This window comes from Cenococcum geophilum (assembly GCF_001692895.1).
Source record: "Cenococcum geophilum 1.58 unplaced genomic scaffold K441scaffold_63, whole genome shotgun sequence".
NCBI classification, from domain to species: domain Eukaryota; kingdom Fungi; phylum Ascomycota; class Dothideomycetes; order Gloniales; family Gloniaceae; genus Cenococcum; species Cenococcum geophilum.
In genome coordinates this window covers 807,603-951,781 of record NW_027137621.1, presented here as the reverse complement: position 1 = coordinate 951,781, position 144,179 = coordinate 807,603, and the positions used below count along the sequence as shown (strand labels likewise).

Sequence of the window (144,179 nt, the reverse complement as noted above, 5' to 3'; positions counted from 1 at the left end):
CTTAGTACTTTATATTAAAGGCCTTAGCGCGCTTATAACTGTAGCAGGCGCCTATAAAGTGTTCAACTAAGTCTATTATTTTAGGCTAGAAGTAGTATTGGCTAAGAAGCTTATAGGTTTTTCCTCTACCTAGGTAGCCGCTTAATCGGAGGTCGTAGGCCATTTAGATTAGTTGCTATTGTAGATTTTCTAAGTTGGGGATAAATAGACGGCCTCTATAATAGAGCCTGTTCTCTTTTACTTCTAAGGCTGCTATATTAATCTGGCCTAAGCTTTAGAGTTTAGTTAGCAGCGTACGGGCGCCGGCGGTCTTTGCGGCAATAAGTTAATACAGTAATAGGTTAATAGAGGTATTATATGCCGTAGTAATAAGCTCGTTAATTTCGGGAGGTAATTCTAGTTCTATAGTGTGGAGCTAAGGTACAGTTAGCTCTATTATAGGTAGTATACCTAAGGCTAAATTCCGTACTTTTAGGATTGTTTATTGTTGGAACTGGTTATAGGGGTTATCTTTAGACTAAGGAAGGTCTTGTAAGCGGCGTGTTAGGCTATTAGGCTTAGTACCTTATACTTCTGGCCTGTATATAATTTTGAAGTTAAAACCAGAGAGGAACTCGTTCCAGCGTGCTTAGCGTTAGTTTAGCTGTTTTATAGTTATAAAGTACTTAAGGTTGCGATAATCTATAAGGACTTTAGTTAGCTAGTTAGGTTCTGCTAAAGAGAGTTCTAGTTAGAATTCCTTAAACGCTTATATAATTGCGAGAAGTTCCTTATTATAGATCTTGTAGTTATATTCTTATAGTATAAGCTTAAATAAATAGAATGCGACTAGGTAGAGGAGACCGTCGTCACCTATTTAGGAGAGGACGCCTGCGTTAACGTGGTCTAAGGAGTTAGTTTTAAGATAGAGTTATTATCCTAGTATAAAGTGAGCTAGGATAGGTGCTTTAGTAAAAGCATCTTTAAGGTCTTAGAACGCCTTCTTGCATTTAAGCGTCCAGATAAAATGTAAATATATTTTTCTTCCTTTTACAGAAAGACCCTTCGTTTGCATTATTGCTATAAGTAGTGCTATAACACCTAAGAAGTTATATATAAATTTTTAATAGAAGTTGGTAAAACTGAGGAAAGCTTATACGTCTTTAATACAGTTAGGGGTTTGCCATTCGGTAATTATGCGTACCTTCTTAGGGTCCATACGGACACCCTTAGTAGTAACGATTAGTCTAAGGTATTTTACTTCTATAACTAAGAATTCGCACTTCTTTAAATTAATATAAAGTCCTACGTCCCTAAGGCGCTATAGGACCTTTTAAACGTGCTTAGTATGCTTAAAAGGGTTATTGCTATAAATAAGTATATCGTCCAGGTACGCAGAGCAGAAGTCGTTAAGGTAGTCCTATAAGGCGTTATTAATATAGCTTTAGAAGCTACTTGGGCCGTTATATACACTAAAGGGTATAATAGTATATTTAAATTGGCCAAAGCGTAATACGAATGCAGTTTTCTATTTATCACCTTCTCGTATTCAGAGGCGGTTAAAGGCGGCGATGATATTGAGCTTAGTATAGATTTTGGCTTAGCTAAGCCGCTTAAGAGTCTCACGTATAAGCGGTATGGGGTATTAGTTCTTAATCGTGATAGCGTTAAGTCCTCTATAGTTAACGCAGAATTAAATACCTCCTCCTAGCTTCTTAGTAAGGAGGATAGGGGCGGCTGCTAGGGATATGCTAGGGCGAATAAACCCTTTATTAAGGTGTTTGTTAATATACTTTTTAACAACTAAAAGTTTGTCTTTTAATATTGGGTAGGGTCTCTTATAGGGTGGCGTTTTTCCTTATTTAATATTAATGGTATAATTATTAGGTTAATATAGGGGGAGTATATCTACGCTCTTTTATAAGTACACGTTAATAAAGTTATAGTACCTTTTAGGGAGGAGCTTGCGGAGTTCCTTGTTGGTAAGTCCTTTTTTAAGCTTTATAAACTTCTTAAAGTCTAAAGGTAAAAGTCCGTAGAGTTTTGCGGGGGCATCGTTTTCTAAAAGGTTAACTATATCTATTCTATTACTATAAAGGACGTGGTCCTGTTCTTTATTAAGCTTATATAGTCGTAATTAAAAGGCTGCGGTAACGGTTTAGCCTTTCCTACGTGCTATACGGTAAAAGGCCGCGGCACTTACGTAGTAGTAGTTGGTCGTAGGTAGGGTAATAAGGGGTTCCTTAGGTTAGTATCCTAGGGAGTAGATAAAGGCGGCTAGGCTATATCCTAGGCAGGTCTCTCTACAGTATTTAGAGTTAAAGGTTACTTCTCTCTTTTTCTAGTTAATAGTAAGGTTGTGTTATTTAAGCTAGTTTATTCTAAGGATAATAGGGTAGTTAGCAAGTAGTATAATATAGGCCCAGAGTTCTTCCTGGTGCCTATTTATATCTAGATAGAGTTGTACTATATAGGTAATCTTCTATGCGGTATAACTACTGTTAGCGAGTTATAGGGCGCGGGCTTTAGTAAGGGGTAAGGTAGGTAGGTTATAAGTGCGCACAAATTAGGTATCTATAAATTTATTAGTAGCTTCGCAATTAATCATAAAACGGCTTTTATATTATTTTTTAGCAGTAGTTCCTATTATGGGTAAAACTATCTATTTCCGTCCATTTATCTTTACTAAGTTATCTATTAAGCAGGCCGATATATAGATCCCCTTATTATTAGGGCGTCCTAACCTACAACTTAGGGCTAGGACTTGGCGTTTTCCGTTTCCGTATCCGACTCTACCACTATTACTACGTCTTTGTCTTATACGGTAGTGGCACATAGCGACGTATTTAGTATTTAAGGTACTAGGTTAAGTATTAGGCGGCGGCTACTAAACCTAGCTATTAGGCAGTTTAGGCTATAGCTATAACAGCCTTCTTAATAACATCTATAGCAACGCTTTAGCTTTTAGAGTAGCTCACGTTCTCTATCTAGTAGCTTTTACGGGAAGGTTAGTATAGAAAGGTTAATATTAGGACTAGTAGTGTTGCTTAGGGTAGTAGGCGTTAGTAGTTTAGTAGGTCCGGAGGGCTTCTATAGGGAGATCTTTAGGCGGGGGTTTATAGTAGCGATCTAATTTAGTCGTCGTTTAATCTTCTATATGGCTGCTACTATATTATAAATATTATTATAGTTATAGCTAGCGGCTGCGTAACTAAGGCGATAAGTGACTTTTTTAAGGAGATCTTCCTAGTCTTTAGTATCGTCTTAGGTAAGGGCTCCGGTATATTCCTGGAATTTAATATAAAACTCGTTAAATAATTTAGTAGGGCTTATCTTTAGGGCACGTAGTTTAGCTTGGTTGGTGGCTAGTAGGTTATAGTCGCGGTATATTAGGTTAAGATTATTAAGGACTTCTTAGTAGGACTGCTACTTCCGGGGGCTATTAGTCTCCTATTAGGCGAAGAGTCTATTAAATAGTATACCCTTTATTTACCCGATAATATAGCTAATCTTAGTATCTTCCGTAGGAAAAAGGCAGGCGCTCTAAGTTAGTTTCTCGTAGATTTGTATTTTCTAGTAGCTATATTCTTTGCGGTCTCCCTAGAAAACTAGGGGATTAGGGTAACATATATTAGACCCTACGGTGGCAGCTTAGGTTCGGTCGTTATAGCTTTTATCATCGCTTTAGTAGGGGTTTCTATTAGGTAAGGCTGCTTAGCGCTAACTCTCCATTAAGCGTTAAGTAGGTAAAGTTGCCAGGGGCGTAAAGACTTAAGTGGCGTTATATGCAGTAGAGAGGTGTCTAGTGTTATTATAAATGTGCTTGTTAAGCTGAGATTATAGGTATTTAATTATGCCTTCTCTTTTAGTAACCGTAGCAATAAGTACAATCTTAGCCTTCTTTAACTATTAGACGTCGCGTTTAGACACACAGAGGTTATCTTTGGTTTCTTAACGCGTATTGTTGGCGAGCGCCTTATAAGCTTATAGGTCTTAGATAATATCGCGATCTTAGGTAGTACGCATCTCGGCTTATATAAGCTTTAGGTAGTAGTTCTGTAGAAGGCGGTAGTATTTATTAGGTTCTTATGCTACTATTTTTATAAACGTCTCGGCGTCTTGTATTTTAATTTTAATAGGTAGTAGCCCTTCCGCTTGCTTATCCGTAGTTATATAGTTAATAAAAAATAAGACATTATTGGTATCTATCTCCTTAAGGGTTAAGGCTAGGGCTAATAAATTAAATTCTTCTGGGATTAATTGGCGTTGTAGGTTAAGTATAGGTATTAGATTGTTCTTTGGGTTTAATATANTAGCTAGTAAGGAATATCGTCTTACTATTATGGGTTCCTTAGAAGTATAAAGTAAGGTAACTTATAGGCACGCTGCTTCTAGCAGCGCCTATAGTATTATAGAGATGTAGAATTAGTTATAGGCTAGGTATCAGTGGTAAAAAGGCGCAACGTAATGTTACGGGACGGGGCAGTGGCTACAAGACGTATATATTCAAGGAGTCTACAAGACGTTGCGCGATCGATCGTAAGGGTCAAGGGCGTAAGGAGGTGATATACCTACGCGTAGCTGACATAAGCTATACGCGAGGTGTACGCGAGAGCACGGGGCTCTCCTATGGAGGCCCCTGCGGTAGGGTTCCGTGACAGCCACCCAGTGGAAGAAAAAATACGCTAGACGTTAAAATGTATATAAGGAATAAGATATATATAAGGAGTAAGGGCCCCTTAAAGGGGAGACACGCCTAAGTATATTAGCCAGAAAGCCCTCTACCTATAAATAGTAGAGAGGGAAAAAGAAATATAGAAACTACTAGCCCACTAGACAGAGACCCAACGCTATACTAGTAGAGTATTATAACGGCAATAGAGGATAGGAGGCTNCTAGTATAGATAGAGATCTATTACACTAATTATAAGATAGGCAGATCTTAAATAGAAGTAATAATAGAAAGAGGTAATAAAAACACAAGAAGCAGCCATATAGAACACCCCATAGTTAATACTAACTCTCCTCCTATATAAAGAACTAACGAAGGCAGAATTTACAGCCGCCTTCCTACTACAGACGGAGGTCCTAAGTCTAAACGTATAGCTTATAAGCATCTATATTCCAAATACTACACCTTAATGCACATATAGATGGCCTATTTAGACAGTACGCCATACACTACTATTCTGCAGCCACCACTTAGTAATAGACCAGCTACTTACTAGTACTAGCACAAATAATATTACCTAAATACTCTCTATAAGTAGGGGCTTATAAATAGTAGCAAAATGGCTTATAGGATAAGGTATCCTCTAGTAGTTCTAAATAGCACACGAGATCTAATAGAAGGACACCACGGGATATGCCCTATTCCAGCCCCTTAAGGACTAATTACCCCCTACTAAGCTATAGACGGCACACTAGCGAATCGCTAGACCCTCTTACTACTCCCCTTAAATCTTCTAATATACTTAAAAAGTATAGTATATAAGGCAGACAAAAGATATAAGGATACACTAGCTAGGCAAAGGCGGAACGCGTAAGACTAGCTATAAGGAAACACTTAGGTTTTTCCCCCTTATAGGGATTTTCCTATATAGATAGGCAGTAGCCTATATAGACCTAAAAAAGGGACCGCGTAGGGCAATAAATAGAACCAATAATAATAATAGTATACTCTGTTATTATAATTACTTTTACGTCCCTATATATTTATATAAATTAATTTATAACCCTTTTTTATATTAAGAATATATATTTAACCTCCTAATTGCTTATTATTATATTTTTCTTTAGTACTTTAATAAAATATAATTTAAATTACTTTATTGTTTATTTAGTTAAAAAAAATCCTATATATATTACTTAATTTACTACTATTACTAATTTAGCCCCTTTTTATATAAATTTAAACTTTATTTAAAATAAAATAAAAATCTTAATTTTAATTTAGTACTGTTAACCTATAAGGGATATTTTATCCCTTACTTAAATACACACCTAGGAGCTCTTAGGGGTTGCCCAGGCTAGCCTTTAGCTAGGCCTTAACACCTTCTTATAAGCTCCTTGGGCTTACAGCCCTCCTATCCTCCTTATTAGTTTGTCTCTATACAAGGCTATACCTATACTCTTTACTATATCGTCCTCTTCTATCAACTCTCCTATAACTTATACTCGGCTTACCTACTCCCTACCGTCTACTCTAGGCAATAGCCTTACATAACCCTTTTAATTAAAAGTAACTTAACCTTTATACTTCTAATCTCATTAATCCTATTAACCATTACTAATTAATTTATTTTAATTTATTCTATAATTGACTTTAATTATACTATAATTGACTTTAATTATACTATAATAATTACCTACAAATTACTGCTATTAGCCATATTAATATTTATTACTCCTTTTAAACTTAAAGCTTATATTATTATTACAAGTATTGTTTTAGATAGCATTTTATTATATATTTAAATATAACTTTAATAATAAATATATAATAAACCCTTATAGGAAATACTACAGTGGGGTTTATTATTAAGTGTTAGATATATAAATAAAGAGACAATAAAATACACTTAACTAGTAGAGTTAGTGCTTAACAGATTAACTTCAATTATATTTTAAATTTTACTACAAAGAGTAAAACTATCTACAGTAGAGACTGTGTCCATAAATATATAAATTCCTCTTATAAATCCCCTTTAATATATAAGGTCTATCAATATATTAGGTATATAACAGTCTTTGCAGATCCTACAGATCTTATATACTAAGTTTTAGTAACGTAACTAGCCTATTATTTGTCACGTTTTTTAATAAAGCCCATTCTATTAATCCTTAAATTAAGTTCTTTAACTCTTATAAATAGCTGTGCCATTTGTTTTATAAAGTCCGTAAAAATATATAGTCAATTGTATTGATTTAATTGGCTGATTCTTATCAGTAGGTTAAGGGATAAGAAAAGCTTAAATAATGATAAATTTAGGCTTAAATTAAGCAAATTCTATATTATATTTAAGAGGCTATTTATTATAAAGGAGGAAATAATTATTATAAAAATATTATTAATTGTATATAAAATTGGAAGACACTTAAGAAGCTAAATAGGTATTATTATTATTAAATGATTAAAACCTTTAAAGTTTATATAAATAGGTCCTTATCTACCTTATAATTTAATTAATTTAGAATTTTTATATAACAATTAAGATTTAAAGCTTTGCCCTTATTATTATAAAAAATAAAAACCCTTTTAGCCGCCTATTTAATTAACAGCTTCCTCTTTTAAGCTTTTACTTAAACCTTTATTACTTATTAAACCTCCTTCTTCTTCTTAGCTGTAATTAATTTAAATTAACTAAATATAATAGGTAGAAATATAAAAAAGGCAATATTTAAAATTAGCCTTATAAAGCTTTAAATTAAATAATAGTAAAAGTAGCAGTATAAGCAGTAATAGGGGTAGTAGTAGGAGGAAAAACACTAAAAGGATATAAATATTAGTTGGAATATAATTAATGATTTAAAAAGGAAGTAAGTAAAGAAAAAGGACTTTACTACTGCCTTTAATAAGGCCGTAAATAATGGCAGAGCCTCTACTAAGGCCTTTACTAATAAGATAATTAATGTTAAATTAAGCTCTATAGAGCCTTATACAGATCCTTTACTAAAGGCTTTACTATACCAATGCATTATATAGAAGATTTTAAAGAAGACAGAAAGATAGTAGTAATTTAAATATAAAGAGGGCTATATTTAACTAGTAAAAGATATTCCTAAGCCTCTATAAAGCTAGAAGCTATACTAGCGCAAAGTGTAACGGAACCTTATAGCAGCAACTACGGTGGATTCGTTATTAGGCTAGGTATATAGGTAAAGCAGGAAGTTAACAACGTAATAATAACTAGTGGAGTAGTTGCCTAATAGATTAACTCTAATTGTATTCTAAGAATTACTATAAAGAAAGGAACTATCTAGGTAGGGACTAAGGGTCCTTAAATATACAACTGTACTCCTATAGAAGTCCTTACTCCGTCTACTCTATTTACTCTATCTACTTTATTGCGGACCTTATAAATTATATAGATTATATAGATTACATTATATAACCTTAGCTACTATTCCTTATTATATAGCTCTACTAGTTCTATTCTAGACCGTGCTTATATTAACTAATTAGCTTCTTCTAACTCCTCTCCTAGTAGTTATAATATTGTACTTAAAGCGTCTATAATACTATCTCCCTCCTTTTTATCTTCGTCCTTAAAGATACCTAGTATCTCTAGGTTGTTTACTAGAGGTATAATATCCGTCTAATTAATTTAGTTAATATCTTTACTTATTATACCTAAGGCTCCTTCTTCTTCTTCTATAGCTCGTCGGTCTCATACCATTACTGCGATATTATCTTTAGGTAAGATAATACTATCTCCGTATTCTCGTTATGCAAAAAAGGGGTTAGTTTATATTACGCTAGCAAGCCCTTTATCTTAGCAACCCTCTTCCTATTTAGAGTGCACTAAAGCAAATATTTAATTGTCCTATAATATTCGCTCTATTTCTAACACTAAGTATACACGTTCTATTACTTTTAATAATCTTTAAGTTTCCTAAGTAATTTATTATAGGGTTTTAGGTTTAATTTGCTGCTATAAAGCTCGACGATAAGCTCTTAATTACTCTTACTAAACTTTATTATTCCCGTAACACTAAAAAGGAGGCTACTAATACTTAGCAACGCGCTCTTAATTCTTAGCTTACTGCGTCTACTTAGTTAATCCGTCTTAAGAAGGTTTATAAAAAGGTGTGTTTTAAGAAGTAGAAACTTATAGAATAAGGTTTATAGGAACTTAGTAATAAAAAAACGGATTCTCTTCTAATAGAGAAGGAAATATCTTTAAGTACCTCGGCAGGTGCTCCTCTTAAGTCCCCCTTAGGTGGTTTATTCTTTAGTAATCCTTCTTTATTAATATTGCCTAACCTTTTTCCTTTTAATACTCCTATACCTTTCCTATAGCATTTTTTTTTTAATTTTCTAGTAGTTTCTAGGTAGTCTTATTATAGCCTATCCACTTTACCTTATACTATATTTTATCGTTAATATCCTTATAGTTAACGATCTTTAAAACTTACTATTTATCTTTTTTTTATCCTTTATACGTGTCTACCTTATAAACTAGTAACTTAATATTCCTATATACTAGTTCTAGCATGGCGATATACTATATAGGGTAGATCTTTATTTTAGCTAATAGGTTTAACTTAAATATAACCGGTGAAATCCTTTATATAATTTTAAAAGGTCTTAGCCTAACGTAGTTTAACTTCTTGCTTAGTTGTTAACTTTTAAAATTTTTATATAGTAGCCATACTTTATCTCCCTCCTTAAGATCTGGTCCCTTAGATCTCTTAGTATTATAATACTTTTTTATTCTTTACTATACTACCTTAGCTGTTTCTATAAGGTATATATAAAGATTTATTAGTATTTCTATTCTTTACTTAGCTATACTACTTATTTTCTTTACCTAATATAGTGATAATGATATTCTTAGCTCGTATCCGTAGTTCGCCTTAAATAGTAATATACCCATTTCTTTTTAAGGTATTATATTATATATAAACTATATAACTAGTAATAGTAATACCCAATTATTCTGTATATAATTAATATAATGCCTTAGATATTATTCTAGCGTCTAATTTAATATTTCCATTTAACCGTCTATCTGCGGATAATATACGGTAGAAGTTACTGCTTAAACTCCTTATTCCGCTAAGAATACCTCTTAGAATACTACTACAAATCTTAAATCTCTATTTAATATAATTTTACTTAATTCCCTATGTCTTATAAACACTTCTTTAATATAAATTCTAGTAATATCTTCCGCTAAGATTTCTTCTATACATACTATAAAGTATCCCCACTTTATTACCATATCTACTATTACTAAAATTATATTATAATCTTGTCTAGTAATAGGATCTCTTAACTTTAGCAACTTTATAATAAAGTCCTATAATATAACCTCCCATAGTCTTTCTAGTATTTTAATAAGTTATAGTCCTCTATATAGCTTATATTGTGCTAGTTTATTTCTTTAGTAATTTAGATATTTCTTTATAACTTATCTTGCTAGTCCCTAGATTTTATTAATAATATACTCCTCTTAGAGTCTTAATACTAAGCCTATAGCTCTATTATATCCTTAAGTTAGTCCCTTATAGAATAACTTAACAAACTCCTTTATAATGCCCCTTAGTACGTATATTACTTCTTAATTTTTATACTACTCTAAGTTTAAATCCTCTGCCTATACGTCTTAGATCTTTTATAACTAGTCACTTTCTAGTAATTTATAGGTCTAACTAATTTCTCTTATTACTGCAATTCTTAGATAATTATACCTAATTAAACCATCTATATCTTTTCGCAGTAAAGCCCCTAATGGCTTTTCATTATTTTATAGTTTAGCCTTTCTACTTAAGGCATCTGCTCGTGCATTATTTATACCCTTAGTATACTAAATCTCGAAATGGTATTCTATAAGTATCTCTGCCTATCTAACCTATCTCTAATTAAGTTCTTTTGTTATTAGGAACCCCGTTAGGTTCTTATAATCCATCTTAACTATAAATAGTTTCTCTATACCTTATAAGAATACTCTTTATTTCTAAAGTGCTGTAACTATACCTAATAACTCCTTATTATAGATGTTATAGTTTAGTTCTAGTAGTATTATCTTCCAACTATAGTATACTACTAGGTGCTATCTATTCTTATATTTCTATAAAAAGCACGCCCCTAGTATAAAGTCTAATATATCCGTTTTAACCACTATTTCTAGTTTCGGTTGGTAGATTTTAAGGACTAGGTCTTAAGTAAACAACTCCTTAACCTCCTTAAATAGTTTCCTCTATTCTTCTCCCTATACCTAAGGTTCTTCTTTCTTTATTAACCTTATAAACAGCTTAATATCCTTTAACTATTAAGCTATAAACCTTTTATAGTAATTATAAAACTTTAGGAACAATCTTAACTATATAACGTTCTCTAGTTCTTACTAATTTACTATAGCCTTAATCTTCTTTAGATCTATACTAAGTTGGCCTAGTTTAATAATAAATCTAATAAAATTAGTCTCCTTAGTAAAGAACTTGTATTTCTTAATTACTACTAGCATCTGTTCTTCCTATAGTCTCTTTAAGACCCATTTAACGTGTTCTCCGTGCTCTTCTTCACTTATTAAGTAGATAATAATGTCGTTAAGGTATACTATAACAAATTTATCCAAGTGTTTTCTTAATATATTATTAATACGTTTCTAAAACGTTGCTAGTGCGTTTATAAGCCTAAATTATATAACTAATAGCTTATATAATCCTTCCTTTAACCTAAAGGCTGCCTTTTATTCGTCGCCTTCCTTAATCCTAATCTAATGGTACGCCTATCTTAGATTTATCTTTGTAAAGATTTACGCATTACTAATCCTATCCTAAATCTCGCTAATTAAGGGTAAAGGATATCTATCCTTTCTAGTAATGCTATTTAACTATCTATAGTTAATATATAGCCTAAGTTTTTCGTTTTTCTTTAGTATAAATAGTACTAGATATCCTACTAATGACTATAATAGTCTAATATATCCCTTTCATAGGTTTTCCTAAATAAACTCTTTTAGTGCTCTCTCTTCTTCTTTAGTAAGCTTGTAGATTAGAAAGAACCTTAGACTTATTTCTAGTTCTAATTCTATCTTATAGTCCTATGCTGCGTATTTTAATAGCTTTTTACTTTCTAGTGACTATAGTTTCTTGCCGTATTTATAGTATCTCCTTAGTATATAACTTAACCCTTTCTCGGTTTCCTTGTATATTGCTCCAACTTAGTACTATACTATCTTGGCTTATTATTGCGTCTTGCGGCGTTAAGTATCTTTAATATTAACCTACCCTGTAATCTAATTAATCTTTAGATTGTATTCCTGTAACTAAGGCATTCCTAATACTGCCTTATTATTCCCTAATAGTAATATATTAAAAGACATCTTAACTTATCTTCCTTTAATGGTTATCTAAATAGGTCCTGTTTTAAAGTTAATAATGCCTCCTTTATAGGCTATTAGATCTCCTAAAATTATAACTAATAGATAAGGGTGCTCTTTTTGTCTATGTGGTAGCCCTATCCTTTTAATTGCTGCTAGTAAGATATGGTTCCTTATTACTCCACTATCTACTAGTACTTTAAACTGTTAATCTTGCTATTTAACTTATAAATTTAGGTATCGTCCTTAAATTCCTTTAAGGGTCTAAGGCTCTACTACTGGCTTCCTTTAATCCTATAGGCCTCTACTTTTTCTAACTGTTAGCTGTTAGATCCTGATATACTTAACTTATTCTTTAACTAATACTTTATTCGCTTTTTGTCCTTAATATACTATAGATATATATTCTTTAGGCATTTCCACTACTATTATCCGTTTAAGCATTCTTCTATAAGGAATTTTTCTAGTTAAAGTATTAAGTCTTCTAACTCCTAAACTTTTACTAGATGCTAGCTATATATATACTTAGTATTTCTATACTATTGCTTATCTGGCGCCTAATACATCCTTATAAAGTATTTTTAATATTTATCCTTTGGTGCTCTATATATATTATACATATTATTTATATAAGCTATCTATAATAGGGTATAATATGCTAGGTAACCTAGGTTAACTCTTAGCTTATCCTCGTCCTTAAGTTTAAACCTTTATTATATTAATCTAAATATTGCGGCTTTATTTACAGGTATTAAGATACGTCTTTTACTTTTTTAATCCTCTAATCGTTTCTCTAAATCTTTTAATATTATAATTAAGGCTCCCTTAATATGGTTTATTGCTTTTTCCATAATTAGGTAGTTCTAGATAACTTTCTTATCTAACTATATATAGAAATCTTCCTACTTATTATTATATCTTTGCCTATACTACCTTTAGTACAGCTATTAAAGTATATACGGTCTATCCGTAAGGAAGTATCTTCTTATTACTACGTTATAACAGCCCTTTATATATCGTTCTTTAAACCTAGTTAAAATCCCTAGATCCTCTTTATTTTCTAGTTTAGTAAGCCACTTAACTCTTAGTATGCCTACTCTTAGCCTATTAGTAATTCTTAATACTAGTGCTCTATCTTATATATAATCTAGTATACTAGCTTTTATATCTAGTCCTTGTTTTTACTATATAAAGATTCTTACTCTAAACTTATCTATAGTTTCTTAGTATTTATGTCTTATAACTAGATCCTTAAAGTTTTCTTACTTCTTAATCGTAGTATTAACTTCTTAATCTTTAGGCTAAACACTATATTCCCCTAATAAGTCCTTTAAGTTTATATATCTGTCTCCTAATCTAACTGCTATTTATATTATAGATTCTCTAATTTATAATAAAGCTCCTTACTTCTTACTTATAGGTATTCTTATTTATACTCCAAATACTTAGTCCCTTAGATTCTTTAATCCTAAGCTCAATTTTTTCTTAAGCTATACTCTAGCCTTAGTTCAACTAGGCTTTGCTAGTATTTTTATCTTATCTTAAGAGTCTTAAATCTTACTTATCTTATCTTAAAAGTCTTATACCTTTAGGAAACTTCGTCCTAAGCTTATTTATATATTACTAAACTAAGCTATTACTCTGCTCTATCGGTTATCGTCTATTATAGGTCCTTAAGCGTACCTTATCTCGTCTTAAGAATCTTAGTTATTTCTTATCTTATCTTAAGAATCTTAAGCCTTTGGCCTTTTACCTTTATTAAGTAGTAAGCTAGTACTAGCAGTCGTCTACTTACTTAATTATCTTTAAATATTTCTTCTTCCATCTTATAAAGCGATGGATGCCGTATCTAATAGTGTTATAATACCCGTTACTAAACCTTACTCTATAGCGGTCTTAGTTAGTTCCCTCTACTACCTTATCGCTGTTAATTAATAAGTACTCTAACTCTATTATTATTACTACTAATCTTTATCCGTATATTACTATAATATCTTAATCTAGCTTATAGAGTTANTTTTATTTTTTATTTAACTCTCTAGTTCCTTTAAGTCCTTTTAACTCTAGCTCTTATAGCTAATAGCTTACACCGTACTTAGCGTCTTTATAAATTTAGTATGTGTTATTATAACAAAACGTAAAACTTCTAATTAAATATTTTTTTGTTCCTTGTAGTACACTATTATCCCTCTATATATATGTGTTATATACTATTAGTCTAGTTCCCTTTACTATATAGTAACTCTAACCACTTCTATAGTCTCTGGCAAAATAACCCTATTTTCTATAATTTATATATGCTCCGTCTTTAAACTATTACTTTTACTATAGAGTCCGCTTAAATATCTTCTACTACTAAGATTCTTAGTTTAGCCTATGCTTCTTAGTCCTATAATTACTTAATTCTAAACTTCTAAGTTTCTATAGTTACTTTCCCCATCTCTTATAGGTTTCTTTAGTACTACTTAGGTCTATTAGCTCTACGCTATACCATAGTTTTTAATTTAACTTTAAATATTACGTGCTTTGCGCTTTATACAACTATAAAACTCTATTCTAGCCTTTTTTAGCCTATTCCCTTTGGAAGATCCTATTATTAATTTTAATTACTTAATCTATTAATTCCTTAAGGGTGTCCGTATCTTCTATTAGAATAATTATATTTTAGACTTTTACTTTAAGTCCCTATTTATACTATACTATAAGCGCCTTATTATTCTATTTAACCTATATAGCTAATATCTAAAACTGCGTTATATACTTAATTGCTAAGGTTTGCTATATTAGGTCCTAAAGCTTCCTTTTTACTATAGTTATTACTTCTGGGTCTCTAAATATTTATATTAATTATTCCGTAAATTTAGTCTAGCTTAAAAATATATATTATACTTCCTAATTAGTAGTTGTTATACTATTATCTTATATTTCCGTAAGGTAGGGTTTAAACTATTTAAGCACCCTTCCCGTTAGGAATAATCCTACGTATACTACCTAATCCATAAATATCGCTAACTTTACTCCTTTCTGTGTAACTTTAAAGTATATTTACGTAAGGAATCCTTTAAGCTTTAATCTCTCTCCTAAAAATCGTTTAATTAAAGGTAACTTAACCTTAGCTACTCCTATTCCATTAACCCTTTATTTAAATACCTTATTATTATCTATTAACTAATTAACTATTGCCTATAACTATTTAACTGTAACTAGTTACGAGTTAGTATCTACTATACTAGTATTATTAACTAACCCTAAGGTTATTACTACCATTAATAGCGTCGTTATAACTGCTTTTAGTAGTATATTATTTGACTTCTATTACCGTAACTATAGTAGTAATTATATAACGGAACCTTATAGTAGGAACTACGGTGGATTTGTTATTAGGCTAGGTATATAGGTAAAGTAGGAAGTTAATAACGTAATAATAACTAGTGGAGTGGTTGCCTAATAGATTAACTCTAATTGTATTCTAAGAATTATTACAAAGAAAGGAACTATCTAGGTAGGGACTAAGGGTCCTTAAATACACAACCGTACTTTTATAGAAGTCCTTACTCCGTCTACTCTGTCTACTCTATTTACTCTATCGCGGACCTTATAGATTATATAGATTATATAGATCACATTATATAACCTTAGCTACTATTTCTCATTATATAGCTCTACTGGTTCTATCCTAGACCGTACTTATATTAACTAACTAGCTTCTTCCGACTCCTCTCCTAGTAGTCGTAACATTGTACTTAAAGCGTCCGTAACACAAAGTTTAACACCTTTTAATTAGCTAGCTTATTAATTAATCAATTAAATATATATATTGTATTTTTATTTAAAGCTTTAAAAACAAATTTAATGCGTCTAACGTCGAACTTCATATTCTCCTAGTAGGTGGTAAGCAAAACTGCCTAACTAGGAAGGTATAATTGGCTATATTAGCGACCTCCGTACTAGCAGCTAATTACTCCCTTAGCTACGCGTCCATTCTCTATATTTACACGTTTCCTTCTCCACATAAATATACGAGTGCTTAGCATCCTATCTTGTCGTTTTTACTTTAGGCGCGGCACTGTAAATTACGCAGCTAAGATGCTCTTATATCCTATTGGTTTAGTAGGTTATTGTCACGGAGTAAGCATAAGCGGTGATAATATATAGCGAAGTAGGTATTATTAAGCTATGTACATAAACTGCGTAATAAAGTCAAGACGTTGCGTAAGGAAAGAAGGTAGGAAAACGGGAAGAAAGGGCATATATCGTTGACTTGGTTGCTTAGTTAATACGTACATAGGCAGAATAGGGTTCAGGTTATAGTCCTGGCAGAACTTGGCAGAATTTAGTAGAACTTGGCAGAATATGGCAAAATGCCGTAGATTGCCGTTAGATTGCCATTTCGCGGTTAGTCTCTAATTGCTAAGTTAATAGAAATAGGTAGACGTGTGCAAGGTGTTACGGGGGTATCCCGTAACAGTACCCCCCCTTTAAACTCGAGCTTCTGCGAGATAGGGCTGTAGTAGTTCTAGATAAAGTTCGTAAAAGTCTTCTGCGGCTTATATAAGTCCTATAGAGTTAACGGGTTCCCATAAGGACTTAATAAAGCCTCTCCATTTTGTAAGATATATATATTAGCGTTTCCGTTTATCATACTTAATATCGTTAATTCTTTTAATAAAGTACTTATTCTCACTATCTACTTTAACTGGTAGGGGAGGGTCTTATATCTATCTAGGCAGGGCGTCTAATATAGGGGTAGTAGGGCGGAGGACTAACGTATAGAATATGGGGTGGATTTTAACCGTATTAGGGAGCTTTAGTTAGTAGGTATAAGGAGAGATAACCTTTTCAACCTTATAAGGGCCAGCGTTCTTCCAATTAAGTTTCTTAGTAGGTCATTTCGTGTTTAGATTTCTTATATCTAGCTAGACAAAATTACTAATTTAGTAGGCCGGTACTAGGGTTCGTTTTTTATTCGCTGCGGCTTTATAGACAGATTAAGCCTATATTATCTCATTAGTAAGGAACTATTATAGTTCCTCTATCTTCTCTACGAATTTATTTACTTCTACAACTTATAAGGCGTAATAAGTAGGGTAAGGGACATTACTAAAGGGTTTAAAACCTATTTGTGAGTACTAGCCGTAATTGGCTAGGAACGGAGAGACTTTTGTAGTTTCCAAGACGGAATTATTTATAGTAAACTTGGTAAATACAAGCCAGTTGATCTAGTTATCCTATAAATATAACGTATATATCCGAATATACTATTCCATTATAGCATTTACGCGTTCTATTTAGCTATCCGTTTTTAGGTAATACGCGGTAAATAACAGTGCTTTAATGCGGAGTTAAGTAGTTAGTTCCTTTTAGAATACCAAGACAAACTAGCTGCCTTTATTGGAGATAATCGTTTTAGGGAGTCTATAGAGTTTCTATACGTAATCTAAGAATAGTTGGGCAACGGTAGGCGTTAATATATTAGGGCAGGCGATTAAGTGTTTTATTTTAGATAGTCGGTCTATAACTACTATAATATTTGTGTAGCCTCTACTCTTAGGAAGGTTAACAATAAAGTTAATTAAGATATCCTTCTATCTTCGGTCTAGAACGGGCAGCGGCTTTAAAAGACCGTTATACGTCTTATGCGAGGCTTTAGCTCGTCGGCAGGTATAGCAGCTAGAGACGTACCTTCGTGTTATATTATATATATTCGGCCAATAATACTCCCGTTAGAGTAGTTCTAGGGTCTTTCCTTGGCCCGGGTGGCCGGCGATAGGTAGATCGTGTACGTGTTTAAGGAGTTTAAGCTTAAGCTTATCGTAATTAGGGATAACTAGATGGTTCTAGTAATATAAGCGATTTCTGCGGGCTTTGTATTTACTTAAAGAAATCTTTTTAAAGCATCTAATGCCATCTTATATTAGCTTAAGCGTCTTTTGGATAAACTCGTTATTTAGGTATTTGTTAACTATAATCTGTTTAATCAATCGATTAGTTATTTTAAGGACGTATACCGTAAGATCTTTAGTAGGAGGGTTAAATAGTTTAGGGTAAAGTAGGGTCTGATTTTAGTAAGAGCGCGCTTCTTCTAGGGCTGGCGCGTCTTGCAAGCGTTGGGTTAGGGCATTAGGCTTCTAACCTTAGACGCCTAGGTAGTACGTAATCGAGAATTGGAAACAAGATAGATATTCTAACTAGCGGGCCTAACGATGACTTAGCTGTTTCGTGGTTGTGAAGTACTATAGGTTTTTATAGTCGCTAAGGACCTTAATTGGAAATCTAGCGCCTTCTAGTTTAGGTCGCTATTATTTAAAACACCTAATAATAGCTAATAATTCCTTATTATAGATCTTATAGTTATATTCGGCTAGGCTTAGTCGTTTTAAGAAGTATGCTATAGGGTGTAATACTCTATCCTCGTTATACTGAGATAGGATGCCTCTAGTGACGTAGTTAGATAAGTCGGCTTCTATAATACTTATTCAGTTTAGGTTAAAGTATTAGAGTATGGGCGTAGTAGTAAACATAACCTTTAGATAGGTAAAGGCCTTCTTGTATTCCTTATTAAAGATAAAGACTTTATCCTTTTAGGTTAGAGCTATAAGGGGTAAAACTAGGGCGGAGAAGTTATTAATAAACCGTTAGTAGAAATTAGTAAATCCTATAAAGGCTCTTACGTCCTTAACGTTCTTGGGTTCTTACTAGTTTACAATTGCTTTGACTTTCTTTAGGTCCATTTATATACCATTTATAGAAATAAGGAGTTTAAGGTATAGGACTTCCGTTTTATAAAACTTGCATTTATCTACATCTAATTATAGACTAGCTCTATATAGGGCTTATAGGATAAGGTTAACGTGTTTTTAATATTCGGTCAGGTTATTACTGTATATTAGGATGTCGTCAATATAAGTAGTATAGAAGATGTCTAGGTAAGGGCGTAGGGTGTTATTTATATAATGTTAAAACGAGCTTAGAGCGTTTGCGAGGCTGAAGGGTATTACTAAGTACTTAAATAGTCTATATTGGGTATAAAATGCAGTAAGCTATTCGTCCCCTTTTATAATACAGAGACGGTTAAATATAGAGATAATATCGAGCTTTGTATAGTAATGAGCCTTACTTAATTAGTTTAGCGTCTCTTATATTAACGGGATTGGATATTAGTTCTTAACGGTAACAGCGTTAAGAGCTTAGTAGTCTATATAGAAGCGTAGACCGCCGCTAGGTTTCTTAACGAAGATTACTAATACGGCTATAGGCAACAAGCTTGCTTTAATAAATCCTTTACTTAGGTTCTTATCTAAATACTTTTATAGTACTTAGAGTTTATTTTAGAATATCCCGTATACAGGTCCAAATCTAGGCTGCTTTCCTTCTTTAAGTATAATCTTATGGTCGTATAGTTAGTGTTCTAGTAGCTTATTGGCTTCCTTTCGTAAGAATACATCTAGGCGATAATAATACTCTATTAGTACCTTTATAGTAGGGTTAGTGTGCTTCTTTAGTGCTAAGGCCTTCTTAATATCGGCCATTATAATAGCGAAGATTATATGCTCGGGTTTCTTAGCAAGTTGCGCTAGCGGGGTAGCTCCAATTATACGGATATCTAGGGTGCCGAGCTCACTTAGGTTGTCTATAGTTTCTTATTTAGGTTTAGGTTTAGTATCAGGTACGGAGTTAGTATTAGATTTAGGTTCAGGTTCTTTAAGAATCCTTTTTATAGTGGAATACTAGTCCTTCTAGTATTTCCGTGTATAGAGCTTAAGCTTTTACTTGGCTTGGGGCGGTGTAGTGCTTAGTAATAACTTATAAAATTTAGTGGAGTTTTTGGGTCCTTAGTAGATGTCGGTGGAATTTTTAGGCGTGGAGTAAGTATTAGTGGAGATCTTACGTTGGTGGAATTCAGTGGAATTCCTAGGTTGGTGGAATCTGGTGGATTTCTTAGGTATAGGGTGGACAGTTATGGAAATTTTAAACTGGTGGATCCTGGTGGATTTTTTAGATTTTAGTTCTGGGTTTAAGTGGCGAGTTATAAGGCACTTCTACTTATAATGGGAGGCAGTAAATAGAAGCTTAAGGTTGTCCTAATTAATAGTTACCTTATATAGCTTTATCTAGGGTTATTTTAGGATCACCAAGTAACCAAGGGTGGTAACGAAAAGTTTAATTAATTCTTTATGGTTTAGGTATTGGAGTCTTAGGAATACTACGTAGGTAATACGGCCTAAGATAGTGCGTTTACTATTAAATCTAAATACGTTAATATGCCGGTTGGGGGGGGGTTAGGGTAAAATTATTATTTTACATAAAGATCTTATTAATAAATCCTATGCCGCTAGCTCCTATATTGATTAGGATTTAAGCGTTAGCCTATTAACTATTCTACCAAAGACAGCAGTTAATGGTTATGCTACGGTCCCAAGAATTGGAGTTTGTGACGTTAAATGCATTTAACGAGATCCTATAGCAGAGCCGTCTTAGAAAGCGACTTAGCTCTAGGACCTTCCTTTTAGAGGTAATTAGGGTAGGGTTCTTATAGGACGTTAGCTGTAGCTTTGTCCTTATAAATAGTGCTTACTAGACGTAGGGGTGGAACTAGATAAAGATTAGGGACGGTAACTAGAAGATTAATATGGTGGACGGCTGCCAGTGCTAGCCATTTATAAATCGTTTCGGGGTATAGGGACGGAGTAGTGGTTTAAGAGGTGGGAGCTACTTCTATATTTAAAGCAAAGGCCTAGCTTAATGCGTTGTTCTTATTTAGAGGACCCTAATGGGGCGTATCCTAGGGTCTTAGTGTTAATATCTATGGCGTCAGGGTGCTTAGGTTAAGACGATAACTTAGTAAATATTTGTAGGGTTATTATATTATACCAATAAACGGGCTTTAGTGTAAGGCGTAGTATATTATTATACCGTTTGTTAATAACGTTTATATAGGCGTTAAGAGTTTCTAGGAGGTCTACGCCTATTAGGGAGGTTTTTAGTTTAGGGCTTAAGGATTTAATAAGGCTGTTAATTAGTGTGGAGTTATTTCAGCCTATTTCCTTTACGTAGCGGTTAAATTCGGAGAAGTATACTAGGAAACTTTTCTTTTCTTAAGTTATTTGGTTTATCTTTCTTTAAGCGGTGGCTTGGTGGTTTGGGTTACTATATATAGCTTTAAGAAGTATAACTAGGCTTTATACTAAGTTTGGTTAGAGAGGTTTAATAAGGTTAGCTGCGTTTCCTTTTAGTTAACTTAGGGCGTAATAGAGTTAGTTAGCTTTAGTTAGGTAGCGGTTAGCATTACTGGTTAGCTTATTCTTAAGCCGGCTTAAGAATAACTAAAGCTCTTGTCATTTACTGGTAAATACTAGGGGGTCTAGTAGTTTCTTAGATCGTTTTAGTGTAGTAGTTGGCTCTATAGGGTGAGTAACTACTATTAATTCGGGGCTTGCGTTCCGCGTGTTTATCTTTAGAGATGGTGTTTGGTCTTAAGGCCTTAATATAGGCATCTTAAGGATACGGACTTCTTCTTAAAGTGCTTTAATTAATTATTATTATTATGCTTCTTATTCGGCTTACTAATAAGTTAAAGTGGCTTAATGCTATATAAGGGCGTCCGTAAAGGACTTCTATATACCTGCTAATTATTCTTAGAGTGCAGCTATAATAGCGTCGGCCGTTACGGGGGCTTTAGGGTCGTTCTGTATTTTTAGAGGGTAGTGTAAGTTTTTAACATAATGTAGTGTTACAGAGTAAGCACAAGCGGTAATAATATATAGCGAAGTAGGTATTATTAAGCTATATATATAAACTGCGTAATAAAGTCAAGACGTTGCGTAAGGAAAGAAGGTATGAAAACAGGAAGAAAGGGCATATATCGTTAACTTAGTTGCTTAGTTAATACGTATATAGGCAGAATAGAGTTTAGGTTATAGTCCTAGCAGAACTTGGCAGAATTTGGTAGAACTTGGTAGAATATGGCAGAATGCCGTAAATTGCCGTTAGATTGCTATTTCGCGGTTGGTCTCTAATTGCTGAGTTAGTAGAAATAGGTGGACGTGTGCAAGGTGTTACGGGGGTGTCCCGTAATAGTTATTAAGCTAAAGCTTATATATTGCTTATCTTTTATATAGGTAGTAGTTGAGATTTTATAGAACTTTAACCGCATGGTCAAAGTTGTCTAATTGGTCAGATTCTTGCCAAGAGGTTTCTCCTTATAAGTCTTATCGCGTAATATCGTTATAAACTTGTTCGCCAACACCCTCCCTTAAGCTTAGTTAATAATACTGCTATATATACTGTATATAGGGGTATAAGATTGCTTAATAAGGGTTACTAAAGCTCCTCTAAGGTATAATAAGTATTTAATAAGGAGTTATATCCTCCCTAGCGCCTAAAGACAGCGCCTACTCTATAAAACGCCCCCTAAATATTTGGCAGCACCTCTCTATAAGTGTTTTGCATTACCTATAGAGCTCTAAAGGTCTAATAGCCTTACTTTATATTTCTCCTAAAATATATCTATTTTTCTTATTAGTATAAGCTCTCCCTAATATTATGGCTATTAGATTTTAGTAGTAGGTTAATAGATTAAGGTTAAGTTCTATTACTTGTTTTGAGGCTTTAAGGCGTTATTTAGTATACCTTCTAAGAATTTACTTATTGTATACCAATTTCTTATTAAGGTGTAATATAGTTAATTAAGCTCCTATATTATCTAAAGGTGCTTAAGGGAGGTATAAAACTAAGGACCTATAAGAGGCTTAGTAAAGCTATTAGCTATTAGCTGTTATATTAATTGAGGTAATATATATAAAGTCAATCCTATTACTATTTATTTTATTTCTTATATAATAAAACTGGATATTGATGTGCTTTATCTAATTATATTAAATTAAATTTTTAGCCAATATCTTTATAGCTTAGTTATAAGTTTTAATTAAAATCCTAATAAATTATTTATTTTAATTTAGCGTGCTTAGTTTAGTAATTAGAAGTTAAAGCTATATAGCCTCTTTTACTACAGTTGTTAAAATTATATATTTTAATTGGCATATTAATAGTAAAACGGTAGCTTATAACTTTAATTTTTATAAAATTAGTCTTTTATTTAATATAAATACAAAGCCTAATATAAAGTACTTTATAGTTTTATCTTATTTTTAATTAATATTATTAAAACCAATTAGTATAAGGTTTAGGTTTATATTGCCTTTATAAGTAATTCTTTTATTAAACAAGCTGACTAAGTATTAAAAATAAGCCTTATAGCTATTATATAAATAGAGGCAAAATTATAAGTAAAATGGCTTATAGTTAATACTGTAAAGGTAATATCCGGCTTTGTTTTTATTATAGGAAATATAATTAAGCTAATTATACTCTGGTATCTTCTAATATTGTCCTTATTAGTAGTTTCTTAATTAACTATAAGTTTAATTAAGTGTTTATAAGTGTTAGTAAAGTATTAGCTTTTCGCAATTTAAAGCGCTTAAGAGTTTTAATAAGGTAAGCCTGCTGTAAAAGCATAGTTTTTTTCTTTATTTGATTTTTTATAACTATAATACCTAAATAAAAGCTTATTGGCCTAAGATTTATTATTTAAAAGGCTGCTTTAAGCTCTGCTTTTACCCAATTAATTACCGCTATATTTTTATAAATAATTTTAGTATTATTAATATAGGCAGATATAATTAAACCTTGTTATCCTTTACTAGTGGTAAATATATTATAATCTGCATATAAATAGTAAAGTTTAAGCTTTTTTAATAAAACCTTTTGTTCGTACTAACTTAATAGCACGAGTGAGTCGTATCTACGGGCACGAAATACATGTAGTATCGTATGCTTGTTTAGATAGTGACTGTCAATTATATAAAGCAGACTACGTGGTCTATATACTGATGCACCTCCCCCTTAATTAGTTAGTGCTTTATAAGTGCACTAGACGCGTAAGCGAGTAGTTAGTGCACTGAACGCGTAAACGCGTACCTGGTGTACCAAATGCATAAGCACGCGTTTAGTACAACAGGTGCTATAATTATACACTGGCAGTACTTAAAAAATGAAACCACCTATGTATAGCCTCCGTAATTGCTTTAATAAAACTATAAAACATAAAGGAAAATACATAGGAAATCTCCCCTAAGGTGCCGTCTAGGCTGCCTTCCAAACGGTACCTTAAGCTGGCCGTAAGTCCTACTTATAGTCTGTAAAATAAACCGTACGGCCTTTTAACGGGCAGTAGATAAGCCATAAGTTAGATTTTAAGGGCCGCTAAGGCGCTAGTGCTAAGCAAGCTAATGGCGATTTTCTATGCCCGGCATAGAAAATCGTAATTAGTTAATTTAACTACTATGGCAGAATATAGTAGAATTTAGCAGGTCACGTAAGTCTACTAAGTTCTATTATAGCTTTCCACCGTTTTTCTACCTAATAGCTTACGGTCCGTAGAATAGGCCGTATAATAAGCCGTACGGCCTTTTAACGGGCCGTAGGCGTACTATAGGTACTCTGTTAGTCCCATTCTACCTATTTTATAACTTTTAGGTTAAGCTTATTTATATTAATTAGGGTTTTAAGGGCTTAATATGGCTTTGCCTTAGTTATAGCGTCCGCTAGATTGTCTCTGCTGTTAATCTATTTAACCTTTATAATCTTACGTCGTTTATAAGCCTAACGTAAGTATATTAGGTCGACTATAAGCCTCTTCTCTTATGTCGTACCTAGTTTAACTAGGCAGTCGTAAAGGGACTTTAAATTGGTGTATAAAACTAGGGGTAACTACTTTAGTTATAAAATCTTCTGGACCGTTAATTTAATTACGGCTGCTATATTAAATCTATAAGCTAGTGTATATAGTTTAGAAGCTAGTATACTACGGGTTACTTATTTACACTTAATTAAAGACTAGTATAGTATATTTGCGTCCTAATTATGGTCTGTAAGTATAATTATAAAGCTAATTTGTAATAATAGGTCCTTATTATTAGTAAAGGAGGCGTCTATAAATACTAGTAAGCTAAAGGAACTTAAGTCTAGTGGTATAAAAGTAAGTCCCCTTACTGCATTGTTAATTTGCCACTAAATACGCTTATTAAGCTACTTAATATTTTCTTCTTATAGATCTACTGCCTAGGCCATAAAGGATAAGTTATAGGTAGATTTAGGTTGGCAGACTATAGCAATATAGGCACCTCTTGCACGCTATATAGCGTATTAGTTCTTTATATTTACGGTCTTATAAGTCTCTCTATAGGAACTAGTAAGGTCCGTAGGCTTTACTATAATAAGCTTTAGGTTTTAAGCTTAGCATTCCTAGGTTAGCTAGATTAAGTTACCCTTTTATATAATTAAGCCTTTATTAAACTTAATTGGAGTCTACTTAGTTAACTACTTTTATAGCTTTACTAGGAACTTAGCTTCTTATAGTTTAGTCTCTTTAGCATCCGTAAATGTCCGGTTTACTAAGAAGAGGGTATTATCTATTTGGAGTCCAATAATACTAAGGCCGTTTAATGGGCTATATAGGAGGTAGGGGTTATAAGTTAACTATTCTATTTTAAGTTTACTAACGTAGTGCTAGTAGTATATCTTAAACTAATAGTTTTTGGCTTCTAGTACTCTGTAAAGAGGTTTTATAACCTATAAAATTGTTCCTAGTTATAGGTTAAGCTTATAAGGTGGTTGTATAAAGATATCCCTACTTAGGTAGGTATTAGACTATATATAGGCTTATAAGATATCCCGTAAGTAAAGGGCTATAGATTTAGTTTACTATAGTCTAGGCGTAAGTATAAGTATAATCCGTTAACTAACCCGTTAAATTATAGGCAATTATATAAGGATTAGGTCCTTTCCTTAGTTGTTATAAGCTTATATAATAAGCCTTAATTTCTTAAAGGCTTTATTAGTACTAGGGTGCTTAATTTTGTTAATAAAGCGTAAGTTAAATATACGGACGCCTTACGGAACATCTCTCTCTATTATAATTATAAAGATACCCTTTTTAAGTAGTCTGTTAATCTCTTTACGCTATAAGTCTATTAAAGGGGTTTCCTATACTAGAACTGATATATCTATAGGCGGAGATTGCTTTGTGGATGTGCCTACGGAGGTTAGGTGGTTTTCTATTACGGGATTCTTATGGGGGCGTCCTTAGCTACGCTTTACGGTAGGTTTAGTAGGTTTAGTGGGTTTTTAGGGGACCTCTAGGGTAGATAAGGGTACCTCTAGTTTATCTAATTCGGCAGTTATTTCTAGTTTGTCTAGTTTAGCGGTTGCTTCTAGTTTATCTAGCTTAATGTTATGGGTATTTTTGGGCCGAAAGTAGGGTTTTATAGATATGCTTCTAAAGCTAGTTAGCTAGCTAGGAAGCTATACGCAGTATATCTTGTTTTCTACGGCTAGTAGACAGTAAGGTCCATTCTAACTACCGCTTTTACGCTATATAAGGACTTTAGAGTTAAGCGGGAGGTTATATACTAAGGTTATATTAGGTCCGTTACGGTAGTATAAGGCGTTATTAATAGTTTATTTAGCCCGTAATTTAACTATTTCGGCTATTACCTTCTATATTATAGCTGCTCGTTCCGTAATAAATAGGGTAGGGGGGCCTAGGTTACTTATCCTTAGGTAGGCTCCATAAACTAAGAGGGTAGGTACTAGTCCGTTAGGGCTAGCGGTATTATTAATAGCTTTTACGGCTATCTATAAAGCTAGTTTCTTTTAAATGTCCTTATACTTATCTATAATAATCTAATAAGCTCTCCGTAGAGCTAGGTAAGCTCGCTTAATAAGCCTAACGGACTAATACGCCTTAACTAGAACAGCTTTTGTTAATATAGCTATAGCCATAGTATACTACTAGAATTCCTTACTAATAAAGTTCCTACCGGCGTTATAGGTAATATACTTAGGAGGTCTAATATACGTGTTAATCTAGCAGGTCCGTAAAATATCCTAAGTATACTTTATGGATATATTTTATAACTAACAGGCGGCTTAGTAGCGGGTTACCTCGTTAATTATATATAATACTAGGCTGCCGTTAATATACATAATATCTACGTATACTAAGTAGTTAAAGTTAAGGTCCTTATAAAGGGTAAACTTAAATTAGCCTAGGGAACGTCCGTATTTCTAGTAAAAGGAGCAGTATTTAGTTAGGTAATTAACTGCCTTCCTATTAACGTTGTTGTGTCTAGAGCGTTTAAGGACTCTATATAGCTTTTCGGCTAATAGGTAGCTGAAACGGCGGTACAGACGGTAGATCTCCGTACTAGTAAGGTAGCACGGGTTATAGTTAAAAGATTCCTAAATATAGGTCCGTAAAGTCTCTCCCTATATAAGGAATGGGTGTCTAAATCGTTATATAATTAGCAGGGTAATATACTTACTTTCTAGGGCAGTTATAGGGCCGATTAAGGTGTCCGTAATATTATTATAGTAAACCTATAACCTATCTATGTTCGCAAGGCAAAGTAAGAAAGGGGTATCTACTTTTACTATATAGAAGTTAACTAGGCTAATTAGGGTCTTAACTGCAACTAATCTAATTAATGTAGTTAAGCTAATGCCGAATTAGATGTTTACGGCCCTAGTTTACACAATATTAATATCCGTATTATTATTTACGGTAGTCCTATATACGAGGTATTGTCTATAGCCTATAATAGACTTTTTAGAGGCGCCTGTGTCGATTATAACACTATAAAATTCCTTAGGGGTATAGCGTTCTGTAGTAATATATATAAATAGGTCCTATTTATAATCTATAATGTCCGTAACGGGGGTACTTATAGAATCGTTTTTAGGCGTAACTAAGTATATAAAGGAACGGTCGGCTAATACGGTCGTAATATTAAAGACTTAGCTGTCCGTAAAAGGTCTAAAAGTAATTAGGAACATCTCTAGGGTCTCCTATTTCTAGTTATTTAGGTTAAAGTTAATTATAAGGGCTTCTATTAACTTATTAGGGGGCTCCTCTTCTTCCTCTTCTTTGTATTCTAAGATAAACTAGCTAATCCGTTTATTAAATCTCTTCTTAGACCTATTATATTCTTCTTAGGTATGCCTTATAGACTAACATCCTTCCTTACTATACACGAAGTATTTCTAGCTTGTTTATCTGTGGGGGTATACTTTTATATAGGAGTTGCTGTGGGGGTTATAGGTGGGACTTAGTTAGTATAGGTGCTGCTAGCGGTAACGGCGGTCCGTAAAGTGGACGTCTAAGTCTATCTGCGGATATTAAATATCTATGGCGAAGGCTTAAGTGCTACCTAGTAGGTTTAAGACTTTATACGTTATAATAGAGGAGCGTAGGTCATTAATAAGGCCAGCTAAAGTATCTATAGGCTTATAATAGGCGTACTTATAGGGCTCTACTTCCTAGTAAGCTATAATAAGTTTATTATATAGGAAGTTATTTATTTAAAGCTTGGCGTTAAGGCCGTGCTATAGGTGCCGGAGGTCTTTAATAAGGATTTGCAGACACTCTGTAGTCGATTTTTTAATATTCTTATTAATTACGGTCCGTAGCTTAGTCGCATTCTATTAGGTAAGGATATTACGCCTATATTCCGGTCTTTTAAAGTAGTTATAGGTAGCTTTATATAGCTTATTAAAGGGGACACCAAGGGGGTTACTCTTAAGGTTAGTATAGTAGTGGTTAAGTGCTAGGCCGCGTAGTATAGTAGAGTAGGCTTAGCTAAACTCTTATTTAGGAATATTAGCCTTCTAGTAGAGGTCCGTAAAGATAGTTAGTTTAAAGTTAAAATTATTATTTTCACCGCTATACTTAGATTCGTCGGTATAGAGCTTAGCTAGGTTAGCTAGCTCCTTACTATAGGTCTTTACTTAGGTAGGTTATGGATCTATAACTTACAGATCTATAGTTTGCGAATATATAGCTTGCGAATCTGTGACTTAAATAGCGGGGGTAATTTGGTCCGTATTTTAGTTTATAGGGGTATTATAATCCATAACTTAAGAGTAGGGTATATTTTAGCCAATAAGGTTAAGTCTAAAGCCGCTTAAGTTTATAGGACGAATTTAGTTAAGTAGGTTAGGTATAAGGCTAGCAATTATATTAAGTTTAGAAGAAGTAAAGAGTTCCTTAATTTCTTAGAACTGGTCTAGGATTTCCTCTTTAGTCTATTCCGTTTGGTCCTTCTTATATATTATATTATATAAGGACTATATAATAGTGACTTGTTTATTCCTTTTAACCTATATACCTTAGTTACGTAAAAGGGTTTATAGTTTATAGATAGTAATAGGGTTATAGGCCTTAAGAATAGCTTCTGTAAAATCCGTAAAGTCTTCCTAGTATTACTCCTATAGGTCGTTATTTATAAGCTTAAAGTGTTTATATTTAAGGATTTTAAAACTAATATAGTCGTTAACGTCGTTTATAGACGTAACGTCAACTCCTTATCTCCACTTTTTTTAACCTTCGCTAACTTGCTTACTAATATCTGCTATACTATAGTATAGTATAGTGCGTAGCGGGTAGTAGCAGCTTATAACGGGTGAAGAGGTCTTATAATAGTCCGTAAAATCGATTAATGGGTCCGTAATAGTTTATAGAAGGGTAAGGGGTTTCTATAAAAGGTCTAAAGAGGTTTAAGGTTTAAGGGGGTTAAGGATAGGGGTTCTGTATAGGTCTATATTTGCGTCTATAACTTCCGGTAAACTATACTAAGACTTAAATAAGTATACAGAGTTAGAGATAAGTCCGTAATCCCTAACTTCTAACCTTCTAGCAGGTCGTACTAGGAGTCTAAATAGGTAGTCGCTGTCGTGTGTATTACTTGGGGGGAGGTATTAAGTAATTGCTAATCTGTGCGCGCTTACTAATTAGTGTTTGTACTAACTTAATAGCATAAGTAAGTTGTATCTACGGGCACGAAATACATATAGTATTATATACTTGTTTGGATGGTGACTGTCGATTATATAAAGCAGACTACGTGGTCTATATACTAATGCACCTCCCCTCTAATTAGTTAGTGCTTTATAAGTGCACCAGACGCGTAAGCGAGTGGTTGGTGCACTGAACGCGTAAACGCGTACCTGGTGTACCGAACGCGTAAGCACGCGTTTAGTACAACAGGTGCTGTAATTATACACCTTTAAAAGTGTTTTATACTAAATTTAAAGTAATTATTTTAGTCTATAAAGGGCCTTTTAAAGCAGCTGACTTTATCAGCTTTTTTATAACCTTTTAGCATAATAATATAAAGTTGTTAATTAATTGGTTTATAGAAAAAGGCAGTTTTAATATTTATCTATTTAATTTTAAGGTTTTAGTAGGTAATAATTGTAAATAGAGCTTTAAAGGCTATAGGTTTTACCACTGTAGCAAAGGTCTAGTTATAATTAACACTATATTGTTATAGATTTTTTTTAATAACTTATCTAGCCTTATAGCAGAGGATATTACTATCTTTTCCCTTTTTAATTTTAAATACCTATTTACTAATAAAAGACTTATAAAGAGGCTTAAGGTTAATAAGATTAATAAATTCCTATATCCGGTTTTTAATTAAAGATTATATTTTCTTTATTATTGTTTTTATCCATTTTTTACTATTTAAGCTATTAATTGCTTAATTATATATAACGTAATCCACCAGCGAGCCGGCCACCACATTCCTCACTAAAAATTGTAAAAATTGTAATACAATATTTTAATAACCATTCAATAATAATTTCTAAAAATTTATATTTAAGCTTGCATATATACTCTATTTTATTTACTTTAATTTTAGATAAATCTATTAAGTAGTTATAAAGATATTAAGATTAGAGTAGAATTTACGATCAGAAACTATATATCTTTAAAACTATTTAATAGATTTATCTAAAATTAAAGCAAATAAAGTAGAGTATATATGCAAGTTTAAATATAAATTTTTGGAAATTATTATTAAGTAGTTATTGAGATATTGTATTGCGATTTTCACGATTTTTTGGTAGGGAATGGGGGTGGCCGGCTTGGTGGTTTGGCCGGCTTAGTGGTGGATTACGTTATAAGGCTCATTTTTATTAATTGGGGTAGTAAATATATACATTTTATGATTTGGTAAGCCAGTATACTAAATATAGTTGGTTAGTAAAGTTATAAAATTAACTGTATTGTAATTGTTTAAGTAAGGATTTTAAGGTATAAAGTATAAAGGAAAGGTGAATAAAAAGGCTATTAGTTTATTACCTATTTTGTTATCCTAATTACTTAATAACTTATCAATATTATTGGCCTATTAGTTAAAGCTTTAATTTATATTTATAAAGTTTATAAAAAAGATAGCAGAGTTATTTAGTAGGTTAATTTCTAATATCTAGTGGCCTAATTAAATAATAGTAATAATAAAGTTTTTAGGCAAAGACTTAAACTTATAGGGTAAGCTATTACAACTTTTCTTTTAATTAATTCTTTATTCCTTTTTTTTAATAAAGGCTTTAACTAAAGAGTTAAAAAAAATGGCTTATTAAGCAAGTTAACAAATTCTTCTATTTGTTACGGCTAACAAATACACAAATTAATAGGGTAAGGCGTTAAGGGCTCTAGAGGCTATATTATAAATAGACTAAGGTAATGAGTTTGAGGAAAGGATATAGTAGACAAGTATATACATATTTAGTAGTTGGAGCAACGTTATTCCTTAACTAACAACGCCTCCTAGTAGTTATATAGACAAACCGTTATATTACCCCCCTTTAAGTAGGGAGGATTGCCCTTAATCCTTATAGTTAGGCTCTCCTTATCCGTCTTGTCTTTCTATCCTTCTCTACTTTATTATTATCCTCCGTAGGCTCTAGATCTACACCTTTATAATACACCTCTAGCCATTATAATAGCCGCGTAGACGGCCTGGCGTTATGGGGTCTTTTATTATAGAACGCCTTAATCTTATAGGGAACGCTAATAAAGCCGTCTGTATTATACCAGATGTCGTTTAGGTTATAGTCTACCTAGCTAACCTTATACTATAGCCTTCCGTAGGAGGTTCTACTAGTAAGGATCTTATTAATTTCGTACTCTGATTTGCTATTAATTAGGATTAGCTCCTTTAACTCCCTATTTTAACCTAGTTAGGGGTTATCTAGGTCCTTTTATAGTTAATTAGTGTAGAAGACGTTTAACATCTTTATATTTAGGGGTAGGTTAATAATATATAAGTGTCCTTTATGCTTAGAATCTTATAGGGCCCTATAAGCTATCTATAACGAAGCCTTATAGCAGGAACTATGGTGGACTTATTAATAGGCTAGATATATAGATATTGAATAAGTTAACAACGACTAATAATAACTAGTAGAGTAGTTACCTAATAGATTAACTCTAATTGTATTCTAAGATTTACTATAAGGAAAGGAACTATCTAGGTAGGGACTATAAGTCCTTAAATATATATCCGTACTCCTAAGAAACTCTTCTTATATATAAAGTACGTATTATACATATTATATATATATATAATCCGTATCTTGCGTATACTGCGTACAACATTATATAACTCGCTTACTATTCTTTATTATATAGTTTTATAGGTTCCATTTTAGACTATGCCTTAATTAACTAACTAGCTCCCTCTAACTCCTCTCTAAGTAGTTATAGCCCTTTACTTAAAGCGTCTATAATACTATTTCCCTCCTCTTTATCTTTGTCCTTAAAGATTTTTAATATCTCTAAGTTGTTTACTAAAGGTATAATATCTGTCTAATTAACTTAGTTAATATTTTTACTTATTATACCTAAAGTATATTCTTCCTTGTAAGCACAACGTCGCGCTTAAACTATTACTGCAATACTATCTCTTAGTAAAATAATACCATCTCTATATTCTTGTTGTGTGAAAAAGGGGCTAGTTTATATTATATTAGCAAGTCCTTTATCTTAGCAACCCTCTTCCTATTTAGAGTGCATTAAAGCGAATATTTAATTATCCTATAATGTTCGCTCTTCTTCTAATGCTAAGTATACGTGTCCTATTACTCTTAATAGTCTTTAAGTTCCCTAAGTAATTTATTATAGGGTCTTGTGTTTAATCTACCGCTGCGAAACTTAATAGTAACCTAGTATAGGCTCTTGCTAAACTTAAGCGTTCTTATAACGCTAAGCAAAAGGCCTTAAATACTTAGATTGCGGCATCTGCCCAGCTACTTTGTCTTAAAAAGGTTTGTAAAAAGGTATATTCTAAGGAGTAGAAACTAGTGGAATAAGGTTTATAAAAACTTAGCAATAAAAAAACGGATTCTTTTTTAACGGAGAGGGAAATAACTCTAAATACCATAGAAGCTGCTCCTCTTGGGTCCCCCTTAGGTGACTTATTCTTTAGTAATCCTTTTTTATTAATACTACTTAACCTATCCTCTTCTAATACTCCTATACCTTTCCTATAGCGTTCTTTAGATTATTTAGTGACCCCTAGGTAGTCTTATTATAGCCTATTTACTTAACCTTATACTATATTTTGTTATTAATGTCCTTATAACTAATAATCTTTAAAACTTCCTATTTGTCTTCTTCTTATCCTCTATATATATCTGCCTTATAGACTAGTGGTTTAATATTTCTGTATGCTAGTTCTAATATTATAATATGCTATATAGGGTAGATCTTTATTTTCTTTAATAAGTTAAGTCTATATATAACTTCTAAGATTTTTACTTTAATAATAAATGGTCCTAGTCTAACGTGGTCTAATTTCTTACTTAGTTGTTAACTCTTAAAATTTTTATATAGTAGCTATACTTTATCTCCCTTCTTAAGATCTGGTCCCTTAGACCTCCTAGTATTATAGTACCTTTTTATTCTTTCTTATACTAGTTTAGCTGTTTCTTTAAGGTAATTATAAAGATTTATTAAGGTGTTCTCCTAATATACTATTAATTCGCTTTTAGAATATTACTAGTATGTTTATAAGCCTAAATTATATAACTAATGGTTTATATAGTCCTTCCTTTAACCTAAAGGCTGCCTTTTATTTATTGCCTTTCTTAATCCTAATCTAATAGTATACCTATCTTAGATCTATTTTTATAAAGATTTACATATTACCTATTTTGTCTTAGATTTTACTAATTAAGGGTAAAGGATATTAATCCTTTCTAGTAATGCTATTTAACTGTCTAGCCGCAACAGCAGCGAAACTAGCCCAAAACTACTTAATAAAGCAACCCGATATCGGAATCCTATTTCCCACACCGAGAAACCCCATAAAACCACGTCGCCCCCATCTAGAGCATGGGGGACGACGGAGGGGCGCAGGCTTCCCGCTAGAGTCGTAAGAGTCGCGACGCGCGGGAACCAAACCATAAACCAGGTAGGCAACAACGCGAAAAGGACAGCTGCTAGCAATAGCAAAAACTAAAGGAAACACTTAAATAAATTAAAGACAATCTTATAAAAAAAAAGAAAGAAACTTTACGGCACTAGATACTTGCCTCTATTTAAAAGGCAATATAGTATATTAAAGCCCTCTTAACGCGTCTAGTCCCCTAAATAACCTAAGAATAAAAGACTAAGGCCTAGCTTAACCGAATTAAAGCTAGTATTAAGAAAATCCAAAAAGAAACGCGTAAAGGAGGACCCCTAGGCCTAGGAGTTTCCCTAATACAGGTCTAAACCTAGGCAGCCGTCGCTGCATAGGCGGCCTATATAGTAAATGCAGTTGCGGCACCATAAAGAGCAAGTATACGCGTCTAGCTTAAGGAGCCCCAGGGCCACGAACTAGGGGAGCTTCTTAAGACTATTTAGAGAATAATACTAAGCGTATACGCTGTACGCACCCTTAACAGTAGGGATATAGATATCTATATCCCCTCCTAAATAATAAAGAACTAAATCTTAAGCGGGCTAGATACGCCAGGACTTAGAATACTAAGGAAAGATTACCTCCTAGAAGTACTAGGAGTCCCGCTTAAGACTTTAATTAATAATAAAAGGAATATAGATAATTTGGAATTAACTTAATCTATTTATAAAGCTATAAAGCGCCTTATGCCTAAAATAGCTATTAGCCGGATCCAATAGCTATACAACCCCAAAGCGTAGGTAAAACGCCAGGTAAACTCCAGTAGCACCTAGAGAGAACCTAAGAAGACTAGAGGAATAATTATAATTAACATCCTAACCTAAGTAATTTAGCAAAAAATTGTAAAAAGTAGGATAGTTATTAAATTCTAGCTTTTTAAGACTAGGCTATTTAAGAATAGCGTAATTATAAAGTAATACTACCGCTATAATTAATAGGGGCATATATAAAGCGTATATGGAAAGCAAATAAAATATAGGTAATATATAGGACTATATAATACCACAGATTGCCCTAAGAAAAGGGTATTCTATATTAACTGCGGTAAAGCCTATAAAGTATAGTAAAAAAAAGAGTGTAGGACCTTTTAAAGCTACCTTAAAGGTATCCAAATAAAGAGAATAGCCCTCTTAACGCAGTCGCTCCGTATATAAAAAGCCGCAGAAATAATATACCAACCCTTAATATTAGGAAACCTCATAATCAGCACTAATAAGAAAAGAGGACGGGAAATGTCTTACCTAGGGACCTAAGAATAACCACTTAAACGGGGACTAGGCAAACTATCTTTTATTAAAATAGCAAGTAAAGATAGATTATAATTAAGGCTCCGGCTTTACGCTAATAGAGAAATAATAGTTAATAGCGAAAATGATAAGAAATAGGACATAGACATGGATAAGCCCACACCTACTTTAAATAAGTAAGTATATAATTATCTAGTATAACTACGGAAATGCAAACCAAGGGGCATATTGCCCCTTCTTTAACAGCGCTACGCTGGCGGACTACTAGGTCCTTATAATCTAGGAGCCGGTATATAATAGATACACCAAATTAATATACTACCCTAGGGGATTTATACTTATATATAACGCTTTCCCTACAATAAAGGTCTACTTTATAATTAGCCGGAATATTAACGCCGCGTATTAGAAGCGTAGATAGTACAGCCCCTTTACTATAGCCCTTTAGGTACGCCTAAAGGGGCTAAAGGCTACAATTATTAATATCTACAACCCACGCGAAAATGGCCCTTAGATTAGGGTATGGCCTAAGGTTAAAATAGCTATTAAGGAAGCCAAGAGAGAAATTATACTCTTAGGTAACTTTAACACCTACTATCTAATATAGGGCGGAAAGCATATAGCTAGCGAAGAGCAGGCGGAACGCCTTCTAGCCGAAACTAATACTAAAGGCCTAGTACTCGCCATACCAAAAGGAGAGCCTATATAGAAAAGAGGGTAATAGGAGAGTATAATAGACCTTATGTTTATATCACTAGATCTATACAGAAAAGTTAACTTTTATAGTATAGTTAAGGAATAGGCCCTTATAAGAGACTATATACCAATCCGCATCCAAATTAATAACGCTAGCTATCCACTAGCAGAACACTAGCGCCTCGCCCTTAAGAAGCTAAACTTATAGGGCTTTCTCTAAAGCATCTAGGAGCTTAACTAGACCACATTTAAAGACCCCTTTTAAGCCCTTTAGGAAGGGATTAAGTAAGCACTTAAAGAATACTGCTTATAAGCACAGCCTAGCTAGTAGGCCCATTAAGAATAGTCGCCATAGGCTATATAGCTCCACGCCGGCGCCTAATAGGCGCGACAATAGCTCTAAGCTTATAACAACCCTAAGGACCACTAAAGATATTTAGCATTAAATAATTAACTATAAAAAGAGACTAGGAGAGTTAGTTGTAATAACTAAAGACGCTTTATTTATAAACTTACTAAAGATTAATTAAAACCATATAATAAGGGACTTTAGACTCTATTAAAATAGAGCAGAAAAGCAAGCATAGTAAAGGCGGACCCCTATTTACTAGACCTTAGGAGGTCTACTAAGAATCCCTTAATAAACAATAATATTATAAAGGCCAATATCCTTATAGCTAAGTTCTTTCCTAAAACTAAAACAGTAGACCTTAGTAATATAGAGATAATAAGGGAACAAAATATGCTTAATATTAGCCCCACTATCTTAACAGAAGAAATTAGTAAGCTTATTAGGAGTCTTTTAAATGGAAAAGCCTTAGGGCTAAATGGCATACCAAACAAAGTCCTTAAAGTGGCTGCCCTAGTTATTATAAAAGATTTAGCAGAAGCAGCCAGTTATTGCTTTACTAGCGGAATAATACTAAAAAGCCTTAAAGAATCTATAACTATAGTATTATATAAAAAAGGAAAGAAAAACTACTCTCTCCTAGGTAGCTATAGACTAATTACCCTTAAAAACACGCTAGCAAAAGTCCTAGAAAAGTATATAGCTAATATTATATCTAAGGCTGCGGAGGAGCATAGGCTACTCCCTTAGAACTAGATAGGAGTAAGGCGTAAATAATCTATACTATTAGCGGTAGAACTACTTAGCTCTTACGTATAAATAGTGTAGTAAACGCGCCACGGGTATATAGTGTTAATGCTAAGCCTAGACTTAGTAGGGGTATTTAACAACGTCTCCTATAAAAGGCTCCTCTATATTTTAAAAAGAAAAGGCTTTTTAAAGTGGCTTATAGACTTTATATAAAGCTTCCTAACAGCATATAAAACCCGTATTAAGTTTATAGGATATAAGAGCAACTAGATTTAAACATAGACAGGCATCCCCTAGGGGTCACCCTTATCACCAATCTTATTTCTCTTTTTTATATTAGAGCTATTAGAGGAATTCTAGCGCCCTAATAGCGGCACGCTAGGGTTTAGCTTTATAGATAACACAAACCTTATTACCTAAGGGGACTCCACAGCAGAGAACTGTCGACAATTAGAGGCCGCCTATAACTACTACGCTGCATAGGCAAATTAACACGGGGCGGCGTTTGCCCCTAAGAAGTACTAGCTTATATACTTTATAAGGCAACAACACCACGCCACTATAGATCTTGCGTCTACCGTGCGTATTGCCAGCTACAAAACAGCCCCCTAGAAAACTAGTATGCGAGTCCTAGAGATCTAGGTAGACCTTAAGCTCTAATAGAAAGAACAGGTTAAAAAGGCTATAAGTAAGGGCTTAGCAGCCTTTAAAGCAATATTAAGAATTACCGCGTCTACATAGGGCCCATTAATACGCCACTTACGCCTCCTATATATAGCCACCGTCCAACCAGCAATGCTATATAGCGCCTAAGTGTGGGGAGTACGGGACAACGGCGGAACGCCAGCGAAAAGCTTGCTTAAACCACTATAGAAAGTCTAAAACTAGTGTCTCCGTAGGGTTATAGGGGCATACTAGCGAATACTAATAGCTGCAATGGAGAAGAAAGCGGCTATTCCCCTAATCCAACTCCATATTAAAACGACAGCCCTCTAAAGAGCCGCTAAGACGGCCTCTAATAGGGTAAAAAAGGAATTAGTAGAGGCACTTAATAGTATCTAAAATATATTAGTAAAGCGCTAGCAAAAAATAAAACGGCTACTAGTACTATTAGAAGCGCTTAGGGAACGCGTAAAGGACCGTAAAAATAAAATATAAGGCTTTCTTATATACTAGAAGGACTATATAAAGCGGGAAGCTATAATAAACCTCTATAAGCGCGGCTAGCGGAACGCCGGCAAAGCGTAGGTAAAGCGCCGCTACTATATAGGAGGTCACTAGCACTAAAGGCAGGCAACCACCTTTATCGCGAAATAGGCAGATTTAGAATGGCGATAACGGTAGTAGGTAAAGGCTAAAGACCATATAGAAACCATATAGAAGACCCTATAGGGGAAACCTATAATCCTATTATATAAAGGCCTAACAAAAGTAAAGGCTATAGTACTATTTCTTCTTTGTATAGAGGTAATAGGGCTTAATACATAGCTTGCATCTATTAGTGTATTAGCGGTTCTCCTATAGTGCGAATATAGCTAGATAAGGCAGACAGTCCACTATATACTATTTTAGTATCCATACTACTAAAGGGCGGACTTTATAGCAAAATGCGCCTTTAAACGCCGTTAAGATGTTTTAAATAATAAAGAAAGCGCCTAAGCGGCAGCAAAATAGCTAGTATAGTTAGGTGCGTTACCCTAGTTTTAGGTAGTAAAGGTAATAGATATAAAGGACATAAGTAGATACTAGCCCTTTTAAAGCCTAGAGGACTAGTAAAAAAATAAGGGTAAAAGGATAAGGAAAGAAGGGGGTAGAGTAAGATTATCCGTAAAGCGCGGCCAGTTAGCTTAATATGCAGACTTAAAGGTAGGTAAAAGGCGAGCCGCTGGCGCTCTAATGTTGGAACGCTGCTATCTCTCTAGCGCGGCCCAAGGTAGGGTTTTCTCTAAGTTAGAGTTTTTCCTATAGAAGGTATTAGCCTGCGTGGACCCACTAGGGGGACTAGGACGGGCGGTAAATTAAATTTATTATTATTTAACTGTCTATAGTTAATGCACATCCTAAGTTTTCCGTTTTTCTTTAGGATGAATAGTACTAGATATCCTACTAATAACTATAATAGTCTAATATATCCCTTTTATAAGTTTTCCTGGATAAACTCCTTAAGCGCTATTAACTTGGTTTTAGTAAGCTTATATATTAGAAAGAACCTTAGACTTATTTCTAGTTCTAATTCTATCTTATAGTCCTATACTATATACTCTAACAGCTTTTTACTTTTTAGTAACCATAACTTTTTCCCATACTTATAGTATCTCTTTAGTATATAACTTAAGCCTCGCTTAGTCTCTTTATATATTACTCCAACTTAGTACTATACTAACTTAGTTTGCTGTTATATTTTATATTATTAAGTATCCCTAATATTAACCTGACCTATAACCTAATTAATCTTTAGATTATATTTTTATAACTAAGGCATTTCTAGTATTACCTTATCCTTTCCTAATAGTAGGATATTAAAAGATATTTTAACTCGTCTTTCTTTAATAGTTAACTAAATAGGTCCTATTTTAAGATTAATAATATCTTCTCTATAGGCTATCTAATCTCCTAAAATTGTTATTAGTAGATATAGGTATTCCTTCTACCTATAAGGTAACCTTATCCTTTCCACTACTACTGGTAATATGTAGTTCCTTATTACTCCACTATCTATTAATACTTTAAACTGTTAATCTCGCCATTTAACTTTTAAGTTTAGGTATTATTCTAGAATTCCTTTAAGGGTCTAAGGCTTTACTACTAGTTCCCTCTAGTTTTATAGGCCTCTCCTTTTCCTAACTACTAGCTACTAGATCCTATTTGTACTTAGTCTAACCTAGGCTAATACTTAGTTTGCTTCTTTTCCTCTATATACTATAGATAAGTATTCTTTAGGCACTTCTACCACTATTATCTATCTAGGTATTTTTCCATAAGTAATCTTCCTAGTTAAAGTATTAAGTCTCCTTATCCTTAAACTTCTACTAGGTGCCAACTATGTATATACTTAGCATCTCTATATTGCCTTTTATCCGGTACCTAATATATCCTTACTAGGTACTTCTAAATTTTGTCCTTTAGTATTTTATGTATATTATACGTGTTATTTATATAAGCTATCTATAATAATATATAATACGCTAGGTAACTTAGGTTAACTCTTAGTTTATCTTTATCCTTAAGATTAAACCTCTATTTAGTTATTCTAACTACTAGTCTTTCTTTTATAGGTACTAAGATTTATTAATTATTTCTCTAGTCCCTAAATCCTTCTTCTAGGTTCCTTAACATTATAATTAATGCTCCCTTAATATGATTTATATGTTTTTCTATAATAGGTTAATCCTAAACAACCTTTTTATCTAACTATATATAAAAGTCTTCCCACTTATTATTATGCCTTTATCTATACCACTTTCTATATAACTGGCTTAGTATATACAGCCTATCTATAAGAAAGTACCTTATTATTGCTATATTGTAATAACCTTTAGTATATGTTTTTTTAAATCTAGTTAGGATTCCTAGATCCTCTTCTTATTCCAGTTTATTTAACTATTTTGCCCTTAGCGTGCCTATCTATGGCCTATTAGTTACTTTCTATATAGGTGCTCTATCCCTTATACATCTATATAATCTCTAATTAAACTTCTTTTCTTGCTATGTAAGAATCCTTTGCCTAAACTCCTTTATAGTTTCTATCTTATCGCGTCTTATATATAGGTTTTTAATATTATTAAACTTTTTAATTATTATATTAACTTTTTAACCTTTAGGCTAAACACTGTGTTCCCCTAGTATAGACGTCTTTACTTATTCCCTAAACTTATAGTTCTTAAACTTATGTCCCGTACTTATTTGCTAGTCTTAGAACTAAGCTATTACCCTTTCCCATTAGTTATTGTCTATTATAGGTTTTTAGGTGTGTTTTATCTTATTTTAAGAATCTTAAGCGTCTTATATCTCTGCTTAAGAATCTTAAGCCTATAGCCTTTTGCCTTTATTAAGTAGTAAGCTAGCACTAGCAGTTGTCTACTTACTTAATTATCTTTAAATATTACTCCTTCTATCTTATAAAGCAATAGATGCTATATCTAGTAGTTTTATAATACCCGCTACTAAACTATGTTCTATAATAGTCTTAGTCTCTACTTCTATTATATTATTAAGGTTTAGGTACTCCCAGTTAGTCCCTTTTTCTTCCTTATCACTATTAATTAATAAGTACTCTAACTCTATTATTATGGTTGCTAATCTTTATCTATATATTACTATAATATCTTAATCCAGCTTATAAATTTAATTTTATTCTTTATCTAACTCTCTAGTTCCTTTAAGTCCTTTTAACTTAGGCTCTTATAGCTAATAGCTTGCGCCATACTTAGCGTCCTTATAAATTTAGTATGCGTTATTATAACAAAACGTAAAGTGTTTAATTAAATACTCCTTAGTCCTGCGTAATACCCTTATATCCGTATTATTATATTCTAACGATTTTATACCTTTTACCGCGTGGTTACTCTAACTACCTCTATAGTCTTTGGCGAAATAACCCTGTTTTCTATAATTTATATAAGCTCCTAATTTAAACCAATCTTTTTACTATAGAGTCCGCCTAAACGTCTTCTACTATTAAGATCCCTAGTTTAGCCTCTGCTCCTTAGTTCTATAATTACTTAATCCTTAACCTCTAGGTTTCTATAGTTTCTTATTCTATCTCTTAGATTCTTTAGTGCCGCTTAAGTCTATTAGCTCTAGCCTATTCTATAGTTTTTAATTTTAGCTTTATTAATACGTGCTCTACGCCTTATATAACTATAAAACTCTGTCTTACCCTCTCTTAGCTTGTTCCCTTTAGTAGATCCTATTATTAATCTTAATTACTTAATTAATTAAGTCTCTTATTGTTTCCGCATCTTCTATTAGAATAATTACGTCCTAGACTTTAGCCTTAAGTCCCTATTTATACTATACCATAAGCGCCTTATCGTTCTATTTAACCTATGCCGATAGTATCTGAAATTAGGTTATATACTTAATTGCTAAAGTACATTATACTATATTTTAAAGCTTTCGTTCTACTATTATTGTTGCTTTAGGGTCCCTAAATATCTATATAAGTTATTCCGCAAATCCTCCCTAACTTAAGAATATAAACTTAACTTCTAAGTTAGTAGTCTAGTCTCCTTTTTCCTGTATATTAGTAAGGTATAGCTTAAACTATTCCAATACCCTTCCTAATAAGAACAGTCCTATATAGACTACTTGGTCTATAGGTGTAGCTAACTTTACTCCCTCTTATAGTACCTTAAATTGCATTTATATAAGAAATCCTTTAAGCTTTAACTTCTTTCCTAAGAATTGTTTAACTAATGGTAACTTAACCTTTACTGCTCTAATTCCATTAATTTAATCTTTAAGTATTTAATTGTTATTTATTAATCAATTAACCATTTTCTATAACTGACCTATTATGACTAGCTATAAACTTGTATTTAATATACTGGCGTCCTCGCTCGTCCCTAAGGTAGTTACTACTATAGACGGCGTTATAACTGGTGCTTTTAGTGGCATATTATTCAACTTCCCGTTAATACTATAACCGTAGTAGTGAATGTGTAATGAAGCCTTATAGCAGGAACTACGGTGGACTTATTAATAGGCTAGGTGTATAGATATTAAACGAGTTAACAACGAATAATAATAACTAGTAGAGTAGTTGCCTAACAGATTAACTCCAATTATATTCTAAGATTCACTATAAGGAAAGGAACTATCTAGGTAGGGACTATAAGTCCTTAAATACATATCTGTACTCCTAAGAAACTCTCCTTATACGTAAAGTACGTGTTATACGTATTGTACGTACATACAATCCATATCTCGCGTATACTGCGTATAACGTTATATAACTTGCTTACTATTCTTTATTATATAGTTCTACGGGTTCCATCCTAGACTATACCTCAATTAATTAACTAGCTCCCTCCGACTCCTCTCTAAGTAGTTATAGCCCTTTACTTAAAGCGTCCGTAACACTATCTATATAGCTTAATACTTAGTTAATTAGTAGCCTAGCCCTTCTTAGTAATGTATACTTAATTACCTACTCCAAGGTCTAATTTATAACGGCGCTTATTAGCTTGCCTTATTTACCGCTCTTACGCCTTAACTAAGTTATCTTTCGCCCATTTAACTGCGTCTTAGGTTTTATATACGAAGGCTTAAGCTTTTTATCGTGTTAGCTTCTTATAAGGTATTAAGGCTATTTATATACATTCCTCCCAGTTAAAGTAGAGCCTTAGCTTAAATCCTAGCTCTAGCTTATATAGTGCAAAGCCAGTAGATTTATGCAGTAAGATTGCCTATATAAAGTCTATATAGGGGAGGAGCTCTAACTAATTGTTCTAGTAGTGGTTAATAAATAGTCTTAAGCGTTAGTCAATGTACTAGTTTAGTACCTCCGTATTACTATTAGTTTGTAGGTAACTAACTATAGAGAGCTTTTACTTAACGCCAGTTAGTTTATATAGCTTATCTGTAAAGGCTAAGATAAACTAGGGTCCTTAATCTAATGTAACTATCTTTAGGAGGCCGTACACGCGCCAGACGTATTAGTAGTATAGGTTTACTATATCCGCTACGGTAGCAGTTTTATAGTAGGGTAGTAAGAAGGCTCTCTTACTTAGTTTATTAATAACTATAAAGACGTTGTTAAAGCCCTTTTTATCTATTAGGAAGGACTTAAAATTAAAAGAGACGTACTGCTAGTAGCGTTTACTAATTAGTAGAGGATGCAGCAGGCCTATTACAGCGCTGGTGGAAAATGGTAGATTATAGTAGACGTTATGGTAGACGCAGAGTTACGTAAGCTTACGTGACTCGAGGATTATATAAAACTTTAAGTGGCGCTGCCCTTCTTCTCCTTTCCTTTCTCTAGCTTTGGATCCTCGTTTATAGACAATCCAATTATATAGGCTTGCGCGTCCCTCTTGCCGTGCTTATGCCTTAATTAACTAAGTCACTAACATTATCTAAAGCTCTTCTACTCTTTTTCCTAAGAAGGAACTTAAATATATCTATAAGACTATAAACTAGAACAGAATATAGAATTAGACCTAAAGACTATTACCTAAACTTAAAAAGGCAAAATAGAACTAGAAAGAATAGAAAAGAATAAAATAGGACTCACAGAACATATATAGGCCAGAACCCCTACAGAAACCTACTAGAAATTACCTAATACCCTTACCACTATGCTAAGAAATACTATAGCTAGTAAAGCAGCTATAGGACCCTTAAATACCTCTAATAATAAAATAATTACTGTCTTAACCCCCTAGGCGAAACTCGCGGTAGCTAATGCTGAAATTAAACGACTGCGAGAGCTGCTTAAGGCTAGAGATACCCCTATATTAACTAATGACTTATTAAATAGACTTGCTACGGTCCTTAAGGCCCTAGCCTAGCGTATAGTATTATCCCGGTCTATAAAGGTCGCGGACCCCCTATTACTTATAGATAGAACTAACCCTATATTTAATAATTAGAAGCTTTAATTATAAGACAAGCTTAAAGTTAATATAGACCACTTCCCTACTACTTAAGCTAAGATGGCCTACGTCTTTGGCCGTACTGGTAGGGACGTATAGACGTATCTACGTCCGCGATACGCCTAGGACTTGGCAGACCCCTTCCTCTCTAAAGAAGAGATAATTAACTACCTGTCTTCTATTTATAAGGACCCCTTTAAGGTATAGAACGCCCATTTTAATTATAAAAGCCTAATAATGAAAATAACGGAAACCTTCTTGGTTTTCTAGACCCGCTTTCTGCACCTATCTAAATAGGCCTAAATTCCCTAGGAGGATCTAATGCTAGACCTCTTTAATAAGCTTACCCTAGATCTATAGCGCGCTATACTACCGGTTTATACTACCGTATAGACGCTAAAGGAACTTATAGACTAATGCCTAGCTATTAACTAGGGCCTCTAGCGAATTAAGGTATATATAGAGCGGTATAAGGCTAGAAGCTCCGCCAACTAAAATATAAGTGCTATAAAAATAGGCCGTAGTGCCCTAGTAATATTTGCAACCCCTATAGTACCGACCGTACCGCCTACTATTAACCTAGTAGCTAGCCGTACAGCTAGTCCCGCCATAACTCCAGCGTATACTTGGCCTTTATATAGCGACCCCCGTAGGTAGGCCCTTAGCGACTAAGGAGCTTACTTTATATAAGGTTAAAAGGGTTACCGTATAGCTAAATACCTAACAAATATTAAAAAGGATAAGGTCCTACTAATCTAGGAGGATAGTATGGAGGCAGAGTTGGAAAAAAAGGAACCCTAGAGAAAAACTCCTCTTTAGGATTAAAAGGAATTAATATGTTATATATTAATCTGGGTTGGCTAGTTAGTAGAAGAAGCTACACTATCCCTTATACTTTATTCTATAATAGATATTAAGTTTTAACCTCTACTTTAGCTAACTCTAGAGTAAATACCTTTACCTTAATAGACACCTAGTATGCCGTAAAGCTGGCTAATTTTTTAAATATACCCCTTAAAGAACTACCTAAACTAATCCCTATCCGCGGGTATAACGGATAGATAGAACTACCTATTATAACTATCTTACGGATCTACCTCTGTGTTAACGGACAAAGATAATATAATATTCCCTTTCTTATTACGGACCTAGGAAGCTATAATATAATTTTAGGGAGAAAATAGCTAGCCTATCTAGGCTTATAGCTTAATATACGGAGTAGACGGCTTATCTAGCCTAAAACCCTACCCCTAACCCCTTATTTTATAAAAGAAATTAGCATTATAATAGAAAACCTTATACAGCCCTAGATTAATACTATTTACTAGGCTAATGCTATATATAGGGACTAGACCTTTAAGAAGGATATATAGCTTAATCTGCAACGGATCTATATACTGCGCCGCCTATAGACTACCTATATTACGCTACCCGCACTAGAGGCCTAGGAAGTTAATAGTGACCTAATTAAGCCCCCTATAGAAAATATAGGCCCTACGCAGCTATAAAGGAAAGCTAAAAATATCGGACGCTATACTAAACTAATTAACCAAAAGGATAACTTATAGAAAATAGAACGTAAGCTAAGGAAGACTATAAATTCTATACGGCAAAATATGGCCTAATAAATATTAGTAAAGAAACCTACGGACCTTCTACTAGTTAATATCTGCTATATTAGCGCCATAGGGTTCTATTAGAACTTAATTCAGCCTAATACCGTTACCTTTATAACTAGCTTATATAAAATTAATTAAATAATTAAGGAAAAGAAAAGTAAGCTTAGCGGATAAGAAAGCGAGCTTATAGATAAGGAACTAGTAGATTAAAAACTGCCCTATTAATATCAGAAATTTAAGGATGTATTCTCTAAGGCAGCGTCCAATATACTTCCGCCTTACTAACCATATAACTATAAGATTAAGATTAAGCCAGATAAGGAAAACACCCTTAGCTATAGCCCCCTTTATTAGTAGTCTGCTACCAAATTATAGGCTATAAAGTAGTACCTTATTAATAACCTAGGTACGGGCTTTATTAAGCCTAGCTAAGCCCCTTTTAACTCGCCTATTCTCTTTATTAAAAAACTAAATAGAGGACTCTGCTTCTGCATTAACTACTATAAGCTAAATAATATAACCTATAAGGACTGTTATCTGCTACCCCTACTTAATAAAACTCTAGCCTAAATAAGTAGAGCTAAGATCTTTATAAAGCTAGATATCCGCTAGGCCTTCTACTAAATTAAGATAGACCCTAGGTCTAAGGATCTTACTATATTTTAGGCCTATTACAGAACGTATAAATATAAGGTACTTCTTTTTAGACTAACTAATGGACTAGCTACGTACCAATGGTATATAAACAACGTACTCTTTAACTACCTTGACAACTTTTATACGGCCTGCCTAAATAATATTATAATCTACTCTAAGAATAAGCTAGAATACAAGGAGCATATCTATAAAGTCCTATAGTAGCTCCGCAAGGCTAGCCTCCAGGCTAATATTAAAAAGTTAGAATTTAGTATTAAGCGTATAAAGTACCTAGGGTTTATTATTAGTATAGACGGAATTAAGGCGGACCTAGGGAAGACGGCCGTAATTAACTAGTAGGAACTACTATAGACCGTAAAAGGAATCTAGTTATTCTTAGGGTTCTATAACTTCTACTAACGCTTTATTAAGAACTATAGTAGAATCGCCCGGCCTCTTAACCATCTTATTAAAAAAGACCAGCCCTTTTACTTTAACGCTATTTATAGGTAGGCCTTTAATAAGCTTAAGAAACGGCTAGTATTAGCTCCCTTACTAGCCCACTTTAACCTAAAACGGCCCTTAATGCTAGAAACTAATACCTTAGATAGTGTAATAGCTAGTGTCTATTTCTAGAAGTAACCTAATGGAAAATAGTACCCTATTATATACTATTTAAAGACTATAATAGACGCTGAGCTAAACTGCCATTTCCATAATAAAGAAATGCTAGCTATTATCTCTTACTTTTAGTACTAATGTGCATAGCTAGAAGGGACCCCTAAACTTATCTAGGTAGTATCGGATTATAAGGCCCTTACGGCCCAGCAGGCATACTAGGCGGATATTCTATTTTAATTTAACTTCTTAATTATATATAGACTAGGCGCTATAAACCGTGCAGATACTTTTATAAGTCGTTAACATGACCTAGATAACTAAACAGCTGCAAAGATCTTACTATAGATTTAGACACTACTATAACTAGAGCGCCTTAACCCCTAGATATAGGCAGAACTAAATATAGACCCTTTAGACGCTAAGATATATCCCATTAACTCTACGGAACTTAACCTTATTAATAAACTACTATAGGCAAACCGTACGGCCCCTTCTCTATAGGAGTACCGTAAAAAGGTAAAGGATGCTATTAGCCTATAGTCCCTTAAAAACGGACTGCTTAAGCACTAGAAACGGCTAGTAGTGGTAGAGGAATAGGATTTATAGACTTAGCTTATCGCCGAAGCATATACTTAGGTCTCTACGACCTACCCTAGAAAAAATAAAACCCGTAGAATTATTAGCGACCGCTACTACTGGCCTAGAATGGTTATAGATATTAACCACTATATATAGAACTGCGATAACTGCTGTAGATCTATAATTCCACAAGATAAGACCCTAGGGCTATTAAAGCCACTCCTAATACCAGAACGCCCCTAGCAGTATATCTTTATAGACTTTTATAAGTTACCTATAGACCGCGCCGGATATAATATAGTTATAATCCTAGTTAACCGCTTTAGCAAGCGCCTATTATTAATCCCCTATTATAAGAATATTAATGCTAAAGAGGCGGCCTAACTATATATCTACTATATCTACCAAATTTACGGACTACCAGATACTATCGTATTTAACTATAGGCCGTAGTTTATATTAGCCTTCTAGAACGAGTTTACCTGGATCCTAAGTATTAGGCTAAAGCTCTTTACGGCATACTACCCTTAGATAAACGGTTAGACGGAGATTGTAAATTAATACTTAGACTAGAGACTCCGGCCCTTTATTAACTACTTTTAGGACAACTAAAGCAAACTACTACCTATAATGGACTACGCCTAGGCAACCCTACCCTATAACTCTACGGGGTTTGCACCTATTTAGCTAAAAATAGAATACTTACCCCATATAAGCTTTAACTAGAAAAGACTAGAAGGACTATAAACCACGCGTAAAAAACTATCTTATAAAGAAGTATAGCAATATGCTAAACGCTTAGAAGAAGTATAAACGGTAGCCTATAAGAACCTAGAGAAGGCTTAGAAATTAATAGAATAGTAGGCAAATAAGTATAGGCGTAAGTCTAACTTTACTGTAGGTAATAAGGTCTAGGTTATAATAAAGAACTAAAAGACAGAATAGCCTAGCTGTAAGATAGACTATAAGATGGCAGGACTATATAAGATCCTTAATAAAGAAGGCAACTTATATAAGGTTAAACTCCTAGACTTAATTAAAGTCCACCCTATTTTCTTACCAGATAAGCTATAAAAAGCTGCAAATAACCCACTACCTAGATAAAAGAATGAGCCTCTACTACTAATTTAAGTTAATGGCGACGACAAATGGGAAGTTAATAAAATACTAGCCTGTAAACTAGTATAAGGAACGCTAAAATACCATATCTAATAGAAAGGTTACAATCTAGACCCAACCTAGTACCCCGCCTAAAACTTTATAGGTTACCCCTAGAAGCTTAAAAAATTCTATAACTAATACCCTAATAAGCTAGGACCCTTAAAGTATCTAGATAAATAGATGGAGTGCTAGTATAGCAAAGATAATAAGCTACCTATTAAGCATATAGATAAGAACATCCTATAGACATAATACGGACATATAAAGTCTAAGGGCAGGCTTTTTCGGAGGGGGGGCAATGTTACGGCGCTGGTGGAAAACGGTGGATTATGGTAGACGTTATGGTAGACGTAGAGTTACATAAGCTTACGTGACTTGAGGATTGTATAAAACTTTAAGTAGCGCTACCCTTCTTCTCCTTTCCTTTCTCTAGCTTTGGATCCTCGTTTATAGACAACCCAATCGTACAGGCTTGCGCGTCCCTCTCGCCGTACTCGTACCTCGATTGACTAAGTCGCTAACAAGGCCTAAAGTTTTATTATAAGGTATATAAGTCCTCCTGTAGGTCCTACAATTACTTATATATATATTATAATCTAAAGCTAATCCTAGCTAATAGTATTAGTCTGCTATAAGCCTCTTGGTCTTTCTTATACTTAGGTAAGCAGTTATTTAATAGGAGTGTACCTCCGCAATAAGGTAGGTACGGAGGCAGTTAGTATTAGAGACTATTAGCTTGCTAAATCAGGTAAGTAGTCCTTCTTAGAGCTTCCAGCCCTTCTAGTCTTACTTAGCTAGCTAACATAGCCCTACTAGCGACTCGCTAGTTTAATTAGCCTGGAGGATCTAATTAACCAGCTTATACGGTTCCTATTTGCGATTTACTACAAAGGGTCCCTTAAGGTTGTCTTTAGTGTAGCGATTATAAGGGCGGGGTTAATTAAGTATATGGTGCGTATAGCTACATCCTTCTCTTTCTATGTCTTTAGGTCCTCTTACTTTTATAATAGAGTATTAGCAACTATATTTGCCCTACCTGGCCTATATATAATCTATATATAGAAATTAGCTAGTAGATCTACCCAGCGGGCTTACTATAGGTTTAGTAGCCTTTTAGTTATAAAATAGTTAAGGGCTTAATAATCTATAACTACCATAAAAAGTATACACTAGAGGCCGATAAGGCGACCTCGCCATTCCTATAGGCCTCTTATTACTACTAGTATTTCTTTATTATAGATCTTATACCACATCTTCTTAGGGGACATTATCTTTAAAAAGAAGGCTACTAGCTTCTAGGTCCTATTGTCTTATAGCTAGTTTAGTACCCTAGCTACTACTCCATTACTTATATTAGTCTCTACGCGGGTGTCTCGGAATAGTAAGTAGTGTTTAATTACACTACCTAATAGTATAAAAGCCTTAACCCATTTAAAGACTTTAAGCTCTTCCTCTCATAGTAAGTGCTATACTCCCTTCCTTGTAAGCTTACTAAGCGGTTATACAACTTAGCCGTAATCCTTTAAGAAGGCCTAGTAGAAGTTGCAGAATTCTAGAAAGGATTATACCCCTTTTACAAAGGTAGGGGGCTCCTAATCTCTAATTATAGCTAGCTTATTAGTATCTATAGCAATCCTATTAGTTCTAATAATAAAACCTAGAAACTTTATTTTGGTAACGTCAAACTTACTCTTCTTAATATCCGCTTATAGGCCTACCTCTTAAAGCCTCTATAGGACCTTTTTAATGTAGACTTTGTGCTTTAGCGGGTCGTCTAAGTAGATTAGGATATTATCTATATAGGCTGTATAGAAGTCGTCTAGGTAGTCGAAAAGGACGTTATTAATAAACCTTTAGAAGGATATAGAGCCGTTATACAGTTTAAAGGGTATGATGCGGTACTTATATAATCCTTACCTTATATAAAAGGTGGTTAACTCCTCTACCTCTTCCTTTAGCCGTTAATATAGGATAGGGGCAGTGGCTATAGAATATATATATTTAAGGAGTCTGCAAGACGTTACGCGATCGATTATAAGGGTCAAAGGCATAAGGAGGTAATATACTTACGCGTAGCTAACATAAGCTGTATATAAGGTATATATAAGAGCACAGGGCTCTCCTATAAGGCCCTTACGGTGGGGTTCTATAACACTACCCCCCTCCTTTAGAGGCGAAGCTCCAGTAACGCTGTGGTTTACTATATATATATAAAAGGGGACACTTAAGGTATAGAGAAGAAAAGGGGATATCGCTAAAGGCATGTAACAACGTTACGTAATAAGGCTTGGCACCTAAAAATCCAACTAATTAGATAACTTTAACCGCCGGTCAAAGTTCCTAGACATCTTAACGGTCACGTAATGGCAATCTGCGGCAATCTAACGGGAATCTAACGGCAATTTACCCTTACATCGTAATATATAACGGTTTAACTCTATAAGGGCTCCCATAGAGGATTAGGCACGAAATCTCTACTTAGGCCCGGTTTCTGTGGGTTTATATAGTAGAAATCGCTAATTAGATCCTTTGCGTTTTTAAAGTCTTCCTATAGTTACTATTCTGGCTAGTCTATATTAAATCCTATATAGATAACTCTATAGTAGAGCCGCTATCCTCTGCCTTTACTAAAGTATTTAGAGTTAATAATTTGTTTAATAGTCTACTCCTTATGGTTCTCGTCTTTATTCTTATCTTAGATTAGTACTAGTAGGGGTTTAGGCTATATCTGTCCTGGTAAGGGTTTAGGCTAGTAAAGGTATAGTAGCTAAGGGTAAAATATAGGCCATATCCCATAGGTGGCTAGAGTAGGTGGAAGTTCTAGCTTATATACGGCTCCCCTATTATAGTATACTTAAAAGGGTCGTCACTATAAATAAGTATATCGTCTAGGTATATAGAGCAGAAGTCGTAAAGGTAGTCCCATAAGGCGTTATTAATAAGCTCGGGTCCCTAGAACTTGGCGACCCCCTAAACTCGTGCTCGTTTCCCATATAAAACCCTAGTTTTCTACCTCTATAAAAACAGTATTAGTAATACAATATTAATAATATAAAGTCCTAAACTTAAAGCTTATATAGTCTTAAGTTAATTTATAAAAAAAAAATTTAAAAAAATGTCTTTATGCGCCTAAAAAATAAAATAGTATATTTTATATAGTAATTTACCCCCCTAAAAAAACACACTATACTATTTTAGTAAATTTTTTTAATAATATTTTTTAAAAATAAATAGCTATGCGACACCTGTTTTTAATTTATATAGCATTTATATATATAAGCTTTTAAAATATAGCCATTTCAAAAAGCTCCTATATAAATTAATCCGTAGAAGTAACTCTATAGTTGATTAACTTTTAGGCCTTATATATATATCCATTACAACATTATAGCTAAAGTCTCGCGTAAAGTCTTGCGTAAAGTCTCGCGTTATCTAAATTTATATAGGGGCTGTATATAATCTTTAATAAAATTATTAAAGCTATCTATATAAGGTCTAGGGCTATATATAGGCTTAAAATAATTACAAGAGCTAAATCTATTAATACAGTCAAATCTCCTTAATACGGTATGGGGTATATAACGATAACTTTTACATTACAATCTACACCCCTTGATTAAGCCTTTTTTGGTGTAATATTACGATAATCTGACTTTTGAGAATATCGTTAAGCACTTACTACTAATATCGTTATAACTAATAGAGAATTTGTACGGGAGAGGGCCCTATTTGGCCCGCGAGGTAGACATCCTAAGCCTTTTTAGGTATAAAGCTTATCTTTTTCCTGCTTATTTACCCTATATATAACTCTTAATATAATAATACTATTAGTATTACGATACGCTCGGCCGAACAAACGGTATTATATTAAAGAGATTTGACTGTAGCTATCTCTAGGATCCTTAATAACGGTTTTTTTTTTCTTTAATAAAAATAATCTTAACTCTAAGCAAGTCGTAGGACATTTTAGACCCGATATTTATAAAATATCTAGTTATCTCTCTAATTAATTGACTTTTAGTAGTATTTTAAGCTATTATAGTTAAGCAATTCGACCGCGAATATAGGGAAAATTATAGATATTATTGGAGTGCCTAATAAGCGTTAGAAAATAGCCTTAGACGTAATTTTAGTAGTTTTGCACAAATGTAGTTAGTTAGCTTGCGGACTGATTGAAAATCCACACCAATGGAATCACGTCTAAGCCTGCTAAGGTAATTTATATAAAACCGCTGCAATTATGTCTAAGGCTTTTCTCCAACACTTATAAGCAATCTAGTAATATCCGCAATTTTCCCTATATTCGTAGTTAAATTGCTTAATTATAATAGCTTAAAATATCACTAAAAGTTTATTAATTAGGGAGACAACCTAATATTTTATAAATACTGGATTAAAAGCAGCCTATAATAGCCTAAAGTTAAGATTAATTTTAATTTAGTTAAAAATCGCGTTATATAAGATTCTAGAGATAGTTATAATATTATAATTGGTACGTATATAAGGCCTAAAAGTTAATTAATTATAAAGCTTGTTCTTATAATTATTTTAGGCCTATATATAGCCCTAGACTTTATATAGATAGCTTTAATAATTTTATTAAAGATTATATACAGCTCCTATACAAATCCTATATAAATTCAGATAACGCGGTAAAACTTAGCTATAATATTATAATAGGCGTATATATAAGGCCTAAAAGTTTATTAATTATAGAGCTGCTTCTACTAATTAATTTAACGGTATTTTTAAGATAATAGCTATTATAGGGGGGGTAGATTAATTTTATTAAAAAAGATAACCGTTCTATATATAAATAGAGTCGCATCGCTTAATAAATATTGCGAAAGTCCCTTAAACTATAGAATTAACCTTTTAATAAAAAGGGTTAGCAATATCTGCTAATTAATTCTATGGTCTAAGCTTGCTAAGGTAAAGCTTAGACGTGGTGTAATGGGACTGTCCCATTACAGTAAGGACGTCTCGGTGAAACACTCGACGACAGTGGAATTCTGTCGAAGCCTCTCGAAGTACGTGCACGTACGTGCACGTACCACGGCTACCCTTATATCTTGACCACGTTGACCCGAATCTGTTCTGTTCCTTGTCCGAACGTCTTATTACTTACAAGGTCTATATAATTTAGCTCTTAATAGAATCTTATTTCCTTTGAAGCTGCCTTGAAGCACCTTGCCCCCTTACACGTGGTTCTATTAGTGCGGAGTTAATTGGTCCGCAAGTAGGTAACTAACCACGTTTGTAATATACTATTAAAATTACGTCTAAGGCACATTTCTAATGTTTCTTAAGAAACCGGACTTTTTTTATAACCCTCCTTATACTCGCGGTTAAATTGCTTAACTATAATAGGTTAAAATACTGCTAAAAGTTAATTAATTAGTGAGATAGCCTAATATTTTATAAATATTAGATCTAAATTAGCCTATAACTACCTAAAGTTAAGATTATTTTTATATAAAAAAAACCCGTTATTAGGAGTCCTAATATTACCTATAATATTATAGTAAGTATATATATAAAGGCCAAAAATCCATCATTAATAGATTTAGCTTTATAATTATTTTAAGCCTATATATAAGGCCTAGACCTTATATAGGTAGTTTTATTAATTTTATTAAAAATTATATACTACTATAAGGTATTGCCTAGGTATATAGTAGGGAATAGATAAGCCGGGTATAAATTATAAGGAGAGTTAATAGAAGAGGACAATATAGTAAAGAGTAGGGTAGGTAATACCCTTGTATAGGAGACGAACTAATAGGGGAGGAAGGAGTTATAAGCCTAAGGAGCTTATAAAGAGGTGCTAAAAGATCCCTTAAACCAGAGATTACCTTAACAAGCTTAGACTATATATTCGGAATAATTTTATATCCGCTTAACGTAAAATCAAAAATGTGGTCTAAGCCACATTTCTAACGTTTCTTAGGCGCTCCGACAATACCTACGATTTTTCCTATATTCGCGGTTAAATCACTTAACTATAACAACTTAAAATACTACTAAAAGTTTATTAATTAGAGAGGCGACCTAATATTTTATAAATATCGGGTCTAAATTGGCCCACAACTGCCTAAAGTTAATATTATTTTTGCTAAAACAAAATCCCGTTATTAGAAATCCTAATATTACCTATAATATAGTAATAAGTATATATATAAAAGCTAAAATCCATCACTAGTAGATCTAGCTCTTGCGATTATTTTAAGCCTATATGCAGCCCTTGACCTTATATAGGTGGCTTTGTTAATTTTGTTAAAGATTGTATATATCCCTATATAAATGCGAGACTTAATATAAGACTTAACGCAAGCTTAGCTATAACGTTGCAATAGGCACATATATAAGGCTTAAAAGTTTATCAATTATAGAGCTGCTTCTATAGATTAATTTAATAGTATTTCTAAAATAGTAGCTATTATAGGGGTGTAGATTGATTTTATTAAAAAAAGGTAACTGCTCTATATATAAATAAAGTCAGATCGCTTAATAAAGTGTAGAAAAGTCTCTTAGACTATAAAATTAACTTTTTAGCTAAAAAGGTTAGCGATATCCGCTTGCGGATATACGTATGTCCGCTAATTGATTCTATAGTCTAAGTTTACTAAAATAAGACTATAGAATCGACTTTGCGCGGAGCGGAATATAAAAGATCCGTCGATTCTATAGTCTAAGTTTGCTAAGGTAAGAAGCCGTTAGAAAAAGATTAATAATACTAACTTTTACTAATACAGAACGCATATTAGTAGCTATAATTTGTCTTTAGTAGTTATATATACTAAAGATGCGGTATATATACTATATTATACTAAGTATATATAGGAGTCCGTGCCACCTCGCGCATAATACTACCTCTTATAATGTAGTTGGTGGGCAAGCTACCTATATAGGCAAGCTGCCCATATTAAAACCCCACTAAAAATTAGAAAATTCACACCCTAGTATCTTAACAACCACTTAATAATAAATTCTAATAATTTAAATTTAGACTTTTATATATACTTTATAGCTTCTATTAAAGTTTCATAGTAAATAGTTAAGTAGTTTTTAAGATATAGTAATATGGCCTCGTTTCGGCCCCTAAAATTTAATATCTTAAAAACTACTAAACTATTTACTATACAACTTTAATAGAAGCTATAGAGTATATATGGAAGTCTAAATTTAAATTATTAGAATTTATTATTAAGTAGTTATTAAGATATTAAGGTGTGAATTTTCTAATTTTTGGTAGGGTTTTGATATGGGCAGCTTGCCCGCATAGGCAGCTTGCCCGCCTACTACGTTATACCCTTTTCCTATATAAAATTGTAAAATTCTAGCCTTTATAAAATAGTAACCCCTAGGGCTATTATTATAAAAATTTAAAGTCTTAAATAAGTAAATATTTATTTATTTTATTAGTAGATTCTTTAATTAACGTCTAATACGGATCCTATCTAGGCCCACGCAGACTACTCCGTATATAAGGGGAAAGTAATATTAATAGGAAAAACCCCTTGCTATTAGGGGGGAGGAAAAACCCTATGAGCCACCTTAGTAGGATAAAAAACCCCAAATTGCCATACCTGTACGAGCAGTGGCCCTGCGGGCCTATAGCTCGTCCTCCTCCTTGGATGTTTTAAACTCCTTAAGAACCACTACTTCCTTCTCTAGCTTATCTAAAGCTAGGGTTTACTACGTCCTAGCTAGGCCTTACCGATCGATTGCTATATGCTTATAGTTATGCCCTATATCTTAACCACCCCTATATACTGTCTCTTGTTAACCATTGCTATATATGCTATACCTCCCCCCCCTAAGGCCTATTAAAGGCGTAAGGGGGATTCATCCGTTCTACTATCCTAAAACTAAAAGATAAAAGCGGGATGTATATATATATATCTGGGTATCTTTTGTGCCTAAGCCCTAGTCACTAGGCCCTCTCTAAGGGCACTACTCTATTAAGAGGAGATAAGGAAAACCGTACGGGGTTATCTAATAATAATAATAATTCATTGCTTAACGTCCGATTCGGATCCCTACTGGGCCTATGCGGACTACTCCTTATTTACATGTAGGGAGAAAACTCTATTTAAGAAAAATGAGAAAACCCCGTGATCTATCTCCCCGCCTTTTGGGACTCGCCTGCTTAGCGCCTGCGAGTCGCCTGTGGTGCTCTACTACCTTACTGTTTGACCTCCTTGGGAACCACTGCTGCTGTAATAAGCCTACGGACGCGCTAGTATTATAAACTTTTACTCTACTATTGTAGAGTTACTAGGGGGCACCTGCTGCTCGCCCTCTTACCTTCTATTACTATTTCCCTTGCAACCCGGAACTGATTTAGCACATTTTAACTAATAAGCCACTGGGTAACCGCCTTAAGGCCTTTTTATGTTAAGAGTAGTGTATTATAGTTCTCTGTGCTAGCTACTAAGAGTATTATTTCTTGATTGGTGCGTAGGGGGCATAGTAGTATTATGTGTTTTAGTGTCTGTCTTGGCCAGCTATATTCACATCTTGGGCTACCTACTAGGACACCCACCTAGTAAAGCCAATCTTTTAGTCCTATTATTCCTGTTCTTAAGAGTGTTGCTATTATATTTTCTGCCTTTATTAGGCCTTCTCGGAGCCCTTGGGTATTTACCCCCCATAGCGTTAACTATGCTATAGCTTAGGTTCGTCTTGCCTAAGTTAGCCTCTATACCTTTAACTCCCATTCGCCTCTCTAGCGTTAGTCTAACTAGTATTGTATTGCGGTAGATGGTTTCCTGGCGTTCTTACATATTTTACTTTAGCTCCTTTCTCTATCTTACTATTATCTTTGCTAACCTCTTATACGTTTCCCTTCCTCCTCTATATAGGCCTGGGCCCTAAAGCGGCACTATTCTTCTTCTGCTTTTTTTACCTGTTTCTCTAATATCTCTTCCCTACTTTAGGGTTATTGGTTTGTTTTCCTACGGGGCACCCTAGGGTCCCTCTATAGTTTACTTAGGCGTGTCTTAATGTACTTTATAACATTAGAGTTATATTTATTTTGTGTTCTTTATATTGCAGCGGCTTTAATATGTAACTGTAGGGGGGGAATATTGGATTCCTTCTTAAGCAGTGCTGTGGCCGTTCGCTTATACCCGCCTGTGATACTCTAGAGGCAGGCTGTTTGGACCTTTTAAAGTGGTTTAAGGAGTAATTTTGGGGGGCCCTTCTTAGTTTCTCTAATGGCCTAGATACTGGATCTATATGTTATGGTTGGCCGGACGACTGCTGTATATAGTAGGCGTGACCTCTAAAAGCATGGACCCTATATAGAATTAATAATCCTGGATAAAGTGATAAACTGTACTTGGCCTTTACAGGCCGCTTATGCCGCATATGCGCTCTACTGGAGCTTGCTGTCTACCCATACTCCTAATACCCTTAGGCCCTAAACTAGTTAACCCCTAAAGCCTTAGATGCGAATTATATGCTAGAGATCTGTAGATTAGTTATGTTTTCTTATGAAATAGATTAGCTGGTATTTCTCTGGTAAGAATTAGACTTTATAACGTTTTGCCCACTCTATATAAGTGTTATAGGCTTTCTCTAGTGTTCTATAGTTCTTTGCGGCTGTTGGCCCGTATATAATTAGGTTTATATTGTTAACGAAGCCTATCCCCTAGGTTGCCCCTTTCTTAAAGGAGTTAAGTAGGTTACTTATAAAGAAAAGGAAGAGTATAGGCGAGAGGGGTAATCTTTGTAGTATTCCTGTTGCAACTACAATGGGGGGGCTCTGGTATCCGCTAAAGACTAGTAATGTTTCTTTCTGGCCTATAAACCCTTAGATAAATTGTATAATCTATTCTAGGAAGCCCTTTACCCTAAGGATATATAGGAGACGCTTGTGGGGTATATTGTTATAGGCACTACTAATGTCTAGGCTAAGCATTAATACTATAAAGTCCTTTCGCATCGCCTATGCAGATTTAATGGTGGCAGCGAGTAGCGTAAGTGCTAATAGTGTTAAGCGGTTCTTTCTTGCCCCTATTTGGCTTTATAGTAGTAGGGCGTGTTTTTTTACCGTATCTGCTATATATTCCGCTATTACCCTTTCTAAGATCTTGCTAAGGGTGTTTTCTAAGGCAATAGGGCGGTAGCTTCCTGGGATTAAGTAATCTGCTTTACCTTCTTTTTATAGGATAACCGTTGTTATAGATCTTCCGAGTCGCGGGTAGTAGCCTATAGTAAAGCATGCTTTAGCTATATCTGTAAGCTAAGGTGCTATAAGTGGCCCATAGGTTTTTAGGGCCTTATTTAGAATCCTATCTAGTCCTAGTGCTATATTATTTAAAAGGCGGCTAATGGTTCTAGCCATTTCCTCTATTATTATGTCGCTGTTAACCCGCAGGCGAGTTACCAGTATTTCGCCCGTGATATTACTAAGGTCTGCTAGAGCCGGTTAGGGGAAGAACCTTTCTATAAGGATCTTTGCCTTCTTATCGTTGTTATTTATGACCTATAATTCTCCTACTCTTTGTAGGGGTGGTAGGTATAAGTCTTCTACTGGGCGCCCTGCCTTTTTTTTTACCTATTTTGCTATATCCCAAAGGCCCTTATTATAGGGGAGGCTTAAGTTAAAAGTATGCTCGTTTATAAACCGTCTCCAGTTATTCCTTACTTCTTTTTTTAGGGTATTCTTTAGCTGGTTTCTTATGTCTTTATATTGTCTCTCGTCTTTAGGGTTGTGGCTGCTTATATATTTCCTTCTTATTTATTATTAGCTGGTAACCAGAACTGCGTATTATGTGGACTATATGTGTCGCGCATAAGGGCCCGGTTTTAAGATTGGGTAGTGCTCTTTTAGCCTATTTTTAATTGCTGCCTAGATCCTTTCTAGTCTTCGGTTAATTTCCTTAGAGGTAGTTAATGGGCCTTACTCGTTTAGTATTGGGTGGATTTCTTCTAGGTCTTAGAGTTATTGTTTAATTGTATTAAGGAAACTATCTATCTTAAGCTTCCTTATTGCGTATCTTTTTCTATTTAGTTGCGCTTTAGTATCTAGGTCTAGCTATATCTGGATAGGGATATGGTCTAGGGTAAGTGCCTATTTTTCTTTGGGGTTATACCTTTCGAGTCTCTGGTATAGGCCTTCGTCCATAAATATAAGGTTAATTATACTTTTAGCGGTGCCTCATTGCCATATAATTACTTCTAGGGGGGTAGCTAGCTTAAGGCCCCAGATATCTATAGCTCTTAGTAGGCACTTTAACTGTTAGTCTGCAGTAATATGGATACCCCCCTATTACGGGTGGTAGAGGTTTATATCTCCTAATAGGATAGACTCTGTACCTTTGGTTTCTAGTAAGCTTATTACCGATATAATATTCTCTGTTTATAGGACCCCTTTAACCCTAGGGTTATACATATTAATAATTTATACCGGTCCCCTATATGTTTGGATTATTATAACTATAATGTCTAGGTTAATTACCTGCTATAACTATAAGGATAGGCTAATAGCCTTGCTAATTATAAAGTATATATATATGGCTGCTTTTGGTTTATATAGGAGCTGGAATCCTTAGGGGCAGTATATTAATTATATAAAGGTATTATAATACGGCTCTTATATAGTAAGGATATAGTATTTCTCTAGGTCTAGACTATCTAGTAGGGGCCTTGTAAGGCGGTGGTTTATATTACCGTAATTATACTATATAATAGATAGGTAGCGGACCCCCGGCGAGGGTCCTTTAACTCTCCTTTATTCCTCGCTTCTTCTATTTCCACTTTCTCTAGGATATTTAGAGCTTCTATCTTTTATATCTATACCCTAGTTACTACTTATTTTATATAGAGCTTTCTATTCCCGTGTCTTATGTTCCTGTTAGCGCTTCTATATCTAAATCTGTTATTATCACCGGTTCTTCCCCTGTTCTTACTAGTCGGCTATATACCCTTTATAGGTTAGCTGCGAATGTTATATTTGCCGCATTAAGTCTAATTCTTAATTATCCTGGTTTTAAGCCTGCTGTTACTATCTATAGAGGTCTTCCTATGGGGCGTTCTCTCCCTTATATCCCCTGTAACCCTTATGTCCCTAATCGGTCTAGTAATATCGCGCGGCGTTACTTCTGGCCCGTTAAGGCTTGGGATGGCTGGCCTAGCCCTCTAGTGTTAAAGGTAGGAAACGCTAGGAAAGCACCTGCGTCCCCCTAGCTTATTACCTGTTGTTTCTATTCGTATAACCTAGCGTACAGTTATTCCCGCAGCTATTAAGCCCTTGCCTTCCATCTCCTGTATTTAATGCAGTCTTCTCTCTTCTACGCCTTATATATACTTTGGTGGCAGTTTACGCATTTTATTTAGTCTTAATTTAAGCAATATCTCGTATTGTGGGGGCCTATATAGTGGCTGTAGCACACCTGTGCTGCGCATATAGATTAGGTGTGTCCCTATTGTATATAGCAATAGTATCATTTTAGGCGTAGTCTATAGTTATAGAGCCTTGTATTATATATAAGGCCATTTATAATTATTCCTTTTTGGATAAGGAGTTTTTGCATTCCTAGTGTATATATACTAATAATAAGGGAGCTATACGTTTGTCCGGCGTCTCCCTAGCGAGTCTCTAGCGACCCTTATATCCTCTTATTATTCTTATTATATACTTGGTTTATATTTTTCTATTAAAGCTATTAGATTTAGGTGATTTTAAGTCCTAGTATAAGGCGTTCCGTTTATCTTACTATCTCCTATATAATTGCTGTGTTATCTACCTAGCGTCCCTTTTCTACCCTAAGGCTTATAGGAACTGCTAGGACTTTAACTAGGTAATCCTTATAGAGTATTTTTATGCCAATACGTTCTCCTAGCCTATCCCCTACCCTTACGGCTTGTTTCTTTGCCTATTAGTCCTTTAAGGTAACTCTAATATCTCCGCTTTTAAGGTGTTAGACTATAACAGCGTTATAAACCTCTTTGCGTATCTCTATAAGGACTTCTGTTTCTAATTATCCCCTAAGCCCCTCTACTTATTCTGTGTTTAGTTATATTATAATTATATACCCAGTTGTTAACTTAAGGGGAGTAGGTTCCCTATGCTGTAAAAGCGTAGCTATAGCGGCCTAGGTGCGGTTCGCCGGTAAGGGGGGATTATACTTATTTTTAATTTTGCTTAGCCGTTAAAGGATTTAATTAAGGGTTTACTAGAGGGGCGCCTAAGGTTTACTAGACTGGCGGAGCTATTCTGCTAGCTGCATTAGTTCGTTATAGCTAATAGTTACTCCCCTATAATTCTAGATACTAGACGCGTCTAATAGGCTTTGTATTTTGTTAGATGCCTTCTTAATAGAGGTATTTCCGCTTTGTGGTGTGGTATTTGCCCGTCTTTATTGTGGAGGGCCATTGCTGGGCGTAGTTCTAGCGGTCGCGCGCGAGTGCGAGCCACCGTCGTTTGACGTGTGCCTCCCCTGCGATGCATGCATCTTAGGGGGATTCTCTGGGTGTTTTTCAGGGTTCTTTTGGTTGGTTTTGGTCTTTTTGGGCCGGGTGCAGCAAGAGCTCCAGTTCCGTTAATCTTTACGGGGTTATCTAGCTGCCGCTTTTAGTAGTATTATAGCAGTACGGCGAGTGACCGCATGCTCCGCGGGCGATCGCCTTAGGGGTTAGGAGGGGCCGTATATTTACTCGTTCGTTCGTTTGTTTACGTTTGCTTATTTATTAATATAAGGTTATTAATGCTTTCTACTGGGGGACGGGGGGTGATATCGAATACTGTGCATCCATGTTGGATCGTACAGGTGCCCTGGATAGGAGAATGTAGTAGTCGTCGTACTGTAGAGAGCCAACAGTAGTGGTTTTCAAGATCTCACCATCTGAAAATTTTTCACCACCGCCCTTAACGCCTATAACCACCACAGGTCCTGTCCGCACGCTATGCGACGTCTCTGCGTTGGCTCTGGATCTGAACTTCAAAGACCAGGTTCGTAGCCGTCACCACGTACAGGTGCAGAGTCCGATTTCGACGGCCTTATTTATTTTATTATAATTTACTATTAATAAGTAGTTATATAGCTTTAAAAAAAAAATATTTTAAAAAAAAATAAGAAATCTCTTAAAAAATCTATAATAAAATAAGTACTTTAACTATTACTATATAAAAGGTAGTGTTTTTTAGTTTATACTATAATAACCTATATTTTTATATTTTTATATATTTTAGTACTATATATAAGCTAATTAATCTTTTATTATTATTTTTTATTATAAAATTGTAGTTTTAGTATTTAATAAGCTATATTTAAATTTTTATAAAATTCTATTAAAAAGTTATTAAGTTATGGGTTTGGTAAGGAAAACCGTGCATTAAGTGGGACCGTGCACGCAGTGGGGAGGGTACCCTAAGGCATGCCCAGCTTTCGCCGACCCCATCGGACATTCAACTTTTCCGAGATCACGCTCAGCTGTGCCCCGTTCGCGAACATCGGCAGGGGGTACGTACACCCTCTCGTCAATTCCGGTTGTTAGCGCTTTTGATTAAGCCACCAATTAACACAAATTCAGTCTCTCCGGCTTGGCAGCTGAATATCAGAAAGAGCCTGCCGAATAACCTCACCTAATAGTCAATTTGAAGCTTTTCGACGCCTCTAATCGTGATAAGGTGGGGTTATGAGCTCCACGCGGTAGGGAACCTAACTCAGGAAGTCTACTAATTAATAACACGTCTTCTAGTTTCCTACCCCTCTTCTAAGCCGCCGACGCGTTGTTTATAACAATCCTTAACTTCCTTAAGCCTCTATTACGACCTTCCTTAAGCCTCTATTACGATAATTGCTAGTTCTTACGTCTAAATGGCCTTTCTAGTAGTAATTAGTTTAAAAATGGCTTGCTTTCATCCTAGGTAACTTCGTAGAAGTTAGAAATAGGCCCTCGGATGTATTAATTACGCTATTAAAACGGATATTAATAGCGGTAGTCACAGATAAGGTTTCTAAGTTTGGGTAAATATTAAGTCTTAGCGCGATTGTAAGGGACTTTAGATAGCTCTGCAGATTTAAGTATAAAGATATTTATCTGCGCCTATTATAAGTTAATACTATCCTTACCACTTTTTATACTAAATTTGTATATTCCTATAACAAGTTCTAACTAAAATCTTTTAGATTCTATCCTTAAAGGTATCTACTATACCTTCTCCTGGGTACGATCCTTTCCGTATAAAAGGGACTTTAGAACCTACTTTACCTAATCCTCCTAGAGCTCCACTGCGCCTTTTTAGCTTTAGAAGCTTTTTTAGCTTTTTTACTCCTTTTTTACCTAGTAATATAACTGTGCTAAATACTCCCTTTACTTACTCTACTGCATCTAGTTCTACTCTAACGCCTACTACCCCGAATTGTTGTATTCGCTAAGCAATTGCTTATCTTAATAGATAGGAAAGACGCGAGGAATAGGAGCGGAAGGAGCGAGCTATAGAACGTATTTAACGTCGCTAACGGCTTTAGGAAAGTAACGCTCGAGCGCTTATTCCTTATTCCCTAAGATGCACCATTAAAGGCCTCTATTACTACCTTTAAGAACCTATCTCTTGCATTACTACATTAGTTAAGCAACTATATTATTAATAAAGCGCAGACCCTAATACGTGGTGGCTATTGCAATGCTCTTATATACGGCTCGCTAATTTGGCGTTAACTAGTTAATTTCCTAGAGTTAAATTCTTGGGCGCGTTGCCTTACCTACTTAGAGCTTTCCTTCTATATAGGAGTCCTTTGTTCCAACTCTACAGTCGCCTAATATTTTAAGAAGGAGGGCTATTAACGCTATATTGCTTATGCAAAGCCCTAGCTTACTATAGCTTACTATCGCGCTAGGTTAGTATTTATATTAGCTTACCGTCACTTCTAAAAAGAGGATTAGTAGAGAGTTATGTGGATAGATAAGGCAGCTATATATTATAGTAGGCACCAGCGGCTCTATGTCTTTAGAAGACCTAGTAAATAATTTTATCCTAACTGCCTCCGTCCTAAGTTTACTAACGTACCTTATATAATAGTATAGGCTACATTCTGCGGTGCAGAAAAAGGGCTTCTACTATTTTAAAATAAAGAAGAATAGGGTAATATTACGGCGTAGGGCTTCCTAGATTACATTTATCTAAAGCTTAAAGAATTCTACGACTTTTATAACGCTAAGTATAGTGTATATTTCCCTAATTACGAATTTAGAAGTACCCTAATAATTATATAAATAAATGGAGCTCTTTATTATAGAGCTCATATTACCATCGCTAAGTTTTAGGAAGACAATATTAAGTTACTTTAGTAGCCAGTAAACAGCCCAGATCTTAACCCAATTAAGGCCGTTTGGAATTTAATAAAGACTTAATTAGCTAAGCGGAAGCCTCGCCCGTTAATAAAAGAAGTAATATAAGCAGCCATTAAATCTGAATGGGAGAATCTGGAGGCCTGCTACTTTGAGGATCTAGTTGCTTCTATGCCTGCACGCCTTGAGGTAGTAATTGAAGCAGAAGGGGGACCTACTAAGTGGTAGAGGACAATAGAAAGCTTGGAGGACGATTAGGATCTTGGAGGACGATTAGGAGCTTAGAGGAGATATTTGGACGCTTATTTGATTGCTAAGCGTTGATTTTAACACTCATTTGGCTACTGTGACTTTAGAAATATTCGTATATAGGCAATCTACCACACAATCATTAGTTTTAAAAAGCTTCATAAATTTTTGATATTGAGGTCTTTTGAAGCTCGCTGCTAAGACGGGGAAACTCATACTAATCTATATGAGGATTTCCGCCCGAGAGGCGTCACTAGTAAGGCGCTAATAACCGGAATTGACAGGAGGGTGTACAGCTGAGCGAGTCAGCTTTTTGACCTTCCTAGGCTAATGTTTTAGCCACCGGTGGCTGGCTCGACTGGGTGGCTAAAACGTGCACGACCAGCTTCACCCCCGCCACGAACTGTTCATAGCAATTGTAGCGAACACCCATGCTTGCTAAGAACTTCAAGCTGTTCGCGCTCCAATGTCGTGATCTTTGTCAAATACCGTGAGGTTTCCACCTATATACGATATTGCCAAATCCCATCGATCTCTCTGCCTGCAGAAAGAGCGTGAATTTGGCGTCGGCATGGCAAAAAGGGGGGAAGAAAAGCGTAAGGAATTCAATTCCCCTAGCCAACTAGAATAATTCCCCAGGGCAACCAAAATAGTCTTTGCATACAGCTATAGGTGTTCACTATAGTTGCTATGTATACGGTTAGTGGCAGGCGAAATCATGTGCGGGCGAAATCAAAATTTTGTCAGGGAGGGGGAGTGAAGCCGGTACAGCTATGTGCACGAGTTCCGAGATTTTCAGGTCTGGAATAATTTGCAGGCGCTAGCGAGCCCGTGCTGAACGTTGCGTACCTGAATCCAAACTCTAAACATCCGAATGTGAAAAACAGTGCTGACTACCTAAGCCACTGCATTTCGGCTACGGATAAGGGCACTTTCCAATGCAACGATGCTGAATAAGGAATAACTGTAGGTTCCAGGAGATTGGGAATATGAAGCAGTCTTAACGCTTTCCGGTAAACCGTGAATCGAAAAATCCAAATCGTGAAGCCACATGGTTGCGCGCAACAGCGCGTCACCAGATGCTTAATGCAAGTAACTTACTCGGTGCCACTGAACCGGCCATGCTGGTTCATGCAGGCACGCGGCAGGCAGATCATTGACACTTAATAAACGAGCAACTATAAAAGTTTCCTAAATCAATAATAATATACGGCACTAATAAAGCCTTTCATAAATTTCTTTTAAAGACCTGAAATATTATATGTTTTATTTTAAAACCTTCTCTGACTTAAAGTTGTAGTGCTGTATGCTTGGAAAGACTACGACTTGTTTGTAGTTTACTTCTATTAATCGCGTGGCAGTGTGGCGAAGAGTGCGCCCCAGGAAGATGAGTGAAACACGTCGTTTTCCACGGAATATTGCGAGATATAAGCAGCTATGAGTCACTGTCATTCTTCCCTGGGAATCGTGGCATGTTAAGGGGCACCGGAAGGTACAGCGCTGCCATGAATTACGGAATATGTAAGTATATCATATGTGAGGTAGTCCTACCTTTTAGGAGTAAGCTTTTATTTTCTCATTCTTACAAAACTCAACAAAGAAAGGGCAAAATACGCGATTAGTTCATTATCAGTAAGGCTTTTTAAATCAGCACTACATCATCTATAACGCTCGTGTATACTTACTATAGCATACAGTTCACCACTATCGCCGAAGGCAGTGGAGCACCTTTATTCCTCACTCCCGAGTAGCCCAAGTATAGACGACGATCGTCAGAGACAAGACATTCCCAACCCACAACTTTCCATTGGCAGACAAATAGTGCCAATTGGCAATATTTTTATCTCATCTTCTCAACGCATCTCAAACCCGCTCGGCACTGGAGAACCTTCCAATATGAATGCGCAACCAACCCCAAAGGGAGCTTTCTTTAACAGCTCACCGGGAGCCTCCTTAAACAACACATCAGAGGCGCCCTACGATAGTCCAGCAGGGTTCTCCGGCAACAGCCCACAAGGGATCCCTAGCAATATTCAGTCAGGAAAATTCTATGGCAATCCGCCAGGAATCTGCGACAGCCCACTAGAGGCTTACTCCGGTAACGCGCTAGGAATCTACAACAACCAACCAGAAACTTACGACAGCCTGCCAGGAATCTACCACGGCAACCAACCAGGAATCTACGATAGCCTGCCAGAAAGCTATGATAACTTTTTCTCTAAACCTCCGGGGTCCATTAATTCCTCCCAAATGATTGACACAAATACGGTTGTTAATCCTAATTCACCATTTTTTTGCCAATCTGGATACAAGAATTCTAAACCTTTGCCCGGGCATGCGCCACAACCGTAAGTAGGTCAAGCCTACCACTAGAAATAAAAAGCTTACAGTCACCAGGTTCGATCAGACCTGGCCTTCTGTTACAACGCCAACTACTGTACTAAGCCAATATCTACCAAAGTTTCTACCCATAAACGATAAAACGTTGTGTCAGCCACTCATGCCTAATCAAAATCCTACACATATAGACGCTTCCTCAGAAGATATCCTAAGGTGTAAGAAATGCGGAAAAGGTTTTGGAGGTAATAAAAGGTGCCGAAAGGGAAACCTTAATAGACATATTGCTTCAGAGCACGATGGAAAACGCTGGCCTTGCCCAGTACCAGGGTGTATCAAACAGTACAAGAGGTCGGATAACTTGAAAACACATAAGCGCAATTCTCATCCCGAACTTAGAGATGGTGTTACGACTACTTGAAGGATTGCAGGATAACTTAGAAGTGTAATTAAAATTTGTATTATGTTTGTAAAGCTCTTAAAGCTTTAAGTCAGTAGGGGTGTGAATACACCGTGTAAGTCGGAATATTACACGTGTACACGGTGTATTACACAGTGTAATACACCGTGTAAGTGTAAGCGTATATAATATATTATATGTCGTAATCCTCAATGTCCTCCTGGTCGTCGTCCTCGTCGTCGCCGAATCTATATATATATCCAGTTCCTAGCACTTTTTAGGTGGGCGACGACCTTCTGACGACTATTTGAGTGCCATGTCTTCTGGCAGTGAATATAGACGACATTTGGGTGGGTTTTACCACGGAGTTTGTGAACAGCAACCTCCTTCCAGCATAGATCGGCTGTAGAGCCTGCCATTTGGTGAGCGATTTGATTGAAAACACTATGCCAAGGCTCGTGATAGAGACGAGTATACCGCTTAAAGAAAGAGTGCGATGAACGGCGTTGCAAATGGATGTTCTGCTTATAGTAATTACTATGGGCGAGACATCCAAACGAAAGACTCACTTCATTACACTGTTTACTAAGCATATGGCCAGTGCAATACACGGTGTAAGCCTCCAGAATACACGTGTACACCGTGTATGTACACGAATGTATGTACACGTGTAAGTGTAAGCTCACACCCCTATAAGTCAGTAATTGCTTTTTTTATTTTTATTTTACATTTCTCCTATATAAGTCTATAAAATAGCATTATTTATAGTAAATATTAAGTAAATATTAATATTACTAAGAAAGAAAATATACCTTTTGTTTATATAGGCTCCTTATATATCTTCTACAATATTTAAAAGTATTAGGTTTCCTGTCCATTCCCTATTACTTTTCTTAAAAAATTAACCACTTTTAAGAGAAACCTTGTAAGCATAGAAGTAGAAAACTATTGAATATATTTTTTGCACATATAACTAAGTTTTATTCTCACTTTCTTATAATAACTAAGAAGATAAGCTGGGTTTGGCCTTTTTATAAATAGATTAAATCAACAAGTATATTAATAGTGGAACAGTTTTATTTAGCTTTTTAATTTATTTAAATAATTTTATTAAATACAAGTATTTTTAATAAAAATAATTAAAATATATAAGAAATATACCTTATATAATTTAATAAAATTATAAATATTAATATACCCTCCGTAGCCTTATATACAGTTTTAAATAACTTATTGATTTTAATAGAATTATTAGCTTTGTTGCTAAAATCTCTTATTATATATTAAGTTCTTTATTAATTTTAGCATTTTCTATAGAATTTTATATAGGATTTAAAAAGTTATAATATTGTCGGTATATATTCGTTTTACGTATCACGTACACAGTATGTGACCTACGCGAGACGCGTATATGTATTAACACTGTATTATAGAATAGAACCTCAAGAATCTAATTACACATTGCACTGCACGTATATTACGTCTATTGCACTATATTAAAGCATACCAACACTAATTAGTAAGCGCGCACAGATTAGGAAATACGTAGATAGCTTAGAAGACAGTTATACTATCTACCTTATAGCAGATTAGAAGATAGTTATACTTATCTACCTTTCGTATCAGCCTATTTTAGTTAAAGAGAAGAAGAGAAATTACCTAGAAGTACTTGTCTGGTATCCACAACGACTACTAAATATCTCGTTCTATCTATTCCAGAGGACCACTGCGTAAAACACCTTATCCTACCTAACCGCCTCCTTAACCGCCTCCTTAACTACCTCCTTAACCGTTCTACTACCTTTACCCTATAAATACCCTTATCCTTACCCTTACCCACCTAAATAATACACAATATAAAACCTTTACCGCACATGCAACCTTACCAAAAGGTAGCGCCACACTCTAAAACTTACGCATACCCATCTTACCATCAAAAACAATTGATTTTCCAACTTTCAAGACCTAATTCCTACCGCCTAGCGAGCTAGAGGTGGATTTATTTGTCATTTTACCCCCTTATCCCAACAGAAAATTTCTCTTAGGGTTGGTCCTAGCTTATAAGCGAGGCACGGACAGGAACACTAAAACCACTACTACTAACCACCAATACCAATACCAATAGGGGCTAGTCTTTCTACTCCCTTTTAGCCTAATCTCCCCAGAAATCTTCTAGTAGGATTAGTAAGGAGAAAGGTATAAGGGTAGAAAAAAAAAACTAGGAAACCCCCCTATAAGATGGCCAAAGTCTAATAGGCATAAAAAAAAAACCTCCTATAGAAATAAGTGATAATAAGTCTACGACTACATTCACTTTTTCTGCCCCTTCTCCTTCTCCTGGCCTATTTGGGACAGGAGAAAAAAGAGGACATCCTCAGTCTTCTACTGAAAAAGAAAACCAAAAACCTGCAAAAAAGACAACAAAATTAATGACTTTACGGCTGGTGGTATACCTAGTATTATCTTTCCCTCCCTTTCTCCTAAACAACACCTACAAAAGCCCTAGAAAGCCTAATACAGGCCTATAAAGGGCTAGAAGAAGGAAAAAAAGAAGAAGAAAAAGAACAAGTTAAATAGCTAGAGGACTATACACGGAGTATTTCTAGTAGGAGAAAATCCCTTTATAAAGGAAAAGAAAAAGGCAAAAGATATCCTCAAGGATTTAGTTGAAGAAGTAAGAGCTCTCCGTAAGGAGGTTGCTCTCTACTAAGGACCTACGCAGTGAGATTCTAAAGAAGAACTCCCTTCCTCGTCCCCCTGCCTCCTTACAACACCATCTCCTACCCCTTCTACTTTCTACTAGAAGTAAAAGCAGCTATAAAAAGGAAGTAGTCTTATTACAGACCAAAAGGACTAACCTTTAATAGCCTTTCTATACGAAACAAATCAATTACTATTTCATTAAAACTGCAAGTAGAAAAACCTGTTTTAGTATCTATAGCTAGAACTAAAGGAAACAAAATATTCTTCTTATACTACGGAAGAGTATAATGCGGATTTCCTAGTTAATACAAGGAACTTGGCATAATTGCTTACTTTTCAAAGAGAACAAAACTAGAACATCGGGTTCAATTTATAGCCCATAGGGTTCCTACCCTAACCTTTCCTAGGAAAGAGCTCTAGCTTCTAAAGAGAAAATTAAGACCTTTATCCTATAGGATATCAAGGATACCTAGATGGATCTCAGCTAGTGTAAAGATCACGATCCCAGACCAGATTCGGCTCTATAGTTTTACTATAGGACGAAGAAAAAAGACCAGAAATCTTAGCAAAGAGATATCAATTACAGTAAAGCTACTAAGGTAGTAAATACTTGAAGTCTCTCCTACTAGGCAGTGTACGAGCTGCCAAAAATTTGGCCATATATGGAGACGGGCCTACTAGGGCTATGATACTGTGCGGCTGACTTTATCTAAGACATTCCTGTCTACCTGTATAAATAGCAGCAAGCCTTGCCAGCATACTACCCTCTTTGCATAATTGTAAAAAAAACTTTGCAATAGTAAAGACTGCGAGACTCTTAAAGCTGCTAAATAGTACGCGAAGAGATTCTATAGAGAATAAACAGATAGGATTCTAGAAGGAGGCAACTCCTACTAGGCTCTTAATAATAATTAGAGCAAAAGGACAGAAATAAATACAAAAGGACAGGGACAGGGGTAGGATTCTTATAGTTTTCTTACCATTTTCTCATTCCCTAGTAGTTGTAGTATCTTAGTATTTTACTAGGAAACTATAAACTCCTAATTTAGGGGGTTTATAAACTACTAGGACATAGCTACTAGTACATATTAAGCTGCTTAGAAAGGATTATGTATATAGAACTATAGCGCCATAGCCTAGAGGCTGCATGCGCAGTATTGTACGTAGTATAATACAACGGACCTAAAAAAAAAAAAAAAAAAATACACAATATATAAAATACAAAATATTAGGAATAGAGAAAGACTAGGAGGAAGAAGAAGCTAAATCGGAAAATAGAATTAACCTAATAGAAGTTACTAAGGATAAGCTAACTAACTACGTATAATATAAGATATACGTATACACGGAGATACACAACTAGCTAGATTTAATACTTTAGGAATCGTTCTAGGGAGATTTTAAGGACTTTACAGTTAATATCTTTACGTAAATCCCCTTATACTAGCTTTAGCGACTATATAACTGCCTAAATATTAGAGGAGTATGGGTTAATATTAACCATAAATAAGGCAAAACGCTCCCTTAGTCTTTATATAATATAGTATAAAAAAAACTAAACTAAATAAAGCAAAGAAATAATTAAATTAGCTAATAATAAGTACGGACCGACGCTATCTAGATCGATTAAAGTATATATAATAAAGGGCACTTTAGAGGAATAATAATAAGCTAAAGCTACTGTAACCTAACTAACTAGTATACCAACTACCTCTACCTTTACATTAACTGCTATACCTTAGCCTATAAATACCTCTACTTTTACACCATCTGTTATACCTTAAACTATAATAATATAGTAACTTTATATATAACCTACAGACGAGGAGAACTGCACTATTACTGTAACTAGCTATAGTAAAGAAATTGCGAACGCAGCTAAAATATATATAGAGGAGTAGAAATACAGTAGTATAAACAAAAGCCTTAACTATAAATTAACAATATTCTATAATATCTATAATTAAGCGGATGTACCCTAAGAAGCCTATCTTAAGGCATTCCCTACCATATTAAAAGGACTAGCTTTAGACTACTTCTATATAAACCAACTATCCTGCCTACCATTTACTAAAGTTTATAAGCACCTTTAGAATTTCTTTAAAAGACTAGGATTTTAACGCAAGAATCTGGATAAGTAGAATACTATTACACTTATAATAGTAATGGTAGGAAATATAGACAAGTTTATAAGCAAATACCTCTAATTATTAATCTACAGACTTCGCTAATTATAGTATAGCCTTAGACCTACCTTATAAATCATAGACTTCCTTTATAATAAAATCGTTACTTCTTACTAGGGAATACTAGTATGTAGATATACAGTCTCCGACCTACTAGATAACTTTAGAGCCCTTATTAATAAACTTTAATCGTTTATTATAGTATACGAGAAAGAATATATAGAAAAGATATAAGCCTTCTTTACAGACCGACGATTTTATAGAAGAGATAATAACTATAACTATAGCAATTATAGCAACCCCCCGTATAACCATAACTAAAAGAAACTATATTACTTTATATATAATAAGGAAGGATATTGCTTATAGAAACATACTAAGGAGGAATAAAAAGAGTCTAAGACTAAGTTTAAAAATAAGTTTAAGGACTGCTTTTAGGAGCGAATAAAGTAATATATTATAGACTATAAAGGCAATAATAACGACAATAATAACTTAGATAATGAAATTACCGACGTATTTAACGCTTTAATAATTAATATAGACCCTAGCACTCTAATAGACGAGGACGACCAGGCTATAGTATACTATACTTTATACGGTGAGATTAAACTAGATAACGCGACCGCTATAGCTTTAGAACTAGCCAATAGAGCATATAGCTACGTAGTTATAACTATCGATACTATAATAGATGTATTCCCCACTAATATAGACCCGTTTATGTATAATATAACCTTATATTATACCTCTATAAAGTTTATAGGTATAATAATCGACACTAAAGCCTCTAAACGCTCTATAGTAGAATATAGTTAGTTTCTTATACTTTAGAAGATTAATAAAGTATAGTTAAATAAGTCTATAAGAGGCATAGTTAGCGTATAGTTTAGAATAGGTTCTATATCTTCTATTAGTTCTATCTAGGTCGCTACACCAATAGGTATAGTAGAGTTTCACGTTATTAAAGTTAATACCCCTTTCCTACTTTACCTAGCAGATATGGACAATTTATAAGTGTACTTTAATAACCTAAAGAATATCCTAATAACCCCCTTAAAGACCGTACCAGTTATACGCCGATTTGGATACCCATTTCTACTATTAAATACTTTATTACATATATTTATTACAAAGTCTTTTAACCAAAACCCATGCTATTTAACTAATGTAAAATTGCAACGCCTACACTAACGCTTTAGATATCCGTTAGTATAGCGACTTAAAAGAATATTAGACTGTACTAGCTATAAAAACAATGCTAATCGCAAGACCCTTAAGCATATTACCCACTATTACTTATACTATTAAAAACACAGAAAGTTACTAAGCAGATTTAGATTTACCTTAAAGGACGACGTTAATTTTAACTACTACATTATCGTTAATATTATATATATTAATAGCAAGCCCGTACTTTATATTGTTAATAAAGGTACCTAATTTTAAACAGGTAGATAGCTATAAAATATTAGCGCTAAGTATATATAGGACATATTATAAGTATGCTAGATTAATATATACTTAGGCCCCCCAGATATAATTGCATATAACGCAAAAAAGAACTTTATTAGTAGAGAGTTTAAGCAATATACGGTTAATATAGGCGCTACTATAAAGAGCATACCGGTTAAAGCTTATAACTTAATTAGTATAGTAGAGCGTTACCACGGCCCCTTATAACGTATATACTATATTATTACTTCTAAGATACTAGGAATTAATAAGGATATAGCACTATAAATAGCCTCTAAAGCAATTAACAACTCCGCAAAACTAGACGGCCTAATACCTATACTATTAGTATTTAGAGCGTACCCCTAAATAGCAGAGTCTAATATACCTTTACCTACAGTAATATAGCGTGCGATTACATTTAAAAAAGCTATAGAGGAAGTAAAGAAAATATAAGCGGAACGCTAGGTTGTAGATGCATTTAATATACGTAATAGCCCTAATACTGCCGCAATTTATAATCTGCCCCTTAACTCCTTAGTACTAGTCTAGAGAGAGGGTAACGTAGGACAACTTAGTTACTAAGCAGGACTATACAACCTACTAAATATTAAAGGAAAAATGTGTACTGTTAACCTACCTAACGGCCCTATAAAGTTCCGCAGCACTATTATTAAACCGTACTTAATAGACCGTAGATATATTTAAGTTAAAGATATTTAAGTTAATAGCACCCAAATTAATAATATTTAAGTTAACGGTATTTAACCCACTATAGAAACCGTCCTAAAAACTGCCTATATATACGAACCATTTATATAGAAACCGTCCCTTACCGAAACTAAAGAAGTATAACCACCTTACTAAGGAAGAGGAAGACCCTATAAGCATCCCCCTTACGTTAATACTACCGACATCACTATATTCTTATAAGAGGATAGTAACTATAAGTAGTTTAAAACGTCCCGTTAAAAGAAAACCACAAAACTAATTAAAAAGGGCGTATTTAAGATAATTAACCCTTAGGACGTACCCGTAGAAGCTAAAATCTTTAACTTATAATTTATAGACGAGATTAAGAACCCTAGTACTAATAAAGCCTTTAAGAAATTAAGACTCGTTATTTAAACGTACAACGATCTTAAAAAGGGCACTATACTAACCTAGTTACCTATTATTTAACGAGTTAGCTAACGCCTTATTCTATATATCGCAGCGATATTACAAGGTAACGGCATATAGCTATATTTATAAGATATCTCCTAGGCGTATATCCAGTCTCTTATAAAGCTAAATTAAGACTTTTATATCTAACCACCTTATAAATTAGGAAGCTAACTAGGCATCGGAAAGAACTTAATCCTAAAGGTAATTAAGCCTTTATACGGTGTCCTAGAAGTAGGTAATTACTAGTTTATAACCTACTATAACCATTATATTAAGGAGTTAGATATAAACTTATTAACGTATAACCCTTGCCTCTTATAGAGTAACGCTCCTAACTACTTTAGCATTGTTAGCCTTTAAACTAACAATACTCTCTTCCTAGCTAATACTACCTTTACGGACGTAGAGCAACAATATCTAAAAAAGGCTTACTTTCTTGCAAAAGAACGTAAATAACTTATAGTTAATTAGTTACTTAAATTTAACGGATATATTATTTAACTCTTTTAGGAAGGCAATATTATAATAACCTAGGAACGCTAGTATAAGAACCTAAATACGGTTTACTTTAGTAAAGTAGCTATAACTATAAGCTTAAGAGGTATTATCTATAATATACTAACTATAAAGGAATAATACGTTACGTAACGCGCTAGAGGTATATATATTGCCTCTATATGCTAACCTAAAGCCTCTTTTAACCTCTCCTTTACTGCCTAGGTAATTAACCCTAAAAAAAGTAATATTATAGCACTTAATAAACGACTCTAATGGCAAATTAATAACTTAATAAGAGGCCTTATATACGTTAAGCTGGATATTAATATACTACGCCTACTTATGTTTACGGATGCCTTATTTATAAATAATAAGGACCTCTTATTACAAATAGGCTATATCCTAGTATTAGTAGATATAACAAATAAGGCTAATATCGTGTATTAGTCCTTAATTAAGTGTAAGAGAGTTACTAGAAGCGTATTAGTATCTAAACTCTACGTAATAGCCTATGGATTTAATATTAGCGCCACAATTAAGTTAACTGTTAGACAACTCCTATAGATTAAACTCCCACTTATACTTTATACCGACTTAAAATTACTTTATAAATGCCTTATTAAGCTAGGCACTATATAAGAGAAATGTCTTATAATAGACGTTATATATCTTCGTTAGTTGTATAAGCGCAAAAAGATTACGGAAGTTAAGTAGATTAATAGTAATAGCAACCCTACTAACTTAATAACTAAGAGTAAGGCATCTATAGCTCTTAAGAAGCTAATTAATACTAATTACTTAGAACTATAGGCTAAGGAGTAGGTAGAACGGAAGGACATCTAATAGAGAAAGGAGATTTAATATAAAGAAATTAAAAGCAATTATATATTAAAACACTTATCGTTACAGTCTTAGTAAAATTTAGTAGAATTCAGCAGACTTAACAGAATTTAACAGGATTTAGTAGATTTGGCAGACTTAGCAGAATTTAGTAGAATTTAGCAGACCTAACAGAATTTAATAGGATTTGGTAGATTTGGCAGAATTCAGCAGACCTAGCAGAATTCGGTAGAAATTACGGATATTATGGATATTACCAATATTGCGAACATAGGACGATTTTGCGGTAGTAGGTAGAATATAGCAGGATACGGCAGAATGCGTGTTATAGGGTGGTCCCGTAACACTTACTATTATAAACATCGGCAAAATATTGTCCCTTGTAAATGACCTCAGCTGCTAGAAGTTGGCGTCGTTAGCGGGCCATTAAGGGTATTAACTAACTTAATAAACCAGCCTATATCGAGTTCATTTAACATATAGCCTGCGCGCAGCCTGCGTATAGCCTATATAACCTACGCAACCTACGCAACCTACGCAACCTATATAACTTATAATTTTAGATAATAAAGGCTACTTTAAAGCCGTTTATAAAGCTATTAAGATAAATTATATACACTTCTTTATATAATCTATTATGTCTATATCCGCTACCTATCTACATTGTCTACCTATCTATATCACCTACCTATCTGCATTACCTACCTATCTGCATTACCTACCTATCTATATCGCCTACCTATTTACATTATCTACCTATCTATATTGTCTACCTATCTACATTACCTACCTATCTGCATTACCTACCTATTTACATTACCTACCTATCTGTATTGTCTACCTATCTGCATCGTCTACCTATCTGCATCGCCTACCTATCTACATTATCTACCGGTCTATATCGTCTACCTATCTACATTACCTACCTATCTGCATTACCTACCTATCTGCATCACCTACCTATCTATATCGCCTACCTATCTATATCGTCTACCTATCTGCATTATCTACCTATCTATATTGCCTACCTATTTATATCTACCTATAGTGTCTAATTTAATTCGGGGGAGAGGTCAGCCCAATTAAAGGCTCTAATTAATTCGAATCGTTCTCCATAGCCGTTTGCTGGCTGTATATTTAAATAGTGGTTATCTAGGGTGCCTCCCTAGGAGGCCTTGATTCGATTCAATTTAGTAATAGGCTCTAGATTAATTTAATTGATCGATTAAATCGTTCGTGGTGTTCGCTGGCTAGTTATTTGAACGGTCGTCGTCTGGTTCTGGTAACAGTCGTCTACTAGTTCTAGCGACGGTCGTCTGGTTCTGGCGACGGTCATCTAGCTCTGGCGACGGTCATCTGGTTCTGGCGACGGTCATCTGGTTCTGGCAACGGTCGTCTAGTTCTGGCAACGGTCGTCTGGTTCTGGCGACGGTCATCTAGTTCTGGCGACGGTTATCTGGTTCTGGCGACGTTCGTCTAGTTCTGGCGACGGTCGTAGTTCTGGCGACGGTCGTCTAGTTCTAGCGACGGTCGTCTGGTTCTGGCGACGGTCGTCTAGTTCTGGCGACGGTCGTAGTTCTAGCGACGGTCATCTAGTTCTAGCGACGGTCGTCTAGTTCTAGCGACGGTCGTCTAGTTCTGGCAACGGTCCTCTCCTACCTACCTACCTACCTACCTACCTACCTACCTGCCTACGTTAATATCTAGTTTAATTTAGGGGAGGAGTCGGCCTAATTAAAGGCTCTTATTAATTCAAATCGTTCTTTATAGCCGTTCGCTAGCTATATATTTAAACAGTAGTCGTCTGGGGTGCCTCCCTAGGAAGTCTTAATTCGATTCGGTAATAGGCCGATATTAAAGCTCTAGTTTAATTCGATCAATTAATTAATTAAATTATTTATAGTATTTACTAGCTAGTTGTTTAAACGGTCGTCGTCTAGTTCTAGCAACAGTTATCTAGTCCTAGCAACGGTCGTCTAGTTTTGGTGACGGTTATTTAGTTTTAGCAACGGTTGTCTAGTTCTAGCGACGGTTATCTAGTTCTAGCGACGGTCCTCTGCTAGCTGCCGTTCCAGTACCTCCTAAGGTAGGGAGGATGTAAGAAAGGGTAAAAAATAAGGTAGCTGCAAAGGGGGTAACTTAACAGAGGCGTGTGCGGGGACCCGATATAGAGCTTCGTATAGAGCCTCCGTATACAGAGCTTCGCGCAGAGCCTCGTACAGAGCCTCTATACGTAGAGCTTCGTATAGAGCTTCGTGTAGAGCTTCGTGCAGAGCCTCGTACAGAGCCTCTATACGCAGAGCTTCGTGCAGAGCCTCGTGCAGAGCCTCTGTACGCAGAGCTTCGTGCAGAGCCTCGTGCAGAGCCTCTGTACGCAGAGCTTCGTGCAGAGCCTCGTGCAGAGCCTCTATACGCAGAGCTTCATGCAGAGCCTCGTGCAGAGCATCTATACACAGAGCTTTATACAGAGCCTCTATCGCAGAGCTTTATACAGAGCTTCGTGCAGAGCCTCGTGTAGAGCCTCGTACAGAGCCTCTATTGCAGAGCTTTGTATAGAGCTTTATATAGAGCCTCTTAAGCATATAACTTAAAAATAATATATTATATTACCTTAATTGTATATTAAGAAATATATAAGTTAGTTAACTGCGTATTATTTAACTTTTAAATATATCAAGTTAGTTAATTATAGGTCAATTACAGGTCAATTATATGTTATTTAACTTTTAAATATGTTAAGTTGGTCAACTGTATGTCAATTACGCGAAACGCGCTTAACAAAGTCAACTTAAAACCCAGCCTGCGAATATTTTCCCGATAAAGGAGGTTCTATTAGTTTCCTAGCATTTAAAGAGCTGCTAGTGTCGGTATATATTCGTTTTACGTGTCACATACACAGCACGTAACCTACGCGAGACGCGTATATATATTAACACTATATTATAGAATAGAACCTTAAGAATCTAATTATATATCGCACTGCACGTATATTACGTCTATTACACTATATTAAAGCATACTAACAAATATCTAATAATAAAAAGAAAATGTTATTTTTTAAAAAGATTTATTATATATAGAAAATAATTAGAGTTTTTTTAATAAAAATAAAGTATTAGGTAAGTCTTTTATTAAAGAAATTAAAAATATAATTAGAGTTTATAGAAAAAACTATTAACTTAATTATTTTTACTATATAAATCTAAAAATAAATATTATTATTTATTCTATTTATTGCCCAATTTAGTCCCTTTTTTAGGTCTATATAGGCTTCTACCTTCTATTTATAGGAAAAATCTCTATATAGGAAAAATGTAAGCTTTTACAGTGTGAAGAATTAATAATAATAATAATTCATTGCTTAACGTCCAATTTGGATCCCTATTAGGCCCACGCGGACTACTCCTTATTTATATATAGGGAGAAAACTCTATTTAAGAAAAATGAGAAAACCCTATAATCCATCTCCCCGCCTTTTGGGACTCGCCTACTTAGCGCCTATAAGTTGCCTATAGTGCTCTACTACCTTATTATTTAACCTCTTTAGGAACTACTGCTGCCGTAATAAGCCTACGGATGCGCTAGTATTACAAACTATTACTCTACTACTGTAGAGTTACTAGGGGGCACCTACTACTCGCCCCCTTACCTTCTATTACTATTTCCCTTATAACCCAGAACTAATTTAGCATATTTTAACTAATAAGCCACTAGGTAACCGCCTTAAGGCCTTTTTATATTAAGAGCAGTGTATTATAGTTCTCTATGCTAGCTGCTAAAAGTATTATTTCTTAATTAGTACGTAGGGGGCATAGCAGTATTACGTGTTTTGGTGTCTATTTTAGCCAGCTATATTCGTATCTTAGGCTACCTACTAGGACACCCACCCAGTAAAGCCAATCTTTTAGTCCTATTATTCCTGTTCTTAAGAGTATTACTATTATATTTTCTACCTTTATTAGGCCTTTTTAGAGCCCTTAGGTATTTACCCCCTATAGCGTTAATTATGCTATAGCTTAGGTTTATCTTGCCTAAGTCAGCCTCTATACCTTTAACTCCTATTTACCTCTCTAGCATTAATCTAACTAGTATTGTATTGCGGTAGATGGTTTTCTAGCGTTCTTATATATTCTACTTTAGCTCCTTTCTCTGTCTTACTATTATCTTTACTAACCTCTTACGCGTCTCCCTTCCTCCTCTATATAGGCCTAGGCCCTAAAGCGGCACTATTTTTCTTCTACTTTCTTTACCTGTTTCTCTAATATCTCTTCCCTACTTTAGGGTTATTGGTTTATTCTCCTACGGGGCACCCTAGGGTCCCTTTATAGTTTACTTAGGCGTGTCTTAATATACTTTATAACATTAAAGTTGTGTTTATTTTACGTCCTTTATATTACAGCGGCTTTAATATATAACTATAGGGGGGGAATATTGGATTCCTTCTTAAGCAGTACTATGGCCGTTCGCTTATACCCGCCTATAATACTCTAGAGGTAGGCTGTTTAGACCTTTTAAAGTAGTTTAAGGAGTAATTTAGGGGGGCCCTTTTTAGTTTCTCTAATGGCCCAAATACTGGATCTATATATTATAGTTGGCCGGACGACTACTGTATATAGTAGGCGTAACCTCTAAAAGCATGGACCCTATATAGAATTAACAATCCTAGATAAAGTAATGAACTATGCTTAGCCTTTACAGGCCGCTTATGCCGCATATGCGCTCCACCGGAGCTTACTATCTACCTATACTTCTAATACCCTTAGGCCCTAAACTGGTTAACCCCTAAAGCCTTAAATGCGAATTATATGCTAAAGATCTATAGATTAGTTACGTTTTCTTATAAAATGGATTAGCTAGTATTTCTCTGGTAAGAATTAGACTCTATAACGTTTTGCCTATTCTATATAAGTATTATAGGCTTTCTTTAGTATTCTGCAATTCTTTATAGCTATTGGCCCGTATATAATTAGGTTTATATTATTAATAAAGCCTATCCCCTAGGTTGCCCCTTCCTTAAAGGAGTTAAGTAGGTTACTTATAAAGAAAAGGAAGAGTATAGGCGAGAGGGGTAATCCTTATAGTATTTCTATTGTAACTATAATAGGGGGGCTCTAGTATTCGCTAAAGACTAGTAATGTTTCTTTCTAGCCTATAAACCCTTAGATAAATTATATAATCTATTCTAAGAAGCCCTTTGCCCTAAGGATATACAGGAGACGCTTATGGGGTATATTATTATAGGTACTACTAATATCTAAGCTAAGCATTAATACTATAAAGTCCTTTCGTATCGCCTATATAAATTTAATAGTAGTAGCGAGTAGCGTAAGTGCTAATAGTGTTAAGCGGTTTTTTCTTGCCCCTATTTAGCTTTATAGTAGTAGGGCGTATTTCTTTACTATATCTGCTATGCGTTCCGCTATTACCCTTTCTAAAATCTTACTAAGGGTGTTTTTTAAGGCAATAGGGCGGTAGCTTCCTGGGATTAAGTAATCTGCTTTACTTTCTTTTTATAGAATAACCGTCGTTATAGATCTTTTAAGTTGCGGGTAGTAGCCTATAGCAAAGTATACTTTGGCTATATCTGTAAGCTAAGGTGCTATAAGTGGCCTATAGGTTTTTAGGGCCTTATTTAAAATCCTATCTGGTCCTAGTGCTATATTATTTAAAAGGCGGCTAATAGTTCTAGCTATTTCCTCTATTATTATATCGCTGTTAACCTATAGGTAAGTTACTAGTGTTTTATCCGTGATATTACTAAGGTCTACTAAAGCCGGTTAGGGGAAGAACCTTTCTATAAAGATTTTTGCCTTTTTATTATTATTGTTTATAGCCTATAATTCTTCTGCTCTTTATAGGAGTAGTAGGTATAGGTCTTCTACTAGGCGCCCTGCCTTTTTCTTTACCTATTTTGCTATAGCCCAAAGGCCCTTATTATAGGGGAGGCTTAGGTTAGAAGTATACTCGTTTATAAACCGTCTCTAGTTATTCCTTACTTCTTTTTTTAGGGTATTCTTTAGCTAGTTTCTTATGTCTTTATATTATCTCTTGTCTTTAGGGTTATAGCTACTTATATATTTTCTTCTTACTTATTATTAGCTAGTAACCAGAACTGCGCATTATATAGACCATACATATTGCGTATAAGGGCCTAGTTTTAAGATCGGGTAGTGCTCTTTTAGCCTATTTTTAATCGCTGCCTAGATCCTTTTTAGTCTTTAGTTAATTTCCTTGGGGGTAGCTAATAAGCCTCGCTTGTTTAGTATTAGGTGGATTTCTTCTAGGTCTTAAAATTGTTATTTAACTATATTAAGAAAACTATCTGTCTTAAGCTTCCTTATTATATATCTTTTTCTATTTAGTTACACTTTAGTATCTAGGTCTAGCTATATCTAGATAGGGATATAGTCTAGGGTAAGTGCCTATTCTTCTTTAGGGTTATACCTTTTAAGTCTCTAGTATAGGCCTTCATCTATAAATATAAGGTCAATTATACTTCTGGCGGTGCCTTATTGCTATATAATTACTCCTAGGGGGGTGGCTAGCTTAAGGCCCTAAATATCTATAGCTCTTAGTAGGCACTCTGACTATTAATCTGCAGCAATATAGATACTCCCCTACTGCGGGTAGTAGAGGTTTATATCTCCTAGTAGGATAAACTCTATACCTTCGGTTTCTAGTAAGCTTATTACTAATATAATATTCTTTATTTATAGGACCCCTTTAACCCTAGGGTTATATACATTAATAATTTATACCGGTCCCCTATATGTTTAAATTATTATAACTATAATATCTAGGTTAACTACCTACTATAACTATAAGGACAGGCTGATAGCCTTACTAATTATAAAGCACACGCGTATAGCTACTTTTAGTTTATATAGGAGCTAGAATCCTTAGGGGCAGTATATTAATTATATAAAGGTATTATAATACGGTTCTTATATAGTAAGGATATAGTGTTTCTCTAGGTCTAGACTGTCTAGTAGGGGCCTTGCGAGGTAGTAGTTTGTGTTGCCGCAGTTATACTATATAATGGATAGGTAGCGGACCCCTAGTAAGGGTCCTTCGACTCTCCTTTGTTCCTCACTTCTTCTATTTCTACTTTCTCTAAAATATTTGGAGCTTCTATTTCTTATGTCTATACCCTAGTTACTACTTATTTTATATAGAGCTTTCTATTCCTATATCTTATATTCCTATTAGCGCTTCTATATCTAAATCTGTTATTATTATTAGTTCTTCCCCTATTTTTACTAGTCGGCTATATACCCTTTATAGGTCAGCTACGAATATTATATTTACCGTATTAAGTCTAATTCTTAATTATCCTAGTTGGCCGTCGAAAACGGATTCTGCACCTATACGTGGTGACGGCTACGAACCTAGGTCTTTAAAGTTTAGACCCAGAGCTAACGCAGAGACGTTATATAGCGCGTGCAAGTAGGACCTAGTGGTTATGTGCGTCGTGGGGCATAGTGAAAAGTTTTTATATAGGATAGTGAGATCTCAAAAACCACTACTAACGGTACCCCTTTATAATACAGCCACTAGTTCTCCTACTAAGCACCTATATAATCTAACGTGAATAAACAGCTTTTAAAAGCATCCCCTAGCCCCCAATGGAAAGCATTGACGACCTTATATTAACAGATAAATAAGCGTACGAGCGAACGAACGAATGAGCAAATATACGGCCCCTCCTAACCCCTAGGGCAGTCGCCCGCGGAGCATGCAGTTACTTACCGTTTTCAACTACCAAATACTACCTAGCAGCTTGGATTGCGACCTACGGTTTTCCCTATCTCCTTTTAACGGAGTAGTAACCCTTAGAGAGGGCCTAGCTAGGGCCTAGGTATAAAAGATACCTAAATATACATAATATCCCGCTCGCTTATTAGTATTACGGTAGTTAGAATAGATAAATCCCCCTTACGCCTTCGATGGCTTTAGGGGGGGGGAGGCAAGGCGTATATGGCAGTGGTCTATATAAGAGATAGTATATAGGGGATAGGCAAGATATGGGATATAAAGAGACAATAAGATATAGCAATTGATTAGTAAGGCCTAGCTGGGACGTAGTAAACCCTAGCTTTAATAAGCTAGAGAAGGAAGCAGTGGTTCCTAAGGAGTTTAAAACATCTAAGGAGGAGGACGTGTAGTAGGCCCGTAGGGCCGCTGCTATTTGCAAATATGGCAAATTGGGGTTTTTTATCCTACTAAGGCTGCTTATAGGGTTTTTCCTCCCCCAACTGCAGGGTTTTCTTCATGTAAATTACAAGTTTTCCCCCCTGTGACGGAGTAGTCTGCGTGGGCTAAGATAGGATCTGTATCAGACGTTAATTAAAGAACTACTACTACTACTAATTATCCTAGTTTTAAGCCTGCTATTACTGTTTATAGGGGTCTTCCTATAGGGCGTCCTCTCCCTTATATCCCCTATAACCCTTATATCCCTAATTAGTTTAGTAATATTATACGGCGTTACTTCTAGCCCGTTAAGGCTTAGGATGGCTAGCCTAGCCCTCTAGTATTAAAGGTAGGAAACGCTAAGAAGGCGCCTATGTCCCCCTAGCTTATCGCCTATTATTTCCATTTATATAACCTAGCGTGTAGTTATTCCCGTAGCTATTAAGCCCTTGCCTTTTGTCTCCTGTATTTAATATAGTCTTTTTTCTCCTACGCCTTATATATGCTTTAGTAGCAGTTCGCGTATTTTATTTAGTCTTAATTTAAGTAATATCTTATATCGTAGGGGCCTATACAGTGGCCGTAGTATACCTATGCTGCGCATATAGATTAGGTATGTCCCCATTATATATAGCGATAGTATTATTTTAGGCGTAGTCTATAGTTGTAGAGCCTTGTATTATATATAAGGCTATTTATAATTATTCCTTTTTAGATAAGGAGTTTTTGTATTCCTAGTGTATATATACTAATAATAAGGGAGCCATACGTTCGTCCGGTGTCTCCCTAGCGAGTCTTTAGCAACCCTTATATTCTCTTATTATTCTTATTATATGCTTAGTTTATATTTTCCTGTTAAAGCTATTAAATTTAGGTGATTTCGAGTCCTAGTATAAGGCGTTCCATTTATCTTACTATCTCTTATATAATTGCTATATTATCTACCTAGCGTCCCTTTTCTACCNTAAGGCTTATAGGAACCGCTAGGACTTTAACTAGGTAATTCTTATAGAGTACTTTTATGCTAATACGTTCTCCTAGCCTATCCCCTACCCTTACGGCTTATTCCTTTACCTATTAGTCCTTTAGGGTAACTCTAATATCTNNNNTCTTAAGGTATTNGACTNTAANAGNGTTATANACCTCTTTANNTATNTNTATAANNACTTCTATTTCTAATTATCCCCTAAGCCCCTCTACTTATTCTATATTTAGTTATATTATAATTATATACCCGGTTATTAACTTAAGGGGGGTAGGTTCCCTATACTATAAAAGCGTAGCTATAGCGGCCTAGGTGCGGTTCGCCGGTAAGGGGGGATTATACTTATTTTTAATTTTACTTAGCTATTAGAGGATTTAATTAAGGGTTTACTAAAGGGGCGCCTAAGGTTTACTAGACTAGCGGAGTTATTCTACTAGCTATATTAGTTTATTATAGCTAACGGTTACTCCCCTATAATTTTAGATACTAAACGCGTCTAATAGGCTTTATATTTTATTAAATGCCTTCTTAATAGAGGTATTTCCACTTTATGGTATGGTATTCGCCTATCTTTATTATGGAGGGCCATTGCTGGGCATAGTTCTAGCGGTCGCGCGCGAGTGCGAGCCACCGTCGTTCGACGTGTGCCTCCCCTGCGATGCATGCATCTCAGGGGGATTCTCTAGGTGTTTTTCAGGGTTCTTTTGGTTGGTTTTGGTCTTTTTGGGCCGGGTGTAGCAAGAGCTCCTTTCTAAAAGATTAATATTAAATATTAGTGTAAAGAATTAAATAAACGACTTAATTGTATATGTAGCTCTAAAGCGCCTATATATATATAAGGAAGGTATAGAAATAAATAAAAGGGGAGACTAAGACGTAACTAATACAACGTGATATATAAGTGATATGTAAGCAATACGTAAGCAATACGTAGGCAATACATAGGTAAAACAGTAGTAGTTTAGCAGGGTACCGTAGTCGGTTATAAAAAACCTAGGTATAACCTTTTAGCTAGTTTTACGTGCCCTGCCTTTACCTAGCCTATATTCCTTTATAGTATATCTACCTTTTATACTATACTTCTAGGGTATCTTAGAAGGTCTAAGGGGTAGTAAAAGGGTCTCGCAGTCCTTACTATTAGTAAAGTGGTTTTCTTTACAATTAATGCAAAGAGGGGTAGTATACTTGCAAGGCTTGCCTATTATTATACAAGTAGGACAGGCGTGGTCTTTAGATAGATATATAGCCGTATAAAATCTATAAGCCCTAGTAGAGCATCTGTCTCCTATATGGCCAAATTTTTGGCAGCTAGTGTACTGCGTAGTAAAAGAGACTTCGAGGTATTTTACTACCTTAGTAGCTATACCTGCGATTAAAATCTCTTTTTACTTAAGGATTTCTTATCTTTTTCCTCGTTTTCTATAGTAAAAACTATAGAGCCAAATCTGGTTTGTAAATCGTGTCTTTTTACACTAGTTAAGATCTATCTAGGTAGTCCTTATATCCCTATAGGATTAAAGGTCTCAGTTTCTTCTTTTAGAAGCTTAAAGCCTCCCTCTTTTAGAAAAGGTAGGGTAGGAACCCTATAGGCTATAATTTAAACCTAGGGTTCTAAGTTTTGTTCTCTTTAGAAGGTAAAGTAGTTATACTAGATATCCTTATATTTGACTAGGAAATCTATATTATACTCTTCTGTAGTCATAAGAAGAATATTTTGTTTTCCTTTAGTTCTAGCTATAGACGCTAGTACTAGCTTTTTTACTTGCAGTTTTGAAGCAAATAGTTGATTAACTTTGTTTCGTATAGAGAAGGTATCTAAAGGTTAGTCCTTTTCGTTTGTAATTAAGACTAGCTTCCTTTCTTATAGTTGCTTTTTCTTACTTCTAGTAGAAGTAGAACTCCTACTAGAAGAAGAAGGGGTAAAAGGTAGTAATAAGGAGGGTAGGGAGGACGAAGAAGGGAGGTCCTTCTTTAGCCTCTCTGCGTAAGTTTCTTTAATAGGAGCTACCTCCTTACAAAGAGCTCTTACTTCTTCTACTAGTCCTTTTAGGACATTGTTTGTCTTTTCTTTTTCTTTTTCTTATGTAAAGGGATTTTCTCCTAATAGGATACTTTGTGTATATTCCGCTACCTTTCCAACTTATTTTTACTATTTCTTCGTCTTCTAGCCCTTTATAGGCCTTAATTAGGCTATCTAGAGCCTCGCTTAGATATTGTTCTAAAGAAAGGGAATAGGAAGGTATACTAGGCGTACCAGCCGTAGTAGTTATTAGTTTTGTTGTCTTTTTTACAGGTTTTTGGTTTTCTTTTTCGGGAGAAGACTAAGGATGTCCTCTTTTTTCTCCTATCCTAAAGAGGCCAGAAGGGGGAGAAGGGGGAGAAAAGGTAAATATAGACTCTTCATTACTTATTTATAGGAGGTTTTTTTTTAGACCTATTAGGCCTTGGCATTTTATATCTTATTAGGGGGGTTCCTAGTTTTTATAGTAGATAATAACCTCCTTAGGTCTCTTATCTCCTAGTCCCAGAGGTAAAAAACTAGGCAAAAAGCCTTGCTAGTTTTTACTATCCATCTACGCCCTTTCTCCTTACTAATCCTACTAGAAGATTTCTAGGGAGATTAGGCTAAAAGGTAGTAGAAAAACTAGCTAAAAAGACTAGTATAGTTATTTTCTTTTCCTATTAGAAGTAGAAAACACTACTAAAAAAAGGACTTGTAAGGCTTTTACTAGCAGAAAAGCCCTAAAGGCAATCCTCCTCTTACTAAAGAAAATCTGACTAAAGGAGATATAGAAAAGTACCTACGCCCCCTATTTTATTAGGCTTTTGCTTTCTATAGAAGAAAAACCTAGGAAAAGTCTATATTTTATAGTTTTGGTATTAGTGGTAGTGGTAGTAGTGGTTTTGGTGTTCCTATCCGTGCCTTGCTTATAAGCTAGGACCACCCCTAAGAAGAATTTTCTGTTGGGGGAAAGGGGGTAAAACGACAAATAAATCCACCTCTAGCTCGCTAGGCAGCAGGAATTAGGTCTTAAAAGTTGGAAAATCAATTGTTCCCAATGGTAAGATGGGTAACGTGGGTGACAGAGTTATGACGGCGATAAGGTTATGACGGTCGGCTACTACCGCCTTCCTAACTAGGCTTACGGAACACCAAAATACTGCCAAATGCCCAATTGTAGGAAAAACACTTGTAAAAAGCATCGCACGGTATTATACTATACTGAGGTTTTATAAAGCTTTATTTTTAGACAATAGAGGCTCTATATTAATATTTTTTAGTGTTTTTAGCACTAATTGCTACTCAATTAACACTATAACGTCGCCTATATTAATATCCTTATCTATATCCAACACCTTATCATTACTTAATCCGCTTATCTTGTCGTCTATTTTATCTACTTCCTCATTATCTGCTTCCTTATCTGCCTGTGTAGACTACTAAGAGGCCTCCTTTGCCTTTTTTTATAGCGTCTTGTAACGTGACCAAGCGGCTTATATACGTAACCGGCTTGTGCACGCTTTTCCTTACCAAAATTTGGCAAAATACACCTTTTTAAACCACCTATAGTTAAATAACAATAAGAGCTATGTCACAGTACGTGCGGACTGTCAAGGTACGATGTACGAGGTGACTGTATATGATTGACAAACGATGTCGTGTGAGGATCTATGTAGGAGGTGAGGTGGTATATATACACGTCGCTCAGGGGTCAGGTCCGTGCTCGTGTCATGACAACACTGAATCATAACAACGTGTCAGGTCAGTGCCGTGACAAGCTATTAGTATAAAATTTTAAATATACCTATTATAATTAGGCTATCCCTCCCCACGCTGGTTTACGCCCAAGCATATCGATAAGGGTTTAGCTAATTTACAGACTCTCGTTCGACTAAGAGCTTGGTGTTGATACTAATGTTCACAGGCTTGGCACCAAGTAGTAGAAGCCAGTGGGAAGGGATAGTTTATAAAAAGTGATAAAAAAATAGGGTTTAAAATATTTAGTTACTATTAAACCAAGGCCCGTGAGCTCTCAGACGCTTTATTATTAAACTTGGAGATATACGGAGCAGTATGTACATGTTCTCGCCTCGTAACCAAATTATCAAATTCTACTATGGAGCGTCTGATTTATGAGATAATTTCACGCACAAACTCGTGCGGCACTTGACCTCCGCACGGAAACCCGCGGCCACAGCTCCTCACGCTCGGCTCTACCCCCGGCGGTGCTGTAGAGGAAGGGGAAGACGAAGACGAAGGACACCCTCGTGGCTAGACGGGGGCGGAGATCAGCAAGAAACGGTTGACTAGAGCCCGGGATGCATTTGAGCGAGTGGCGGATATGCTTAGGGTTGCAGCGTTGGATGTTGTGGATGGGGCGCCGAAGCACTGAAGGCGTGATCAATCAGGTCGTTCCGGACCTCAGCAGGACACATGGCGCTGCAGAACGCCACAAGTGCATCGGTCGCTTAGTCTTCAAGGTTGTGGGTGAAGGCGGAAAGGTCACAGCAAGCGGGCGAGGGCGAGTATAGTTCCGTGTTTCCACTTCCCATTGCAACCGACTACCCTTATAAAGACTTTTGGTGACGTGTCCACCCACACAACCATACTTATCCGCCCGTTCGACTTGGTATCTCGATTCCCGAACCGACCACCCATCATGGACGAAGGTAAGACCATGGTTATAGCGCAACTCCCCCTTGCTCCGGACCAACAAAACGACAGACAGATAAGAAAAGTTAATTAGAGTACATACTCGCGAGCGGCGGCCGAGACCAGACATTAGGATGTATGTGTACGAGAATCTGTTTGGGAGGTGAAGAGATTTTTTGGTGCGTTGACGCTGTGTCTAGAGAGCGTGATGTAGCGAGGGTGTAGAGTAAATGAGATAGAGTGGAACAGGAGGATTGAAAGAGTAAGCAACTCCACATACCGACGACTAGCGGTATTGGAACAGGAGCAAGACAAGCCGTTAGACTAGATGTTGGAGGAATGAAGAGTAGGAAAACCTGTTCAGCAACGAGCATGAATGTTATCATTAAATAGACCCAAAAAGGAAAGTAGAGCAGACGGAGAAGCGAGCCTATTTCATCCCGAATGCTCTGCCGTAGAGCTTAGTGGCGTGCTTGCCTGGCTCTCATCCACAATGTCACTCAATCGCATCTTTTTGTGTCGTGGCCCCTCAGCTTCCAGCTCATCAAGTCTCCTCTTTAGATCGGCCTCCCTTTGCCTGACTTCCTCTAGGTCAGCCCGCAGATGAGCCTCTGTTTCCCGAGATGCTCTTCGCGCGTTTTGTTCGCTGTGTTCGAGCTCCGTGACGCGTCCACGGAAGAGATCATTGATGACTTCAAGCTCGCTAACGCGAGTTTTCAGCTGCGTGTTCTGAGCTAGTAGCGCATCATAAGGAAGTGGTGGTTCGAGGTGTGAGCCATTGACCGAGGAAGTTGAACCTGGTGAGGGTTGCCGTAGGTTGAAAGACGGCAACGATGGAGAATGGAAGGTGTGGCTGTCGATGACACCGTCGAACATATGCTGCGGCGCGATGTTGGATGGATGCTGCAGACCTGGCGTGCCGGTGCGTGAGATGGGGGAGTTTGACCTGTCAGACGTGCCGGAGGAAATCTTCTGCGACGTTCGACGGTGCTGTGTTAGAGCAGACAGTGTTGCATCGGCGTCTGGGTGGGCTGCTGGGAGACCATTTGCGTCTGATGAGGGCTGCGCAATAGGGTTTAGCTATTGAATGGGCGGTGATGGGAATAAGTAGAGTAGTACCTTCTTTCGAGGTCCTTGACCAGTTGTCTTGACGCGATTGCGGCTTTTGATGACATCTGTTTTGAGGCTGATGGGTCGCGGCCGGCCGTGCAGCTTCAGGAAGAGCCCGCAGGCATTGCAAAGAACGGAACCCGACTCATCGCGACGCCAGAGTGGAGTCGTGCTTGTGGTACAATTCTGGCAAACGGGCTACGTTTGATGCCAAACACAATTGTTAGACGCAGTCGATTAAAGATTGTGATGGAAATGTATCATATCGATTGTGGTGATCGCGATAAGGATAAGGGAACAGAGATTTCTTCGCGACCCTGATGATCGCGGGTGTACGACTCAAGCACAGGAAGCAAAACTTACAGGAGAGTTGCCCTGCCCGCCGGATGTCGCGGGGGCTGATGTCGCATAAGTCATGCCGGCATTGAAATTTAACGGTCTGCTAGAGAGATACGTGTCAGGTCGAGTGTCGCAAAAGAGGCAAGAGATTTGGGGGGATCTCGATAACGCTGCGCAGAATCCAGCTTCTCGTACGGTGGCCGATGAGACCATTCACGCAGCCTCCAAATCCAAGTGCCCAAACCGTCCATTCCCATCACGCCTAATTCCAAGACACAAAACACTCACCTATTAGGAGTATTATTATGATGGCTATTATTCGGACTATTACTTGCGGCAGGACTGGACGAGGCTATCGAAGCCAAAGCCGATAATCCTGGTAATTGTAGAGACGAATTGCTGCCGTGACGCTGTAGGCTGTGTGGATGAACCGAAGAGGACTGTGTAGAAGTGGACGAAGGCCGTGATATGTCGTGGCCGATGGAAGGTAGAGAAAGCCGTTCGTCAATTGATTGAGCCGTGGTGAAGGAAGGCAGGTCAAGGACCTGGAGGACTGAGGGAGGGCGAAAAGAGTCAAGGGCCGAGGGCCGTGGGAGCAAAGACGTCGCCAGAGCTGAAGCCGTGATGAATTCGGGCGGAGAAACGCCGTGGATGCGTTCCTCTCTCAATTAGATAGGTTTAAACTTGTTGCTGGAGCTGTTCCGATCGAGATTCGAGGGATCAAGCTGGGCTCTGCGCGGCAAGTATTGCGTATGACCCGGTACGGTAATGATGCAGATAGTTTGCGAAATGAGCGATTTGTTGGCAGAAAGAGTGACTGTTGGTAAAGAGCGACGAGTAACGGACGGATCAGTTGCAAGAAGGGACTGAAAGAGCGTGTCTGTCGAGAGGCTTGCGAGTCGGTTGAAGCAGGTACCAGGTACTTTTTCGCGTCCGCCAGCGTGTGGGATAAGGGGGGGTATGCCAGGGGTGATCGTTAATACCTAGGTACTATCGCCGCTCACCAAGCTTAATTTATTCTAATTTAGTCCGTGGTCCTCTGCATTTCTCAAGACCGACTGCCTACTCTCTACAGGCTTCTTTCAAACCCTGTTTTGATGTTGCACAGAGAGCCTATTACCACCGCTCATAATGCCGTGCTCCATTCCTCGATGCTCGGGCGGACAGTAAACAATTGAAACATCCGGTCAGCCTCCTGTGCATCCCAGCTGAAATGCCTCACCGCCCGGACACAGGGCTGATGGACGTTCATCTTATGAAGGCCGAATGGTACCCATTTGGTCCAAAGCTATCTCCGAAAGCGCCAACGCCAGGGCGCCTATCGATGGCTTGGAGCCGCTCAGGGGAATTCGATCACGAGCCACTACGCTAACCCCAGAAAACGGCCCCAAAGGCCATACTTTAGCTATTTCTTCCCTGTGTCGAGTTATTCGAGACATTTCTACATTACACGAATGCTCGTGAGCACGACACCGCTATCGATAGTTGGAACATGTTATGTCACCTTCATTTGGTGTTCATAAATCTCAAGGAGCATTGCTCTCAACCTCTAATTGCGACTAAAATCTAAGTTGATTCGTATATGCAATGCAATGCAATGCAATGTAGCAAGGGGTGGACTCTGTGATAGGTTCGTCATAAAATGTCATCGTCTGCCAATTGAGAATACAGGCAAAGCTGGTTTGGCGCCGAATGTATCGTAATTGTTGTATTAAGAGTCACGTGTAGCATGAATAAGCAGTAAAAACCCAATAAAAGCGGATCTTAAAGCCTAAAGGGTATAGATTGTCCTCCTCACGGGCCAGATATACCCCCTTCCCAGGGCGTTCAGATCGTAATACAAAATATATCGTTATATACCCGTTATCGTAATAAAGAGTTTTGTCTGTACTTAGATGTGACTAACCCCAGGCGGTAAATGGCCTGAAAGAATAGCTAAACCCACTTTCGCTACCTCCCGAAAAAGGACCAACCCTTCTTTGCTGGCTTCTGCTCCTCAGTTCCTTTCTCTAGCTGCTTCTCCAACCCCCCGTCATCCAAATCCTTCGCATTGCTCTCAACAGCCCGCTTAGCGCGTCCCGGATATTCGATATAATTCCAGGCCACGTCGAAGAAAAGCGGCTTCACCGGGACAGGTTTTAGTTTTGGTGGCCAAGTGACTAAGTTGTATAGATCTACTTTTCCAGAAGGTGGGTATTCTTCAAGTCTCTCTACAATTGGAACGCCGCTAGCCAAATGCGCTTTGGATGCAATAGCGGAGTTAGCGGATAGCTGTGAGAGGGCGACGAGTCCGCGGTAGTGAGAGGTTAAGTTTTGGAGATGCATATTTAAGGATTTGGCTTGCTCCTTGGTGACGGCGAGCTTTAGTGGATCGGAAGGACCTAGGGAGGACGTAGATGGTGAAGATAATGCCTGCGCAGAGAGGGGCAAAGCGCGGTTGCATAGTGCGAGCGCACGCTCAGGAGCGGAGAGGATAGCATGAGAGTGTGAGATATTCAAGCATTTCAGCGCTTGGAAGTAGGCACGCTGCCCGTCAAGCTCCGCAACGAAACCTGTATCCCGAACAGCTCCCCTAAGTTCTTTGATTGAATCAATGCTTTGCAGCGTTGCGTTATACAATGCGACACGTTCTCGCAATCTTGCCAATTTCTTCCCCGCCGGCTCCTCACGCTCGGCCCACTCTTTTCCGTCTTTGCGCTGTCGCCGTGGTTTTTGCTGTGGTAGCGAAGAAAACGCCACCCCATCGTCAGATCCAATTAGAACGCGATTGCGGCCCACTCGCCATCCGATTAGGCCGTAATTAAATGCTAGGCCAGTCACTCGGAGATCTTGCATGCGAGCGTCACCCTCATCCACACCTTCTTTTTCAAGTTCATCGATGGCGCGGCGGGTTGCATCTACGGCATCCTGACTCGCGATGAGAACATCATCGTACGCAGCAGCTTTCTCCTTTGTCTGAGTGGAAGGAGTGCATGATGATAAATATGCTGAAAGCTGGAATGAAGCGGCATTGACGGAAGCGAGGGCTTGGCCGATAGCAGCATCGACGATGTTAGCGGTGCGGTTACGCCATATGATGGTGTTAGGGACATTGGAACGGTCAGATGATGTTGCTCCTGGTTTAAGTTAGTAAATGATACCGAGCAAGAAGCTAGAACAACCCAATACAAACCTTGGTGGCTGGGCTCCTCAAGCACAAGAGCATCAGGGTCCAACTTTTCGATAGCCTCGACCAGCTCGGAATCCTTCTTCGGGAAGAATCTCTTCGCCACAGCCGACACAGCGACTGTCCGCGGAAGACGATGTTGATACGCTGCGTATCTTATGCTTGGATCGATCGTGCTTGCCAGCATTTCTTTAAACAGGTCTTTCTTAGTAGCTGTCAACAATGAATTATAGATCACTCGGGCAGCGGAGTAGAAGGTCAAGCATTTTATCCATCTTTGAGGTGACCCATTGGCATTCTTGATTCCCTCCGATTGTTTTTCGAACTCTTCAGCTCCAGTCAAAGAATATGCGTATGCTTTTGCCTCTAGCAGATCCGTATCACTTGCGCAGGCAGACTTGTCTGACAGAAGTTCAACTAGTTCTTTTGCATACTTTGCTGCCTTATTCAACCGAGATACAATGTGACGACGAGTAGAACCCGTAATACTTTTGTTCGCGTTGTCTTCAGAGTGCGATGCTTTCATGTGCATAGCGTGGGCCCATGCCCGCTCCGCCGTAAGGAGCTGAAGGTGGAGAAATCTAATACTTCGTTAATGACGATAGAAAGAGTACTTTGGTGGTCGGGGATAATACGCATGGTTTCGCCCTATATCTTTTGAGGTGATTGGTGCCTTTGGAGCATATTTGGCGGTTTTTGGAGTTGTCTGTCCAAGGCTTTTCCGAACACTGAGCAGTCGACGAGATAGCTGACTGCGATAGGTACTGTAGTCCCCTAGCAACAGTGCTGAGTCTCTCTGTGTGGCGACGAAGCTGGTGATATCCATCTCGTACCAATTGAGCCCCACCCTCTGGGAATGTGCCCGTTGCGGAATGTGGGATGCGATTTCTTGATGAAGTGCTGGAAAAACATTAGTCCGAATACAGGAACAAAAGTCTTGAAGTCGTCTTTCGCCGACCATTCCAATATACAGCGCTCGCCACAAGGTATATCATTGTCCGGCAGTTCTTAATTGTTTGTGTAATTGTTCTTTCTGGCCTTTCTGGCTTCCTTCAATCATCTAATATTCTATCGTTCCGTCAACAGAACCTGACATAGGAGGCATGTGGCAACGTAAGACTTCCTCAGTAACAGATCGTCTCAGATGTAAGCTCAATTCTAATATACATAGTCTTTAATATCAATCCTCGGAATCGGTAGCCTGCGGTCACGGTTTAACGCAGCTCCAGCGCCCTAAAGGTAATGCTGGAGCGAGCATCGTCATGTCTCGAAGCTGGCGGACGACAGCTCCTACAAGGTACCAAACGGTCTGTGAGAAGCCGTCGGATGCTGCATTCGGCGTTTTGGCATCACGGTGCAGGTGATCTTAGCTTGCCGATATGGTGGGCCTCTGTCATACCCTCAACGCCAGGCAGGACAACAGAGCATGGAGAACCCAGCCATTGTGGCGAAAAGCTATGTACGGATGGAGTTTATAACGGGCAAAATGACCTGCTCCTCGACTTCTTATATCCAGCAAAGACAATGGCGTTGATCAAACGCATCTCTAGTTGCGGATGGGAAGCTTGGCATAGTCGCCGAAGAAGACAATTCGCTAGGAATAAGGTCAGACAATATTCTTCCAGGAGCTCAAGCATCCAGGAATATGTTAGCAATAATTTTGGTGAGATAACCGCGTCCGAAGAGGCGCAAGAGGTCCAAGAGTTGAAGCAGACTCTCCAAACATCTGATGCACTTGATGCTCTGCAAGCACTTCTGCAATCCAAGGGCAAAGGTCGACAAGGGCTGGCATGGCGGCTCTATGGGATTCTGGATGAATCAGAGCGTGCGCCAACTTTGAGAGCTGACCTACTCAACTACCTTGCGCTGTCGGAGCATCCTGTCCATGCATCTCGCTCACTTCAGGTTTTTGATTCTCTTCTTCCCGAGAGCCGCCGAGCTTCATCTTATCGGGCGGCCATATCAGGGCATCTGAAACTGCACATGGTTGGTCGAGCAGTAAGGCTACACGACGAGGCCGCCGATCGTGCAGTTGGACACCGCTTTGGCACCGACGTTCTCTTAGCACGTACTGTTCAAGACAATCAATGGGACCTTGCTATACATGTATTCCAGACTTTCATGAGATTCTGGGATCGGAAAGGGCTTCCCGGGGAGTATCCACATCTCTGGACGGTTGTCTCTCAGTTGCCTATGCTGTTTTCGAACGCCGTTTCGCTTCTTCAATTCGCAAAACAATTCCGGTATGATTTCCAGTCAACGACTGAAAAACCCTCAGTGCTCGAGAGCTTTATGGCTGGGATCGTTCCAAAAGTAATTGACAGAGCAGTCGCAGCGCCTGATCTTGATGAGGCTTTCATTCGAGGCTTCTTTCGTGTTCTTCTTTCTCTAGGCTTGTCGACGAAGGATTATTATGAGAACATTCTTTTCAAACTGCTCTCGTTGCAACAGTATCGCAATTACTCCCATCGTCCCAAACTCCACTTACACCTTTATGCGGAGTATCGAGATGAAGCCGTAGTGAGAGATTCTCGTGATGGATTTTATCCTTCCCAAAATCTCATAATGGCATTTATGAAGCTAATGGCTAGTCATTACAGCTTCAAGCCATATCCAGGTGCGAGAACTACTGTGTCGAGTTTGACAAGCGATTGGCACAGGTTCCATGGGCACCTTACTAGAAACGTCTTGCTACAATTAATGAATTCATATGCTCGAGCTGGCGATGCAGAGAGGGTCCACGAATACTTTCAAGAGCTTCGGACACAAGAGCCAGGACCACTAAAGAATCATGCATCTTTATGGCCGCTACTACACGTCCATTCCAGACGACTCGAAATATCTGCGGTACACAAGCAATTCGAACGCATATCGGAAGAATTTGGCTTGAAGCCTGATATTGTTAGCTGGAATATTCTTCTTCATACCTATGCAAGAGCGGATGATTTGGACGGTACCCTGAAATGTTTCGATGACTTAGTTAAATCTGGTCTCCGCCCTGATTCATGGTCATTTGGTCCAGTGCTTGATATTTGTGCAAGGAGAGGCGACGTCGAGGCTGTCCAAGGTTTATTTGCACAAGCTCGATCAGAAAATGTGCTCATTCAGAACTACACAGTAACGCGAGCTGCCTTAGTTCTCGCTAATGTGAATTCTGACGATTTGGCGACGGCAGAGGCCGCTGCTGGAGCAATGTTGAAAGATAAGCGTGCTGGAACTCTCCATGGACCCCTGACGCCAACGTGGAACATCCTCTTGACAACATATGCGGCACGATCAGACCTTGAATCGACCATGAGAATTTACAGGTCAATGCAGGCTGAGAAAATTCCACTCGACTCACTATCTTACAGTGCTCTCATGAAATCACTAATCGTTCTTCGCCAGACAGATGCAGCGTACAAAATACTAAGAAAGACAATGGTAAAAAACAACATACGAGCATGTGCCCACCATTACGCACTTGTCATGGCCGGATTTATCAGCGAGTTCCAAGTACACCGGGCACTCAAAGCTCACGAGCGTATGATTAGCAAACGGATCAGACCGACAGTCAGTTCTCGCATGGCTTATCTGAAGGCCAAAGCTTTTGCAGAAGTCGACAGCATAAGGCATAAGCTCCACGGAAATGGCAAAAGAGGTGAAATTCGCCTGGTGGAGGTTGAAGAGGGATTGCGCGAAATTCTGGCTGAAAGCGATCCATCGGACTACGCGTCAAAGCAACCGCGCCAAGGATTACACGGCATGCCTTTGAATCAGGTCAGCCCTGATGGCTACTTCGAGTTTCTCATCATGCTGTACGGCACTCGAGGTGCCTATAAGATCTGTCAAGAGCTGATTGAGGTTGCGGCTGCGGCGAGACATGATGAATATGGCAATTACGAAGCGCCTCTAGGACTTCTCACAGCGCTCATGAACGCACATTGTTACGCAAATAAACACGAAGAAGTTGATAAATGTTGGAATCTTGCCCGAGCACAGGTTGCGAAGCTTGTGAAATTGCTTGGGTCCGATCCCGTAAAGCTACCGACTGCCTCCGGCACACCTCCAATCGAGTCAGCACCAACCGTCGAAGCTCCACCTGTTGAATCACTCACAGGGCCCAGAACAGAGGGCAAGGAAAAGATCGCTCCCAACCGTCGCGATCTCCTCGCCCGCCCTATACGAATATATATGCGCAGCATCCTCATGCGAAACGACAGCAGGAAAGTGCCAAAAGTTCAGCAGATCATCTCGTCCCTGATCGCAGACGGCTACGTATTGGATAACTTAACCTGGAACGAATTCATCCAGGTGTTGGCACGCTCTGGCCACATGGTCGACGCCTTCACTGCCTGCGAGGCATACCTCATGCCCAACTTCATCGGGTGGCGCTGCACCAATCCGTGGTACAGGCGGCGAAACGTCCCCGGCTACGAAAGGATGGATGTGCGGCCAATCGACGTCAGGAACAAGCGCACACTGATGCCGCGATACAAGACGCTGGTCATCATGGGGGCGGCCCTCGCGCATGTCAGGCGGGCCGAGGGGGCCGGGCGCGGTTACGACCCTGAGGATACGGAGGGCCACTTGCTTCCAATGCTTGAGCAACTGGCGCCGAAGACGATCCGTGCGATTGAGACGATGCCTGTGGTCCCCGATGATAACCTGCAGAGGAAGTATTGGCATGAAATGTAGTATAGTCACTTCTCGGCTCGTATTAGTATGTTGGGGAGAGTTCGAGCCTGTGTTCCCCAGTTTACTGTATATATACATATGTGTGATATAAGATCGTGCTGGTGGACTGTAGATATAGCATGTATATGAGGGCGTTGTCACGAGATCGTTATTATGCATTTTGTAACACTACTCGTCGTTCAAACAACACTTTTCAAATAGGAGAAGCGCTTACAATTCTATGCAAACATCTGCACGACACAACCGCGTACCTCGTAGCCTGTCAAATCAAAAGCGCAGGCTCTAAAATCAATCACGAGAGCAGACTTCATCACTGCTATTTCATCATCAAATAGTAACCGAAGGTTTCTTCATCTCAAGCTCGACAAAAGATATGAATCCCTGAAATCTAATCTCTTAGCCGGCTCAAAGGCCTAAATTCCCACCCCTACGCACGAAGCTAATGCCATAAACATGTTTTCATCCGGGTATCGCCGCGCCAAAACACACGCTCAAACTCCCCGGAGCAAGCCGCGCCATTTTAAAAAGCAAAGATAAAGAAAGAAAGCAGGAGTAGCGAAGTGGATAAGATGTCAGTCCCGCCACGACGCATCACGGACCAAAATGTCGTGCCGCCATGCAGTAGAAAAACTCCATGGAGCACGCCCACCACAACGCCAGCCGCATACCTAGCCATCGCCTCACCGCACGCATCGAGAGCTCGGTCAGAATCGCATCAAGCAGTCCCAACCAGCCCGTTCCGCTCCAAGATACGTCCTCACCTAAATAAACTCCGCAAGTCCTCCAACCGCTTCTTCGCCGCCTCCGCCTTATTGATCCTCTCCCGCCCCATGCTCAAATCCGCCAACACCCGCTTCTTCCGCTGCAGCTCGAGCATCTTCTCCTCAAACGACTTCTCCATGATGAACCGGGTAATCACAACCTCGCGCTTCTGGCCCAACCGGTGCACGCGGTCGACGGCCTGCGCCTCGGCCGCCGGGTTGAATTGCGGCTCCATGACGTAGACTTTGGATGCCGTAGTGAGGTTGAGGCCGAGGCCGCCGGCGGCGATGGAGACCAGGATGATGGGCACGGAGCGGTCGGTCGCGAAGACGTGCAGCGCGGTGCCGCGGGCGGCGCGGGAGAGGCGCCCGTCGAGGCGCGTGTAGGTGAAGCCGGCCGCGTCGAGCGCGATCTGGATGAGGTCGAGGTGCGTCGTCCAGGCTGAGAAGACCACGCTGTTGATATCACATTGTATGTTAGTACAGTTCCCGAATATCTCGTGCGTCTTGAGTTGGTGGTGCTTACCTTTTGATGGGCGGCTCGTCGGGGTGCGCATCGCTCCATTCCCTGTCTATTCGCAGTGACTCTAGCAAAGCCTTTGTCTTAGTGTGCGGCCCAATATACCGGCCCAATTTCTTTGCGAGCTTTGGGTTCTCGCGGAGCCGTGCGCGTGCCTCTTCGTCCTCGTCTAGCTCGTCCTGCTTCAGTTCGAAGAGAGAGGTCTGGACGTATTGCTCGCAGAAGGGACAGTGGAAGTGGTTGTCAGGTGTGGTCAGCGGCTCGACTTGTTTCCGGAAGCCATCAATGCAGTTAGGGCAGACGATCTGGTAACAAGCCGTCATGAATCCAAGTGTGTTCTTAAATTTTTTGTCGTCCGCATCGTCAATGTCTGGTTCTCCAATCTTGTTGTTGCACATTTGGCAGTGGTCCGCGTCACTTTCGCGGAGTAGATGCAACATTTCATATGCCTGCTTTGGCGACAAGGCAGGTTTATCATCGTCATCCTCATCTCCAAGTTCAATGGCGTTATCATAATTGATGCCTTCCGTCGATTTCATTGCCTCATCACTCAGAAGCTCTTGGCCATGCGCACATATTAAACGAAGATTAAGGATTGCAACAAGAATTCGGGCGTATGCTGAACCACCTAGGCCCTTCTCTCCGTTTCCAGATGTTACTGCGTTGACTTTTCTTGCAGAATCTTTCTCAAACCAATCATGCAGAGTCTGCTCATCGTGGGAGAACTTCAGACGAACAATTTGGTCGGTTCGAAGGGGGAGGTCTATAAGTCCATCCTTAAGTCGTCGGATAGTTATACTGTCTACCAGCAGGCGTAGCTTAGGGAGGACATCAGGGTCAGCGTTTTTGAAAGGATTGAGAATCCATTGCGTGAAACCATGGCGCTCATCGAACGGCTTGATCCGCAGGAATTTGAGTAGTGCGCCTAAGTCATCAAGACGGTTCTGCACGGGTGTTCCAGTAACAGCCCATCGGCGTTGCGCGGGGAGAGAGCATATCGCCATTGACTGCCTTGTTGATTGCGTCCGAATGCAATGTGCTTCATCCAATATAATACGGAACCAATTCGTTTTCTCGATTGGCTTCCCACGAAGGTACTCAGCTGCAATTGTGCTGTATGTAGTCAGGACAAGATCATATTTGGCTAGCTCATTAACGTCCTGTATCCGGCCTTGCCCGTGATAAATGTAATATCGAAGCCTTCCCGGCACAATATGAGTTTTCAGCTGATCTTCCCAATTAGCAACAGTGCTGACAGGGCAAACAAGAAGTGTTGCCTTATTGTTACGTGTAGGACCTTGCCGTTCGGGCGAGTTTTTGGACCACGCGTCAGCAGCTTCGCGACTCTCTTTGCTGACGACGAGGGACAGCGTGCTAAGGGTCTTGCCTAAGCCCATCTCATCGGCTAGAATCCCACCAAGCACAGGTGGCGGCTTCACACGAGATTCTCCCCCAGTGATAACGTTCAGGTAGTATTTCCGACCATTGCTTTTGAACTTTGGTTGGTAGAGTGGGTCTCCTTTCTCGGACTCTCCAGTACGCTCCCTCTCTCTTTCCGTCATGAAATAAAGGGCTTTCTTCTGATGTCCTAGCAAGGGTGTGGTGATAGACGGGTCTGGCTCTTTCTCTGGGAGATCTTCCGTTTTGGTGATGGAGTCGAACATCACCTGGACATCATTGCGGATTTCCTCAACGCTACGAGCGACATAATTTCCTCCGCCCGGCGCATATTGAGGTGGTGGGGTGTCAAGGCCGAGAGATGTGTCTACTGTTGAAGTCGGTACTTTAACTTCCTGTGGGTTGACGTAGTCAACACGGGCTTGGTCGAAAATGGGTGGTCCCAGCTGGAGTTGCCTCTGTTTCAGGTACCGTCCAATGCTAGTGGCAAACTTCCTGGGGGCGTACAGCTGAATTATAATATTGATCAAGCCAGAAAATGGGCCAGCCGGTGCGTCAGTAGGCAGCCTCCTGCGGGCTTCTAAACATGCTTGCCAACGTAGTCGGTTGATTCCGGCACCATCCATAAGTGGGGCAAGACCTTGTGCAGTTCTTAGATCGATCTTGCCAAAGTCATATCCGCTAGGATCTATGACGCTGATAACGCTGTTTGTTGAGCCAGTGCGTCTGCGGAGAACAACTTTTATCCGGGGCCACATCGTTGAAGAGCCTTGCCAGGCGGTGCGTTTTTGCGCTGGGACCTGATATGCATTGACCAAGGCCTTTTCTATCTTTCCGATGCACACCTCTTGGTCCCCAACATCGCGAATTAGGATAACTTCATCGTCATCATCGCCTATGCTTGTCAGCTTGAGACATTAGTAACTAGAAGGAAAGTACCGACCTAGAGTCAAGTCAACTACAGCTGGTGGAGGTCGAGTGGAGGTCGGTTCATCCGCCTGTGTGTCGGTACGCTCACTCAGTAAGCTTCCACCACTCATGCTGCTTGAATGGAGTTTCTTCCTGGCCTGGCCGTCGTCGAGGTCGCGTTTTAGACGTTTCTGTGGCTGCTCTGACCTATCTTGGATGCCGTGCATCCTTTCAATCATGTCACTCATACCAATTCCGGGAAAGGAATTGGAAGCGGATCCATTCATGCAAGGCTCCTGACTTGGGCGTTTAGAGCCGGGCCTTGGATCAAGCAGAGACAGCGGATTGAGAAGCGGGGTATGAGCTCTTGGTACGGTCTCGTGAGGGTTGCCTTTGTGGGTTAGCATGTCTAAATTGATGGGAGCAGAATAAGATGGAAGTGAGTCATGTAGATTGGCGTGCGAGGAGAGTTCATCAAATATAGATGGTTGATCATACGGCTCTAGTGTTTCACTGTGTGCGCGGAAAGAAGAAGCTATTGGTGAAAATGTGAAAGAAGGAAAAGGTGAGGAGGCTGAAGAAAGAAAAGGTGAAGCACCATTCGATTTCTTGAACCCCTTTGGGTTTAGCAATTGTGCGGGGTTCATTTTGACACAAAAGTAGAACAATCTGATGGGACTTAAGGCGGTAAGGACGCCGCGTTAGAGGAGCTTAGTGGCGTCGGAGGCATGAGGAAGTTACTGGTGTAACAAGGCACGGAGTAAGGACCGCGATTTATAGCCGGCTACATGGGATGGCAAAAGTAGCGAATGCTCCTGGCCGGTTATCAAAGTGAATACGATGATTTGGTAGTTGAGGAAATTCACAGTTGGATGCTATGGCATAAGGTCACCGTCGAAGTCTGAATGTGAGGCTGATTAATGACTGTGGCCTAGGTGGCGTAGGCGAAAAGGTATGGAAAGCCCGTGCGCTCGTGCCTAAGCCGCAACGCCAAACGTTTAGTACCTTAATCCATACAGGGTAATCATTGCACCACATTCATGCCATCAAGCTCCGATTTGCGGAATTTCAACATCATCATGATGTGGCATCAATCGTACATGCAGTCCTGCATGTTGCAGCTTGATATTTTACAAGAATTAAAATGCGTAAACTAGACGAAAACGCCATGATATATGCCCAAGACAAAGGCCTCCAGATTCAACGCTCTCGTGATAGGCTGAAGTCTCGCCAATGTAATCCCTTAACACCATGTGAAAACAGGGTTCTTGGCTTTTACCATCTCTAAACGTTCTACAATAACGCGCTTTCGATTGCCTTCCATGTCTTCATTCGCCGCATATCCAAGATCACCCTCTATATCATCATCGCCCATAATGAGAGGATTGCTGCTGTGCCGCATCGAAAAGGAAAATCTCCTCCGCCTCCTGTCCGAATTTTCGCGATGCCGGCGAGAATGGTGAGATTCGTCATAGCTCATTCGAGCCTTGTGATTAGGCCGACCGTTACTCATACCGCCCAATCCATCCCTGTTTGTACTCGCGCTCCATGAAATAGCTTGGACTGTAGCGGGGGAGAGAGGTCCACGCATGCTATCGTCGCTTTCCCTTGCATCTATCGAGCTAGATTGCCGTGAAATATTGAAGCGATTGGTATTTGTAAGGTCCAAGGGAGGGGAACCCATTAAAAGATCGGGCTGCGGTTTCTGCTTTGGGGTGGATAGAGCGGCACTGATGTCCATTTCTTCATGTTCTGCACTAGCTCTGGGTCTATCATTTTGCTGTCGCCTTCTCACTTCCGCAGACGGAGCTCGGAGTGGGACAGCGATAGGAATATCAACCAAATCATCCCAGACGCAGACACGAGCTCTTCGAGTGAGCTCTAGTGGACCATGATCCGGCGTCTTCAAAGTCTCAACAACGTTCCAAGCTTGTCCCTTCATTACCGCTATCTGCTTTGCATACATTCTTTCTTTAAAGTCGGCGTCTTGTGTGAAACACCGCCGAAGAGCTAGCTGTGTGTCACTCCACCATTGTTTAGAGGTGAGAAGCGGGAGGAAATGGCGCCGAGTAGCCTCCGAGAAAGGCTGCCCAATGAGGGAAACAGGGAGGAATAACCAGCCAAATGGATAGCTTCGCCACTACCGAGACTATTAGTATGTCTCTCGAGAGAATTAAAAATATAAAAAAAATGAAACATACAGCGTCAGGGTGCTTCCATGGCCATGAAAGACTGTTATCAATAGCCCCAACAGATATTGAGGGCTCAGGAGCATTATTCAAAGGCGTTGCTGATCGACTGACAGCGGTCATTGGTTCCTGGCGCTTGTACGGGTCTGGCTCTGATATCGATTGTTTTGTATAACCGTTGGCTTCATCTCCATCAATATGTCCATTTGTCTTCGGTGGTTCAGCAACGATGGTGGCCTCTTGCGTTTTTTGGTCTATTTTAATCATCCAGTTATCCAAGCCTCGGTCGGTGTTTCGCATGATATAATCCAATATTACGAGTTTTTCTAGTTGTTCGCGGAATGATTGCTGTAGAGTGTCCGTCCAAAAGACCCTCCTCCTTTGTGCTTCTTCCACTGTGTTTGACCGGGGGTCATTATCGTCATCTTCGTCATCGGACTGTGGACCGCCTGGACGGCATTCCTCGGCCCATCGCCGCTTTTTCCGGCGTGGTGCGCCGTCTGTCCTAAAGCTAGAGCTGTGCTGATCAGGCCAAGGGTGCTCTTTCAAGAAAATATTCGCGTCCTTATATCCCTTCAAAAAGACCTGAAAACTTCCAACTTTCTCTGGGAAGGGCTTCTTCTTGCGGTAGTATGCTCTACGATCCCAGAAGTCATAGTAGAACGATTTGGAGGATAGTGGTACAATGTCGGTGTAGGGGACAAGGTTCGTTCGTAGTTGTGTATCGAGTACATATGCAGCGGCTTCGGAAATATAGCTGAGATTTGGAATCAAGCATGCTCTTCCAAAAAAGAAAGGGAAAAGATTCCGATGTATCCACTTCGTCCATTTAGGATTTCGAGAGGCATATGGTTCTTCGTCCTTTGGCTTGAACACTCCCACAACCTTGCCGTCTGTATTTCGTGCAAAGTAGCTACCCGAGCTGCCTTGCGATATGAGCTTTGGATGTGTGCCTAGCTCTATAGCTAGCCTGACGCTCTCCACGATATCATCAAATTGTAGTTTTGTCATTCGGTTTCCAGATCCTTCATAGTCGAAAGTGAGAGAGTCTGCAGTTGCTGGGCGTACCCAATCTGGTGCCTGAAAGACAGAGTGATGTATTTCCAGCTGCTCATCCTCTTGTGTTTTGCCCTTACTTTTCCGAATCTTGAACCTCTGCGCGATCTCGTCCGCCCACCTCTCTAGTCGTGCGTTTATTGCCTTAATATCGACACCAGAGTTGCTTCTCTGCCTTTCATACATAGGTAGATTTCTCCGCGCCGTAGGCGATGATGCATCAGAGGCTTGCATGCGTGGAGTCCGCTTTGGCTGAATCGGGGCATATCTTGGTCCAGGAATAGACTGGGAGCTTTGACCGCGCTGGAGGTCATCATCTTCGGAGTCTTCGAGGTAGTCCTCCTCGTCCTCAGCTTGGGCAATTCGCTCGTATCCGGACGTCTGCGGTCGCCCCTTTGGCATTTTTGTAGGAGTGTTGGAGAGGACCGTTTTTCGTGAAGGTTGCCTCAAGCCAAAGCCGGGCTGATGACGAAGGTATAACTTTCCAGATTTGGAAACGAGCGTTTCGCCGCCCACTCCCCGCCAGTCGCTCAGCGCGCCACCTCGCACCGTTCTTGCACTGCCACAGTAGCATATCTTTGCCATTTCAAGTATACTGTTTCAAGTTGTAAAGAGTAATTAATGATAGAGAGTTGGGGAAATGTCCTAAAGCTATCTATAACTGTTTAAAGTGCCCAACATAGTTTTCGAACCAAATTGGAGCTCCTGATCAGGAATAGGAACATGTTTATCTTCATTCAACGAAGTATATCGGTCGTTAGGTTGTACCACATATTCTGTGACATGCTCCTATAAATGGGGTATAATGATACGGCTAACAGTACGACAGCTATTTCCTCACATTTAGAGCAAGCCTTTGCAAGGAGGCCTCTCAGCTTTTTTTCAAATCTAGAAACTATCGTCCAGTTCCTGATTCCGCCTTACAACACTCGGACTGTCCTCCTCTCCCTCAAATTCATCAGTAATATCCCCTCCAGCTGTAAGGAGCAGGTCTTCCACAATACGCTTACTTGCTTCACGAGCTACAAATTCATTAGTTGCTACTAGTAGACAAAAAAGTATCAGCGATAGCTTACCCGGTGTTTGAAGCAGCCTGCTCTGCGGAACATGAAACTGCATCGTCTTAGGCGGACTGAAATCCAACGCATCGTCCTCGTCGCTGTCACTCTCCCACACACCCTGCCCTCCCGTGCCGAACACACCAGTTCCGCTGATCCTGAATCTGTTGTCCGTGCCTCGTGCGGGAGTGCGTTGCACGCTTACACCTGGTGTTCTGGGCGCTTTCAGCGGCGAAGAGAATATGTCCGCGCGCAATTGGGGCGCTGGTGACGAGGGAGGAGAGGAGTCGTCCTCCCATCGTGGCGCTGCTGGCCGCGAAGAGGTGCCGGGAGTAAACCCAACAGCCTGCTTCTGCTTCCGTGCTGTATGCGGCGTTGCGGCGATACGATATGTTTTGTCCAGCACGCGATGCAGTAGTGGGTCGGTGTTTGTTGGCGCGGCACTGACTCGTCGTTGTGTAGCAGTGGGCATGAAAGGCGAAGAGGTAGGAGTCATTGTCATGTCTGGTAGTGCCTGTGCTTTGCCCGGTGTTATCGGGTCGGGGCCCGGAGATGCGGCGCCCCCATGGACCTCCCGCTTGAGCGCTTCGTAGGGAGATGGGTAGTCCGCAAATGTTGCGCCTGCTGCTGCGCTACTTGCTTGGGCTTTCGTACTGGTATGTGGTGCGCGTGGGGTGCTGTGTGCATGCGCAAGAGACGGAGAGGAGAGAATAGAGGTGTCGTCATGGCCCTCGTCGGTGTGAGAGGAGGAGGGTTTTGGGGGTGTGGCGGTCGCGCCGGTCACGGTATCCTCAGTTAACTCGCTATCATAAGTTTGAGACGCTTGTGTGTCTTCGTGAGTGGTAGATTCATCCGCAGCAGCCTCTTCGTAGCCTGATAGGGAAACATTGGCACTGGCTTCGAAGAATTGTTTCCAGAACTATGAATGGCAGGGTTAGATGCCAGAATATTTAAAATACGAGCATTGTAATAGTGTACCAACCTTGGAGCCTTCCCAGACTGCTTCGGAATGTTTTGCGTACTGCTCGACAATTGGGAGGATGCTAGTAGTAACAATACGATGGGCGCGGCTGAAATTGTAGTCGATTTCTGCACGAAAATGATTAATATTGCGCGTGGTATTTGTGGACTCAAGTCTTTGCCTTGTAGTGTTAGAGTTATGGACTGCTCCAACTTCTCTAGTTCCTCTGTCAAAGTCAGATTTCGTGGCTGCGTGGTGCTTTGGCGCGACATGTTTACAAGCGTTGTTAATTGAAATGCCGTTGAAAGTTCGACGCGTCGTCACGAAGTGTTTGCATCCGAAAGAGGTAACCCGGGGTTCCCTCATCTCCGCACTTGCACTTGTTTGGCCTGTTCCAGCTCCCCAAACGTCTGGATCGGATGGTAATAATAATAATTCATTGCTTAACGTCCGATTCGGATCCCTATTGGGCCCACGCGGACTACTCCTTATGTACATGTGGGGAGAAAACTCTATTTGAGAAAACCCCGTGATCCATCTCCCTGCCTTTTGGGACTCGCCTGCAAGGCGCCTGCGAGGCGCCTGCGAGTCACCTGTGGTGCTCCTACTACCTTACTTTTTGACCTCCTTGGGGACCACTACTGCCGTAACAAGCCTACGGACGCGCTAGTATCGTAAACTTTACTCTACTACTATAGAGTTATTAGGGGGCGCCCATTACTCGCCCCCTCGCCCTTTATTGCTATTTCCTTTATAACCTAGAACTAGTTTAATATATTTTAGCTAATAAGCTACTAGGTAACCGCCTTAAGGCCTTTTTATATTAAGAGTAGTGTTTTATAGTTCTCTATACTAGCTACTAAGAGTATTACTTCTTAGTTAGTATATAAGGGGCATAATAGTATTATATATTTTAGTGTTTATCTTAGCCAGCTATATTTATATCTTAGGCTACCTACTAAGATACCTACCTAGTAGAGCTAGTCTTTTAGTCCTATTATTCCTAATCTTAAGAGTATTACTATTATATTTTCTACCTTTATTAGGCCTTCTTAGAGCCCTAAAGTATTTACCCCCTATAGCGTTAACTATACTACAGCTTAGGTTCCTCTTACCTTAGTTAGCCTCTATACCTTTAACTCCTATATACCTCTTTAGCGTTAGTCTAGCCAGTATTATATTACGGTAGATAGTTTCCTAGCATTCTTTTATACTCTAGCTCCTTTCTCTTTCTTACTATTATCTTTACTAGCCTCTTATACGTCTCCCTTTCTTCTCTATATAGGCCTAGGCCCTAAAGCAGTACTATTTTTTTTCTACTTTCTTTACCTATTTCTCTAATATATCTTCCCTACTTTAAGGTTATTGGTTTATTCTTTTATAAGGCGCCCTAGGGTCCCTCTATAGTTTATTTAAGCGTATCTTAATATACTTTATAATATTAGAGTTACGTTCCTTTTACGCCCTTTATATTGCAGCGGCTTTAATATATAGTTATAGGGGGGGAATATTAGCTTCCTTTTAAAGCAGTACTGTAGCCGTTCGCTTATATCCGCCTATTATACTCTAAAGGTAGGCTGTTTAGACCTTTTAAAGTAGTTTAAGGAGCGATTTGGGGGGGCCTTTTTTAGAATAGATTGGATGGTATTAGACGCTCTAAAAAGATTTCTTTAAGTAGATATAAAGCCTATAAAAACCGCTTATATTACTAGAACCGCCTAATTATACCTAACTATAATAAACTTAAGCTTAAGCTCCTTAAATATATATATAATCTACTAATAGCTAGCTACCTAGGCTAAGGAAAACCCCTAGAACTGCTCTAATAAGAATACTATTAGCTAAATATATATAATATAATACGAAAGTACGTCTCTAGCTGCTATATTTACTAATAAGCTAAAGCTTTATATAAGACGTATAACGGCCTTCTAAAGCTACTACCTGTTCTAAACTAAAAATAGAAGAACATCTTAATTAACTTTATTATTGACCTCCCTGTAAGTAAGGGCTGTATAAATATTATAGTAGTTATAGACTAACTATCTAAGATAAGATACTTAATCGCCTGCCCTAATATATTAATACTTACTGTTGCCTAACTATTCCTAGATTATATATAGAAACTCTATAGACTCCCTAAAATGATTGTCTTTAATAAAGGCAGCTAGTTTATCTCTATATTTTGGAAAAAACTAACTATTTAACTCCATATTAAAGCACTATTATCTATAGTATACTACCTAGAAATAGATAGTTAAACGGAATGTATAAATGCTATAATAGAATAGTATATTTGGATATATACGTTGTACTTATAAGATAACTAGATTAATTGGCTTGTATTTACCAAGTTTACTATAAATAATTCCGTCTTGGAAACTATAAAGGTCTCCCTATTTCTGGCTAACTATAGCTAGTATTTACAAATAGGTTTTAAACCCTTTAGTAATATTCCTCGCCCTGCTTACTACGCCTTATAAATTATAAAAGCAAATAAATTTATAGAAAAGATAGAGGAACTATAGTAGTTTCTTACTAACGAAATAATATAGGCTTAATTTGTCTATAAAGCCGTAGCGAATAAGAAATAAACCCTAGTACTAGCTTACTAAATTAGTAACTTCGTCTGGCTAAATATAAGAAATCTAAATATAAAATAACCTACTAAAAAGCTTAATTAGAAGAACGCTGGCCCTTATAAGGTTAAAAAGGTTATTTCCTTCTACGCCTACTATGAGGTGATAAGCTCCGCACTACTTAGCCACATAAACCTATAAAAGGTAAACGAGTAACTGGCTTAATGCTAGGTATAGCTGTGCGGAACAATATATATAGGCGAGGTGACTTCGTTACCTAACACCTACTAACTAAAGCTCCCTAATACGGTTAAAATCTACTCTATATTCTATATATCAGTCCTTTACCCTATTACCCTTATATTAGACGCCTTGCCTAAATAGATATAGGACCCTCCCCTATTAGTTAAAGTAGATAGTAAGAATAAGTACTTTATTAAGAGAATTAATAATATTAAGTATAATAAACGGAAACGCTAATATATATATTTTATAAAATGGAGAGGTTTTACTAAGTCCTTATAGGAACCCGTTAACTCTATAGGACTTATATGAGCCGTAGAAGACTTTTATAAACTCTACCTAAAACTACTATAGCCCTATCTCGTAAAAGCTTAAGTTTAAAGGGGGGGTACTATTATGGGATACCCCTATAACACCTTATATACATCCACCTATTTCTACTAACTTAGTAATTAGAGACTAACCGCAAAACGGTAATTTAATGGCAATTTAATAGCAATCTAATGGTAATCTACGGCATTCTGCTAAGTTTTGTTAGGACTACGACCTAAACCCTATTCTACCCTATGTACGTATTAACTAAGCAACTAAGTTAATAATATATGCCTTTTCTTCCCGTTTTCCTACCTTCTTTCTTTACGTAACGCTTTAACCTCCTTATACAGTTTATATACATAGCTTAATAATATCTACCTTGCTATATATTATCGCCACTTATACTTACTCCGTGACACTAACCCGCTTATATCTCTTTTTAGTAGTCGTACTACTGCTAATATAAGGTCCGTAACACTTAAAGTTTTTATTTAACTATATTAAGGAAATTGTCTATTTTAAGCTTCCTTATTACGTATCTTTTACTATTTAGTTACGCCTTAATATTTAAATCTAGCTATATCTAAATAGGGATATAGTTTAAAGCGAATACTAATTCTTTTTTAGGGGTATACCTTTTAAGTCTCTAATATAGGCCTTTATCTATAAATATAAGATTAATTATACTTTTAGTAGTGCCTTATTACTATATAATTGCTTTTAGGAGGGTAGCTAGCTTAAGGCCTTAGATATTTATAGCTTTTAGTAAACACTCTACCTATTATTTAGTAGTAATATAGATACCCCCCTATTATAGGTAGTAGAGGTTTATATCTCCTAATAAAATAGACTTTATACCTTTAGTTTTTAGTAAGCTTATTACTAATATAATATTCTCTATTTATAGGACCCCTATAACCCTAGGGTTATAAATATTAATAATTTATACTAGCCCCCTATATATCTAGATTATTATAACTATAAGGCTAAGCTAATAGCCTTATTAATTATAAAGGATGTATATATAGCTGCCTTTAGTTTATATAGGAGCTAGAATCCTTAAGGGTAGTATAGTAATTATATATAGGTATTATAATACAGCTTTTATATATATTAGTAAAATATAATACCCTACCAATGGCCTTAATGGCTGGTGGTTGACGCAATTGGCGCGCAGTTAAGGGCATTTAGCAACTCGACCGACTAGCCTATATCGTGTTTTTTTAACACGCAGCCTGCGCGCAACCTGCTAGCAATCTAACGTAGGTGATAGGGTTATGACGGCGATAGGGTTATGACGGTCGAACTACCGCCTTCCTAATTAGGCTCACGGAACACCAAAGTACTACCGAATGCCCAATCGTAGGCAAAACGATAGTAAAAAGCATCGCACAGTATCACACTATTACTAAGGTTTTATGAAGCTTTATTTTTATATAATAGAGGCTCTATATTAATATTTTTTAGTGTTTTTGGTACTGACTGCTACTCAATTAACACCGTGACGTCGCCTATATTAATATCCTCATCTATATACAACGCCTTATCGTTACTTAATCCACTTAGCTTATCATCTACTTCCTTATTATCTGCTTCCTCATCGTCTACTTCCTTATCGTCCACTTCCTTATCGGCCTGTATAGACTGCTAGGAGGCCTCCTTTACCTTCTTTACAGTGTCTTATAGAGCCTTAGAGTGAGCTATAGCCTCTAAAGCTACTGCAGAAGAATCCTCCTATTGCTTCCATAGTATTGCTAAAGCTTCTACTTTAAATTTTGCCTCCTTTACTACTTAAGCAGCTGCTATATAAGCTTCTATAGTCTTCTTCTTATTTACTATATTGCCTATAGTTACTAACGCCTTTTATGCTCTTTTCGCTGCCTAATCTGCCTCTCCTAAGTCCTTTTTATATTAATCTATAACCTTTTTAGCCTTTATAGCAGTAGCCCGAGCCTCCTTTCTTTCTTAAACTTATGCCTTAGCTGTTACGGACGCTTTAAGTACGATGTTACGACTACTTAGGGAAGAGTTAGAAGAAGCTAGTTAGTTAATTAAAGCACGGTCTAGGATGGAGCCGATAGAACTATATAACGAGGAATGGTAACTAAGGTTATATAACGTGCTACGTATTAAACGAGAGATACAAGAGGAACTTACGTACCTTACGTATAAGACGTATATTATATATAAGGAGGATTTTATAGGAGTACGGTTGTGTATTTAAGGACCCTTAGTCCCTACCTAGATAGTTCTTTCCTTGTAGTAATTCTTAGAATATAATTAGAGTTAATCTATTAGGCAACCGCTCTACCAGTTATTATTACGTTATTGACTTTAATTCCTTTACCTATATACCTAGCCTAATAACGAGCCCATTGTAGTTCTTGCTACAAGGTTTTATTATATAATTACTACCTAGTTACGGTATTAAATATAGAAAGTTAAACAATATACCACTAAAAGTAGCCACTATAACGCCAATAACAGCGGCAACTACTTTAAGGTTAGTAGACGACACTAGTATAGCAAATACTAACTTATAGCAACCTGTGACGGTCGGATAGTTATAAGAGGTAATTAACTGGTTAATAACTAATAATGCAGCGTTAGAAGAAAGGGTTAATAGGATTAGAGCAGTGAAGATTAAGCTACTATTAATTAAGAGATTTTTAGGAGAAAGATTAAAGGGAGTGTTCGGTTGCACCTCCTTATTGCTTAAGGAGGCGACTTTTTGGAGGCGATCAGGAGCTCAAATCTGAACTGGAAGCTGGTGTTCGGTAGATATGGTGACTTTCGAATAAGGAGCTCCTCCTTATCGGCAAGCGCGTCAAATTTGCACGCCATACCGTATATAGTAGGAGAAATGAAGCTCTTGGCTCCTTTTCAATAAGGAGCCTTCTGCGACTCCTCATTTTCCATATTCAATAAGGAGCTCTGCTCGTGCGTGCGCCCAATCGCCCACCCCACCAGGTATGGCATTACCACCCTCACCCTCGACGATATTGCTGCAGCAGCAGCAGACCCTGTAGGGTAAATAATACACGCAGAGGACGTCGCCAATTTTAAGCCTTATCTAAGGCCTTAAAGAGCGATCAACCGAACACCCAGCTTCATTTCATATTAAGCACGGATATTATATTAACCGCCGATCAATATCTACTAGTTGACGCCGGTCAAAGCACGGAGCAACCTCATATTCAAAAAGTTCCTTATTGCAACCGAACACACCCTAAAGCTTAAAGGATTTCTTACGTAAATGTACTTTAAAGTTATATAAGAAGGGGTAAAGCTACCAATATCTATGGATCGAATAGCCTATGCAGGACTATTCTTATTAGAAAGAGCACTTAAGTAGTTTAAACCTTATCTTACGGAGATATAAATAAACGGAATAACGACCACTAATTAGGAGGTGCGATTTATGTTCTTAAGCTAGGAGGGATTTATAGAGCGACTTATATAAATATTTGGAGACCTAAAAGGGGCAACTATAGCAGAAAGGAAACTTTAAAATATTACGCAATAAACCTTAGCAATTAAGTATACGATATAGTTCTAGACGTTAGCTATATAAGTTAAGTAGAATAATAGGGCGCTTATGGCATAGTATAAATAGGGACTTAAGGCTAAAGTCTAGGACGTAATTATTTTAATGGAAGATACGGACACCCTAAGGGATTTAATAGATTAGGTAATTAAGATTAATAATTAAATCTACTAAAGGGAATAGGCTAAGAAAGGTTAGAATAGAGTTCTATAGTTATATAAGGCGTAGAGCACGCAATGACTAAAGCTAAATTAGAAATTATAGTATGGCGTAGAGCTAATAGACCTAAGTAGTACTAAAGAAGCCTATAAGAGATAGAGTAAGAAACCGTAGAAACCTAAAGGTTAAGGATTTAGTAATCGCAGGACTAAGGAGTAAAGGCTAAACTAAGGACCTTAGTAGTAGAAGACGTTTAAGCGGACTCTATAGTAAAGTTAATAGTTTAAAAATGGAGCTTGCATAAATTGCAGGAAATAAGGTTATTTTGTAAGGGATTATAAAGATAGTTAGAGATACTATATAATAAAGGGAATAAGACCAATAGTAGAAGATATATACGTATAGAGGGATAATAGTATACTGCGAGGAACAAAAGAATATTCAATTAGAAGTTTTATGTTTTATTATAATAACGTATACCAAATTTATAAAGACGCTAAGTATAGCGTAAGCTATTAGCTATAGGAGCTAAACCCTATAGCGTGTAGAGGAACTAATAAACTAGTTTATAGATCGGATATTAANGANAATAAATNNNANNTAGGCGAAANATTNTATAANNATAAGGTAATAAAGGNAGCTTACTAGNAGTATATANACCTCGGAGATATTATATAAGAGGTAGAGGATAATTCCACTATAGAATAAGGAATATTAGTTAGGATTAAGACCCTATTAGATATAATATCTATTACTTTACGAAACGCAAGAGAAGTAGGATAATAAACCACTTCGGTACTCGATAAAGGCAAGAAGCTAAAGGCTTAAGATTCTTAAGATAAGATAAGAGACGACTAAGATTCTTAAGACGAGATAAGGTATACCTAAGGACCTATAATAGACAGGAACCGATAGAGTAGGGTAGTAGCTTAGTTTAAAGATATATAAATAAGCTTGGGATAGAGTTTCCCACAGGCATAAGACTCTTAAGACGAGATAAGTAAGATTTAAAACTCTTAAGATAAGATAAAAACACCTAAGCCTAGTTAGACTAAGGTAGAAGCTAAGCTTAAGTTAGAAGCAAGCTTAGGATTAAGAATCCTATAGAACTAAGATTTTAAGATATAAATAAGGACTATTAATAAGATTAGAGAATTTGTAGCATAAATAGTAATAAGACTAAGAGACAGGTATATAGACTTAGAAGACTTACTAGGGGAATATAGTGTTTAGCCTAAAGATCGGAAAACCAATACAAAGATTAAGAAGTAAGAAGACTTTAAAGATCTACTTATAAGACGCGAAAAGAAAGAAACCATAGAGGAATTTAGGGCAAGAATTACCTTATAGCAAGAACAGAAACTAGATAAAAGATCTAGCATATTGGGACGTACGCGAGACAGAGTACTGGTATAACAAATTACTAATAGGCCTAGGGCAGGCACATTAAGAGCTAAGTGGCTTATTAAACTGGAATAAGAAGAAGATCTAGAGATCTTAACTAGGTTTAAAGAACGATATATAAAGGGCTATTATAATATAGTAATAAGAAGATACTTCCTTACGGATACGCCGTATATACTTAAGCAGCTGTACTAAAAGTGGTATAGATAACAACACAATAATAAATGGGAAGATTTCTATATATAGCTAGACGAAAAAGTTATCTAAGACCACCCAATTATAGAAAAAGCTATAACTTATATTAAGGGAGCCTTAATTATAATATTAAAAGATCTAGAGGAGTAATTAGAGGACTAGAGAAGTAAAAGAAGTATCTTAATACCTGCGAATAAAGTCGCAACGCTTAAACCAACACGAGAAAGGTTTAAACTTAAGAGTAAAGACAAGCTAAGAGTTAACCTAAGATACTAAGCATATTACACATTAGTATAGATCGCATATATAGATAATATATACAATATATATAGAATACCTAAAGATAAGCATCGTAAGTACCTAAGGAGAATATATTAGATATAGGATAAGGCGAAATATTAAAACGCTAAATATATACATAGTTAGCACCTAGTAGAAGTTTAGGAGTTAGGAGACTTAATACTTTAGCTAGGAAGATTCCTTATAGAAAAATGCCTAAACGGACAATAGTAGTAGGAATGCCTAGAAAATATATGTCTATAGCATACTAAAGATAAAAAGCAAACTAAATATTAGCCTAAGTTGGACCAAGTATAAACAGGATTAAGTAGCCAATAGTTAGGAAAAGTAGAGGCCTACTAAACCAGAAGGAGCTAGTAGTAGAGCCTTAAACCCTTAAAGGAATTTAAGGATAATACCTAAATTTATAAGTTAAGTAGCAAGATTAACAGTTTAAGGTATTAATAGATAGTGGAGCAATAAGAAACTATATCTCGCTAGCAGCAGTTAAGAGGATAGGTTTACCGCATAGGAAAAAGGAGCACCCTTACCTATTAGTAACAATTTTAGGAGATTTAATAGCTTATAGAGGAGGTATTATTAATCTTAAAATAGGACCTATTTAGCTAACTATTAAAGGGAAATAAATCAAGATGTCTTTTAATATATTACTATTAGGGAATAATAAGGCAGTATTAGGAATGCCTTAGTTATAGAAATACAATTTAAAAATTAATTGGGTTATAGGTTAGGTTAATATTAGAGATACTTAACGCTATAAAATGCGATAATAAGCTAAGTTAATATAGTACTAAGTTGGAGTAATATATAAAGAGACTAAGCAAGGCTTAAGTTATATATTAAAGAGATACCATAAGTATAGTAAGAAACTATAGTCACCGGAAAGTAAAAGGCTATTAGAGTATATAGCATAAGACTATAAGATAGAGTTAGAACTAGAAATAAGTCTAAAGTTTTTTCTAATCTATAAGCTTATTAAGGAAGAAAGTAGAGCATTAAAAGAGTTTATCTAGGAAAATCTATAAAAGGGATATATTAGACCATTACAGTCATCAGCGGGTTATCCAGTACTGTTCGTACTAAAGAAAAATGGCAAACTAAGGCTGTATATTAACTATAGACAGTTAAACAGCATTATTAGGAAGGATAGGTATCCTTTACCCTTAATTAGCGAAATCTAAAACAGGATAGGTAATGCGTAAATCTTTATAAAGATAGATCTAAGATAGGCGTACTATTAGATTAGGATTAAGAAAGGTAATAAATAGAAGGCAGCCTTTAGGTTAAAGGAAGGACTATATAAACTATTAGTTATACAATTTAGGCTTATAAACGCACTAGTAATATTCTAAAAGCGTATTAATAATGTATTAGGAGAACACTTAGATAAATTTATTATAGTATATCTTAATAATATTATTATCTATTTAATAAGTGAGGAAGAGTATAGAGAACACGTTAAATGGGTCTTAAAGAGACTATAGAAAGAATAGATGCCAGTAGTAATTAAGAAATGCGAGTTCTTTACCGGAAAGACCAATTTTATTAAATTTATTATTAAACTAAGCCAACTTAGTATAGATCTAAAGAAGATTAAGGCTATAGTAAATTAGTAAGAACTAGAGAACGTTATACAGTTAAAATCGTTTTTAGGGTTTTGCAATTACTATAAAAGGTTTATAGCGTAATAGTTAAAGGATATTAAGCCGTTTACATGATTAATAAAGAAAGAAGAACTATAGGTATAAGGAGAAGAGTAAAAGAGGTTATTTAAATAAGTTAAAGAATTGTTTACCTAGGAGCTAGTTCTTAAAATCTATTAACTAGGACTAGAGATAGTTATAGAAATAGATGTATTAGATTATATACTAGGGGCGTATTTTATATAGAGGTATCTAGACGGATGGCACCTAGTGGTATACTATAGTTGGAAGATAATACTACTAGAGTTAAACTATAACATTTATAATAAGGAGTTATTAGGTATAGTTATAGCATTAAAGGAATAGAGAGCATTCTTATAAGGTATAGAGAAACTATTTATAGTTAAAATAGATTATAAGAACCTAATAGGATTCCTAATAACAAAGGAACTTAATTAAAGATAGGTTAGATGGGCAGAAATACTTACAGAATACCATTTTAAGATTTAGTATACTAAGGGTACGGATAATATATAAGCAGATGCTCTAAGTTAAAAAGCTAAACTATAAAATAATAAAAAGCTATTAGGGGCTTTACTGCGAAAAGATATAGATAGATTAATTAGGTATAATTATTTAAAGATTATAGTAACTTAAGAAGAACTAGAGAGAGTTTATAAGTTACTAAAAAGCTTTTAGGTATAAAGGATTCTAAAAGCACAGCTAAAAGATCTATAAACGGATATATATAAAAATTGAGAAGTAAAGTATATCTTAAGAAGCATAGCAGAGCAATTTATAGAAGAGTTCTATAAGGGATTAACTTAAGGATATAACGGAGCTAGAGGCTTAGTGTTAAGACTCTAAAAGGAGTATATTATTAATAGAATTTAGGGCTTAGCGTAAAAAGTTATAAAGGAATATTTAGATTACTAGAGAAATAAACTAACGAGGTATAAGCTATATAGAGGGCTATAACCTATTAAGATACCAGAGAGACTATAGGAGGTTATATTATAGGACTTTATTATTAAGTTATTAAAGTTAAGAGACCCTATTATAGAACAAGATTATAACGCAATCTTAGTAATAGTAGACAAGCTTATAAAGTGGGGATACTTTATAGCATATATAGAAGAGATATTAGTAGAAGATGTCGCTAGAATCTATATTAAAGAAGTATTTATAAGACACGGAGCACTAAGTAAGATTATATCGGACAGAGATCTAAGATTTATAGTAGTATTTTAGGAGGTATTTTTAGCGGAATAAGGAGTTAGAGTAATAACTTTTACCGTATATTATCCGCAAATAGACGGTTAAATAAAAAGATTAAACTAAATACTAAAGCAGTATCTAAAATATTATATTAATTACGTATAGAATAATTAGGTATTATTATTACTAGTTATATAGTTTATATATAATGTAACACCTTAAGAAGGAATAGGTATATTACTATTTAAAGCAAATTATGGATATAAGCTAAGAATATTGTTATTACTATAATAAGTAAAGAAGATAAGTAGCATAGCTAAAGAAAGAATAAAGATATTAATAAATCTTTATGCAGACCTTATAGAATTAGTAAAGGTGGTATAAGAAAGAATAAAAAGGTATTATAACGCTAAGAGATCTAAGGGACTAGATCTTAAGGAGGGAGATAAAGTATAGCTACTATATAAAAATTTCAAGAGTTAACGACTAAGTAAGAAGTTAAACTATATTAGACTAGGACCTTTTGAAATTATTTAAAGGATTTTACTAGTTACGTTTGGGTTAAACCTACTAGCTAAAATAAAAATCTACCCTATATAGTATATTGCAATACTAGAGCTAGTATACGGGAATATTAAGCCACTAATTTATAAAGTAGATATATATAGAGGATAAGAAGAAGACAAATAACAAGTTTTAAAGATTATTAGTTATAAGGACATCGATAACAAAATATAGTATAAGGTAAAGTAGATAGGCTATAATAAGAATACCTAGGAACTACTAAAGAATTTAAAAAATACTATAGGAAAGGTATAGAAGTATCGGAAGAAATTAGGTCAGGCAGTATTAATAAAGAAGGATTGCTAAAGAACGAGTTACCTAAGGGGGACTTAAGAAAAGCAGTTGCCGAATTACTTAGATCTGTTTTCTTCTTAACTAGAAAAGAATCTATTTTTTTATTACTAAGTTCCTACAGACCATATTTTATAAGTTTCTACTTTTTAAAACGGACCTTTTTATAAACCTTCTTAAGACGGAGTAATTAAGCGGACGCCGCGATATAGGCTTTAAGAGCCTTCTACTCTACGTTATGGGAACGTTTTAGCTTAGCAAGAGCCTAAGCTAGTTTACTATTTAGCTACGTAGTAGCAGATTAAACACAAGACCCTAAGATAAATTAATTAGGGAACTAGGCGACTATTAAGGGTAATAGGTTATATATACTTAGTATTAGAGATAAAGCGAACGTTATAGGATAAATAAATATTCGCTTTAGTGCACTCTAAGTAAAAGAATGGTTATTAGAAGGATAGACTTACTAATATAATATAAACTAACCCCTCTTTTACGTAACAAGAATATAGAGATAGTATAATTTCACTAAGCGATAATATTGCAGTAATAGTGCGAGCACGACGTTGGGCGTGTGTAGAAGAAGAGACTTTAAGTATAATAAGTAATAATATTAACCAAATTAATTAAACGGACATTATACCTCTAGTAAATAACTTAGAGATATTTTAAATCTTTAAGGACGAAAATAAAAAGGAGGGAGATAGTGTTATGGACGCTTTAAGTATAATATTATAACTACTTAGGGAAGAGTCGGAAGAAGCTAGTTAGTTAATTAAAGCACGGTCTAAGATAGAGCCAATAGAACTATGTAATGAGGAATAGTAACTAAGGTTATATAACGTACTACGTATTAAATAAAAGATATAAGAGAAACTTACGTACCTTATATATAAGACGTATATTACGTATAAGGAGGATTTTATAGGAGTATAGTTGTGTATTTAAGGACCCTTAGTCCCTACCTAGATAGTTCTTTCCTTGTAGTAATTCTTAGAATATAATTAGAGTTAATCTGTTAAGCAACCACTCCACCAGTTATTATTACGTTGTTAACTTTAATTCCTTTACCTATATACCTAGCATAATAATAAGCCTATCGTAGTTCTTGCTACAAGGTTCCGTTACATTAGCAATTATAGCTATCTCCTTTCTCTCCTTTCTAAGCCGCTCTTTAATATTCTTAGTCCTCTGCTTAGCCTCCTCTATAGCCCCCCTAGCGTTAATAAGTACTTTAGCCGATTTAGTAGTAAGGACCGATTCAGTAGAAAGTACTACCCGCTTCTTTTTTTTCTTAGCTCTCCTATCTGCAGCGCCATTGCGAAGCTCTATGTTTGCTAGCCATAGTATTTCTATACCTTTATCTATTAAATCTATTTGGCTTATAAGCTTCCTAATAATAACGTTAATTGCTTTAGAAGTAGTATTTAAATAATAGATTATATAGCTGTACCGAGCTCAATCGGAATGGCTTTTTAGAGTCTTTAGATATAGAGGTGAGGATAAAAGCGTTAGTTCGTTTAGCTGAGGTATATATAGTCGCGCAGAGGAGGGTTGCCCTATAAGGCGTTAGAGGACTTAATTGGGATTAAAAGGAAAGAGGCCTACAGCTTTAAATGCACTGTTAATTAGTTTAGGTGTATATATTTAAGGCCTAATCTTACCTAGGATCTGGAGAAAGTAGTCTCTATTAATACTAGTAATACCGCGAGCTGCGTATTTATTAACTTTAGCTGAATATAGGCGCTTAACCACTAAAAAGATAACAAGATCTAGAGGCTGTAGGAAGTGGGTTAAGTAAGGTGGAAGATATATAGGAATAATCTTATACTTCTAGCAGAACTCTATAAACTTAAGATTAGTATAAGAGCTGTGCCTATCTATAATAAGTAATCGGTGGCTATAGTATTTAACGTTTGGGTTATTAATTCTAGAGGTCTCTTATGCCTCTATTTGCCGAGTATAACGCTTAAAATATTAAAGCTACTTAAGACCCATTTCTTTATTTAACTAGCCATTCTCCGTTATTCTAATTAAGCACTCGCCTATAGCTTCCTTTGCTGTTTCCTATAGTAAATCTGTATACTATTTCCCTTTAAAAATAATAAATGGTGGAATTATTTGCCCATGCATACTAATTGAGTTAATTTGGGTAACCTACTCCCTATTGCCGTTAATCGTCTTAAAATTAATAATTCTGCCTCTTAATATAACTACTTTTACAGTAAAAGCTAGTCCTATTATATAGCCCGTCTTATCTATATTCCACTTATTAAATTCGCTAATATTATATTAAGTAATAGCGTTAGTATAGTTAGTAAAGAATCTCTAAATAAGGCTAGGATTGTTATTTATAAGAGCTCGTTCTTAATTAATTAAACGTATATAGCAGCAACGAAGCTTATCCTGCCGTTTTAGGAAGTTATATACCTACTTTATACTAAGAGGTTTAATATAGACGTATTGAGGAAGGTTAGCGTACTCCCAGTGGAGGACTACTGTGGTAATTAATTAAACGGTATGCTGCCGACATGGAAATCTAGCGTTTGTAAGATATATGGGGTGTTAAACGACTGTATCTTCGCTAGTAACGGTAATACGGTTCTGGTTGGTATGGGCGACTTTATAGGGCTATTATGTAAGCTTTACAGTGTGGGAGAATTAAGTAAACGACTTAATTGTAAATCTATAGAAATTAGGTGAAATATATACACAAAAGTAGAGCCCTAATAGTAGGGTCTGTGACTTAATCTTTAACTTATTTAAGCTATATATAAGGTATATAAGATATATAAGGGTAGTACTATGGAGCCTTTTAAGCTGTAGTTATATGTCTTAGTATAGTACCGGTAGTCGGTTATACACCCCCCTAAATTTAACGGTGTAGTTAAAGATATAGAAGACAAAAATAAAGGTAGAGACTATACTAAAATAGGAAATTTAAATACAATTTAGGGGTAGCAAAGGGGTAGGGTAATTGTAACAGTATCTTGCGGATATTGCGGATATTGTAAATATTGCAATAATACTAGTTGCTAGATAAGGCAGTAGTAATCTAATATCGAATATCTACTAAATACAACTACTTTATCTATACTTTGTGTTTTTAACGAGGTAAGATTTTAGTAAGGCCGTCGGCGGGTATTTTGTCTATAGGAACCTATTATACGTTAAATTTTTTTTATCTTAGACTTCCTATCTAAGCCAGTGCTGATAAACGTTAATATATTAAAGCTTGGTGTTAAGTTTTAGTGTGTCCTATCTAAGTAGGCGTATAGTCTGCATATTGTCGCATAGTAGGGTAAATTCGCGTTCTAAAAAGCCGATTGCCTTAAAGAATTATTACTACCAGATAATTTCAACGGCAGTAGTAAATAGGGAGAGAAGCTCTGCTTTAGTAGTTAAATGAGTTACTAATCGCTATAGGGTCGCCTTTTAATTAATTAGACCTCCAAATAGAATAAAAAGATATCCTTAAGAGCTCCGTCTGGTCTCTTTATAGTCCGTAAATACTACGTTAAATGCTCCATAAAAGGTAATATCTTCTCCTTTAGGGTTTCTAAAGTAAACGTGTGCTCCGAAAGCTTCCCCTAAGTATTTAATAGCTGTAGATTTTATTCTAAAGCAGTAGGTAATAGCTTAGTTCGCTGCGTTAAGGTGTCCCTAATTTAAATTAGTAAGGAATTTAGCTAGCTTAGAATACGTCTTTATAATATTAGGTCTTCTAAATACAGTAAGGTATGTAAGAGACCCTATTTATTACTAGTAGGCTAGGGTCCTTTAAGGGTTTGTCTACTAATTAGACGGAATTAGTTCTTTAATAGGAAATAATAACTTAGGAAATCTACCTAGTTAAATATTAAATCTATTGGCTATCTTTTTAATATAGGAGTCTTGGCAGGGCCAGAGCTTTCTACTTACTTAATCTTATTTAATTTAAATTCTTAAAAACTACTATAGGTCTCCTAGTACACGGATCTCGTATTATTATAGTAATTTAGCTTTAAATTCTTTAAGTTTTTAAAGGTCCTTTTTAGCAAATAAAACGGCAATATTATCTACGTAGAAGAAGATAATAAGTTGTCTATTAGTAAATAGGCAGTTAGTACCTAGGATAGGTTTTAATCTAAATTTAGCTAGGGTACTAGTGAGCTCTTTATACTAAAGTAGTGGTGAGATTTTTAATCCATATAGCGCTATAAGTAGCTTTAGGATATATCCGTTTTAATTAAATCCTTCTAGCCAGTAGCAGTATACTAGTTTACTAAGCTTGGCATTTATAAATGCGTTTACAGCCAGTAATCTTTTTAGACTGGGTTAATCTTAGATCTCTATAGTGGAGCCATAGTTTAACTAAACTAGATCCTGTTAATTTAATTGGTTAGATAGAGTGGATTTAAAGTCATGGAGCTCTTAGAGCTTTAATTCTCTAACCCAATTCGGGTAGGTATAATATTAGGGTAAGCTAATCAGAGACTAAGGATGAGCTTTAATTTTATAATAGGTGTATAAACTATATAATCTGAAAACTCTAGTGTATACAAGTGTTCCTTTTGCCCCCGTTATCGTCGTTATTATTGTTGTCGCTTTAATTAATTTATCCTTATCTTTTTTTTTACTGCTATTATAGATCGATATTTATTAACCCAATTGTCTTCTATATCCGAAGCCTATAAACGCCTTAAGACGACTTATTAGGAATATAATAATTTATTGCCAATTAATTGCTTTAAGGAATATCTTACTACTAACCGTGTACTTCTTATCGAGAATTAACACTTTAACGTCTTACAATACTGGCAGCCAGCCAGATTTTACTCGATTTGCGCTTAATATATTAGCTATGCCTCTTACAGGCAATAAATGCGAGCGACTCTTTAGTAGCTGTAAGATCCTTTTTAGTAACTGGCGTTCCCAATTATAAATAAGTATAATTAAGGTAAATAAGGTTCTTTAGTATTTATATAGGCCACCGCTAAACGTATATTTAATAATAAGGAAGTAGATAAGTTAGTAGGAGAGCCTTGCAAAAGGGTGCCGCTTAAGGAAGCAGTAAAGGCCTAACTTGTTACTGCTATTGCCGCAAAGGCAGCTACTTAGGTAGAGTGACTAATAAGGAGGAAGAGAAGCTAAATAAGCAACTATAAGAATAAGGTTATTTGTAAGGTATAGTATAGGTAGCTTTTAGTAAGTTATTTTATATCTACCCTTCCTTTTATAATACTACGCTAACGCTAAGCCTTTCTATATTTAGTATATAAATGCACTAAAGCTCTATAGAGCTCCTAGAGTGAAACAATTTACTAGCTAGATAGAGTAGATCTAAGCTTAAATCTACTCCACTCCAGTTTAAAAAGATCACTATTTATGGCGTTATACTGTTAAATTTCTAAATTAAATGCGGCTGCTATAGCTATAAGGGCATAGAATATTCGAATAGCTAGGGTTGCTGCATAGGTCTCTTCTTCAGTAATCTACAGGTCTCCACAGACACACAGTTAAGCTTTAAGCTTTTATGGGTAGCCGTCGCTATTAAGCTTATATTTAAAGACCTATTTTAGTAAAAGGATTTACTCGTTACATGCTTCTACCTTTAGTATAGTCTTAAATATCCCTCGGCGTTTTAGGTCGTTATATTCTTTTTCTATAGCCTTTTAAAAGCTAGTAGTTAAAGGATACTTTCTTAGTTCTTTAAGGTTCTTTAGTTTAGGAGGAAGATTGTCCTAATATAGAGATAAGGATAAGGATCTAGTTTAGCTTATATCCTTTACTAGTATAGGAGGGTACGACCTCTCTAAGATAGGAAAGTCTCAGTGCTGTCTGTTAATCGGTTAGTTAGTCTATTAGTTAGTCACCATTAGTTAGAATTAAGTAATAAGAAGAGAAAGAAAAGAGTGTATTAAAGGAAAATTATATATCTATTAGTGTCGCTAGAGTTATTAAAGACTTTAAGGGCTTTAGACCGACCTATATAACTATAAAAGGCCTAGGCTATCCCAAAGCTACGCCTAATCTAGATATTAAATCTAGGGGGCTAAATCACACTACCACATACCTCCCCTATCTAAGTTGTTGTCCCCTAATGACTTCCAAAACTCTAAAACTCCTTATCTTCAAAATAAAGGCGTGGTAGGTAATTATATGCGTTCCTTGCCCTTACTATAAACCTAAAATAGTAAATAAGGAGACTCTATTCTAGTTAAACGAGACCATTCTTATCCGCCTGGCTGAGTAGTACAAGATATATTAGACTAGCGGCTCTTAGATAATATAGCTCTTTCGTGTCCTTTTACTTACTTAGTTCTATCCTATAATTCTTTAGGTAACTTTATATAACTCTATCCTTCTACAACAATTAGGGGTACTCTACTTAGATTTACCATAATAGTTAAAGAATCAATTCTATTGTTAATGCAGTAGAAGTATAAGCGGCTGTTAAAGCGCCGTATTTTAGTTATATATATAAGCTAAAACGCATCCTTATAGTTCTTAACGGCCTTTAAATAATAGGAGTATATCTATTTTATAACTTCGTTCCCATTACCAGCAAGAAGAAGATTATAATCTTAGATTACTGCTAGAGAATCCTATTATCGTTTACTAAGAAGGGTATTAGATAGAGCGCTGGCAGCTATAAGCTTAACTACTACAGGGAAGCAATATAGAATTGCGCCGTAGAGATTAGTATGTCTAGACAGCGTACGGGGCGGCGCTCTTAAGTCTTAGTGCATATCTACTAACTCTACCTAAGTACCTCCTTTAGTAACCTTAAGGTTATTATAATCGTCCTAAATACTAATAAACTATAGTAGTATTATTCGCTAGGTTCTAGTTAAAGGTCCTTTTACTCTATAAGGAAGGTAAGGCATAGTTATACGCATATCTCCTTTCTTATATAGCTAAGCTACCTAGTTAATCGCATACTTTTCTATGTCTTTAGTAGTCTAGTCTTAGTTAAAGATCTTATAAATAAACCCATCGCCCTTAATTAACCCTCGCGCCTTAAGATCCTCCTACTATAATTTTAGGTAATAATATATACCGGGTAGGATTATCATATAGTTATCCTTAGTCTTATTATCTAGAGAAATACTCCCTTAGATTATATTAGCACTATATCTACTTTTAAGAAGTAAAGGAATATTAATATTAATATAGCGGAAAGCTATAGAGTCTCCTTTAACTATAAATTTTATATAATAAGGGTAGGAAATAAGTCGCCACTAACTATTAGGTCTGAGAGCGTAATAAAAACAATAATACTAAGGGTCTTATCTTATTAGCTATTAGTAAAGACCATAAACCATCGTTTTTAACTAGCTATAATTTAGCCGTCTATTAATTAGACGCTAATAGTGGCGGTATATACGCATTTCCTTATTAATTATTACTAAGATACTAGAATCCTACTACTATCTAAACACGTTTAAAATTACAGATCCTTCTCGCTGCCATACTTCTTAATCTTTTAGTAATATTATCTAATTAAGTAAAGCCTCTCTATTATATAAAAACCTTAGCGCTAAGTTGTAAATAAACTTATATAGTCCTAAGGAGTTAAACGGAACTAGAGGTCTATAAGCCTTTCTAAACTAAGAGTACGTAGTAGGATTAGTCTTTATAGTACTAAGGTAGTTATAAGCGTAATATATTAAATAGAGTCTGTAATATAGTACGGTATAATTTAAACCCTTTATTACTAAACCTATATATCCTTTTATGGCTTATATATGCATCTAGCAGACCTTATATATCTTTAGATTAGAACTAGCTACCCTATACTAACTACGCAAGAGCTTTATAACCTTAGTTAGTTTAATTTTAGTAGTTTAGTTTAAAGACACCTTAAAATAAGCGGGTACGTTATCCTTATAGTCACATCCTTATTTTATATATAGTATTGCTATAGTATTTACGGCCTCCTTAATATACTTCTTATTATCTCCCAGCTTAATAACATTTTCATTAAATATTAATTTTATTTCTAGCCCTCCTACTTCCGGGTAAGCAATTATTAGCCCTTTTCTTAAATTCCTTCTTAACAAAGATATTAGCAGCCGTAGGGGCGAGCTAACTAGCGTTCTAGCTGCGAGAATGCTCTTATTTATAGATAATAAAGGTAAGTTAACTAATATAGGTAATCCTTATTAGAACGGACTTAGCATAATACTAACGCCTCCTCCTTAAACAGGTGTTAATGGCTAAAAAGCTAAGGGATTTATTACGTTAGAAGCATACTATAAATATATTTACAGTATAAGAGCTAAGCTCTTTTCTGCTTATCTAATTCCGACATTAGTAACCTTTAGTCCTACGGTAGCCAGTCTCCTACTTCTTAGTAGTAGGTCCTTATTTAGAATAAGGAAGCCAGTTAAGTGTCTTCCTAAACTATACTTCTTTACTACCTAGTCTAATATTGCCCTTCCTAATATCTTAAACGCGAGCGCAAAATCGGTTAGCTATAGTTAAGTAGTATTCTTAATACCGCGTCCTAGATATTTAAGCCTATTAATTAGAGCTTTATTAACTCTTACTATAACTTTAGGAAGTAGGTAGATTTCGAGCTTTTAGATAGCAGAGAGAAAGTTATAAGAGATTATATATTTTAGCGGTCCGTTAAAAACATCTTATCCCTAGGCCTTTTAGATGGTTTCTCTAGCTTCATTATATTAGTTTCTCTAATCTTTAGCCATTTTACTAACGTTAGAGATATCCTTAAAGATTAATATAAATGCGTTCTTTCCTAGAGATGCTTATAGTCCGTTATCTTAGTTAATAGAATTAACTACTACACTAGCAGCATCTACGTAGTTTTCTCATAAGAGTAAAATCTCGTTATAGATTTGGATAAGCACTATTTAACGCTAATTAACTACAAAGCCTCTAACTTCCGCTAGGACGTTATTAATCTATTACTTAGCTCCTTTATAGAGGACTAGTAGTCTACTAGATAAAGATATAATAAATATATTATTATTCTTAATTCTACCTAGTTTCTGCTTTAACTAATTATAATTATCTCTAAGGTTTATTAAGGGCGAAAAGGTAAAGTTCTAAATAGGGTTTTCTAATCTAAATAGTCTACTAAATTTAGGTAGTAGTATAGAGTTCTGCCGGCTCTAATTGTTAAATAGACTAATTATAATTTTCTATACCTAGTATAGAAAATTACTATTAGCTTAGTAAAGGCGGTAAGCGGAACTAATATCTTTATAGTAAATAATACTAAATAGTTATATGCAAACATTTTTCTGCCTTTACTATACTGTTAATACGTATCAAATTCCTATAACTAAAAGGCAGGCGTAATAAAAAGAGCTTTAGGAAATATAGCGAATAAATAGATAAACTATATAGCTATTATCTACGTCCCCTCCCCCACCTTAGAACTTAACTATCCCTTATTTAAACATTTCGTACTTAGTTCTATTAAACAATCTTTCTAAAATATATACTTCTTAAACTACGCGGCGTTATAATAATAGTAGATCTTATATAACATCTTCTTTAGGTTCTAGCTCTACTATTATTTTTTATAGTACAGTTCTGCCTAACTAGTTAGGCCTATCCTCCTAGCGGACTTTAGATATCTATTATTAATAAAACCTCTTTAATCTATTCCCTAGAGTTTAATCGCGGAATAGCATGCCGTTAAAATCCTTAATTAAATACTATCCTTTATAGGGGTAAGTCTTATAAATATAGAATGGGCCTAGCTACTTTAGGTCCAATTTACAACTGCTAAAATAGTTTTACTTAAGCTGCGTATTATAAAGTATAACTATATCTCTAACCTTAAATCTATCTTGGCAAATATAGTAGGTATTATTAAAGTACTCTTTATTTACTACCCTTAGTCGTCTTATACGCGCGATAGCCTCTTTTATATCTACGTCTCTTTAGTTAAACTACTTTATATAAAGTGCTAGTAGCTCTATAGTGGTCCGAACTATTTACTAAGGCAGTATCTGCTAAGTAGGTATATAGAGTTTAATAAAAAGGATATACTTATATCTATATATAACTCTTACCGGTATTATTCCCGTAGACCGCTTAATAGTTATCCTATCTACCCATAAAATAGTATAAAGATTATCCAGCTATAAGCTATCTATCTTTACTAAAGCATCTACTATAGGCTTATAACCTCGCTTTATAAAGCCTTACGCCTAAGTATAGTAAGTAGAAGCTATAAGCATAGCAGTAACGTTAGTGTTCTCTCCTCCACTATCTATAGAGAGCTGTCTAAATGCTCCCCATTAGCAGATAACATCTTCGTAGAGGAACTTCGCTATACTTTTTGCATCCTTATTTTAAAGGGCGCGAGCTTCCACCTATCTAGATATATATTCTTAAGTAATAGCTAGGTACTAAAATCTAAGACGGCTTAAAGGCATAAATATAATATCCACTACTACTTATTACTATAAGGTGGACTCCCATATAGGGTATATCGCTTCTTCTTCCTATCCTAGCTATTACTCCTAGTATTACAAACATGACTTAATATACTATAATATCTAATCCTATAGCCCTAGCCACTAATATTAATTTAAGACCCTTTAATACGTTCCCTCTTATCTATAATACCCGCTTTAATTATAAAGGCTTTTAATAATCTTCTACTAAGCGTCATTATTAACTACCCTTTATATTAGTACATTTTTTTTAAAACTATTAGTAAAAAAGCTACCAATTACACACTAGGAACTTCAGCGTATATTATTTAAACTTCTTAAACTCCTTAGTATTTATCTCTTCCGGACATTATAAGGTTACTAGCCACTTTATAATCTTCTAAGATTTCTCTAAATATAAGTCTTTTAATGGCAAACCCGCTTCTATTTTAAATGGGGCAGCCATATATTTTAAGGCACTTAGTTTACAGTTAATAAACTCTTTAATATCCTTAGTTGGCTCATTAGGTTATTTACCATTAGGTAGTTATCGCAAAAGTCTATTAGCTAGGCTATTCTTCTTCCCTAGCATATATCTAATATTAAAGTCCTATAGCTGGATCCATGCTAGCCATCTTATTATTAAGGCTCTAGGTAAATTAGTAGCGGCACAATTTAGTTATATAACTAGGGTATTTATATCTATCTCCACTATAAAGCGAACGCCGTATAGGTATACGCGACACTTCTTTAACATATGCAACAATACCTAACATTTAAGCTTTTCTAAGTTATATTTCTGCTCCGCCCAAGACTAGATACTACTTTTATATTAATATAAATAACAATAACCTTATATATCTAGTTGCATAAGGCCGCACCCCTATCCATTCTTACATCCGTTAATAGCGAGAATAATTAGCCTAGCCCCTTTACTATAATCTAGCTAAACTAATACAGGTATAGTAGTAACTATATACTTTAGAGTCTTTATAGCGGCTATTTACTCTATACCCTATACAAACGGAACGTTTACTTATAGCAGTTAAAAGATTAGCTCTGCCTTAATTATAAAGTCTTCTACCTATATTCGGTAATATATAACAATTCCTAAAAACGCTTAGGCCGACATAACATCTTCACAGTCTTTTTAGTAAATAATCTTTACAACCTTTAATTCTTCTAGATATTATCTTTTTCTATTACAGTAGTAGCTAACCACTATAATCTCGTCCTTATAGAAATAAGACTTTATGCCTAAGATTATATACCTAGCTCGTTCTAAATCTGCAAGCACTCCGTCTAGCTATATAATATATTCTAGAATATATCTACGTATACCTAAAAGGCTCTCCTCCCTATTATACACTATCTATAGGCCTTTTACTATAATATTATTTAGGGGTAGCAGGGTATAGTGTAGGATATATTATTCTAAGATCTTAGTAATCGTCCGCACGAACTAGGCTACGAAATTTATACCTCCTATAAGTACCGTTATTTATTATAAAAGTCCCAGAGGTATTATAAAAGCTATTAGGTTCCGGCTTTCTATATCTAGCTCTAATTAGTTATAGCTAGAGAAGAAGTCTACTAAAGACATAACCTTATACCCTATAAACTCCTCGGAAAATTCATTGGTATATAGCGGCAGATTTGCGTCCCTAATAGTTACTCGGTTAATATTCATCGCCACATTAATTAGTTAGTACTTATTACGTTCCTTCTTACTTATAAAAAACTATAAATTCCTATATAGGCTTTTACAATATTCCAGAGTCCCTTAAGCTAGTCGTTCTTATAATATATTTATTACTTCTCCTTATAGGGCCCTAGGTACTAGAAAGTTTAGTACTTACTATACTTTATACGGCACAGTTTTAATCTTTAATAGTGAAGTTACGTCTCTACTAACGCGACCTATCTTAAAGAACTCCCATACTAGAGCCTCTTTTTAGTTAAATAACATAGCCTTAAGGATCTCTTATTCTCTTAGCTAAATGTCTCCTATAATTATACGCTCTAATTATTTTTAGCTTTAGTTATACACCATAAGCCAGCTTAGTGTATCGCGGCTTAAGAGAATAATTATACGGTTTAAAAGGCAATCCTTAAATAGACGCCTTCTATTAACGTAAGGCCACCTCTTACTATTCCACTATACCTCCTATAACTGTTCCATCTAGTACCAATAAATTAACTGAGTAGACTTTATCTACCTTCTATTTATACGCAGTTACTACATTTATAGTGTTTAGTTAGGCCTTACTCTGGTAGCTTTCTATTTACATTATAAATAGATCCGTTATCTTTAATATTCAATATATAAGGGACTTAGCTTTTACTTTAAATACTAGCTTCTAATTCTTCCTTAAGTATTTCTTTAGAACTTCCTTTAACGTTTTACTATTAAGCTCTCTCTATCCAATATTATACTCTCCCTGCTAATAGCTCTATCTAGTGGATATCCAAAACGGCATATATCCGTATTAGAGCCGCACCTTATTTCCCTCCTCTTTATTCTTAATATCCTCCTTATCCTAATATGCTAGGTTATAAGTAACCCTAAATATAATCCCAATAGTCGTACTAGCTATACATTTCCCAAACTATTTTCTATACTAATACCTTTATCTAGTTTAAAGAACATCGCATCCTTATAGGATGTTAAAAACCTCATTTTAACTTTACTATCTTCTAATTAAATAATACAAGATACTTAACCTATTGCGGTTTATTTTGTTACCAGTCTAGCCCTTACCGACTATAGCTTACCAAGTATTACCTTATATGACATTTCCCCTATAGCAATAAACGTTATAAATATTAAGATATTACCTATTACTATAGGGACCGTATATACTAGCCCAATAAACTTAAACTAAGTTCTATTTATAGACGTTAGACGCGCGCCTTATAACTATAAAGGCAGACTTAATATTAGCAGGCCGTATTATAGGGCTACGCTTTCCTTAATAAGGTTAAGCTTAGCTCCAGAGTTAATTAAGCATTTAGCCCTTTCGTCTCCTATCTGTACTTCTACCTTTAGGCACCGCCTTTAAAACTAGATAAATCCTGCTTCTTATTCAATCTGGTCCACTTTAGCAGTTATTAGGCTAGCTTAATTAGCATAGAATGTTAAATATACTAACAATACGGATACCTTAACGTCCTCCTACTTCTATTAGTAAGGCTCCGTAAGGGGTAATAGAAGAGGCTTAAAGAATAGCCTTATAACTTTAGGCATGTACATAAGGCAGTTACTAATAGTAACTTTAATAGTTTTTAACAAGATCTTGTCCGCTATCACTATTAGGCTTAGGACGTTTCCCTTTAGTATATCCATCATCCTAACTAGCTTTAGTCGCGATGCTTTAACTATCATTATTATATCCGCTATTTACTCCATCTACCTTAGCTGTTTGGTATAATTCATTTTATTACCCCTATTACTACTTAACGGTAGTAAAGGAGCCTACTACTAGGGCCGTGGTATAATTTAGACATGTCCTCCTAATTATATATTTTAAACTATTACTAGTTACGGACTAGATGGTTTTAGAGGCTATTTTATTACCCTTACTTCCCCTTACGGTCTCCTAAAATTATGTGCCTATGGCGTAGACTATAATTAGGTTACGGCCCCTACTAAATTAATATATATCGACTCTACTTAGTATATATCTTCCTAGGACTTACTAAGTTCCTCTTTACTTTTAATATTACTACCCTTAATAAGCTCCATAGAAGCTACTTTAGGTTAAATACCTATTGCTAGCGTATTAAGATCAATATTCGCGTTCTACCTTAGCCAGTCTTTAAGGAACTAGATTTAATTATTGCTTAATAGATATAGAATTGTATTTCCTAAGCGCTTACGTATTTTAGCGCATATTTAATTATTTTCGTTTATATATAGGAAACTATAATAAACTAACTCTTAGAGCTCTGGATACTAATTAATAAAATAGTAGGCACCCCCGCATCTATAATACGTTTAATTTTATATCTAGTATACGCCAAAGTTCCCTAGCCCTCTATACCTTCCTAGGCCCAGCTTATATCGTTCTTATAGCGCTCCCTTATAGGGCGGCTACGGTCTATTATTACCTAGTGCCGGTTATAGATCCATTTATTTTTAACGTATTAACGCCCTATTTAGGAGCTATATATACTATATTAGATCTTAGCAAATCCTATTTAGGAACGGCATTAAAGATATAATGCCTGCCAATTTAACCGTCCTAAGATTAAGCTTCCAGAGTTAATTAGTAAGTTTCTCTAGTTTAGGGTCTATTTCCTAAGTCATTTAATAGGTATTTACCAACTTACTTAGCTAAGAGACTACAGGTGGTTAAAAGGTAGTATCTCTTTAGTTTATTATAGCTAGTTGCTAATTATAAAATTATCTAACTAGCTAATAAAGGCCTTATTCCTTAGGATTTATTATTAACAACTAATTGGCGCCTTTATGTAAATTAAGCCTGTCTTCTACAGCTCTCTTTAGCAGGTAAAAGTTAAAAGACTCTTACCTATCGGGGTCGGCTCCTATTTTAGTTATTATATATTTTTAGTATTTAAATAGGAGTCCTCTTGCAAACCAGTACCCTTATTTACAGTTTTCTAAATTACTAGCCTTAGTAACCTTTTAGGAGATTAACGTAAACTACCTATAGTATTCGCGTATACTACTAGGTAGATTATTCCTGCACTACAGTATATAAGCTTTTAAGAATTTTACCGTTTCGACTTATTAAAAGTAGTTACTTCCTTAGTAGTCTATCCTAAGCTTTCCTATAAGTTCTATCTAATTACTAATAGTAAACTTAGGTAGATTTCGGATCTATATCCCTATTTAATAATCGCAATACTCTAGAAGTCCTTAATACTTCTTATTATCCGTAACACGGTGCTAGATACATAGCCACTTATATTATTTAATAAATTATAATATATTTTATCCTATAAAGTAAGGGGTCCTAGGGGTTCCTAGAGCCGGTATAGGCTGGGCTATAACATATACCTTATCTCGTTCCATTAATAATCTAGTAGGAGGTAGTAGATCTACAGTTTCTTTAAGGATAGGTAGGTAGACCTTATAACCCTTATCCTTTATCTATTAAGGGTCGTTAGTTCCTAATATTACGGGAGTTAGGGTTAGTATCGCATGCCTTAGTTTAGGAGAGCTTCGCGGTTTAATAGGCTGCTTGCTTTCCTCTCCCTTTCTAGTACCCTTACTATTATTATAGAATGGGCCTAACATTCCTAACAATCCCTTTGCTGGTATTATCGCCATTATTATAAATTTAAAGGTAGCTCTAATAAATGCGAGAATAATAGTATAGACTATTATAAATATAGTAAATAAAATATAAAAGACTTTTCTCTGCCGTTCCTAGTGTACCATAGTCCTTCCTTTTATCCTTTGTCTTACTATGCTACGTACTTGCCTTTTTATCGCTGCTTACTAACTACTATTCCCGTATAGAGAGCTCGGCAAGTATTATCAGTTTATTCTTTATAGCGGTGGCTGCGCATAGGTCGCTGATATGCCCGTACTTCTTTATCTTAGTCGTTCTATTATTACGGACGCTTTAAGTACAATGTTATAACTACTAGAAGAGGAGTCGAAAGAAGCTAGTTGGTTAATATAAGCACGGTCTAGAATAGAGCCGATAGAGCTATGTAATGAGGAATAGTAACTAAAGTTATATAACGTTATACGCAGTATATACAGTATATAAAGGGAACGTATATATAATACGTATAACACGTACATTACGTATAAAAAGGATTTCCTAGGAGTACGGTTGTGTATTTAAGGACCCTTAGTCCCTACCTAGATAGTTCCTTCCTTATAGTAATTCTTAGAATACAATTAGAGTTAATCTATTAGGCAACCACTCTACTAGTTATTATTACGTTATTAACTTTAATTTATATTACCTATATACCTAGCCTAATAATAAGCCTATCGTAGTTCCTACTACAAGGTTCCGTTATATAATTACTACCTAGTTACGGTATTAAATATAGAAAGTCAAATAATATGCCACTAAAAGCAGCCACTATAACGCTAACGACGGCGGTAACTACTTTAAGGTTAGTAGACGATACTAGTATAGCAGATACTAACTTATAGCAACCTATAACGGTCGGGCAACTACAAGAGGTAATTAATTGGTTAATAACTAATAATACAGCGTTAGAAGAAAGGGTTAATGGGGTAAAAGCAGCGAAGATTAAGCTACTATTAATTAAGAGATACTTAGGAGAAAGATTAAAGCTTAAAGGATTTTTTATATAGATGCACTTTAAGGTTATATAAGAAGGAGCTAAACTACTAATACCTATGGATCGAATAGCCTATGCAGGACTATTCCTATTAGGAAGAGCACTTAAATAGTTTAAGCTTTACCTTACGGAGATATAGATAAATGGAATAACGACCACTAACTAAAAGGTATAATTTATATTCTTAAGCTAGGAAGGATTTATAGAGTAACTTATATAAATATTCGGAGACCTAAAAGGAACAACTATAGTAAAAAGAAAACTCTAGAATATTATATAATAAACCTTAGTAATTAAGTATATAACGCAGTTCTAGACGCTAGCTATATAAGTTAAGTGGAATAATAGGGCGCTTATGGTATAGTATAAGTAGGGACTTAAGGCTAAAGTCTAAGACGTAATTATTTTAATAGAAGATGCGGACACCCTAAGGGACCTAATAGATTAAGTGATTAAAATTAATAATTGGATCTACTAAAGGGAATAGGCTAAAAAGGGTTAGGATAGAGTTCTATAGTTATATAAGGCGCAAAGTACATAATAACTAAAGCTAAATTAGAAACTATAGTATGGCGCAGAGTTAATGGACCTAAGTAGTACTAAAGAAACCTATAAGAGGTGGGGTAAGAAACTATAGAAACCTAGAGGTTAAGGATTTAGTAATTATAGGACCTAAAAGTAGAGGCTAAACTAAGGATCTTAATAGTAGAAGATGTTTAGGCGGACTCTATAATAAAGTTAATAGTTTAAAAACAAAGCTTATATAAATTGCGGGAAATAAGGTTATTTCGCAAGGGATTATAAAAATAGTTAGAGTTACTATATAATAAAGGGAACTAAACTAATAGTAGAAGACATATACGTATAGAGAGATAATAGTGTACTGTAAGGAATAAAGGAATATTTAATTAGAAGCTTTATGTTTTGTTATAATAACGCATACTAAATTTATAAAGACGCTAAGTATAGCGTAAGCTATTGGCTATAGAAGCTAAACCCTATAATGTATAAAGGAACTAATAAACTAGTTTGCAGATTGGATATTAAGGACGATAAATTTAATATAGGCGAAATATTTTATAATAATAAGGTAATAAAGGCAGCTTACTAGGAGTATATAGACCTTAGAGATGTTATATAAGAGGTAGAGAATAATTCCACTATAGAATAGGGAATATTAGTAGGGATTAAGACCCCGCTAGACACGATATTTATCACTTCGCAAGATGTAAGAAAAGTAGAATAGTAAACCACTTCGGTACTTAATAAAGGTAAAAGGCTAAAGGCTTAAGACTCTTAAGACAAGATAAGAGACGACTAAGATTCTTAAGATAAGATAAGGTAAGCTTAAGGACCTATAATAGACGAAAACCGATAGAGCAGAGTAGCAGCTTAGTTTAAAGATATATAAATAAGCACGGGACAGAGTTTCCTACAGGTATAAGATTCTTAAGACGAGATAAGTAAGATTTAAGACTTTTAAGACGAGATAAGAACACCTAAGCTTAGTTAGACTAAGGTAGGAGTTAAGCTTAAGTTAGAAGCAAGCTTAGGATTAAGAATCCTATAGAACTAAGATTTTAAGACACGAATAAGGACTATTAACGAGATCTAGAAGCAAGATGACTTTAAAGATCTACTTAGAAGACGAAAACTAAAAGAAACTATAAAGGAATTTAGAGTAAGAATTACCTTATAGCAAGAACAGAAATTAGATAAGAGATTTAGTATATTAAAATATATATAAGATAGAGCACTAATACAAAGAATTACTAATAGGCTAAGGATAGGTATACTAAAAGTTAAGTGGCTTACCGAACTAGAACAAGAAGAGAATTTAGGGGTTTTAATTAGGTTTAAAGAACGATATACTAAGGGCTATTATAATATAGTAATAAGAAGATACTTCTTTACGGACGAGCCGTATACACTTAAAGGGTTATACTAAAAGTAGTATAGATAACAATATAACGACAAGTAGGAAGATTTCTATATATAGTTAGATAAAAAAGTTATCTAAAACTACCTAATCATAGAAAAGGCTATAAATTATATTAAAGGAGCCTTAATTATAACGTTAAAAGATCTAGAGGAGTAATTAGAGGACTAAAGAAGCAAAAGACGTATCTTAGTACTAGCGAACGAAGTTATAACGCTTAGATTAACACGAGAAAGGTTTAAACTTAGGGATAAAGATAAGCTAAGAGTTAACCTAAGACACTAAGTATATTATATATTGGTATAGATTACATGCGTGGATAATATATATAATATATATAGAGTACCTAAAGATAAGTATTATAAGTACTTAAGAAGAATATATTAAATATAGAACGAGGTAAAATATTAAAATGCTAAGTATATGCATAGTTAGCACCTAGTAGAAGTTTAGAAGTTAGGGGACTTAATACTTTAGCTAGGAAGATTCCTTACGGAAGAATACCTAGACGGATAATAGTAGTGGGAATGCCTAAAGAATATGTGTCTATAGTATATTAAAGATAAAAAGCGAACTAAGTATTAGCTAAAGATGGACTAAGTATAAATAAGATTAAGTAGCTATTAGTTAGGAAAAGTAGAGGCCTATAAAACCAGAGGAAACTAGTAGTAGAGCCTTAAACCCTTAAAGGAATTTAAAAACAATACCTAAATTTATAAGTTAAGTGGCAAGATTAACAGTTTAAGGCGTTAATAGATAGTGGAGTAATAAGGAACTATATCTTACTAGCAGCAGTTAAAAGAATAGGTTTACTATATAGGAAGAAGGAGCATCCTTACCTATTAATAACGATTTTAGGAGATCTAATAGCCTATAAAGGAGGTATTATTAATCTTAAAACAGGACCTATTTAGTTAACTATTAAAGGGAGATAAATTAAGATATCTTTTAATATATTACTATTAGGGAATAATAAGGCAGTATTAGGAATGCCTTAGTTACAAAAATATAATCTAAAGATTAATTGGGTTATAGGTTAGGTTAATATTAAGGATACTTAACGCCGTAAGATATAATAATAAGCTAAGTTAATATAGTACTAAGTCGGAGCGATATATAAAGAGACTAAGTAAGGCTTAAGTTATATACTAAAGAGATACTATAAGTATAGTAAGAAATTATGGTTACTAAAGAGTAAAAAACTATTAGAGTATATAGTATAGGACTATAAGATAGAATTAGAACTAGAAATAAGTCTAAGGTTCTTTTTAATTTATAAGCTTACTAAAGAGGAAGGGAGAGTATTAAAAGAGTTTGTTCAGGAAAACTTATAAAAGGGATATATTAGACTATCGTAGTTATTAGTAGGTTATCTAGTATTGTTTATACTAAAGAAAAATAGTAAACTAAGACTGTGTATTAACTATAGATAGTTAAACAGCATTACTAGGAAGGATAGGTATCCTTTACCCTTAATTAGTGAAATTTAAAATAGGATAGGTAACGCGTAAATCTTTATAAAGATAGATCTAAGATAGGCGTACTATTAGATTAGAATTAAGGAAGGCGATAAATAAAAGGCAGCCTTTAGGTTAAAGGAAGGACTATATAAGCTCTTAGTTATATTATTTAGGCTTATAAACGCACTAGTAACGTTTTAGAAGTGTATTAACAATATATTAGGAGAACACTTAGATAAAATTTATTATAGTATATCTTAATAATATTATTATCTACTTAATAACTAAGGAAGAATACGGGGAATACGTTAAATAGGGTCTAAAGAAACTATAGGAAAAATAGATACTAATAATAATTAAAAAAATACAAGTTCTTTACCAGGAAGACCGATTTTATTAGATTTATTATTAAACTAGGCTAACTTAATATAGATCTAAAAAAGATTAAAGCTATAGTAAATTAGTAAGAACTAGAAAATATTACGCAGTTAAGATTATTTTTAGGGTTTTGCAATTACTATAGAAGGTTTATAGCGTAATAGTTAAAGGATATTAAGCCATTTACACGGTTAATAAAGAAAGAAGAATTATAGGCATAGGGAGAGGAATAGTAAAAGTTATTTAAATAAGTTAAGGAGTTGTTTACCTAAGAACTAGTTCTTAAGATCTATTAATTAAGACTAGAAACGGTTATAGAAATAAATATATTAGACTATATACTAGGGGTATACTTTATATAGAAATATTAAGATAGATAGCACTTAGTAGTATACTATAGTCAGAAGATAACACTACTAGAGTTAAACTATAACATCTATAATAAAGAATTGTTAGATATAATTATAGTATTAAAAAAATAAAGAGTATTTTTATAAGGTATAAAGAAACTATTTATAGTTAAGATAGATTATAAAAACCTAATAGGATTCCTAATAATAAAGGAACTTAACTAAAGATAGGTTAGATAGGCAGAGATGCTTATAGAATACTATTTTAAGATTTAGTATATTAAGGGTATAGACAATATATAAGCAGATGCTTTAAGTTAAAAGGCTAAACTATAAAATAATAAAAAGCTATTAGAGGCTTTACTGCGAAAAGATATAGACGGATTAATTAGGTATAATTATCTAAAAATTATAGTAACTTAAGAGGAACTAGATAGGGTTTATAAGTTATTAAAGAGCTTTTAGGTATAAAGAATTTTAAAAGTATAGCTAAAAGATCTATAGACGGATATATATGAAAATTAAGAAGTAAAGTATATTCTAAGAAGTATAGTAGAGTAATTTATAGAAGAATTTTATAAAGGAATAACTTAAGGATATAACGGAGCCATAGGCTTAGTATTAAGACTTTAAGAGGAGTATATTATTAACGGAATTTAGGGTTTAATATAAAAAGTTATAAAGGAATATTTAGATTGCTAAAGGAATAAACTAATAAGGTATAAGCTATATAGAGGGCTATAACTTATTAAAATACTAGAGAGATTATAGGAGGTTATATTATAGGACTTTATTATTAAGTTATTAAAGTTAAAAGATCTTATTACTAAATAAGATTATAACGTAATTTTAGTAATAGTAGATAAGCTTATAAAGTGGGGATACTTTATAGCATATATAGAAGAGATATTAGTAGAAGATGTCGCTAGAATTTATATTAAGGAAGTATTTATAAAATATAGAGTACTAAGTAAGATTATATTAGATAGAGATTTAAAATTTATAGCAGTATTCTAAGAGGTATTCTTAGCAAAATAAGAAGTTAGAGTAGTAACTTCTACCGTATATTATCTATAAATAGATAGTTAAATAGAAAGATTAAACTAGACACTAAAACAGTATCTAAAATACTATATTAATTACGCACAGAATAATTAGGTATTATTATTACTAGTTATATAGTTTATATATA

At 36.1% G+C, this 144,179-nt stretch overlaps 9 protein-coding genes across 9 annotated transcripts; 3 read left to right on the top strand and 6 right to left on the bottom strand.

Annotated features, from left to right (window-relative positions):
- Positions 1-65,711: 65,711 nt before the first annotated feature.
- K441DRAFT_668530 (uncharacterized protein) lies at positions 65,712-66,178 on the top strand (the record flags this gene model as incomplete). Its single annotated transcript, XM_067650013.1, has 3 exons — positions 65,712-65,805; positions 65,908-65,939; positions 65,973-66,178. Coding segments are annotated over 3 exons (162 nt in total), but the record flags the coding sequence as incomplete, so codon positions are not given.
- Positions 66,179-67,654: 1,476 nt separating this feature from the next.
- On the top strand, positions 67,655-68,709 carry K441DRAFT_737544 (uncharacterized protein; the record flags this gene model as incomplete). Its single annotated transcript, XM_067654326.1, has 3 exons — positions 67,655-67,670; positions 67,840-68,497; positions 68,540-68,709. The coding sequence occupies 3 exons, from the start codon at positions 67,655-67,657 to the stop codon at positions 68,628-68,630; spliced, it is 765 nt and encodes a 254-aa protein (XP_067498360.1). The 3' UTR covers positions 68,631-68,709.
- Positions 68,710-92,002: 23,293 nt separating this feature from the next.
- Positions 92,003-93,094, bottom strand: K441DRAFT_586877 (GATA type zinc finger protein Asd4; the record flags this gene model as incomplete). Its single annotated transcript, XM_067644653.1, has 3 exons — positions 92,003-92,629; positions 92,687-92,875; positions 93,041-93,094. The coding sequence occupies 3 exons, from the start codon at positions 93,092-93,094 to the stop codon at positions 92,003-92,005; spliced, it is 870 nt and encodes a 289-aa protein (XP_067498359.1).
- Positions 93,095-94,736: 1,642 nt separating this feature from the next.
- K441DRAFT_620572 (uncharacterized protein) lies at positions 94,737-97,041 on the bottom strand. The gene is made up of 3 exons (XM_067645934.1): positions 96,818-97,041; positions 96,189-96,763; positions 94,737-96,132 (listed from the first exon to the last, which is right to left on the bottom strand). Exons 1-3 carry the CDS (start codon positions 97,006-97,008, stop codon positions 94,967-94,969), a joined length of 1,932 nt encoding a protein of 643 aa, XP_067498358.1. The 5' UTR covers positions 97,009-97,041; the 3' UTR covers positions 94,737-94,966.
- A 113-nt stretch (positions 97,042-97,154) lies between these two features.
- On the top strand, positions 97,155-101,098 carry K441DRAFT_700266 (uncharacterized protein). Its single transcript, XM_067653237.1, has 2 exons — positions 97,155-97,295; positions 97,354-101,098. The coding sequence occupies exon 2, from the start codon at positions 97,425-97,427 to the stop codon at positions 100,857-100,859; it is 3,435 nt and encodes a 1,144-aa protein (XP_067498357.1). The 5' UTR covers positions 97,155-97,295; positions 97,354-97,424; the 3' UTR covers positions 100,860-101,098.
- A 120-nt stretch (positions 101,099-101,218) lies between these two features.
- Positions 101,219-105,338, bottom strand: K441DRAFT_708618 (uncharacterized protein). Its single transcript, XM_067653789.1, has 4 exons — positions 105,046-105,338; positions 104,482-104,838; positions 102,147-104,433; positions 101,219-102,076 (listed from the first exon to the last, which is right to left on the bottom strand). Exons 1-4 carry the CDS (start codon positions 105,092-105,094, stop codon positions 101,617-101,619), a joined length of 3,153 nt encoding a protein of 1,050 aa, XP_067498356.1. The 5' UTR covers positions 105,095-105,338; the 3' UTR covers positions 101,219-101,616.
- A 169-nt stretch (positions 105,339-105,507) lies between these two features.
- On the bottom strand, positions 105,508-108,127 carry K441DRAFT_646009 (uncharacterized protein). Its single transcript, XM_067646811.1, has 2 exons — positions 106,649-108,127; positions 105,508-106,587 (listed from the first exon to the last, which is right to left on the bottom strand). Exons 1-2 carry the CDS (start codon positions 108,092-108,094, stop codon positions 105,691-105,693), a joined length of 2,343 nt encoding a protein of 780 aa, XP_067498355.1. The 5' UTR covers positions 108,095-108,127; the 3' UTR covers positions 105,508-105,690.
- Positions 108,128-108,274: 147 nt separating this feature from the next.
- Positions 108,275-109,983, bottom strand: K441DRAFT_646006 (uncharacterized protein; the record flags this gene model as incomplete). Its single annotated transcript, XM_067646810.1, has 4 exons — positions 108,275-108,714; positions 108,769-109,669; positions 109,733-109,839; positions 109,881-109,983. The coding sequence occupies 4 exons, from the start codon at positions 109,981-109,983 to the stop codon at positions 108,581-108,583; spliced, it is 1,245 nt and encodes a 414-aa protein (XP_067498354.1). The 3' UTR covers positions 108,275-108,580.
- Positions 109,984-123,816: 13,833 nt separating this feature from the next.
- K441DRAFT_586870 (uncharacterized protein) lies at positions 123,817-124,002 on the bottom strand (the record flags this gene model as incomplete). The annotated part of the gene is made up of 1 exon (XM_067644652.1): positions 123,817-124,002. A coding segment is annotated over one exon (186 nt), but the record flags the coding sequence as incomplete, so codon positions are not given.
- Positions 124,003-144,179: the final 20,177 nt, after the last annotated feature.

What these genes read in the sequence shown, in the direction of transcription:
- K441DRAFT_620572 (XM_067645934.1), bottom strand. Translation starts at nt 97,008, where the DNA reads ATGGATATCACCAGCTTCGTCGCCACACAGAGAGACTCAGCACTGTTG. An exon ending in GATATAGGGCGAAACCATGC is followed by an intron (nt 96,764 to 96,817) that starts GTATTATCCCCG and finishes ACGAAGTATTAG; the next exon opens with ATTTCTCCACCTTCAGCTCC. An exon ending in TGAGGAGCCCAGCCACCAAG is followed by an intron (nt 96,133 to 96,188) that starts GTTTGTATTGGG and finishes AACTTAAACCAG; the next exon opens with GAGCAACATCATCTGACCGT.
- K441DRAFT_646009 (XM_067646811.1), bottom strand. Translation starts at nt 108,094, where the DNA reads ATGCCAAAGGGGCGACCGCAGACGTCCGGATACGAGCGAATTGCCCAA. An exon ending in CATGGAAGCACCCTGACGCT is followed by an intron (nt 106,588 to 106,648) that starts GTATGTTTCATT and finishes TAGTCTCGGTAG; the next exon opens with TGGCGAAGCTATCCATTTGG.
- K441DRAFT_700266 (XM_067653237.1), top strand. Translation starts at nt 97,425, where the DNA reads ATGCTGGAGCGAGCATCGTCATGTCTCGAAGCTGGCGGACGACAGCTC.
- K441DRAFT_708618 (XM_067653789.1), bottom strand. Translation starts at nt 105,094, where the DNA reads ATGAACCCCGCACAATTGCTAAACCCAAAGGGGTTCAAGAAATCGAAT. An exon ending in TGTAGTTGACTTGACTCTAG is followed by an intron (nt 104,434 to 104,481) that starts GTCGGTACTTTC and finishes TGACAAGCATAG; the next exon opens with GCGATGATGACGATGAAGTT. An exon ending in GACGAGCCGCCCATCAAAAG is followed by an intron (nt 102,077 to 102,146) that starts GTAAGCACCACC and finishes TGATATCAACAG; the next exon opens with CGTGGTCTTCTCAGCCTGGA.